Consider the following 111,454-nt stretch of genomic DNA (forward strand, 5'->3'; position numbering starts at 1 on the left):
ACGCCATCTCGTCTAGGTGGCCAAAACGACCAAGCCACCTTGCCCAGGTGGCCCAGGCGAGCCAACCACCTTGCCCAATTTATTTGTCCAAACCAAATAGATCTCATCAGGGCCGGCCCAAACTCACCGGGGACTTTAGGCGATTCAATATTTTGGGGCCCTATAATACTAATAAAAATTTAAATTTTCAGGGTAAAAAAATGTATTTTTTTTTAGAAAATGAGTCAAAAGTAATAAATTTTTAGGATAAAAAATGTAAATTTTTTTTAAAATAAGCTAAAAATGTAAAATAATTTTTTTTTTGCCCAACCCAATTAGGGGCCCAAGACACAAACCTTGCCCGCCTTAGGTCGGGGTCGGTCCTGTACCTCATGACCACTCAAGGATGTCTCAATACTCTCAAAGCATTATAAGTACCTTTCTATTCTATCATTTGAAGTTCTCTCTTTCACTCCTCGCTACCTCTCTTACACTTTAGAGACGAGATAATCCCCCATCTCATTTTTATCTGGTCGTACTAATTTTGAGTGTTGTGTTGGGGACAATATCAAGACATCGAGCCAAGTAAACCGTCTTTCCTTTAACCCTAAAGAGTATATTAGTGGTGTCGCTCAACTTGTTTCAACATTATCCACCTAAACTTTTTTTAATTTTTCAAGGGTAGTAAAGCTCGTATAATTTATCTACAACATAAACAATGATCCTAATTGAATTTAATAAAGAAAAATTTCTTAGCTTTCAGTTCAATCTAGCCCGTCACGCTTTTATGTGGCGGATATCATTTTTTATATTTCTTTTCAACATTAATAATAACACGCATTACAAAGTCGTAGCGTATACAACTTACCTAAACACAATCCATGTATTAAATTTAAATCTCATCAGCCTGTAACAATTAAGTCTTACGCAGAGGATAAGGTTTATTAAATTCAATGCATGTGTCTCTTTAATTTTGATATTGTCTTAAGGTCAAATATAAAGGCCATTTGAAACTTTAAATGAAAAACAAAATAAAAAATAAGAATATGGGTCACAATTTCTAAGCTGATAAATTGGATTGGAATTACAAGAAGTCCGGTACGGGGAATCGTTCAACACCTAACAATGGGAAACACCATTATTGGGAGTAAATACTAGGGTACTAGGACAGAACTTTTTTTTTTTTTTTGTTCCATCATAATAAATAAATGAAAACAAAGTGGTTTGGTTCCAAACTAATATCTAAATTAGAGCGTATTATCTGTTTTCAAAAAAGAAAAAAATTAATTAGTGCGTATCATTTTAAATAATTAAATAAATGAGAACGTAGGGGGACAAATAAGAAAATAAAGAAGTCGGATAAATATTTTTTTGGCCTAGTTTGATTTTATCCAATTTTATCATGTGTTCAATATTTTATTAATTATATATTTTATTTAATATTCAACTACAAGTTTAACATAAATATCTGACAATTAACATCCCAAGCTTATACTTAATAACCTAAAATTTTAAAAGTATAATTGAGTTTCATCTCAAAACGATTATAAATGGGAACAATAGGCTATCAATCTATAATTATAGCCGATGTTTGCTTCTAAAATGATTTACATTTAGAATTTTAGCAGCGAATGTTACAATTTTGATATAAAAAGAATATATTTAGTCTTAATTAATAAATGCTTAAATTTTTACTAGACAGCCGGAGTTTTGAAGTTCAAAAAATTGGATGTTTACTATTTAGATAATAATAGTGTCAAATTTTTAATTACATATTATAATTTTTTTTCATTTTGATTACAAATTTATATAAATAATTCTATTGCCTGATATTTTCATTTTATGAACAAAATGTTCAAAAAACTTATAATGTTTAATGGTTAATTTTGTTTATTTAAACCTCACACCATTTTTTTCCGGTTGAAAACTTTAGTGAATAAATTAGTATTACAAATAATTGGCTACATAGCCATCTTAAACACTAGCAATTTGGTTTTAGCCAACCTTTCGTTAATTTCCCGTAAATAGCCATCTGGCTTACGTGGCATCTTATTAATTGAATTAGTTTGACACATTTGCCCTTATTTATTACGCCCACTAATTGAATTATGCAGTTTTTTTTTTTTTAATTTTGAATCTAACCGATTTGGAAAGATTGTTAACGTGTATTTGGAAATTTTCAGCGTTGACTTTAACTAATTAGTTTCTATTTTCGTGGCAATTCATTATGGATAAAATCTGTAAATATATTCTTCATTTATTGATATTATTTGCTTTCAAAATTTTAGAACGTCCAAAATATTTCCAGAATTTTTTTCAGTTTATTTACACGAATATACTGTAAATCATCCTTGTATTTACAATACATTTACGATGAAACAATTGGTAGGTATTAACTGTAAATCAACGTCGTATTCACAATACTTGATTAGAATTCACCAGAACCAAAATCTCAGCAAATTCACAATCACTGAAATAAATCTCATACACTCGAAACCACCATCAATTACGATGAAAAAGAAGAAGAAGAAGACCATGCCCGACATCACGGCGTGGACAAATGAATATTTTCCTCTTCTAAACGAATCTTTTCTTCTGCTGTCATCTTCTTTCTTCTCGTTGCCTCCCCGGAGAAGAAAGAAGAAGAAAAAATTCGTGGTGCTTGTGGGAGTGAATATCTCTCCCTTCCACCAGGCGAATTGGACCGGCTAGGCCCAAGACAAGTTCGGCCCAAAGGGTACAAGATAATCATTAGTTCGGCCCAAAGCCCAGTTCGGCCTAATAAACCTAGGCGAAGGCGAGGTCGGCCCAAGACAATATTTCAAAGAATCCCAACTCGACCCAGGCCCATAAATGTTCCTAGATGGTCCCGCCAAGTAATTTGAATGACAAATCACCTAAGAAATGATCAAATCGCCTAAAGGTGGGGATGTACGCGAGATTGAAGGATCGAAGACCGGTTCTGCTCGTACACGTATATCGATCTGAAGAAGCAGGAGAATCAGCGAGCTAGCTATAAAAGCTAACCCCATTTTCATTTTACGCCACTGAATTTTCTAGAGAGATTGCGCTATATTTTTCTTTATTCATTTAGAGTTTTCCTGCTTATTCTGAAACAATTTCCTATTCTTGTAAGGTTTGCGTTCAATAATCAATAAAAGGAATTGGGCTATTTTGCTAACTAGCCAAATCAACCTATTAATATTAAGAGAATAGCCAAAGTTTCATTTAATTAAGGGAATAGCTCAACTAATCTAAACTACCTAAATTACCCTTTCACACAACTTTCTCTCTCTCTCTCTCTCTAGCTGTACACACAGAACACACAGACACGCTATCTCTCTCTCTCCTCAACCATTGCCAAAGTCGCGCCTCCAGATCCGGCGAGCTTGTCCTCTTCGGCGCGTCGAGCCCGGGGTCTTCCAGATCCGGCGAGCCTGTTCTCTTCGGTGTGTCGAGTTCGGGGTCTTCCAGATTCGGCGAGCCCGTTCTCTTCGGCGTGCCGAGCTCGGGATCTTCCAGATCCGGCGTCGGTCTCGCGCGGTGGGGTTCCTTGCGACTCTCAAGCTTCGCCACCATTTTCTTCTGGTTTTTCCGGTGAGCACGTGGTCTGCGTTAAAATTTCCAGGAACGAACCCTAGAACCCCCAAATTCGCGGTAAGTTAATTGAATTAACCTACTGGAGTGAGTTAGGTTAATTAATTAACTGATTCGTGAATGATTTGAAATTCACAAAAAATTTACAAAAATCATAACTTAAGTCAATTGATATTCAAAGCATTTAATTAATTAACCTAATTCCGAATTCAATCATTTAGTAAATTAACTTTACTCACAAAAAAATCAGAACCTAAACTAATATTCAACCAATAAGTTAATTAATTAACCTAACTCACTCCGGTAGGTTAATTAAATTAATCTATTCTCGAATTTACCAAGGGCGTTATGGTCTGAGCCGAAAATATGGGCTATTTGCTTAATAAAATGAAACTTGGGCTATTCCCCCAATAAGAATGACAAACTTGGCTAGTTACAACAAATTTCACGTAAGGAATTTCCTTTCGCTCTTTCTATATTCTAATTCGTATTATCTATTAATTTCTTTCGGATTTCGGTTTGATCTTCATAATCGGATTATGAGACCTTCAACTCATATAAATAAATATACGAGACAATTCGAATAAATCTGGTATAAATTGTTGGGACGAGAAATCGGCTCAACAGTGCTCCTGTCGGCGAGGGAGCATCTCGATGAATTTTGTGGTGCGTGTGTTTTGAATTGATTTTGTGGTGCGTGTGTTTTGAATGGATTTGTGGTGCGTGATGTTTAATTACGTTTGTTAATGATGGTTTCTTGATTTGTGCCATAAATTATGACCTAATATTTGATTTCTATTTTAATTAATGGGATGAAAATAATGAGCGGGAATTTGACACTGAGGCCGGTTTGGTCTTTTTACCTTTTGTAAATTGGTGGGTGTGGCTATTTACTAAAAATTAACAAAAGGTTGGCTAAATTTAAATCCCCTATAACAAAATGGCTATACACCTATATAACCCTTAGTATTATGCTCAAGTGCTCCTCTAGCTAGCTGGTGCTCGGACCGGCATCCATCTAGTACCGAAGCACAACTCAAATTGATTAATTTCTCTATAAAACTCACTTAGAGGAAGCTACTCACTCAAAACTTACGTACATTTCTCTATACATAAAAGAGTTAGATCTCTAAAGAAAATTGTCATGGAAGTACTTCTCTCGATTTTATCTAAATTCTAGCTTAAATAATTAATACTACTATAACTATTTTAGTGCTTCAACTAATTACTTTCAAAATAAGACACCCGTGAGCTTCCATTTGTGATTTACATGTGTTCTAGCATTTGCAGTTATGATGACACATCAATAAGAATTAGGTTACATGTTGCAGCACCACTTCTTAGCTGCCTTCCTTTATGGTTTCTTGAAGCAACATCCATGATTTGAATGTATCAAACTAACCTCTAGGGTTAATCTTACATTCATATACGAGGATGGTTCGTATCATGAACCCCTTCAATAATAGTTGTCTTAAAATGTTAGCCGTGAGAATAGATGCAGCGTCTTCCACTTGAATTATTAATTCTTTACATGAATTGTATAATCTCACCCAAGTCGGGGACACACCATCATTTTTCGCTATCTCCTTCGGTTGGAGTATCAACATGCTGTTGGACTTCTCGATCTCTCTTGGAGGGAGAGTTCTCTAATCTTTTGATGATGATCTCTTGTAACTCAGTATCATTCTTAATGCTATCCTTTCATTCCGACGCCTGGATTTTGATGTACAAAAGTGTTTACAATAATTGTATAACAAAAAGACCTTCGAGCCCGAGATACAAATTTGAAGGTGGAGGTCCTATGTTGAATCTTACCAAAATTAGACTAATCCATCCTATAGAGAGAATAAAAGAGTGGTAGTGATGATAGGTGGTAGTTCTAGCGAGATTTTTGCATGAGAGCCTCATGTTCTTCGAATTCCATTTTTTTTTTCCTAATAAATATTTTTCTATAAATCATGAATTGATCAAACCTACGATTTATCAGTTATTCGATGGTAGTCTTTAATGATGCCGAGTTCGTGATTTTGATGATTATGTTGTCATTATACCCACGTTCTATTTATGAATGATTAATTTTATTGGATTTTCAATTTCAGATTATGCTAGATTGTTGTTTGCTCTCATGAGTTTTTTTTTAAAATTTTTTTGTTCATTAAGCTTTAGCCTTTGAAGTATTAGCTCGAACTTCATTGGTAGTCGTACATACCCATTGAGCAATGTTATGCCAATGTAGACCAATTTTTTTTTATTTTTTTTTTGTTGAGAAGTGACATTATTGATCAAGATTATATATATAATATATTATAGCAGTGCAAATGCAGGTGTTATTATTGGTCAAAATTAATACATAAAAATTAGACTGAAAGATCATAAATTCTTCACCTCTAAAAAGACATGCATTTTTGCAGTCTAATGAGCTCTAACACAGGACTTCTCGGTTGAAGTATGTGTAAGATTATCATTATACCAATCTAGCTACCACAAAGTCGACCAAACTTTATATGTGTTGTAACTCAGATATTTTGATAATTAAATAAATATCAAGCTTCGATAACAGAAAATAATTATAATAAAAACCGATGTTAAATCAATCTATATCACATTAATTTGGTAGATGAAATTATTGAATTTATTCCATCCATAGTTAATTCTTACCAATATTAGCTATTTCCCGAGAGACAACTCCATCAATTAGAAAAATACTTCCAAAAATCAGATTATTCATTTTTCCCATTAAATTGGCACCCAAAAATTTCAGGTCCATTAAAATAATTTCTCAGAATAAATTGAAAAAATATTCTGACTCAAGGATACCTCAGTCTGACTCTGATCTGATCTCATCTAGTTTCCGAGGCTGTGAGAGAAAGAGAAGCTCAAATAACCGCCACCAAGCGATCCCATTGGGCTCCACATCCCAACTGCCACGTCATCAATCCAACGGTCCAGATCCATCGATGTGCACGCGCGTAACGCCGTAGACGCACGCACTCGCAATACGACACGATATCCACGCACACACTATCGTGTCCGCATTAAGCCACAGAGCCAGTCCCCTGGTAAAAACGACGCATTTTGATCTGGCCACTGAGGGCCCGCCACGTGGAGTTCTTACGCGGTGACACAATTTGCAAATTGCAATAATCGTTTTTTTTTCTTTTCTAAACTTCGGAATCCAAAATCATAGAACCGACCTCGCTTCTTCTTTTATAATTTTTCTTCCTATCACACCGACCCTATAAATCATTGTAAACGCCTACGAATGGTTTACTTTCTGTAGAATTTTTCGAATTCAGATTCGAAAGAGAGAGATAGAGAGATTGTGACGAAGGGAACGAGACTTCTGGTTCGATTTCCTTTGCATTTGCTGGTTTTGTAAACAGTTGATTTTTAGTTTTGCTACTAATTTTTTTAAGGGTGAGTTTTCGTGTGTTAGTTTGGGCGTGATTGCTAAGTCCGTACGCAAAGAATCCTATTTCTCTCTTCTATACTACTACACGTATATATATATATATATATATATATATATATATATATATATATATATTAATAAAGTGGATAAAGAGTTTCCAATTCCATAAACGTGGATTTTCGATCCAGGCGGTCCTGAATTGTTGCGAGATTTTCGCTGGGTTTGGATAATTGGATTTTGTTGTTTGTCTTAATTGATTTTCGGTTACCAAAATTCCAAAATAGGAAGAAAAAAAACGCCGCATAAGAAGGAGCTTAAATATATAGTAAATCCGAAAATCATAATCCAGAATCTTCCGAGCGAATGATGCAACGGTTCGTTGATAACGTTCTTGCTGTTGCCAAAGAGTTAGTCATCTCTCCTCTCTTTCTCGAATGAATGTGCACATATATTTATATATAGAACTTTTCAATGTTTGATCATATTGATTAGGATTAATGGAAAAGTTAATTTTATTGTAAGGGTTTTGTGAATCGTCAATTGCAGAGACTTTCCGTCCGCTTTTGTGGTTTATCAAAGGTTTAATTAATAGGCAAAAAAAGAAAAAAAAAGTAGCGAACTTTGTTACACTAGATCATCATTCTGTTTCTGGAATAGCAAGATAGAATTTCATGTTTATGAGGTCTGTATGGAATTGTGTATTGTAGTAATAAAATTAGTTAGTTTTGGGGTTAAAAGTATTGTATGATGATAGGATTCTGGTGATCCATAACTCCAAATCTGATATGGCCTTCTTTTCATCATTTATTCGGAAGATGAACATTTTTTTTTTGTTTAGTGCAGGTCTGTGAAGACATTCACGTACGAATTTCTGCACAATATTGTGAGGTTTATAAATGGCGTATCAGCTCTTCTGTTGGCTATTTTGCCGGGAAAGCGTAATATTCTCGAAGGAATTCATGGTTGGGAGCTTAGGCCCACCTTTCGTGGACCTCGACTCCCAAGCTGGATGGAAAAGTAAGAATTTGTTAATTTTATTATTTTATTCAAGGTTCTTACACATTTCTTCCTCGCAAATATGGCTAACTAAATTTTAATAATTATTTTTGTGTGTATTTTATTACATTATGTGTAACCAAGGCTTGAATGTATAAAGTATACATTAGAAGAAAGTCATGTCCTGATAGAAGAATTTCAGAGCTCCATATAAGGCAGATACACATGGGTTATGACAATTTTCTTCTTGTATCTATGAATAATGTGCTTAAGAGGTTTGGCTATTGTGCCTATGTGTTGCAAACTCGTGCCATTCCTGTTAGTTCGACGTCGATGAGATAAATCCTTCACGAGTCTCATCTAAGAACTATGAAGTAGATACTGAATAGATATCCATTGCTTAAGTGCTCTGGTGCCTAAGTTCTGACTGAAAATACAGGGCCACGAGTACTTACTTGGTAGATGACAGACTTTTACTGTAATTAAGCACTCATGTTGTTTAGTGATGTTTTAATTCACCCTAGGAAACAAGAGTTCAAGCTAATGATTTCCATGTACCTCGCTTAAAACTTATAATCTATTGATATATTTTGCTGTGCTGTTTTTTTAAGAAACTTTGTTTTGATCCGTCCACTTTTTTCCTTGATTACAGCGGCGTGTCTTCTTTCAATAATTTAATTCACGAGCTCTCGGTAGATCCCGATTCTTCGGGCTCAGATGACTCATCTGGGGAAGAAGATAATGATGGTGGGATATGCCCTGCATCACCATCTTCGCATTGTTCCAGAATGTCAAGATCGAGCTCCGCGAGGTCTGACAGACACCGGAGTGGATGGATTGGATATGTATTCCTATGGATTTTGTTTCCCTTGAAACTTATGCTTTGGATACCTTCTCTTATCTTCTATGGTGGGTCAAAATCATCCTCTAATTCAGAATCCCATAACCCCACTAGGGTGCCTTCTTTTAAGAAGGTGCAAGTCCTGAAAGATCATTTTGTTAACAGGACGACTGATAAGAGACGCGGAGTTGTTGAGGTATACTCGTAACTAATTCAAAACTATGTAACCAAACTATTCAACTGCTTTTTATGTTAAATCAGTTGTTGTGTACTTTATAACCGCTCGCGAATTTTCTGTGTTACAGGATCTACATTTAGGAATCGAGATAGTTATTGAAACTGTGTTCGACTGTTTTCACAAGCTAGCGCACATTATTCTCTCGCCATCACAAGCGTTTAAGTTACTATTCTGGTGGTGTTTCTCGAACAATAACGACAGTGTCAAGGAAGATTGTGGAAGTGAGTCTCAAGTACCCGTTCCCACCTCTATGCTTGGAGATAACGATCCGATCCCCACAGAAAGATCTACCACGTTCCATGACTCTCTAAATACAGATGCTAGGACATGTCAGGATGTCATAACAGAGTTGGGGTGAGTTTGCTTGTATTGCTAGTGACATGTTATTGTTCGAAAGAATCAAGAATGTTTATGGAGCCGGTTTTTCTAATCATAACTTTTGCATCATAGTTATCCATACGAAGCAATTCATGTGATCACAAACGATGGCTATGTTATTCTTTTGGAAAGAATTCCTAGGTAAGTTTTTCTTTTACTTGATTCGGATGTAGGATCATTATATAATCTATATCTTGTGTAATCCGACAACTATAAAACTTCTCCAATAAAAAATATAAATATTCCTTGATAACCCTCGTGGCATTGTTGCAGGCGTGACTCACGTAAGGCAGTGTATCTACAACATGGGATTCTTGATTCATCCATGGGGTAAGTTTTACTTCTCCAAGGACCTACTACGCATAGCACATACCCTGACAACAAGCACTTGGATTGTTTCTTTGGTATTTTCTAGAGAAATTATGGTTGTAAACCTGCAAACTAGGCAGCATGACCTTCCAATACACGCTCTGTTACTATTGCGTTCAACATTACCAAATGAGACCCACAATATACATGGAAGTGTATATCGTCGTAGGAAAAACATGTTGAGCTATAACCAAATGAGAACATCCATACTTGATAAATAGTGTTGGTATAAAATCTTTCCAACTATTTGTTTCTGAGAACACGCTATAGACTTCTCTGGCTAGTATTAATTGCATTTCACGTGATAGAGATATTGCAATATTTGGAGTACACATGATAATATCCTGGAACTGGTTTGGATGATTTATATAAAGGGTAGATCTCTTGGAGCCCCATGTCCAAATTTTCTTCACGTTGTAATCCTTTGACCAGGACTACCCAAATACGGTTAACCGACCGTGTATTCATGGCTTTGTTTAGACAAAGGATGTATATTCATTGCTTGAACATATACATATCATTTTAAAATCATGTGTAGGGGTTGGTCTTTTGGTAAGGGCGATAATGCTAAGGCCTCGTGGATTTTATTCGGGTTTAACTCAGACACCACAGCTATAGAGAAAATGATATGTAGTATGAGTGTCTCATTGTTTATTACTTGTGCAAAAGACTGGGATAATCGATTTCTTTGGTTTCACAAGATTCTCAAATTTATGTTCATATTCTTGCAGTTGGGTGTCCAATGGGGTGGTTGGTTCTCCAGCTTTTGCAGCTTATGATCAAGGTATGCTATGATTGTTTAGACAGTATCTTTTTAACATTGTGACAAAAATATTAACAGATTTCACATTTTATAGGCTACGATGTTTTCCTTGGGAATTTCCGTGGTTTGGTTTCTAGGGAGCACATTGACAAAAATATTTCTTCACGGAGGTAAGAACATAACTTTAAAGGGGACCTTGAACATCCCTACTTTCAAAGATAAAAAATCTCTCCAAGGATATAAAGAAACTAAATCAATGAGCCAGCAACCCATTTATAGAATTCTAGTGTCTTTTTCTTACTTTCTGTTTGTCTATTTCACGATGTCGGTTTGCTTAATAGAAAAAAAAACATCTTTCCCTCTGTCTGTAAAATAACAAAAATATCAATCACAAATCCTTTTGCATTGTGTTGGGACTTCAGATACAAGGGAATGATAATAGTAAGTATATGGTTCTGTTAAAATTTTTATGAGAGAATAGTTTCCTTAGGGAGAACACGGGGCTTTCGGAAAAGTCCAAAATCTGACAGTAATTCCTTCTTTTTATATTTTCCATGAAATAGGGTATATGACCTTAAGTGCTTGTTATTTATTTGCCTTCAAGTCACTGAACGATAAGTTTACGCACAGGTACTGGAGATATTCCATCAACGAGCACGGGACCGAGGACATCCCCGCGTTGATCGAGAAAGTCCACGAAGTAAAAACAGCCGAACTAAAGCTCTCTCAACCCGAGACCGAGGAGAAGAACGAAAACAGCCAGCCCTACAAGCTATGCGCCGTTTGCCACAGCCTGGGAGGAGCGGCGATGCTAATGTACGTCGTGACGCAGAGGATCCAAGAGAGGCCTCACCGCCTCTCTCGCCTCGTCTTGCTCTCCCCCGCCGGATTCCACGACGACTCGTCGTTCGTCTTCACCGTCGTCGAGCGGCTCTTCCTCCTCTCGGCCCCGCTTCTCGAGCCCTTCGTGCCCGGATTCTACATCCCGACCCGCTTCTGCCGTATGCTTCTGAACAAGCTCGCTCGGGATTTCCACAACTACCCAGCGGTCGGTGGGCTCGTACAGACCTTAATGAGCTACTTTGTCGGCGGAGACAGCTCGAACTGGGTCGGGGTTCTCGGCCTCCCTCACTACAACATGAACGACATGCCCGGAGTCTCGTTCCACGTGGCGGTCCACCTCGCTCAGATGAAGCGGACCGGGAGGTTTATCATGTTCGATTACGGGAGCGCCGGCGCGAACGCTGACGTGTACGGGTCGCCCGAGCCGTTGGACGTGGGCGAGTATTTCGAGTTCATCGACATCCCGGTGGATCTGGTCGCGGGTCAGAGGGATAAAGTGATCAGACCCTCGAATGTTCGGAAGCACTACAAGCTGATGAAGGAGTCGGGCGTGGACGTGTCGTATAAGGAGTTTGAGTACGCTCATTTGGACTTCACGTTTTCTCACCGAGAAGAGCTTTTGGCTTACGTCATGTCGCGTTTTCTTCTTTTGGAACCCCCGACGCAGACGGGGCAATCTAGTCGGAGAAAGGCTCCGAAGATAACCCTTAAGCGCCCGAAGCTGAAGGAAACTCGAGAACATGCTGATTGATTCGTCGATCGATAAGAGTATTTACATGATGCTCGTGAAGCGTCCGTGTTTTTTTTTTTTTTGGCTTCGGGCTTTGGCATGAGCATTGTATTTTGTATAATCTAAAATACGCATCTATATCCGGAAAGTGGTCTTTTGCTTGTATATAATTTGTTTGTGTCCCTTCAGTTTTTGTTTCTTAATAACAGAACTGACATTGGGTATACAACATTTATTGCATCCGGAATTCTATATTTTATATATTAATATGGATATCGAAGTTTTGATATTATTGATATATTTAATATCAAAATTTTGTTAACTCAATTTTCTGAATTATGAAAATGTCCAATAATGGTTCATAATTACAAAAATACCACTCTAATTCAATAAAGACAAATTTGTTATTGTCTAAAATTACCTATTTGCCATTGCGCGGGTCTAACTTCTATTCTAGGTTATTACGGGTCTAACTTCTACTCTAGACTATTCCGGATAATGACAACATATAGAAGATTTTTAGAAAATATGATATCAAGATTTTTTCTGAAAATGAGTGGTTAAAATTCCCTAATAACTATTCAACAACTATAAATATGAGATTGTTCAACAAATCTAGAGTTCATCATAAAATCTTCAATCTTCACTTTTCATCAACTTCCTTCCTTTCAACACACATATTCAAAACTTAGTCAGTCACCCTCTTATCTGAGTAAGTTTATTAAATCCTAGTTTTTTTTTTTTTTTTTTTTTTTTTTTTTTTTTTTTTTTTTTTTTTCGAACGTCCACTCGTGTTCCCATTTTTTGCTTCATACCTGTTTTTTTGTTCAACGAATTGTGTCAGAACGTACAAAAACCAGTGAAATTCAACTTAGTCATCATCTATACATCAAGGTAAGTGTCTTTATTATTAATTACCTTTGTTTATTGGGCGTTGTAGATTTGTAGCCAAAACTAAACTATAAAATTGGGATGTAACTAACGTTTGCAAACGTTTAAAAAAATAGTAAATGACAATTATATTTGAATTATATATCCTTATATTAAACATGTTATAATTAAAAAAAAATGTAAATAATTTAAAAAATTCGACAATTAATGAAAATTAATATACCAATTGTGAACTCCGGCGGAATCCTATAGTAGTAGACATGATTTTTCATCCAACACAAAGGGTCTATTTCTGAAGTTCTCCTCGCCACGAATCCGTAGGATTTGAAATTACCCAATTTCGAGTTCATATGAGGAACATATGGATTTTTGAAGTTTTGATAAGAAAAAAAAATTGTATGAGAGAGAGAGAATGACGAATCATTGTAGTAAAAAAAAAGAAAAGGAAGGACAAAATTGAAAATTTTAAATGGTTTATTTAAGTGACACCTCATCTGTTGGACTATTTTTTAATAAATTTTCAAACGTGGCTATATTTCAAACGTGATGTTTGGAATGTCCTAGTAAGTTGCAAATTTCTTGTTTATTTTTCAGCCACTTTGGATTTGTTCTTTTTTTTCGATAAAAACTCGTACGAAGTCAAAATTATAACCTGAAAAAAATATCGAAAAAAAGACAAGATTAGATTGAAGAAATTCATTCGGAATCACGAAGCTACTTAAAAAAAATGAGTTCCCTTCTAAGAACATTTCATATAAATGAATCACGAAACAAAGTATCCAAAAGTCCCATATATCCTAAATCGGACCAAAACAAATAAATCAATTATTTTATTTTACCTTGATACGATATCGAGAAACCAGGAACTTAAAATACTTCCTTCCGCCTTGAATCACTGTCGATACCCTGAGAAAACATAAACCTCCAATCTATTCAAACCCTCCAAAGAAATTCAAAAGGGAAATAAGAACGAAGAGAAAGATCGAGACGATGAAGAATTCAATCTACCACGCATGCGAGCTTCAACCACCTCATTTTTCTTCTCTGGCTCACCCTGTCTCTCTCCAAAATTGTCTTCGTGATTTTTTTTCTTTTTCTTTTTTCCCCCTTTTTTGTGAGCCAGGAAAAGTCATGATGGGGTCTTAAAACAATTCCGTTGAAAGTCACTTCTAAACCCTTCACTTTGTAATTAACCCTTAGTAGCTTCTTTTGTTATACATCTGTCATTCATTTGAATATATCTACTATACAAAGTTAGTTGTAATTAAGAATATTGTAAAATTTATATTAAATATGTAATCATTGCTCTTAGTATATACTTTATATTAAAAATTGTGAAATTTATAAGTTTATATTAAATATCTATCTACGATATAACACGTTTCTTTTTAATTAGAAAATTAATTTAAGGGAAAAATTGTATTATTATTATTATTTCAAATGAAAAAACTTTGATTTTCTTAAGCATACAAAATTGCATTTTTACAAATTATTATCTTATCCAATTAGGTGTTTTCTTTTATATTGTACATAATTTAAAAAATGACGTATATCTTTATTACCAACTTCTCAGTATAGTCTTAATGTTTGGTCTCATATATAAATAATATTATATGATTTATATATATATTATTGTAATTATTTCGACTAAATATTTATTATTGCAAGTCTTTAATCTACATATTTTAACAAAGCTATTTATTATTTTTAATGATAAGAAATTAATAAATTATATGATTAACTTATTATCATACAAAAAAAGTAACAAGTATCTTCGCTCCGCTGCAACGCGCATATATCCCGCTTGTAATATATATATGTTAACTTCTTGTTCTTTCTTACATATGTACATATAACGCGTATAGAAACTATAACGCGAAGTCATTAATGTGTACTTATATCTATATCTACATCTAAAATTTAGAGTTCCACAAGGATTGTAAAACTAAAAGATCGAAAGATCCCCTCTATATAAACCAAAGTTGTTCTATGTATCCTAGTAACAACTATGGGCTTTTATGAGCCTATGAGTTTTAATTTAATTTTTTTTTAATAATTGTAATATTTTGGGCTCATTTGGGCCCATTACTAGTTAATCTTTTTATACCAGTATGAAGGCTGTTATAGTCTCGAACCTCTAATTTTTCTGGTATATCGTCGGTATTTTAAACCTTGATTCGGATCAGTTTATAAAGGGACTGTTTCTGGGTTTAACTTATGGTCAGATGTTGTATATCTTTTTCCTCACTAGGTAGATAAGTTAAACGTAACGCCAATTCATAATTACCAATAACCTCCTCATGCAGTGACAATGATTTCATATATGTTTTAAGTGTTACTCTCTCTCCTCCAATTTTTGTTGCGGTTTATAAGTTGATAAACATCTTTTATATAGCTGCAAATCATTTTGTTTCTCTCGGGTCGAAGCTAACAACTTAAAGTGACTCATCATTTTTTCGGTCCGGAACAAGATAAGACAAGTTTTTCAACATAACCTCTCTTCACTTGATCCTTAGTCGTGGTTAGTGCAAAATTGTAATTATCGTACTTTAACTTGGTTAATAATACAAGATCGTAATTTCGATTTAAAAAAAAAAAAAAACCAAAATACAAGATCGTAATTAGATAACTGGACCGAAGTTTATGTATGTGCCTAGAATGAATGGAGTTAAAAATGACGTGTCTTTCATAGGGAAACTAAGGGGCTTTTTTTTCCTTATGAAAATGTATACAATATGCAATAAATGTCCGTATAAATAAGGGAGTATTCCTAAACTATGACAATCTCAATACTTTATGACCAAAATCCAATAAGTAAAATTTAATCCAAAAGTATTACTTTCTTATATGTGTTTATACAAAAATACCCTTGATGAATATCCTTTTATTTTTCTTTTGTATTTATTGTTATTTACTTAATAATCACAATAGTAAAGTTAGAATCGTAGATCGAGGGATGTAATTCGGGTTTAGGTCCCAAAGTGCTCTCTCTTTCTCAGCTTCAAAAGGAGTTGATTCTTCCCCCTTTGTCACGATACGAAAACCATCCGGAACTCTCGAATATCTGGATTCTTACCCCAATTTTCCTTGAGCTTCTCAAGGTCTAGAAAATTGACTTTGGGCCTTCCGAGACAAGACACGTTACCAAGTCCGCCCACACCACGTGTGCTTTAGTGTTAATCGAAAAATCGCATTAACAATAATTATAAAAAAATCTCATGGACTAAGCCACTTGAAACCATGGATTTGCAATTTAACTAATGTTTCAAGCATATTTAAAATCTAGCCACATTTAGTTACGCGACCTCATTGATCAGATAGTATTTTACATGATTTTCAATAGTAGGTTTATACGTTAATTTTGGTAAATGACTAATTTACAAACGCCCATTATTATAATTGTAATTAGCTTTGTGATATTCTTTTTCATTTTCTTAATAAAATAGTTTGGATTTTCCATTGAGTTTTTTGTAATGTAATTTAAGCCTCTTTAACTTCTATCAATATTGTCTTAGGAGCTCTTAAAAAATCAGTCATCGATTGCAAAAAAATATTTTTAAATATTTGCACCGATAAAATTTCTAAGAAAAGTTCAGCCAATTCTACTTTTAAATAACAAGTCTGGATTTTTTTTTATATAATTCAAAACGAAGGGTTACGATATTTGAAAATCGTCGGTGTAACATAGAGTACACGTACGTGAAGCAGCAATTAGAATACATCATCGAGCACCGGAATCATAAACAAATTAATTTCTTGAAATGTATCAGGTCAAATGACCATTTTTCTGCTGTCAGACTCGGCCCCAGCCATATTTGTCGTCAATATATTTATATATATACACATTATCATATATGTTCAGTTAAAAAAAACATTTATCATATATGTATTATATATATATATATATGTCTATCGTTGTCTTACACTTCTGGCGTCACATATATACGCTTTTTGATAGATGTATTATATAATTATTCACCGTGAGATGATCAAAACTGATATGGTCAAGGGGCAATAAATCAATCAATGTACCCTGTCCTACTCAAAATTATCAAATTAAAAGAACAGTTCAACGCTGAAATCTTAATCACCGTCGACCTTTTATTAATCGTACTAAAATAAAATCATATGTCACCATCTCCTCTCGATTGTATAAACTTGACAATTTCCATACGCAACTTACGCGACCATATCTCATTCAGATAAGAGCAGGAAAAATAAATATCACTGAGAATCCTCAATTTTGATAAGTAACGCAATAATGCTTTTTGGTTTACATTATATGATAAAAAAAAACTTTCAATTTCTTACGTAATAAGACAAAAGGCCATCAAGTTTTCTTTGTATGATCAATATATTCACTTTATTTACTATATATATATATATATACCTTGAGTAATGTTTAATTATATTTATACAAAAATATTATTTAAATAGCTAAAATTAACATCATATATATAAATATAATTAACAACTTCTAATTTAAAATCTTGTTGAATTTTATGTAAAATATTGTATTGAATATTATAAATTATGAAAATCTTAAAAATATTCATATATTAAATTTAAAAAATTAGCATTATAAGCTTTATCCTTGAATATATTTAGATTAGAAGTTGTTAAACATACATATATATATATATATATATATATATATATAATGTTACTTTTGGTTAATTATAGTAGAAAACAATATGGTTAAATATATATTTTGAAAAACATTGAATATTTAAGGGTTCCTAAATAATTAAAAGAACAATTAAGAGTTTATTTGTGTCGTGAAGTCAAAATAAGAGGAATTTTTCTTTATGATATAGCGTACAACAAAAGAATAATAATATTGTGTTACTCTGTCAAAATTGAAGTGTTTAGTTATATATCCCCTATAAATACGTATGTGAATTCCCTTAGAGCCAACACTTTGTGGGTGAAAAAAAACTTACATTATCTTACAACAAACCAAGCTTGCAACAAACACACAAAATCATCGTTTTATTTTATCCCCAAAAAGGTCAGCTAAGAGACAAGACCTACAGTCCCCAATTACTTTTCCTTTTACATATAACTTCTCTTATGTTTACCCTCTTTTTGGAAAAATATAATCTCATTATCAGGCAGTAGTATTATTAAGTTTCCGATTTTCATTTTTTTTAATATGACTTTCTATATATATGTTATATACTGTATAAGCCTATATATTTTAATCGATCGATGAAAATTATTTAATTTCAAAAGGCTCCTTACCCTTGTAAGACGTCAAATTTCTGTACATGCAATAAACATATACATAATTAATATATACATGAAGCTTATTATTAATTTAAATTGAGGATGAGAAACATCTACGTTCTTAAGGCTATATATACCATGTAGTAGAAATCTAACGTTTAAAAAATTGTTATTACTCTATGTACACTAACGAAATCGGTTTTTTTTTTTTTTTTCTTAATCTTCTTCTCATATTTGTAACAGATTAGACACCAAAAATTTAAGGAGATCGAAGTATATAAAAGTGGAAAATAAAAAAAGGATGGTTAGGGTTACGAAAGAGAGTTCTAGAATGGTGAAACCAGCATCGGAAACCCCGCGGCACACCGTGTGGCTATCGAACCTCGACCTCATGGCCTCGGCTTCTCCGGTCCCCGTCATCTATTTCTACCGAACCGATGACGTGGACAAATTCGCTGACGTGGCAAGGGAAGCCCTAGCGAGAATCCTGGTGCCGTACTACCCGGTGGCCGGGCGGTTCAGGTTCGGCGGAGACGGCCGACTCGAGATCGATTGCTGCGGATACGGCGCGGCGTTCACGGTGGCCGAGGCAGATTTCGGCGCCGGAGATCTCGGCGACTTTTCTCCGACCGCTCAGCTCCGGGAACTCGCTCCGGCGGTCGACAAGTCCGGTGGTATATCTTCGTTTCCTTTGTTGTCTGTTCAGGTAATAATCATTCTCTTTTTGCTAATAATTGCGACCGTAATTTAATAAATGTATGTTATGGATTATATATAGACAAGTTGAATAAATAAATAAATAAATAACTAGAAGCCCATTACTTACAAGCCCTAATTTTTTAAAGCTAAACTACGTTACATTGTTATTCGTCGTTACATATACACCAGTCTGAAAGTTATATATATATATATATATATATATATATATATATATATATATATATTGTTTTATATATTTATGATTGTAGCGTCGGATCATTATAACACACTCCCTGAAATATTGTTTCTCTGATTTTATTAATTATTTTTGGATCACTAGTCGTCCAAATTATTAAGAATAAGATTTCATTTCCACGGCAATATTCTGATGAGGTATGCCAATTATTTCATATGTTATCTTATTACAAAGATTACGCGTGTGCATCACAAAAATCGACCATATATATCCATTGCGGCGCCTTAGATATTATTAATTAGGAAATATGGTATATTAATTTATTTTCAACGCTTGCCCCTGAGAAACATTGGCCCCTAATTATTTAAATCCTCAGAAATCGCCAAGCTTGTTTTGTTATTATTATTTTTTTCAAACCGCTTGTTTGGTTCAGAAAAGTTATTTTAGCTAAAGAGTGGTTCATGAGGTGTCAGCGGATTAGTTATTTTTTTTTTCTAATCAACGATACAATTTCAAACATATAATTATCAATGCATAGAATTCAAGTGCAAAACTCTATAAACTTTATGGGGTAGAAAAGTTACAAACAACAAAAAAATACTCAAATGTTAACACTTATTAGTCGCATTAAAATTTCGATGATCACTATTTAATGAAATAATTAATTAACGTAAGGGTAACTGTTGTCGTATTTATAAATTAAGGAGCGACTTATTGAAACTGAGGTCGTCCAGGTCTCGGGAAAAAAGTATCTTAAATAAATGACCGACTTATTACAAAGACAAGAGTTCATCATATATATATATATATATATATATATATATATATATATATATATATATTTGCTAAGTTGTATACAGTACTTTAATTAGTTTTTTTTTTTAAATACAGTACTTTAATTTATTTAATTTAATTTTTCCAAAAATAAGTCAAACCCAACTAAAGACTGTAAATTTTTTTTTCCAAAATTTGTATTCCGAGTATTAAAAATATTTTTCATATTTTTGCCAAACATCCTCTGACAGCTTGATTAATTTGTTTTTTCTTTTTGTAGTTATATAGGCAAATCAGGACCGTTCACTTCACTAATACATTTTTCTTTTAATATTTTACTACAAGCTCCCAATAAATTTCTGATCTTGAAATCCTAACACGAGTAGATCCTTGTCATATTTATGTTCAATCATATTGAAAGTAAATCACTTATAAGGCTTTTTCTTAACTCATGTTGGCACTGGTTGTACTTGACTTGAACTTGTCAGGCCTCATTTTTATCTTTTTTATTTTATTTTTTTTATGCTCAGTCTTTGAAAATTCCGCTGATATTATTGATAAAAATAAAATTACGTTTGAAGCTTATAATATTTATCACGTGTATCTTGTATAATCACTAATTATCTTAGAAATTACATATTATAAGACAAAGTTGTATAAAGAATTTATTTATTTGTATTTTTCAGTATTAATTAAATATATATACTGACATAATTAGTGACTAAGTGTTTGAAATGTGCAGTTTCCATTGAAGATATTAGGATGAAAAAAAAAATTAAGACAGACTAAAAGTGCCCAAAATAAAAATTAAATAGTAGGCTAGATACCAAACTATAATTTAAAAACCAAAGTAAACTAAATATCGGACAAGTTTCTGAGCTGCGAGCCCATAAAAATTTACTTAGTATGCTTACGTGAGAAAAAAGTCATAAAACTAATTAAATTAAGTCAAATCAGAAATGGGACAGATAAAACTAAAATATATGTCACTAATTGTTTAAAAAAGTAATACGGATGACCATGTCATCAACCCAATAATTTTTTTTTTTTTTTTTTCAAACCAGCTTAATTTCTTATATATGTCATGAAACCAATTTAATTAATTTTTCCTAATCTTTTGTGTACATATATTGTAGATTACAAGGTTCAAATGTGGGGCAGTGTCTCTTGGCCTTAGCATGGAACACCGTTTATGCGATGGCACATCGGCCATCAACTTCATAAATGAATGGTCCGAATTGGCTCGCGATCTCAACAAAACTATATCTCCGCCGTTGATTGACCGGTCATTCCTCCGAGCTCGAGACCCGCCTCGGCCGAGATTCGACCACTCCCTCGAATACCAACCCACCATAATCAACGACAAAACGTCCAAATCAAGCAGCCACAACGATGATATAGTCATCAAGACCTTCGTACTAAAAGAGCACCAAGTCTTTGCCCTAAAATCATCATTTCATTCCAATCACGTGCACAGCACGCATGAGATCCTACTCGCCCACATTTGGAAGTGCACGTGCATGGCACGTGGTAGCTCAACCCCGGCCAACTACGACATCGAGACAAAGCTCTACATCGCGACAAGTGGACGGTCGAGGCTCGTTGACCCGCCTTGCCCTAGAAACTTCTTTGGCAACGTCATATTCGCCACCTCACCGGTCGCGTTCGCCGGAGATATCGCATCGAAATCCTTGGATTACTCCGCGAATAAGATCCGAGAGGCGTTGGCGAAGATGAAGGACGAGGAGTACTTGAGGTCCGCGGTTGACTTTCTCGAGGGGCTAAAGCCTAGCCTCTCGGAGCGGGCTGGGCGTGGGTCGGTTGTCTATCGGAGCCCCAATCTCGGGATCAACAGTTGGGTCCGAATGCCATTGTACGACACGGATTTCGGGATTGGCCGGCCATTTTACGTGGGGCCCGGGGAGATCACGACAGAGGGTAAGGCGTATCTCTTGCCGGATAGTGAGGGCAAGAACATTTTTTTGGCTATGTCTTTGAAGGCTCAAGATATGGCAAGGTTTGAGAAGTTGATTTATGAGAAGATGTGTTAAACAAAAACTCGATCGAGTTCATTTTAAAAGATTGCGTAAGTTATTGGGAAATAAAAATCCAAGAGATGTTTTGGTCAAGATATTGTAATAAAATGCATGTTTCTATGCAAGATTAATAAATTATATATGTATTCGCATATAATGCACACAGGCGAGGTTGACTATATCGTATGCATTATATAAATGGACCAACAAAATGAAAATTTATACTTTTGGACCACCGTTGTTTTAAATTAACTTAAAGAGGTGTTTTGTAAATCCCTACTTGAATAATTTGTTTTGAGCCATTTTTCAATACATGGATATACATACACACTCATAAACGAACGTATACTCAGCATTACAAATAAATGTCTCCGGAGGACATAATATATAATTAAGTCCGTCAAATGTCCTTATTATCCTCGCATATATAAATTCCAAAAACAAATATCACTTTTCAAGATGATATAACATATTCAAGATGATATATTCACAAAAGAAAAAAAAAAGAAGGAAGGATGTCGAGTAGTCTCTAATAGAGCCTTGGAAGGACTTGTGACAAATAACGACATTAGTCACCCAAAACGACAAGTCTACATCTATAGAGGGAATAAGTTTTCTCTCAACACAATTCGAACATAGAACTCATTTGAAAACTTAAAAATTGTAATCTCTGGGGCCATAGGGTGCAAAATATTCGGGAAAAAGCCAAGATTTCCGACGAGAATCGTAACCCATGTCTCTGCAGAGTAGATCGTTTGCGTAAATTTGAAGCAAAGGCGATACGCAATATCTCTTGTACTTGTCACCCGTGTATCTTTTCTTGCACTTTTCCCACATCGTCACATCGTATTCCATTTCCCCGACGCTTGGCAACTCGAACTCCCCCGCTAGAAAATGTGCCAACCACCGGCTTTTCATCTCCGTCGTGTAAATATTCGCCGTACTATCCGTGTATCCCAGTATGGCTAAGTTTGGAACCCTTGGATGAATGCACTCCCTGCATATTAATTTTATTACCATTTGTATTGATTATTGAGTGTGCTATAGTTAAATAACCAATCGAAATTAATAAATTTTGTAAAATAGTAAGAGTTTTATCTAAAACTAGTGAAATAATCAAAATGTACAAATATTATACCGTAGCTATGTAGTCGATTTCAAACTTGATTTTTTTTAAGGAACAAGTCAACGTTTCGTTTATTTTGTTAAATTAGCCACTTATGAAAATTTACCGAAATTCACGTATATAAATACTATGGAAAACCATGTAAATGTTGTCTGATTAATGATGTCACATCATCAAATGTGACTAGATTTTAAACCTGCTTAAAACGTTGAATATATTACAAATTCAACGTTTCGAGTGGCCTATTCCGTGAGATTTTTTTAATTTTTTTTTACATCAAAGTAAAATAATTAAAAATAAAAATTTGATCATGTGATTAAATTTGTTGAAAGGGATCATGAATTGCTTATATATATCGTAAAGAAAAATAAAATAATGATAGTGTCAAAAAAAAACTTTTGACAACATAATTCTAACTATTTTCTTGAAAACTTGAAACTTTAACTATTTTAGTAGTCAATTAGTTTCACATGGTCATATTCTATAACTTTTCCTTAATTAAAAGACATCGATAGTATGATATTGAGACCTGTAAAATGGAGCTGATGAGGCAGTCATGTATTTCTTAAAATCCAAGGAAGAGAACATGTTTTGAAGCTTCTGGTCAGGTTTGTATCCGGTGGCAAATACGACGACGTCTGCCAAAAAAACCTTATCGTCTACGATCAACCCGCTTTCACGAAATCCGAATTCGCGGGAATATTTAATCGGGACGATGCTTCCTTCCCGTATCCGCTCAAAGAAACTCGGAGGCGTGACCGACGTGCTACACGTGAACATGTGCTCGACAAAGCTGTAGCTCGGCAACATATCGAACTTCTTCAACGGGTAAACCGTCCTTAGAAACGCCTCCACCATTTTTGAAAACAGCCACATCTGATCGATGATCATATCATATCAAATTCGTACATTTTGTTTATTATGCATGCATGCATGATACATTACGTGTACGTACCAAAGGGGAAAGAAAGAGAGTGATGAAGAGTGATTGTAACAAGCTTTCACGTGGACTGTGGATCATCATTTCTGAAAACCTATTTAATCCTTTGAACATTAACGCCATCATATTTTCCGGTATCATCCAATGCGCCGTTTTGAATACGAGCATACACGGTTTCTCCGCTCCTATACATATATATATATATATATATATATATATATATATAATTATTACAATACATGTAATTGATTTGATTAATGTAAGGAAACAAGCACAAAAATGGAATAGTACCGTTTCGATTAGCTGCTTCTGTAGCCAAATCCAAGGCAGTTTTTTGAGATCCGATGACGATAACACGCTTTCCGGTGAGAAGTTGAGCTGCAGCCACGTCATCCATGGCTGCGAAGTCCATCGCATGAATGACCGTACCATCGAACACCTCAGGTCCTTTGTTATGTAGAAATGCCGGCATGTTTGCCAAACCACTGAAGTTTCCGATACACAATATCACGAAGTCCACTTCGTATACCTACAAAACATAAAATAAAAGTAATAACCACTCACTAATATATATATATATATATATATATATATATATATATATATATATATATATAAATATATATTTTCCACTATTTCTCAGTCTAAAATCCTTACTTTGGTCGTTTTCATCGCTTTGTGTTTTTTTTCTTCTTTTTACTTCTCCTTATCAATGAATTCTCTTGCTTTCTTTATTTATCCATATCCGAGTGAGGCTAAAAAAGGGAGATTTCAAAGGCGTAAACATGAACCAACATTGTTGCTCTCCTGACATGTTGGTATTAGTTTACATGAATTATATATATATATGTTAATGCGATTTCTCGGATAACACTTATGAGACACGTGTCGGGGTGCGAGCTTGCAACGTGTCTTGATCCCGTGTTGTCGGGGTCGTGTTTCTTGAATTCTTGAGAGGGTGGTGAAAACTCTTTATCCGCTTGAGAGCTTCTGAGATTGATAGATGTCTTCTGGTTGCCTTTTTTGTTGTTATCGTCTTTCCTTTATTCTCTATGTTGGGTAGTCATGTTTCACTCATTGTATTTCTTTTTCTCGAAGAACAATTGGGTCCTTGATCTTCGTTTATGGGTTGGGAGAATTTCGGGGTTGAGAGAAAAATGAGAGTTGAGAGGATTCTGAGTTCAGAGGATTCTCAGTTGAGAGTGAATGTAATTTTGATTTGTGTGAGTGAGCTATTTATAGGGAAAACATGCCGCTTGTCGCTTGTCGCAAATCCGCTCGTCGCTTGTCTCAAATTCGCTTGTCGCTCGTCGCTTGTCTCAAATTCGCTTGTCGCGTGTTACAAATTCGCTTGTCGCTTGTTGAAAATTCGCTTGTCGCTTGTCCCAAATTCGCTTGTCGCGTGTTACAAATTCGCTTGTCGCTTGTCGTTTGTCCCAAATTCGTTTGTCGCTTGTCCCAAATTCGCTTGTCGCTTGTTACGAATTCGCTTGTCGTTAATTTGCTTGTCGCAAATCCGCTTGTCGCTTGTCTCAAATTCGCTTGTCGAGTGTTACAAATTCGCTTGTCGTTAATTTGCTTGTCGCTTGGTCCCCGATTTTAGTCGACAATATTTTTTGGCCCGTTTGACTGAATTATCCTTTTGTACTGCGACGTCGTTTTTTGCAATTGAAATAATGTCGTTTTTACCATAAGAAAAATGACAGTATAATAATATGCATGATATATATTTAATTTATTTTGTTAATCAATACAACTACATAGATTTTTATTTGTTTTGGTTCTTTATTTATTAGCGTCGAATTGTTTTGTTTTGTATTTTAATCCGTTTTTATTTATTGTTTTACCTGAATAACTTACTAAATTAATTAAGCTAATACGTATGGGATCTCGTCCTTAACTTATTCTGTACCACATATTTCTAGATAAGATTTAAGATTATTATTTTTCACTAGAAAACACATTATTATGACATTGCAAATTTCATTTTCTTTTTTATTTCTCTGGGAATATTAGATCATCTCATTTTTAATTTCATTTGGCAGGATTAATGCTCAGCGTCGAGCAATAATCGGTTGGAGGGACATGAGTAGTACCAAAGCAACTACATTAAATGTTTTTTGTCGTTACAGAGCATCATGATAAATTAAATATGTTGGCCAGGTAACTTGTTAGATAAAATCTATGCTGAAAATTATGTAGAATTGATGAGGTACCTTGAAGGATGGTGAATCGGCGTGCTGAACCGTAATATTCCATTTTCCGGTGGAATGATTAGGAGAGTCAGAATCGGAGTAGTCAACGGTGATGACTTTGGAGTGGAAATTGATGCGAGAGAGGAGGTCAAAGTGTGAAGCGTAGGAGCTAAGGTAGTCAACGACCTGGTTGTGATCAGGGAACGTCTCTTTAACTGAATCCGGCCACGGGAAATCGGAGAATCGGTAGTATTCTTTAGGGGTTTGAAGTTTGGTTGACTCTAGGGTTTTGGTCCAAACCCCACCGACGTGGCTCTCGGCTTCGAACACGACCGGGTTTAGGCCTTTTCCCATGCAATGTTTGCATGCCAATAATCCACTCACTCCTGTGCCTACGATCGCCACTTTCTTATTGCTTTCCATATTTCGATCTTTTTTTGGTGAGAAAATGATAACACACAATTGCTTGCTTTCTTCTTTTGTAGTAATTCTTCTAGTATTTATTGACATGAGAGTGGACTTCAAAGATTTTGCTGGGAGTGGGACGCCACATTGTCGTATCTGCCGTAGCTGATGTCAAAGTTAGTTGGGATGTAAATTATGTGACAACAAGTTTCAACGCTTTATATTTGGATTGTAGTATATATATATGAACTTAATCCACTGGAACACAAAATAATTTATAAAATTAAGAATACAAAATATACGATAGAATTATCCAACTCAATAAAAGTATCACAATTTAACACGAGTTCTCAAATTATGAAAAATGTTGCATACTAGCTACATAATAAATGCAATGATTAGAAGTATACTTTATTATTTTTAAAACACTTATGTAAAAAAAATTGAAATTTCATAAAATTATAGATATTTAGGAGTTTTGAGTAGGGCTGAAACTGGTTCGGTTCGGTTCGATTTTTGCCCATTTTACGAACCGAAACCAAATTTTCGATTTTCAAATTTTTGGACCAATAATTGGACCGAATTGGTCCAAAATCGAAATTCGGTTATCCGAATTTTTGGTTAACCAAATTATGAAAACTATAGAGCTATTTTGAAGAATAGCCAAATTGGCTCAACAATATTAAGAGACTAGCCTATGTTTTATTTTATTAAGTAAATAGCCCAACTTTAATAGACTACCTAAACTACCCCTATCATCCACAACCTCCCTTAACCCTAACTCCTTCCCTCTCACCGCCGCCCCAAACCTTTCCAACGGCGAATCCTCCACCGCATCCGCCGCCGCCACGCCCTCCTGCTCCGAGATCTCGAAGCTCCGGCGAGTCCAAAGACTGGATTTCTCGCATAACCGTTTCACCGGCGAGATTTCGGTGACCGAGCTCACTCGTCTCCCGAGACTGCTGCCTCTCTGCCTCGAGTCGAACCGGTTCGACGGAGGCCTCGACGAAAAAAAAGAAGAAGAGAAATAAAAATCTCTGATTTTGTTGATTCAATGTAAATTCATGAATAGGTTAATTTAATTAACGTACTGGAGTGAGTTCGATTAATTAATTAACTGATTCGTGAATGATTTAAAATTCACAAAAAAATTATAAAAATAAGAACTTAAGTCAATTGATATTCAAAGTATTCAATTGATTAACCTAATTCCTAATTCAATCATTTAGTAAATTAATTTTACTCACAAAAAAATCAAAACCTAAGCTAATATTCAATCAATAAGTTAATTAATTGACCTAACGCACTCCAGTACGTTAATTAAATTAACCTATTCGCGAATGAAGTGAGGGCATTATGGTCTGAGCCGAATATATGAGCTATTTACTTAATAAAATGAAACTTGGGCTATTCCCCCAATAAGAATGACAAACTTGGCTAGTTACAACAAATTTCATCCTGTTTGAAATTCGAATTTCAAAAGCAGTTATCCAGTTTTGAAACTGGTTATCCAAAAATCAGTTATTGGTTTCATAACTGGTTATCCGATTCAAACCAATTTGTTTTCCTACAATTTTGTACTAATTTAGAAATAAAAATAAAAACGATTAAATAAGTTTCAAAATTGTTTATCCTATTGAAATCGGTTATCCGATTTCATAACTAGTCTGGTTATCCGGTTTCAAAACTGGTTATCCGTTTTATAAAAAAAAATGGTTAAATAACCGATAACCAAATTTTTGGATATTCAAAACCGATAACCGATCCAGTTTCATAAATCGGATAGGTTAACCGAACCAAATTTTTGGTTTGATGACGTGGCACCGAAGTTCGATTCCGGATCGGTTCGGTTATCGGTCAATTTTTTTTATACCCCTAAGTTTTGAGTGATCAATTAAGAGAGTGGAATTATAAATGCTAATCTCGGTCACTTTTGTTGTATTAAATATATTTACAGATATCAAAGATTTAAATAATTGGATATATTCGCGCAACTAAGAGTGATAAAAATTGGGAGAGAAATAAAATTATAGGTATTAATTTAGGGATTTTTTTTAATAAATAATGAAGATAGTTGAGTTAAAAATGGTAATATGAATGACTTTTGTTGTTCAAAAGATATTTATAAACAAAGTTTTTTTTTTTTTTTTGATAAATTCGAACTGAGAATGATAAAAATTGAAACAAGAATAAAATTGTAATTATTTAGAAATTTTGTGTAAACTATAAAGATAGTGTAATTAAAGATGGTAATAAGGACCACTTTTAATGTGATAAAGATATTTATAAATTTTAAGATTTTAATAAAATTCGATAATCGCAAGTTGAGAGGGATAAAGATTAGATAGAAAAATAAAATTGTAAATATTGCGAAATTTTTTGTAAATTTTGAGAAAAAAATGAAGAGAGTTGAGTTAAAATGGTAATAGGGGCCAAGATTTAAAAATTGAATATAACTGCTAACATTGAGAATTGATCCCATGTCTCTCTCTTTGGCATTATGATCAAGACAACAGCATCCAATCAACTAAGCTAAAACAGCAATATGTTAAGAATTAGTTTAAACTTATTTATAGGGATTATGTGGACGAAGCTAGATGGTATCTAGGAGTAAGCATCTTTAATGGCGTTTGACTTAACAATTTTAAGAAATTGCTTGCAATTAGGAGAAGTGTTAAGCTATTTGTTTAACCATTATTTGACAATTTGACTATGTTATTGGCTAGAGAAATTAGTTCTATAGAGCTACTTGCTTAAGCAAAATACATGGGACCCGATATAACACTTGATGTATATTTTAGTAATTATTTTATTTTTTATACTGCTTTACCAACGGCATTGTATTGACAAATGGGATAAACTTAAGCAAGAAGAGAAATTAGCTTACCATTGTGGATGATTTAGCTTAAGTAAATTGTATTTTGATATGACTTATGTGGCATGGTAAGCTAATTTGACATTAGCTTGCCATTAAAGATGGTCAGCCTCCCTTGACTTTTTTTTTTATAAATAATTCTGCCATATAACTCATTGTAAAAAATAATTATATATTATAACTTTAAGTTCATATTTTAACAAATATTTACCTCTCATAACTTATTTTTATTGAACGTATTTATTCATTTAAATATTTTTTAGATCTATTTATTTTTCATTAATAAATCTAATATTAAATGGAAAAAATACTCATGTTATTTAGTAATCTCTAAGATTTTACTCATACACAGACCTATTAAAAATAAATGAGTATGTGTAAGATATAATTTTAAAAGAATTCATGGCTAGAATCCGAATTTGAAGAACCATATCCATATTCTACCCATTTAGAAAATAAAAAATTAGGTAAATAGTCAATTAAAACGTTTGAAATTGCTATAAAACTAACGTTTCGTAAATTTTATATAAATAATAATAAAGATGATGTGATCAGATAAATGAAAATGTGATTATTTTATTAAGATTTACATGTGTGTATATATATATATATATAAGATTTACAAGACTTCATATGTATTACATAATATCATGATTATTTACCCGCACCTTTAAAAAATGGATGGTTTTAAATGAGGTGTTTGAGCTAATTTCACTATTTCGAAGAATGAGCTTTGAATTTCGATCCCAAAAAAAAAAAAAAGAGCTTTGAAGTTTGAACGAAAGCGCAAAATAATCACAAACCAATTTTCCTTCATTCTGCTCAATCTCAATTAAAGTTCAAAAGACATTTAAACAAAGAAAAAGAAAGAAAAAAAAAAATCGAACGAAAGCGAAAATGGAGGATTCAACAGCAATCCTTAGCCACATCTCTCTGCTCAAGAACATGCTTGATCGAGTCAGCTTTTCGTTCTTCTTCTTCTCATCGTTACAGGAGTTCTCAACCAAACTAGAATGGCAATCGTGGAATCCCAATGATCGTTTCAGGTGAACGACGAAATCGAAGCAAACATTGAGGTCACGCGAGAGATCGACTCGGAGATAGTGAAATGCTCGGAATTCGAAAACGCCGTGGCAGCCAGAGAGTCGGAACTGACCAAGACACTTTACTTCTCTCAGTTTGAGGCCAATGGCTTGCTCGTTCTCGCTCGTACGGACTTCTCCAACTTCGTATCGATCACCAAACTGTTCATTTTTTTTACAATTCTATTGGATGTGTAGATGAATCGAGAAACTCCGTTGAAAATTTGGACAATCAATTGCATGCTTCGAGAACAAAGCGTGACGAGACTAAGCAAAGAATCGAAGAGAAACAGTAACTTTTATTTTATTTTATTTTATTTTGTTCTTAATTATGAACTGCAATCCGTGAAGTCTGAATGAAATCGCTGTGTTTTTTTTTTTTTTTTTTTTTTTTTACAGGGAATGGTTCGTGAAGCAGTGCCTAGAATTCCAGCGAGATGTCGAGAGCGATGCCGAACTGAGGAGTGTGCTATCAGAGAAAGAGTATCTCGAGAACGAGTATTGTCGCTTGGAAAAGAAGAACAGCTTGCTGAAGAACTCAATGCAAGCTTTCGTAGAAGAAATTCTCGAAGATCTCAATTGCTGCAACTTCGGTTACATTGCTCGGCCTTTCTAGATTGTTCTTTCTCAATGCCTTTGATTCCGTTTTCTGGTTTTTAGTCTATTACTGTCAATTCAAATGAACAAAAAAAAATTGGCTTAGTTGTTATTAGGACAGAACTTGATTTAGCTTGCTATTCTGGATTCCTGATCAATTGTTTCTGAATGGTTTCATTAGTTAATTGCGTCGTTGTTATGAAATGCAGCTTTACAGATTGAGATAGAGAATGGTAATCGGGAAAACCAGAAACTACTTGAGGAGATCGATGATCTCAAAACAACGTTGCTCTCGACCATCATAATCGAGGATGATTACTGGTAAACGATGATTTTGTTTTTGATTTCCTCTGTTCAATAGCACTTGTGAATTGTTTGGTTTGATAATGCACAAATGCACAACACAAAGCGGCATCAAGTGGTTAGTGAATATATTACAATAAATGGCTTGAATGTTTGATTATAAGCCATAAAGAAATGGTTTGAATATCTGATCTGAGAACCGTAATTCTGGTTTATTCGTTGCGATCCAATACCCACGTGAATGTACTTGCTTAATTATTGAATCCAGTTTCAACTTGTGGCGTCTCTAGGCCTATAGTTTCTTTGCACCGCTTGTTGCTCAATCCTTAACTGGATGACATATTTTTTTAACCAAATATATCCCATGTTTGATCGGTTTACAGGCTCAAGTAATACACAGACATCATAAAGTCATCACAAGGAAGGAAAAAGGGGAGTTGGGATTGTTCTGGGCAGGTATTGCTCATATATTACAATACGCTGTCGATTTTGATGACAATTTTCATATACATGTCTCCTCTTTAATGCTGCTGAGTGAGAATTCAATGAAAATGAAAAAAAAAAAAAAAAGTGTTGAAATCAAATTTGTTTGTGAAATTTAGCGCGGCAAATCTAAGGTGTTCTCTTCCGGGAATTATGCGGTAAAAATTTTGATATTCATCTCTCTAACATCAAATTCTCTAGGGCAACACAACAAAAGAAGTCGTTGTTGCTCTTAATTCAAATTAATTTTGATAAATTCCGATTAATTACAATGACTTTCGATTATTAACAAAACCTTTAAATATCATCGAAAATTATTCAGATTTCAAAGGAATTAATTAGAACTAATTTGGATTAAGAGCAACGACGACTCCTTTGTAGTCGTTATTTACAAAAAGAGTCATTGTTTCCTTAATCCGAATGAATTCTGATTAATTGCAATAATTTTTTTATAAATTCGTTTAAAATGCAAAAAAAAAATAATAATAATTCTGCGCGTGTTTGTCGGAGATCTTTGGATATCATCGGAGTTCGTCGGAATCTGTCAAGGTCGAGAGAGAGTCGGTTGGCATTGAATGGGTCATTGTTAGTCACGTCTCCTTGATATTCGAGGCGTGATAAGGCCGCCGGAGGTCTGACGCTGCCGAATCGGCTGAATGGTTTGGCTGTCATGTTAACATCTTCTAAGGTGTCTAGTGGGTTTACTCAAGAGTCGGCGATTGTGAGCAACAAAGCTTTCGATGATTGCCTATGTGGACTTGTGGGCAGATATATAGTTGAGGCTTGTGTTGTGTGGCAAGCGAGAATTTAGATATTTTGGTTTCAGGGAGGGAATTCCTGATTTTTTTTAGCATTTACTTGTGGGAAAGCTTTATTTTAAGTTGTTTGCTAGAAGTGCGAAGTGCGCGCACTCTTGGCTTGATTGTCCGGCAGGGTGCGTTTCGGTTTTTACTCGAACTGAGATTTTTCTAGGGTGAGGCATTCGTCTCGATCAAACAACGAGCGTGCTAGTCAATTTCAGTTCGGTTTTCCATCGGCATGTCGATTTTCCATCGGCATGTCGATTATCCATCGAAAACGGCATTTGAAAACGGTATAACAGTTGCTATTTTTCACATTTTTTCCGTTCGATTTTCCATTAGCGTGTCAATTTTCCGTAAATCAAGAAACTCGAAATAGCGTCGAAAACGACATTTCGAACCCTGATTTCAGCTAGTTTAAATATAAGGGCTAATATAAATGAATTTTTCTTTTCTTTTTATAGAAATATACGAGTTAGAGACCCGTCGTTTCCGAGAAATATTAAATTCTTATATATATATATATATTTTATATACATATAAAAATGCGTGTAATTTATCAAAATTAATATAAACTACATATTTTTGTTGAACTATAACTATGGTATATATACACAAACGTCTGTATGCTTGCGCGTGTGTGCTAATTTCGATCTCTATATGAACATGTAAAGTATATAAATTATTTTTGTAAATATATGTTTATGTATGCAGGTGACGAAGTTATTGTTAAAGTTTTATAATACTACTTTTGCTAAGTTTTTATGGTAACTAATAATATCACGATGATGATCGTCGATCATAATTCTTATCATAAATTAAAATTATATGACATAATTAGTCTAAAAATACTGCAGTTCGTTAATAATTTGTTTTAATATGTAATTAATATCTTTTAGTTATAAATTATATCTAGCTAAATATATGTGTGAAATAAAGAGATTTAATATACTACTTGTTATTTATCTATACGTTGAGATTTGAGAGGGTAATTTTTTGTATATTCGCAAAATAAAAAAATCAACTCGACTTGCATATTTAGTGGGTCAAGAAGAGCCAAGGTAGCCAATGATAAAAATTTGCAGCAGAACAGACCCACCCACTAACATTGGTACTCTACTTTGATATATTAACACGCTGTCACTCTACGTTAAAGAGAAAAGTTACACGGTGTCACTAATTGGAGAATAAAACACTTTGTCATTTATTAATAAAAAAAATTGATAAAAAAATTGACTACGTAAGCCACTTCAACTATAGGAATTGTAAATTAACCAACCTTTGGTAAATAATTTGTAAATAGCCAACTTACATACGTGGCAGCCAATTAACTACCTAAAATATATGTTTAAATATATGTTTGATTGTGTTAAATAAGATTTTTATTAATTTGTTAATAAGTTTACTTGATTATTTACAAGAAATTAATCGAAGATGGGCTATATCTCAATCCAATTTGTGGCTATATAACTTAATAACCCTTTATTAATCGGCAAATATTTTTTGTACTTCATTTTAGTGTATATATATATAGAATGGTCCAAGCAAAACCTTGATGAGTACTTCTTAGCAAGAGAATGGAAATCCCAAACGATGGTCATCGTCTTCTTCTATCTCTAGCTCTAGCAGCCCTTGTGTTTGCCTTGCTGTCACTGATAAAACTGACCCAAAACCGCAAGAATAGTATCGCGTATCAAAACCTTCCACCGGGCTCTTGTGGAATCCCGGTGATCGGCGAGTCAATAAGCTTCGTGAGAGCGTTGACTCGGAACAAAGCGGTGGAATGGTTCCGCGACCGGGTCGACCGCCACGGGCCGGTTTTCAAGACGTCGCTGATGGGGACGAAGACGGTGGTGGTCACCGGCCGGGAAGGTAACCGGTTCGTGTTCGGCGGCGGCGGAGACGGCGCTCTGACGCTGAACCAGCCGGAGTCGGTGGCCAAGATATTCGGGAAGCACGGAATGTTCGAGATGACGGGGCAAAAACACAGGCTCGTCAGGGCTGACGTGGCGGGGTTTCTGAAGCCGGAGAGTATCCAGAGATATCTGGGACAGATCGAATCTGTGGTCCGAGACAAGCTCAACAAGGTCTGCCTTATCCTAATAATATCATAGATAATCCATTCTTTAACGAAATAATCATCATTTTGAATAAATTTAAAAATAGCCTCCAAGTTTGACCTGCTTTCCGTGTTGTCTCTCTTCATGTACAAAATGTCCCAATCGAGTTCTTAATATTTTAATTTTTTTTAGAATTTAAAACTGTATATATATGGCTCTTAAATGTAACTGAAAAAAATAAATATGAATATAATATAATTTTATTCTACTGTAGAATTAGATTGTTAATTGAATTTGTTAGATATATATATATATATATATATATATATATATATATATATAGTTTCTTGTATACATTATGAATAATTCCATTTCAAGAAGTATAAGTCATATTAAAGGGGAAAATAACATATTTATACCCTGTGTTTTAGTGAAATGTCGAGTTTAACCTTCGGTTTTCAAAAATATCGAGTTCATACCTTCTGTTTAACTAAAATGACGAAATTATACCCTCTGTTTAACTAAAATGACGAAATTATACCCTGAAATGAATAACAGCGTCACAAATCTTCCTTTCATTGATATTAACTCTTATATAAGAAAAACCAAATCAAATCTAAATCAGTGCCCTAACTTCCAAATTCTCAATTTTGAAATAAAAATAGTCTTAAATTGAAATTAAATAATAAAACTCATACCTCCTAAGAAATGACTTCATTCCGTGTTCGAATTGTAACTCTAAATCCTGGATTCTCTGTTCGAATATGCGATTTTGATGACTATCAACTATCGATGTTTACCCCTTTGCCTCTTTCTGTGTTTTTCACGATTAAGATACTGTTGTTTATTTTTTAGTTTTTAAATAAATTACATATATGGCGCGAATGAATAAAGATAATTGGTGTTTATATATAAATATTATAGTCAACGTCAATAAAAAGTCAATAAAAAGAATATTCGTGACACTGTTGTCTATTTCAGGGTATAATTTCGTTATTTTAGTTAAACAGATGGTATAATTTCGTCATTTTAGTTAAACAGAGGGTATGAAGTCGACATTTTTGAAAACCGAAGGTTAAACTCGACATTTCACTAAAACACAGGGTATAAATGTGTTATTTTCCCCATATTAAAGTAGTTACTTTTTTTCAGTTAAATCTTAAATGTAATAAACGTGGACTGATTTTGTTTTTGTTTTTCTTTTTCAAACATTAAAAACTGTATTTGAGGCGTTTTATCTGGTAGGGACCAACCTATAAAAGAGACCAAAATTTTGATGGTTATTTATAAGATTTGTCCTAAAAAAATTAACAATGCAAAGAAACAGCGTTAAAGGTAATCATTTGTGTGATGGAGCTTAATCAAGTAATAATGGCAAACAAGTTTATAGTAAGTACGGCGTAAAAAGGAAAAATTAAGTATGACATACAAAAAGTGGAATAAAATTACGTTGGTTTTTGTTTGATCGATTAAATTTGGATTTTAATTTATAGGAACTTGATGGTAAAGATTCGATATGTGTCGTGCCACTGATGAAAAACGTCACATTTAACGTCATCAGCAACATTTTCTTTGGACTACCCGATGGCAAAGCAAGAGATGAACTATTAAGCGAATTCACAACAATGGTCAAAGGGTTGTGGTCATTACCACTAGATTTTCCTGGAACAGTGTTCCACAAAGCACTTAAGGCGCGGCGCAAGTTATGCGAAAAGTTATTGAAAATCATGGAAATCAGAAAGAGACAAATCAAAGAAGGGGCGTCTAACGATGATGTAGTCACTACCCTTCTTCTTCTTAAGGGCGAAAATGGAGAGTCTTTGTCGGAGGTTGAGGTTCTTGACACTTTGATCGGTTTAATCATCGCTAGCCATGACACCGTGACTATTGTCCTATGCCATTTCATAAGATTACTAGCTACACATAGTGAAGTCTACCAAAAAGTCTTTCAAGGTACCAAATTTATTACTTAGATTTGTGTTTCCAATTTGTAGGTGTGTTTTAAGAAGAAAATTAGAGCAAGTACCCACTTTAACTTCACACTTTAAAAAAAATACCTATTTAGTTATCAGAAAAAAAAAATTAAAAATAAAAATAAAACACTACATACTTGTTACAGTTTATATGTGAATTTATTATCTTTACAATTAAAAAATAAATGTTTATAATAGGTAATTTTCCTATTGATTTTAAATTAAACTATATACATTTTCAAAATTCTATCTTTTAAAAGTATCAAAAGGGTTAAGTTAAGATTAGTCCCAAACAATTTGAAAGGACTAAAATGTGTACCTTGCAATGCAAGCAACATATCAAATAATACAGATTATGCAAGAATTGAAGAAAACGGTAAATATCGTATAATGTGAGACTTATAGGTGAACAACGTCAATTTTTATGTTTTGTATACGATGTACCTGTAAAAATCGTATAACACGTGTATAGTATTTGAAATCAATAAAGACCCTGCATTCTCGCCGAGGTACTATGTTTATACATAACATTGCAATTAAGTTTATACTATCTTAAAACAGAGCACAGCGAAGTTGCTGATGCAAAGAGAAAAAGATCAAAAGGCGATGATGAGGAAAAGCTAAGTTGGAATGATATTCAAACGATGAAGTACAGTTGGAGAGTGGCTCAAGAGCTCATGAGGCTTGATCCACCACTTCTTGGCAACTTCAGACGTGTAATCAAGGACACCAAGTTTGACTCATATGATATTCCCAAAGGCTGGCAGGTACGAATATGCAACTTCTTTTTAGCTATTTTTTAAAAGGAATATTACGTGGACTAAGTCACTTGAATATTCGCAAAATATTTAAGATTCAAGATGTTAATTAATAAGTATACATTAAACAGAGTGATTTTTTTCCTTTCAATTAACTGACATTAACCGTAAACAAAAAGAAGTGGCTAAAGTTAACCGGGCTCAATTAATAAAAAAAATTAGTCAAATAAGTCACGAAAAGTCTGAGAATTGCTAGATAGTCAACATTTTGTAAATAATCACCTCAACTTATTTACGGCACTCAAAAAGACAAAAATACTCAAAAACATTCCCGCCTATTTTGGGTTTTTTTTTTTTTTTTTTTTTTTATCTATTTGAGTACCATAAATAAATTGAGATGACTATTTACAGAAAATTAACAAGAGGTTGACTATTATACAAAACGCTATAAGTCAAATGGCTATATAACTAAAAGGTCCATCAATCAATGTTTGCCTTTTTTGTTATGTCAATTTATAAATATAAAGGTCTTTTGGGTATCTTCTGGGACACACTTAGACAACAAGATCTTCGAGGATCCCCACAGATTTGACCCGTCGAGGTTCGAGAGCTCGTCGAAAACTTACCCTCCTTACACTTACATCCCATTTGGCGCGGGCCCGAGGATCTGCCCGGGCGCTGAGTTTGCCCGGGTGGAGATTCTTTTGGTGATTCATTACTTGGTGACTAAGTATCGATGGACGCTAATGATTCCCGACGAGCCTATAACCCGTCAACCAGCTCCGTTGCCCGCCATGGGCCTTCCCGTTTTCCTCCATCGCGTCAATGGCATTTAATAATTACCTGATTGTGTCTACGTGTATTATGATATTTTTTTCAAAGAAATTCAGTGTATTATAATGCTTCTACTTTCCATAAGTTGATAAACAATGTTAGACTGAATGTTCTGATTATTTAGTTGAAGATTGGGCAGAGAACATGCTAATAACTTCTCGGGCTTGAATAAGAATATATATATGACTCTCTAGATATATAACCATATGATAATTCAAGTTTTGTCGTATAACAATGTCATATCAGCATAATGACAATTTATTGAAAATTTATAAAAAGCTGACTAATTAGCAAATTTTCAAATTTTGATGGCTTAGTTACTCGGAAAGTAGAAATTCATTAAAACTTAAAATTCAGTTGAACTTTGCATATACAATATTCAACCTTCTCTCATATAAATGTGTCAATGTTGTAGTTGGATATTTTAGGCTTGTTTTGAACGTTGCTTGATTTTTTTAAAACAATTATATGCCTACACTGACACTAAATTGTAGATATGTATATTTACAATATCTGACATTGTAGACAAAGGCGGAGCCAGGTGGGGGCCAGGGTGGGCCAGTGCCCCCCCTCAATTTTTGAAAATTATTTTTTAGACCCAAATTTTTATATTTTTTTTATAATTTTACCCCTAAAGTTTACTAATAATTATGTTTTTGACCCAAATTTGTAAGTTTTTTTTCAATAATGCCCCTCCTCAAAAATATTTCTCAAATTTGCCCCCCCTTAATTGAAATCCTAGCTCCGCCACTGATTGTAGACTTATATGTCTATAATTAGAATATGTTGTATAATTGTAAGTCTACAATTAGAAGAAACTATAGACATACATATCTACAAATAAAAAACTGAAAATATATTGTAGTTATGAAAATACTCAAACAGATGTTGAAGTCCCAAAACATGTAACACTAATTTTTACCTAGAATGAGCAAGACATAAACACCAAATACCCACATTGAACAGAGAGAGAAAGACGAGAGTCCCAACGCATATGACAAAGAAGAGTGAAAGCTTAATGTTCGTTGTTGACTCTACCGACGAAGGATTGACCGACGGCTGGGACGCAACTGAACTGAGAGAGAAAATAGAAAGGAACCACGCACACAACAGAGAGAGAAAAAAGAGGAGAGAAGAGCGCTTAATGGCACAATGAAGGGGAGAGAGAGAGAGAGAGAGAGAGAGAGAGAGAGAGAGAGAGAGAGAGAGAGAGAGAGCTTAATGGCTTTGAGCTGAAGGAGAAAGTCTTGGATCGAAATGGACAAAAATAAAATTTAAAGGGTAAAGAGGGCTAGAAGATTTTCTCTCTCCTTAGATTACTAGTAAAAGTGTCCAAAAACATACACTGACTTATTTTGGTCCAAAGTAGTCGCTACTAATAGTGGTCATTTCCCCTATATGTATTAACTCAAATGATTTTTTTTTTTCTAAATCAGACACTTGCTTAGTATTATATAAAGGTAAAATACTTTTAATATACGAACGTTAATAATTCTTACCGAACAACAAATGGATGAATAATATTCTCTATTTTCATTATACCAATCAATTTTTGAGAAAATTATAATTCATCATTTTTCTTTCATTTCTCTTCCATTTTATCTAATCCATCCACCCATTTTTTCGTCATTCCTACCAAACAAAACCTTAGATTTCAAATCGATTGGTATTTAGTCATCACAAACCATCTCTAACCATCGCAACCATCTATAACCATCGTAAACCATCCCTAACCATCTCTAGTCATCGCAAACCATCCATAACCATCTCTAACCATCACTGTCTATCACAAAAATGTTTAAATTTAATCGCAAATTTCGTTGAATTTCATCGTTTGTCATAGTAAACCATCACAAATTTTCATAAACTGAACGTAAATTTGACCCTAAGTTAAAATAGCAATCTAACCTAATCTAAATTGATTAGAAATGAATAAAAAGGTGAACTTACCCTGAACTTCAATCCACAAAATCCACTTTTTTTTAGAGAAACCAAGATTTAGAGTGAGAGGGAGAAGTGATAAAATGAAAAAGAAGAGAATATGATGTTTAAAGACTTTCATGGGTATTACTATTTTTATCCAAAAAATAGACAAAATTTCCTTTTCAGATAAATTGCTCTAAATAGGAGTAAATCAAAGGCTTTTTACTTTTTTGGACTTTTTTTCAAAAAGGTCACAAATAGGACTTGGTAATTAATTTTGATTTATGTAATTACCCTTTTACCCCCGTGAATATTAAAATTTAAATAAAAAATGTTACTATTTTATTAATGACCGGATTTATTACCTTGCCTCCACGTCACCTTCCTCTTCATTTTTTCATTCACCGAGTTTAACCAGAAGAGAGAGAGAGAGAGTGAGAGCGAGCGACAAAAAAAAAAAAAAAACCGTCCAACTTCCTTAACCAAACCGTCTCGATTTGTTTTTCAAACTCCATAATCTCACTCACTTCGTCACTCTCGTCCATTCTTCGCCCAAGAAATGAAGATAAAGAACAAGTCGCCGACCAAACGCCCCCCAAAAGTTCCAAAACCTAACCCTAAAAAGAGGAGTCTTCCTCAATCATCGGCTGAAACTCCACCTCCAGTGACGCATGCATCCCCGCGTCGGAGTCCACGCGTGACTTTTGGCTCGGAGTCACCAATGCAAAACTCCCCGGCGAAGAAATGGAAGAAGGTTCTTGCGCCGCCGAAGAAGAAGAGGAAGGTGGTTCTTGAGTCGCCTTCAAATTCTGACTCCTCTGTTCCTTGTACATCCGAGAGACATCAGAAGGTGAGTTTTTTTACTTGCATGTTAATTTTGTGTTGATTATGTGTGGATTTTGTGTTGATTCATGGGTTTGCATGTTTATTGTGTGTTTCATGTAACTGTTAGTTTGACAAAAGTGTTCATTTTTTACGTTATTGGGGATTATGTGTGTATTTTGTAAGAAAATTAGATTTTTCTAGGCTTGCTCATATTAGATGTAGGTTCTATGAATTGTTTTGTGTCACACATTTCTGGGTATCGTGATAATTGTGTCATGAAATTTATGGATTTCTGTGACAATTGTGTCACGAAATATATGGGTTTCGTGACACCTATGTGACGAAATTTCTGGGTATCGTGACAACTATATCACGAATTTCTGGGTATCGTGACAACTATGTCACGATACCCTGAAATTCGTGACACAATTGTAGCGAACCCCATAAATTTCGTGACATAGGTGTCACGAAACCCTAAAAATGTCGTGACACAATTATCACGAAACCCAGAAATGTCGTGACACAATTGTCACGAAAACCACAATGTTTATGTGTTTAATGTTCCAACTCATATGTGTTTAATGTTTTAACTTTTATGTGTTTAATGTTGTAATTTTTAGGGTTTCATACGAAGGATAAAAGAAGATGAAATAGAGTCCGGCTACTCGTTCAACTTCCATGGGAACTTGGACGATTTCGAAAAGGAGACTGGCATGACCGCCAACCAAAAAGACTTATTCAAAAAGACGTGTTTTGGGCAGTTTCTAGACATGCCCTTGATAACAAAATCGTCCAGAATAATAAGCCATTTGGTGTTGAGATCTGGTTATTATGATGAGGCCGGTGCATCTAACGATTCTCTGGTCATGGAGATTGGTGGAAGACCCCGCGAGTTCACCAAAGAGCACTTTTCCCTGATCACAGGGTTAAGATTCAGCGAAAACTACGCAGAACAACCACGGTACGCTAATGTGGTTGAGGGAGGGCTATACAATGTCACCTTCTGTAATGGTGCTCTCTGCCGGAAAAGGGCCAACATTGGTGCAGTCCTTGAGAGTAGCCACGAATGGCCAGATGAGAGGAGGGTGAGACTACTCCTCCTCCACTTTCTGTACAATGTTCTCTTGGCGGCCGAGAAGACCGTCAACCTCCCCTGCGATAGCTACATCAAAATGGTGGATGACCCGGTTGTTTTCAACAACTACCCATGGGGAGACGTCGCCTGGAACTTCTTTCTAGGTTCTATCGTGGGCTTTGTGAGCAAGGCCAAGACCATCAAGGAGGGTAAGAACCCAAAACTCCACCTGCCGGGTTTCGTGCTCCCACTCCAGATATGGGGTTACGAGTGCATCCCACGATTCGTGGAGCTGGAGTTCGCCTCAATACTCGTTGCCGACGCAACGCCGCTGATGAGGCGTTGGGCTACTAAATCAGGGACGGTCTTGGAGTCCCAACTACAAAAGATTCGATTCCAAGAGGTATGAATATGATTGATAAGAATATGTACATTTAATTAAATTTTGATTAACTTCGGACCTCTTCCAGATCGAATTCAAGCCGATCGGTGGTGAGGTAGAGTCTGCGAAAACTGCGAGGACTGTTGTGAGCCCTTCTGAGAAGAGGGGGAAGAAGAAAAAAGAAGACATTGTTGCATCATCATCAATTGAGGTAATGGTTTCTTAAGTAAAGTAAATTCGTGATTTTATGGCACGAGTATACGTGATGTCGTGACATCTATGTCACGAAAGTATGTCACGAATATAATTGATTTCGTGACTTGTATGTCACGAAAATACTTAATTTCGTGATTCTATTCTCATACAAAATTATTTGTACATTGCAGATACGCATGTCCGCAATGGAAAAGGATCTGAAACATTTCAGAATTGAGTTTCTTGAGTGGAAGAAGCAGTTTTCCACTGAAATGCGATCCATTTCAGAAACCTTGAAAGAGGTTCTGGACAAGCAACAATCTCAGGATGATGATTTTGTCAACCTCCAGAAATATGAGGAGGAGGTGACGGAGAAGCAAGGAGAAGAAGAAGAGAACAAGGAAGAGGAAAAGGACAAAGAAGAAGTGAAGGACAAAGAAGATGAGAAGGACAAAGAAGAGAACAAGGGAGAGGAGAAGGACAAAGAAGAGGAGAATGACAAAGAAGAGGAGAAGGAAGAAGTAGTTGTGGACAAATCAAATGAGTTGGAGAACAAAGAAGCCGAGAAAAATGATGAAGATCAGCCATCTATTGGAGGCCAATGTAAAGAAGATGATCTGCAGAAGAAAAAAGATGATAGTGAAGATGACGAAGACGGTGGGAGAGGTCCTGAAGATGAAGGGCCAAAAGAAGTAGACAGGAACCAAACGCACGCTGATGGCGGCGAGGACCAGACCCAAGCCGGCGAGGACCAGGCCCGAGCTGAAGAGACCCAGGAGTCTAAAACGCCTGTGCGACGTCCAGAGGCGGCTGATGAGGTCTGTTCCTCGTTGTTGAAGATGCCTGGAAAGCTCATAATGATTTCATCATCTGATGAAAAGCCTACTCGCCATAGGAGGGCGCCAGCGGTCTTCACACCGACACCCGCGCCGGCTGTGTTTACGAGGTTCACACGACCACTTCGGCCACCGTCAGTCTATCCATTCTCCTACCCTAAAGACGAGATTTCTGTGGGAGATATTGCAGCAATGGCTAAATGGATTAAAGTTGGTCTTAAATCGAATCACAAAAATGCGTAAGTATCTTTCTCCTTCTTACATATATTGTCTGGTAATTTTAAATAAAAATGAGATCTAATACTTGTGATTTTTCAGCAGTCCGAAGTACAAGTCACCAGAAGAAGATTTATCTCCCTCGTTCCATTTTACGGTGGTTGAGATTACATCGAAGACGTGGTTTTACTCTTTGTGGACCCCAGTTGAGTGGCTTACGGGAGAGGTACGTCCGCTCAACCAGGTTTTTTAGAGCCAGGGATGACAAACACCACTGCACTTCGTGACGTTTTTTGTTTTTTGTTTGTGTCAATGTAAATAGATAAAACCATGATTTTTCTAGCTTTGTTGTGACCTGTTTTTTATTTGGTTTTTTGAACTTCATGTAATAAATTCTATATGTCGTGACAATGAATTTCTGAACCTGGATTTATTTGTTGTGACCTGTTTTTTATTTGGTTTTTTGAACTTCATGTAATAGTCAACTGCATTTATTTGTTGTTAATATTTAGTACGTGACAACATTGTCACCAGAAACTGTGTTGTTGTCACCACATGAAGATAAGAATCTGGTGACAATATTATCACGAAGTGAACACTTATATGTCACTGATTTCTGTGAATTTTTTATTTTGCAGCATATGGACGTCATTTTCTACTACTTGAGAAAGAAGGGGAAGTATGGAAATGTCCGAAAGCCGTTTACGACAACCAACTCGTACTTTCTACCAATGCTCACCCGATGCCATGATGCTTGGTCCAAAGCGAAGAACAAGGACGTGTTTGATTGGACGGACCATTTAGTTGTGCTTGACTACATAACTGCCGAAAAACAAACAGGTTTTGCAAACACTCCATGGGCAGATGTTAACACTATCTACGTCCCTGTCCATGTGCCGGACCACTGGCTCCTTGTCGTAATTTCCCTAAGCCGTAGAGCGCTAACAATATACGACTCTATGGACTCGAAGTATGCACGCAATGTTCGTGATAGCATACAGATGATGGCGGATTTTATCCCCATTGTGTTGGCCGTCGTCGGTTTGGGAGATGGCAACTCGGAGCCATTTAAAATAGTAATAGCGCCTATGCCACAACAATCCAATGGGTAAGATCTCTTCTCATATCATGTTCTATTTTGATGTGTATTTAATACTAGTAAGCAACCATGAACAGGGGAGACTGTGGCATGTTTTGCGTAAAGGCCGCCGAATTTATGATCCATGGGATTCCGGTGAGTAGTTTGCATCAAGACAATATTTCCATGTACAGAAAGAAGATGGCAACCGAGTTGTACAAGCACGGGGCATTAAAGATGGCAAACAATGTTGAGTCAGACGAAGAGAATTGAAAGTAGGAGAAGCGATTAGTGATCCAAATTTTTTAAATAGGGTGAAATGTATTGTTTTGGAATGTCTTTGTGATGGCGGTGTGACTCTTAATTCTCCTTTGTAGAATTTGTGTGACAAGGTCGTCACTAAGACATGGTCTATGTTTTATAAGTACGTATAGGGGCCAGTAAATTATTAAATATGTAACTCTATACTCTTTTGGATGTGATTATATGAAATACAATTCATATGATTTATATGAAAAATGGGGATTTCGTTACTTCTCTGTCACGAACAGTGGGCACTTCGTTACTTCTCTGTCACGAAAAAGGGGCACTTCGTGACGTTCCTGTCACGAAGTTCCTGTCACGAATATTGTGCACTTCGTGACGTTACTGTCACGAAAAATGGGGATTTCGTGACGTTCATGTCACGAAAAATGTGGATTTCGTGACGTTCCTGTCACGAATATTGTGCACTTCGTGACGTTCTTATCACGAAAAATGGGGATTTCGTGACGTTCCTGTCACGAAAAATGGGGGTTTCGTGACGTTCCTGTCACAAAAAATGGGGATTTCGTGACGTTCCTGTCACGAAAATGGAGTCTTCAAGTCACGAAACGGTACGTTTTCGTGATATACCAGTCACGAAATTGTTCCCTTTGATGGAATTTAATGAGAAATCTCTTCTTCTTTTCATTAAATCCGTCGTAGGGGATAAATGGTTGTTATGAATATTAAAATGATAAAATTTGAAAAATAAATGGACAGCCGTTCTACTTACCTAGAATATCAAGAAAATATGAGAATGATAAATGGTAAGTGAGTTCTACTTACCTAGAACATCTTGACGAGCTAATGTGTTTTGTATCGTGAAGTGTTGTTGACATACATTCATTTGTCCCATTTCATTTCATCATCTCAAAGGGACAGAATTTAAAGTACTCTAATAAACATATAAACATAGGTGAATGAGGTTGAACGTCATGTCGTCCGAAAAATGGGGACTTCGTGACGTTCCCGTCACGAAACATGGGGATTTCGTGACGTTCCTGTCACGAAAACTGGGGATTTCGTGACGTTCCTGTCACGAAACATGGGGAATTCGTGACGTTCCTGTCACGAAAAATGGGGATTTCGTGACGTTCCCGTCACGAAACATGGGGATTTCGTGACGTTCCTGTCACGAAAACTGGGGACTTCGTGACGTTCCTGTCACGAAACATGGGGAATTCGTGACGTTCCTGTCACGAAAAATGGGGATTTCGTGACGTTCCCGTCACGAAACATGGGGATTTCGTGACGTTCTTGTCACGAAAATGAAGTCTTCAAGTCACGAAACGGTACGTTTTCGTGACATACCAGTCACGGAATTAAAATCAAAACATTAAAACATTAAAACATTGTAAATATTGAGTACCTCATCTCGAACTACATTTTATTTCTTTCCGTCAACCCCCCTTTGGCAAGCCGGCAAATCTTTATGGTCTTCGACAATAGCTCCCTTTGATTTCAAAAATTCCTCCCAATTCTCGCCGAATATTTCTTCAAGAACGGAGTTAGCCATCAAAACCGGAGATTTGTAATCCTCACCTGCATGCATCTCTACATACTCGTTGTATTCAGCGTCGCTCATGTCATGACGCTTCTTTAATTTCCTGGGAGGGCGCGGATATGGAATCATGTAATATCTCGCGGTCGAGTTTCTACTTCCTGAAGGCATCTCCGACGTCTCATTCACCGTCGACACCTTTTTACGCGAATCGCTTCCCTTCGTCGTTGGATCTTTAGCGTCCATTTCACCGTTAGACTCTTTCGAACAATATTATCAGTTTGATCTGAGGTAAATATTTAAGGTCGGATAAATATGAGGATTCCTTACCTAACTTTTGTACGTAAATGCTAAAATAAATTTTCTTACCTAACTTCCAAAGTTAGATGTTCAGTAATTTAATTGCTATGAATGCCATTTATTGATATTAAATATCCATATCCCAATTACCAAGTCGGTCAAAACAGCGAAAGATATCATGGTTCATGAAAATGGCTCGAACTTCGTGACTTCTATGTCACGAAAATGGAATTTGTATCTGTTACAAAACACAATACATAATCCAATACATACACACATAAATCTGTTACCTTGAAATCTGTTTACATCATACACACATATATTACAGCAAACATCATAATAACCAACAACACAATAATCAATCTCAGCCTCCGATTTGCTCGACAGTGATGCTCAATATCCAACTGCAACTGGTCAATTCTTCTCAGCAATCCTGGAATGATTTTCTTTGCTCTTTCAGAAACTTCAGGATCAACCCATTGAAAAAAACCACACCCACCCTCTGCCTGAAAATCACCAATTATAGCCTCAAAAATCAGGTATTTGTTTCTTGTATTAGAGCATATATGAGTTCTGGTTGTATTCAAACAGGATACAATATCCGGGCTAGCTGCAAAGTGGACAACTGCAAGTCCAATATTAACCAAATACCTTTGGGACGAAAAACCCAAATACCCAAAAATCCAAACCACTCTCAGAATACGATTTTAATCAATTTCAACCAAACATTCAAAATCAAAATCCTTACCGTCGTCACGTGGCAATTTCTGAACCTCCTACCGGGATTATCCTTGGTCCATGACGTCCTCTCGACCCATTGCACGCCGCATTTACACAGAAATTCACCTGGAGAGTCTCTCATCGTCGTCGAGTCTCTCGTCGTCGTCGAGTCTCTGCGTTCGTGCTTCGTGTGCGACGAATAAGAGTGTTGCGATGAAGAAGCGCGGTTCACTGCCATTCTCAAGTTGAAACCTCACCGACGATGAAGATAGATCAGACGAGAGACAGCAAAAGAGATCTGGGTCGAATTTGGGGATTTAGGGTTTCAAATAATTCTCAATTGTTTTATACGTACAAATGGTTTAAAGAGGTTTTAAAATAAAATAAAATGAAATGCTTTAAGCCCCTTGATGTCGTGACTTCTCTGTCACTAAAATGATGATATCGTGACTTCCCTGTCACGAAACAATTGGATGTCGTGACTTCTATGTCATGAAAAATGATGATGTCGTGACTTCGATGTCACGAAATAATTGGATGTCGTGACTTATATGTCATGAAAAATGATGATTTCGTGACGTCTCTGTCACGAAAAAATTTGATGTCGTGACTTCTATGTCACGAAGAATTGTTATTTCGTGACTTCTCTGTCAGTGAGAAATTGTTTAATGGGACTAAAACGTCACGAATGAGAAATATAAAAATCCATAACAAACATAACAAACTAAGTGAGAAATAAAGTAAAGTACAAATCCAAATTGGTACATCAAATAAAAAGTTTTAAAAAAAGGAACAATCGAGCTCATGTTCGGGGTCGGCTATGGTGGGTCGGGATCGCGTTGCGACATGTGGCTCGATTATGTCCTACTCCACCACAGCGACTGCATTTATTCCTTCTATCCTCATCCCCTTCCCATTGAGAGGGTATTCTTTTCTTTTTCGGTCTTCCGGCGGCACGAGCCGCAACATGAGGTGGATTTACTATTTTTTGCGTGACTTCCTCTGGAAAATTCCACGACTCCTCGCTGCCAATTGGATGAATTACACCTGCATAACAACTTCTCCAATATTCGGTGGTGTAGTAATTTGATATGTACTTCTCAACTGCGAAGTTTCGAACACCGCAAGCCGCAATGCCGTGGGGACAGATAAAGTTGTCAGTTTGAAAGACAGGGCAACTACATGTCTTCTCTCTCAAATTTACAGCCCACTTTTGCCCCTCTCTATCAACGACTTCAAACTCGTACACCGATGATGGACGCACCTGTTCCGCACCCAATACCATTTTGTTTACGGGTTATAATAAAAAACATCTTATAAAAAAAATTAAAAATTGAATGCCTATCACGTACCCCCAGTCCAGTAGATTTAGCGTGGTATTCTTCAAGTTTTTTATTCGCGTCAACGCAAAGGATCGTCAATGTTCCCAACGCTTTTTCTCTACGTTCGTAAAACCATTTACTCATTCTCTCCCGGAGAAAATCAAATAGCTTGGCAATAGGGAACTCTCTCGGTTTGACATTCATTGCATTCAGCGACTCGGCATTGTTTGATGTCATTATTGAGTACCTCTTCTCCGTGTAGAAACTACGAGCCCATTTTTCGTAGCCTACGTCGTTCTGAAGATACGCTCGGACTCTTGGATCTTCCTCATCTATCATAAGCATATACTTTTCAAACTCTGCATACGTGTATGCCTTTGCTGCAGCATAGAACGTCCAATTCACCTCTTTTGATAGACCTTTGATTTGGTTCTTCACGTTCTTCAAAAGATGAAACATGCAATAACCATGGTCTGAGTTAGTGAAAACCTTTTTCACACTGTTAATGATTCCCGCGTTCCTGTCAGACACTATGACCTGATGTGACCTCTCCCCGATTGCTTCCTTTAACCTTGTCAAGAAGTAAACCCACGATTCAGTAGATTCTGAATCACCAGCGCCGAATGCGAGGGGGTAAACTTGTTCATTCGCATCCATACCACATGCTGAAAATAGTGTGCCTTTATAGTAACTCTTCAAAAAAGTGTCGTCGATGATAACTACGGGCCGTAGATACTTCCACCCCCTTTTCCAAGCACTAAACGACATGAAGAAGTATTTGAAACGGTGGGATCGAGGAGTTGTGACAAGGTCGAATGACGAACCTGGATTGTTAGTCGACCACATGTACATGAATTTAGGCAGAGATCTATACGATGCATCATCGGTGCCAAACAATGATGATAGTGCCGCCTGTCTTGACCTCCATGCTTTTTTGTAGGACATGTCCACTCCAAAATCTTGTTGCATGTAGGACATGATGTCTTTGGGTTTGCATGGTGAACATGAGGGATCGATGTACCTGTGTTTCATAGTCTCGCCTACAAATGTGGACGTAGCCTGAGGATGTTCTCCTTGTCTGAATTGTGTAGCACACGTGTGCTCAGAATCATACCTGCAAGAATGTAAGAGCAATGTTAATTTCGGGTCACCACGATAATATCAATGTAGAAATAAGTAATAAGTCACCTCCTCACTTCAAAGATCTCGGATGTAGTCTTTTTTACTCCACGAACAGACCACGCGCATGAGTCATCTCGACAAACAACATGGATATACCGTTTGTTAGAAGTCTTCGTCTTGAACGTAAAATGTTTCGTGATTGCTAACATGCATAAATGTTTCTTCAGAGTTGCTTTGTTGGCGTACAATCCTCCTTTGACTAGTCTCAGCGGAGAGTGCATATCTGACACATCAAGGTCAGGATGCATATTTTGGTTATCCGTGGAAGGCGTAGCGCATTGACTCGTCCTCCTCGTTCTAGAGCAAGGCGTACTAAACCGTTTTGGAGTGCCTGAGCGCGGAGGGGTCTGCCATGGTGTGCCTGAATGACTCTGATTCGGGTCGGGGATCTCGGGAGAACTAGCCTCCGACTTAGGAGAACTAGCCTCCGACTTAGGAGAACTAGCCTGAATGTCCGCTTGTGCTGGTTGACCGGTGGTCGGAGTTGAACCAACGCCTGAGTCCGAAACCAACGGCTCTTGCTTCAATGGCTCCATATCTACTACCAAACTAAATTTGGATCTGTCCGGTTTCTCCTTCCGAAGATGCAAGTAACATTTCAAACTTAGGTCGGAGTCAATACTTACTGGGGGTACCGACCCTTCTGTCTCATAAGAAACACGGAGGACTTGATTTTTAGGTGAGCGATTGAGCGTGGCATACAATAGCTGCATAAACACCTCGTACGTTGCTTTTGCCGGTATTAAGATTCCCACTGCACACCCAGGGCCAGCCTCGTATCGTTCATGTTTCACCCATCTACCGCTATGCTTGACGAAGGTATGAATGTCTTTCATAACTGCAAATAGTGGAGATAAAGTCACATTAAATTATTTTCTCATAAAACTTTATTATATGCGCAGATATATAGTAAGCACTTGAATCCATATTATATAATATCGTTCATGTTTGTCATTGCAGACTTTAGTTTCGTGACAATAGTGTCACGAAATAATTTAATTTCGTGACAATAGTGTCACGAAATAATTTAATATCGTGACAATAGTGTCACGAAATAATTTAATTTCGTGACAATAGTGTCACGAAATTAAATATAGTGTCACGAAATAATTTCGTTTTGTGACTATATTGTCACGAAATATGGAGTCATGCTGAAGCTTTCGTGACTATGGGTGTCACGAAATAATTTAATTTCGTGACAATAGTGTCACGAAATAATTTCGTTTTGTGACTATATTGTCACGAAATATGGAGTCATGCTGAAGCTTTCGTGACTATGGGTGTCACGAAATAATTTAGTTTCGTGACAGTCACGAAATAATTTCGTTTTGTGACTATATTGTCACGAAAATATTGAGTCATGCTGAATCTTTCGTGACAACGTTGGTCACAAACACTGTAACGAAATGGCTATGTATGAGGGAGCTTACCGGAATAAAGAGCGAAAAGAGTGTCAATGTGGGAGCTTGCTGCGCCGGAAAGGGCAGAGAGAGACGGCGGCGAAGGTGGGTGGCCTTGGAAGACGACGGACGGCGCGAACTAAGAGAGAGAGGAGGGATGGCCGTCAAGTTTGAGAGAGAGGACGGACGCCGGCTGAGATCCAGACACCCCGACGACAATGGGACACGACGCCAATGGAGGTGATGCGACGGAGACAATGGAGGAGATGAAACAAGTGCAGTGGAGAAGAAGATGAAGCCGAAATGAAAAGAAAGGAGAGATTGAGAGTAGGGTTTAGTTTTTAGGATTCTTAAAAAAAAAAAAAATAGAAAATAAATAAGGGTATAATGGTAATTACATAAATAGAAATAAATGAAGAGGTCCTATTGCTGACCTTTTAAAAAAAACGTCCAAAAAAGTCATTTGCCCTCTATTTACTCCTAGTTTTGGAAAACTCCCAAAATACAAGTCCAAGCACGATATTTTACAAATTTGAAGGCCTAGTTTCTCTTCTCAAGCCTCTGGAATTATTGGGCCAACTCTTTCTGATTTATTCATTGGGCAGGCTCTTTCCCGAAACAAAATCACGACAATAAGATTTGTTTTTTTTATTTGGGAAGCTTAAGAAACCAATTTGAATGGTTACCTCACGTTTGAAAATCAAGCTTCATGTTGAACACTTTAAGAAAACCAAGATTTTGGATAGGTAAAACATCCAAAATATCTTTGTTAAAACACTTCGAAACGATTAGAAAGATGAAAGTAAAACTTCGAAATCACTAGAATAATAAAGACAACACCTTCGAAACGATTAAAAAGATAAATGCAAAAAAAAAAAAAATACAAAATCACTATCTATTGTCAGAATAATATATTTTCAACGTTTTTGCCTTCATATTTATATTATCTTCAAATGTTTTGCCTTCATTTTTATAGTGAATTCGAAGTGTTTGCTTTTATCATTTTAATCGTTTCAAAGTTTTTTAACTAGTATTTTGGACGTTTTACCTATCCAAAAGCTTGGTTCCTAAGTGTTCAACATGGAACTAGATTTCAAACGTGCAGTAACATTAAGCTTTTTTCAAATTCACTTATTGGTGCTGAATTAAATGTGAGAAATAAAGAGTTAAATCCATGGATTAGTTTAAGGGCATTGCCCAAAACTATGACAATAATTTGCCTAGATAAGAATTATTTTCATATGTAATTTTTCTTCTGATTTTATCCTCTATTTGTGGTTGCTTTTCAAGAAAATTTTACATTATGTTAAATGCCTTATTTTGATCTTACTTGTCATACAAACCAAGATTAGGTTGGCTTTATTTCTTTTTTTTTTTTCTTTTTTCTTTTTTCTTTGAAGGGCTGGATGGCTTTTATTCGGAAGCCAAATAATTACAGTTAAGAGTAAGTACTAGTGATTTCTGATTACTTGACACTGAAGAATTATTTCTATGCATAGAAGACAAATTCAGATCTTCAGAATTATTTCTATGCATAGAAGACAAATTCAGATCTTCGCCTTTAAAAATAAATAAAGTCAAAACGCATAGCGCAAGAATTGAAAATGCAACACGATCATGGCAGTTATATTGTGTAGCAAAACTAAACCCAAGTAAACAAGTATCGCTTGAAGTTACAGAGTTCACTGCAACTAATAGAACTCTTTAAAAAGACAGCATTCAATAGTTACTGATATCTTTCTAATAAGCCTCTAAAGAAAACAAAAGCAACAAAAATCCACTACAAGACCAAAAACTCAAAAAACACAGCAAACGTAAAACCTCGAGGAAATCAGCGACACCTTCTAGTCAAAGAGACTGAAACCCATGTCCTGCGAAACAAAAACAAAAACAAACAACGATCAAAATCAACGTCTTTAACACGTTAACATACAACAAATGTGATCAAACAGCTCGCAATTTTTTTTTTTTTAAGTGGTGACAGTCTGGGTTGAAGCCGCGACTAAATTCACCAAGAGACTACACTTTGGCTCTAATTGTCAAAGACTGATAAGGTCGCAAGAATCGCCTTTACCACTCTATACCAACCCCCTTGGGATTGAAGAATTGCAAATTTATTAAAATTTTAATTATCAGAGAGATAGAGAGAGAGAGACTCACATCATCAGACTCCTCTTTCTCCTCAACCTTCTCTTCCTTCTTGGACTCGGCAGCCGCCGGAGCAGCAGCGCCGCCGCCGGAAGCGGGGGCGGCAGAGTAGGCAACAGCACCACCGCCAGACGGGACCGAGGCCAGCTTCGATCTCCCGGACGCAATCAGCTCCGTGATGTCTTTTCCCTTGACCTCGCTCAAGAGGTGCTCGATCATCTTGTCATCGGCTTCGGCTCCGACTGCAAATAAATCAAACAGGAATACACGATTCATTCACCATATCGATTCAACACAGCAAACTGTCCTGTAATATCATTCATACACTGGCTTTTCGCGAATCTTTCATAGACAAATCAAACCCACAAACATCACACGTGTTATCATGGTAAAACCTCTTCAATAAAATATTGAAAACAACTAACAGCAATGATATTCATTCACCAGATTCAACTACCAGCTCCGAGTACACTGCCGATTCTTTCAAAGAAAAAAAAGGGAACCACTGAAAACAGTGAAAAATACTAAATTGAGACAATCAATATCAAACAGAGCCTAATGCGAGCTTATTAGTTCAAATGCCTCTACCAGAGAATCATGATATAACGAATTAAACCTAAGGCACGTTGGACGAGTAAACAAATTATCGAATCCCTAAAATCAACAATCTCTGGCCGAAAGATAATGAAACATCAGTAAAAACCAAAACCCTGACTTAATTTGAGCCGGGAGAAAAAAATACTAAAACCCCTAAAATCCACAACTGAGAACAGCATCGATTTAAATTCCATTGATGATACAAAAAAAACAAAAAAAAACAAAAAAAAAACAAGAAAAAAACCATTACCTGATCCGAGAATATTCTTGATATCAGCGGCTGTAGGGCTAGCGTTGCCTCCGAGAACGGCCAACAAGTAAGCTGCAATAACCTTCATCTCTGTCGATTCCACGAAAAAAAAAAGTAAATTAAAAACCATTTGAGCGATGAAAATCTCCATGAGAATTACGAATAGACGACAAAGAAGATACGAGAATCAAAAGCCATACTTGAGTACCCTTTGAGATCCCGCCGACGAGACTGGAGGGGAAGAGTGAGAGAGCTCTGAGAATTAGGGTTTCTTCTTTTTTATTTTTTTTGTTTTTTACTAGTGAAACGCATGTCCTTTAAATCATAACATTATAAATAAATAACTAGCATATCCTTAAACTTTTTCAATATTTACTTTTAGTGCTTGCTTTTTCAAGTATTAATTTTGTATCTCTATATTTGTTAAATTGACATATATATTTATGAAATATAGAATTTCAAATCATGACAGTCAAATCCAAAAGACAAACCTTTGTTAAGCGCACTCTCATTTTCTCTCTCTCTCTCTCTCTCTCTCTCTCTCTCTCTCTCTCTCTCTCTCTCTCTCTCCCTTGTGCGATATATTTTAAGTTTTATTTGCCGACCATCTATCAATCATAGCGACCCTTTTCGCTTAATGCCTCGTCGGCCTCGAAGTACTCTTTGTTCAAACGCTTCGTCGGCCTCACAATCCTTGTCGCTCAACGCTTCATTGGTCTCGCAACAATATTTGGTAGCAATTCCACTGACAAATCACTACTTGTCATGAAAAATATCTTGGGACTCCCGAATTTCGCTTGCAAATCTAAAAAAAACACGAGCATATGAAATAAAATCCATATTGGGACTGCTCCTCCTTATCCCAAGCCGGAAAATAAACCCTCATTAAATCCATTTGCAAGCTATTCATAGCCATGTCATGAGTTTCTATAGGCTTCCTAAGTCTCTCGTCACTAACATCCATAAACACGTTTTCCGATTTTTGTAGGGCTCCTCCGATCTCAAAAAGAGAATGCATTCGTGTAAATGGGAAGCTCTTTACAAACATAAAAATAGTGACTGCCTAGGTCTTTGTGACCTCGAAAATTTCAAGCAACCTATCGTTAAATTTTTTTTGGAGAATTATCCACGAACCCAATTCCCTTTGTCGAAACCATCCCCAAACTTTTACAACTATTCTAAGTCCCACATCGTTCAAGCCAAAAAAGAAAAAACTCGAGGTCCTACCTTTGTAAAAGCTTCATTTGCGGTTGTGACTCTAGGCTCAAACACTTTTCTCGCATTACCTGTTGGGCGGTTCTAGGATCAAAAACTCGTGTCCTTATTGTTGGGGGGTGTGAACACTATTATGGGTGTCGAACCTGAGAAGACTGCTAGCGAGTCAAAGTGTCAGCTCGTTGTCGCTGTTCAAGACCTGAAAGTCCCAGCTGAGTTAGTCTTTAGCTAATTTGGATTCTTAATCAAAGAGGTCCTATAATGACTAGCCTTTATATCGTTCCTCAAAAAGGCACAAAAATTATGCTTCCAAGGCGAAGGTACATGTTGAAGAGTTTTCATTATAGGTCCAGTTCGGAGTAGCCGGGGTTTGGGATCCGGCTACCTACACTTAGCTCCACGCCAAGTGAAGTTTGATTATGCCAAGAGCCAGCCATTGTATGAAGAACCTTCGGCCTCATGTTGTTAGGCATCTTAATATTAGGGCTAAGACTGGATCGGTTTGGTTCGGTTTTGGCCATTTTTATATCCGAATCCGAATTTTCGGTTTTAAAAAATTTGGTCCAATAACCGGTCTAGTTTAGTAAAATATCGAAATTCGGTTTTTCGAATATTCAGTTATCCAATTTTTTAAATCTAATATCCTGTTTTAATATCTGATTTTCAAAATTCGGTTATCTGGTTCTTTAAGATTCGGATCCAGTTTTAAAACCGGTTTAAAAAACCGATTATTCGGTTCTTAAAATCCATAATCATTATGAAACTAGTTTTTAAATCCATACCCGATTATAAATGATTCTCATTATCAAAAGCCAAGTAAAAATGAGTCATATAATCCTAACAGATTATTTATTTTTTATTTTATCTTTTCATAAAAAATAATCGATTAAATATTCGATATCCGATTTTTTCAAAATCTTAAACCAATATCTTGTCCTGTTTTTAAACTGGATCGGTTATCCAAATCCGAGCTTCGATTATATGGCGTGGCACCGATTTTCGATTTTGGATCGATTCAATTATCGGTTTTATCCAATTTTTCGGTTCGGTTTTGTACAATTACAATCGTCAAATAACATGCGCTCCAAGACAAGCTGATAAAGCATAACAACTCAAAATTAAAATGAATTTTTTTCTTTTGTTATTTTTTTTTATTTAAATTTTGTATGATCCCGATAAATATGAACTCACGATATCACGTATATTGAAGTTTGAAGGCGTTGTGAGATCATACATACTCATGAACCACTTATTGATTCTTATATTATATTTAAGGGTGATATAGCTAAATCGCCAATTTAAAGTTATGAATTTGTAAAATAGTCAAAATTTGTCCTAATTGAGTGAAATAGCCAAAATGTGCAATAAGTTGGTTTCAAAAAAAAAATTGAACCCAAGATTAATTTTTTTTAAAGTGATAAATTGCTTATAATAATCGTCAAAAAATTTAATTTTGGCTGTCAAATTTTTTTTGAAAACGTAAATTTGGTTACTTTGTTGAAAAGTTGAAACCTTTGATATTTTGCTAATCAATAAGTTTCGAATGACTATTTTGTACAATTTTTCTTATATTTAATGAGCTTGTTATACACAATTTTTATTTAAATAAATTATTATCAGTTTTTTTTCCTTTCCAAAATGGGTTTATTTATGTTTTTATTCCCATTAAAGATGATCTCAGTTTAAAACAAATAATAATTCCCGTTTTTGTGCTTCTTCAATCGACAAAAAACTGTCGAAGCATTGGCGAGTTTGCTGGTTATCATCTACATCTCCCTGTTTGCTCAAAAAGTCGCCCGAGCCTTTTCTAAGGAAAGCGAACTTTCGGTTTGTTCATCGACATTCCTTCTTTACTTATTTATTTATTTATTTCTTGGCGACCCTTTTGCCTCCGCACAATTTTGGGCAACGAAGGCGGTGCTGATCTAAGATTAGCCCGGTAACTGAAATTTAAATTGTGGATCTTTGCCAAATGTTGTTGCTTATGTTTAAACTTCGATGATTTTGCTTTAACTCTGCGTAAAATCACTCTGTTCCTATTAATGCTTCGTTGATCGATTTGAAGTTACCTACCTCTACCTAAGTAGCTGATAATAGAGATAATTTCTAAATTCAACAAAAAGAAAACCCATTTATGGATCTTTGTCAAATGACGTAGCTGTTTATTTATGTTCAAAATTCCCTGATTTCTGTTGGAAATTTTGACTGGGCGTTGTTCGCTTTCTTTCTCATTTAGGGTTTGAATAGCGTTTCAATTTGGAGATGAGAGATAGTGTCAAGCCATTGGGGAGAAAAACAGAAAGTTTGCTTCTTTAGGCTATATATAAAGTGATATGACATGGGGTTGAGAGATCAGCGGAGATGAGCCGGTCCGCGTCGTTCTCGTCGGCAAAGTCTGAGGCGAGCCCGAGGCTCGATCCGGAGTCTCTGAATCGATGGGTCGTCGCGTTCTGCGTAATCAGATTCGATCTGGAGCGAGGTCAGGTCATGGAAGAGTGTTACCCGCCGAACTGCCTGAGCCACGACGAGGAGCTCGAAGTCTCCTTCAGCTCGTTCCCGGACTCGGTTTCCCAGCACCAGAACCGCACGAGCATCCACGACTCCATGTTCTTCTTCCGCCTCCGAAGAAGGCAAACGGAGGAGAAAGATTCGAGCTTTATCTACGGCTACGTGTTCAACCGCGAGAGGCACGACGAGCGGCTCCGGCGAGGCGGGGACCAGAAATCGGTGGTCATCCTCTCGCGGGACCCGTTCTCGACCGTTTTCCGGCCGCTCCTTCAGATCATGGCACCGCTGTATTTCGACGTCGGAAAGAAGGCTCTCGAGCACGTCGCGGGCTTCGTCTCCGCCTGGCCCGCCCCCGACCCGGGCCGCCCGATGGAGCTTCCGATCGGGAACGCCACGCTCCGAGTCAGCTTGCCTCAGATCCGGCTATTCGATGACTCGGACGTGTTCGGAACGTTCCGGGGCCTTCTCTTGCAGCTCTGGGTCCTCTGGGAGCTCGTCCTCGTAGGGGAGCCCGTCCTCGTCATCGCTCCGACCCCGGCCCAGTGCTCGGAAGCCGTGGCGGGATTGGTGAGCCTCGTCGCGCCGCTCCTCTGCAGCGTCGATTTCAGGCCGTATTTCACGATCCACAGCCCGGAGTTCGCCCGCCTGAACTCTCTCCGGGACGGAGACCCGTTCCCTCCGGTGGTCCTCGGCGTCACGAATCTCTTCTTCCTCAAGTCCCTCCGGAACATTCCGCACATCGTCTCCGTCGGAAACCCTAACCCTAGCCCGAGCTCGGCGAGGATTCCGAAGCGGTTCGGGCTCCAGAGCTTGCTGAGCGCGGTGAAGCTGAGGCGGGACGGTCCGCTTTGCCTGATGACGGAGCACAGGGAGGCGATATGGACCGGATACTCGGCCTCGACCAAGCCCGACACTTCGGTGCTGAACCGGCTCGTGGACGCGGGGCTTTCGCCGAGGATCGAGGAGTCTATGTCTGTGGTCAATAACGAGATCTTGCGACGACACTTCTTGGAGCTCACCACCAATTTCTTGGCGCCGTTCGGGCCGTGTTTCGGGGCCGTCGTTCCTTCGGAAGTGTCGTCGCCGTTCGTGGACCCTCCTCCGCTCGCCCCTTTTAATGCCGACGAGTTTTTGGCCGCCTTGTCGGCCAGAGGACCCGGGAAGTTTATGGCCAAGCGGATGAGATCTAATTGGCTCGACCTGTATAGGTAAGTATAATCATTTTGATCTATACAGTTTGTCCATTGGAGAAGTTTAAGACTGCATGTTGTTCTAAAAATACTGTGTCTCAAACTTGATTCCAAACTAGAAAGTGTAATAGAATTTTCTATTTTTTTAGAGTACACTAAAACATTGGGTTTTGTTAAGTGATGATTTTGTTGATGCATAATACTTTTGAAAGAAAAAAGTATATCTGATCTATATGCGCATTGTCGATTTCAATCATGAATAACATGTGTTTCTAGAGTCAGATACAGTACTCCATTGGAGTAGTTCATGACTGAATGTTCTAAAAATATTATATCTCAAACTTGACTCCAAACTGAAAAGCATAACAGAGTTTTCTATTTTTTTAGAGTACACTAAGACATTGGGTTTAATAAGTGATGATTCTGTTGATGTAGAAAAAAAATACATTGCTGAAGTATCCATAAACCTGTGGATTAATGTAAATAAATCGTAGCCTAATTTTTTTTTTTTTGTAGGCGGTTTCTGAAAGGACCGAATTTTATTCCTTGGTTTCAACGAAGACGTTCTGTGGCTGAACAGGAACAGCAAAGGCTTTGGCGTCAGGCAAGAATGAAAGCTGACATACATCAGATCATCGCAAAGATGCCCGAATTGGAAATAGTCGATTCCTTCAATGCCATTGAAAGGCACATTCTCGCAGAGTTACAGGTAAATTCAATCTTGTCCGATAGGCTTTATGCTATTTTCTGCTTTCGTTAGGGGCTAAGGGTTATTCTTGGGTTGACATTATTTATTATAGATCACTGGTCTACTTTGGAATCAGTAAAGAGGTTAAGGTATTACTACTTAGGTGGAATCAGTAAAGAGGTTAACATGAGAAAGAAGTATTCAGTTTAACTGTCATGTCTAAGCCTTTCTCACTTGATGATTTTATTAATAGTGTATATTAAATAGTTTATTTTTCAACAAAAAAAGGACTTAGTTTAGTACAAGAGCAAGGACTTAGGTTTTAGCTCGCACATGGTTTGTGAATTTTTTTTTTTTTTTTTCGTAGAGGACATACACAGTCATTTATATACAGTCTAAACCAGATTGCTCTGTGCCTTAAGTTCTTCTTCTATTTATTTAGGATTTTTAGCGTAAATAGTCAATTAACTACTATGCAGTTAGTACCTAACATAAATTTATAAGCAAAATAATCATCAAACTTTTAATTTGTAGCATTTTAAATACTTTCATAAAAAAAAAAAAATATATATATATATATATATATATATATATTACACTTTTTTTTTCTTCATGAATTTCCGTCAGCTAAACAACATATTAACAGAATTTAACAGGTTTATAAATTTTCAAAAGATATCATTAAAACAAAATCTTACTCTAATAAGACAAATATTTAAAAACTTTTATTTACTGTTTTTAGTTATGGATTATAATTTACTTTTATGTTATGTTTCTTAAGTCAGTTGAAATATACTAAAATGCCACAAGATATTTTTTTTAGGACCACTTTGCTTTATTTGAATTTTTCTGTACTGGGTAATGGAATCAATCTGTCCAACTTAACAACAAAGATGGTAATGGTTTTTTTATCGTCCTCTTTTTTTTCGGCGTTTCACTATCAATTGTTTTTAGATGAAACTGCTTTACAACGCTACACGCAAACAATTACTGCGGCGATGAATTTTTACTGTTACTGTGATTATTCCTCAGCTTCAGCAATCAGGAAAGGCAATCGCAGACACGACCGTGGCGTTCCAAAAACTGAAGAGCGATCTAAAAGCAGTGTTCAACGTACTTCCAAAGGACGTCCAACAGCTTTTGCTTTTAAACCCCGAAAAAGCAGCTCTTCTTCAACCAAGCCCCGAGCAGAGTAAGAAATTACCGGGCCGCCCCTTCGTGCAACAACTCGGGGTTGTATCATCACCTAGATAATAATTATAATCATAAATTAAATTATGCTCTGTTCAATTCTTATAGAGTCGTCCCAATTTGTAACGTTTTCCTTTTTCTTTTTTCTTTTTGTTATCTTTTTCTCCAAAAATGGTGGTGGAAAATGAGAATAACACATGTGGCGATTGTATTTGTAGGTCGATAGAACGTTACAAGTTATTCAGTTTCTCAGTTCTTTTGATATCCTTTTATGATTTTTTTTAATTTTTTTTTCTTTCTTGAAATTATTTTTATTTATTGGGTATTGGTAGTTTTGACTAAAAAATAAGTCATTGATTAGTTTTGGATTTAAGGAAATATTCGGGTAAGAAAACGAAGCTTGGAAGGTTATGTACAATATATGACGATTCTGTTTTCACTATTTGGAAATTTATCTTTCAGAACCTTTCTTTCTAAAGGTGGAAGAATTACGAATTGAGGGAGACTTTTGAGTTCATGCTTTGTGTACTTCTCGCAGTGTGATGTCAGTGTAAAGCGTTTTTAGTTACAAGTCCGTGAAAAAAGGCATCTAATTCTGTAGTGGAGGAGAGAGAGAGAGAGAGAGAGAGAGAGAGAGAGAGAGAGAGTTGTCACAATGACAACATAGGTTATATATGCCATAAAATTATCATGTGAAATACGTCAACCAACAAATTCGTACCAAACTACCAATAGTAAAAATAAATAAAAAATGTCGGTGGTGGTTGATCAATTTTACAATGTTGATTTTAGTATATCCGCCAGATTTTCTTTGAAATTACCAAATTTTGTTATTTATTTTTTATTTTTCAATGCTTCAGCTCGATCGAAATAATTTTTTTGACGACTTAAAGCAATAATGAGATAGTGATTTTTTTAAGCTATAGTATTTAATAATCTTACGATGGGAATTTATAAGGCCATTCTTAACATTGAACAACCATAAAACACCGAACAATCTCGTTCGAGATGTAAACGTGTGAGAAACGATTAAGATCATAAATTAAGAACTGAATACCGATCAGCAGAATCGAGAATATCGGAGAAGTGATCGGTATAAGTAAATACTAATCAAATTACGCTTACAATGGTTACTACTCACATACGATGTGAACAGTTACCAAAAAATAGTCTGAGATGTGAGAATTGATTAATCCACGTCCAGACATACTATTTTCTGACATCAATAGTTTGGTGCTAGAAAGAGGGGGTTTATGTCTGGACATGAGTTGATCAGTTCTCGCGTCCTAGATGGTTTCTTGGTAACCGTTCACATCGTGTGTGAGTGGTAATCGTTCTAATCTTCTCGCAGATCTAACAAACTCCTATAAGTATTTACGTGACCATTGTAAGCCTAATTTGACTAGTCTTTACTTATACCGATCACTTCTCCGATATTCTCGGTTTTGTTGGTCGGTATTCGGATCTCGACTTATGATCCTAATCGTTTCCCACATGTTCACACTTCGAACGATAATGTTCGGTGTTTTATGGTTGTTCAGTGTTAAGAATGGTCTGATACATTTTCATCCTAACAAATAATATATTTGAGGAGAAAATATTATTAAAAAAGATTTACATATATTTAAATGAGTTTAGCATATAAAATAGGGTTAAAGAACGCCAAATAAGCTATGAATGTCTTGTTTTTTATAAATTTTTTTTTAGCAAAATAGCCAATTCAAATGTTTGAATTTAGAAAAAATAGCCAACATTTCGTAAATCTTAGGTAAATAGCCACTGCATTTTATTTACAAGTGTATTTTTACAAAAAAAAAAAAAAAAAAAAAACCCATAAATAAGTTCATATTTTTTTTTGGGTATTTATGGGTATTTTTGTAAATATACGTTCGTAAATAGGCGTAAATAAAATGCAGGTGCTATTTACCTAAGATTTACGAAATGTTGGCTATTTTACAAAAGCAAATGTTTAAATTGGCTATATACCTAATATACCCTATTTTTATTCAAATATAAATCTAATAAAATGTTATGTGTATAATTAATATATATATATATATATATATATATATATATATATATATAAATTGAAAACCGGCGAAATTTAGTTATGGAAACCGGAATTCAAAATTTTAGCTGAAATTTTACTCTTTACTTTTTAAGGGCAATTTGCGGCATAAATACCTCAACTTTTTTTTTTTGTTTATACACTTTAATACCACATCTTTTTTTCTTTTTTTTTTGCGGTTAAAATACCTAACGTTGGTTGTTAGCACCATCGTTAAGTTTAAGGCGTGAACTGCAGATGTGGACTCTCAAAACTTAATAAATCGACAGAAAAACTGAATTAAAATTTGAAAAGATGTAAAATAAAAGCCCCAAAATAAAACACAAATAAAACCCTCAAATTTGAAATAAAAACCCCAAAACAAATGTTATAGTAAAACCCCCAAATTATTTCTTCTTCGGTGTGGTTTGTTCGTCCTCGGCGTCATCTTCACATCGCCCACGATCTGTTGTAATGGTTGAACATCAACAAGGGAATGACGATGATGATTTCGACCTGGAAGAGGAGGAGTATAACGACGAATGAGAGCATGAAGACGACTTGCAGAATCACGAGGATGAATCCTGAACATTGGTGGTTTGTGGTGAATGAGGTTTGCAATAGTGATGTACAGGGAGGCGACAATGAGTCTGATGGAGTTATGTCTGGCAGTGATCTCGTGAGCTTGTATAACGATGTGGACGAACCATCAAACAAGACGTGTTATAGCGAGTACAACCCGCGGTCAAACTCGACAAACTTTGAGTTCAAGCTAGGTATGGGTTTTCCTTATGTGGACCATCTGAGGACAGTTTTGATAGAACAATTCATAAAAGGTGACCGAGAGTTTGAATATATCTTCAACGCCAAACAAGACTCAGAGCAAAATGTCAAGGGCTGGGGTGTAAGTGGGTGCTTTATGCAAGAGTTCAAAATTCAGACAATAGGACAATAAGGATTAATACTCTTGTCGATAAGCATGATTGTGGTATTTTTTTCGACAACAAACACGTGACAAGTCCATGGCTGTCGAAGCACTTTATGGAGCAGTTCAGACTGGATCCAAGTATGGATTGCCAGAGTTTCAGAGAAATGACTTCTTCGACGAAATTCAGCAATGTGTCAAAAAGTACATTCTACATGGCCAAGAAGAAAGCCAGAGAGCTATTGGAGGGGTCAATCAAATAACAATATGCGATCTTGGACGATTATTGCAAGCAATTGACGGCCACAAATCCAGGTACCATTCATGTGCTGAAAACTAGATTCATAGGTGGCAAAAGAATATTTGAGCGAGTGTACATCAGTTTGAAAGCATGTAAAGATGGTTTTAACAAAGGTTGTCGGCCGATATTAGGATTTGATGGATGTTTTTTTGAAGGGAATGATATTGGCTTTTGTTGGGGTTGATGCAAACAATTCTCAATATCCGGTGGCATGGGCAGTGGTTGAGAAGGAAAATACTGCAACTTGGAAGTGGTTTATGAAGTTGTTGTTTGAAGATCTTGAGATAGAGAATCCTAAGAGGTTTACCCTGATATCCGACAGATAAAAAGGGCTAGAAATTGCAGTAACAGCAGTGTTCCCTGTTGCCGAAGTTAGATTCTGCATGAGACATCTTCACGCAAACTTCAAGCAACAACACAGTGGTCTTCTTCTCAAGCAGATGCTTTGGTCTTGTCCAAGAGCGACTACACCAGTAGAGTTTACACAACGAATGATGGAGCTGAAGAATAAGGATGAGAAGGCATATGATTAGCTTGTTAAGAAAAACCTGAGAGAATGGAGCAAATCACATTTCAGAGCAAATTACATCATTTTCAAATTTTAATTCAGTTTTCTGAGGATTTATTAAGTTTTGAGAGTTCACATCGGCAGTTCACGACTTAAACTTAACGATGGTGCTAATAACCAACGTTATGTATTTTAGCAGAAAAAAAAAGAAAAAAAAAGATGTGGTATCAAAGTGTATAAATCTGAAAAGTTGAGATATTTATGCCGCCAATTACCCTTTTTTAATAGTATTGGAACATCCCTTTGTGGCCGTAATTCCAGCCATTTTCATAAGAGAACAAAATCTGTTCCGCTTACCACCAGAATTTCGATTTGGATAAACAGGAAATTAGAATTCTCTGTCCAATTGCCCATGTTTAGCTTATCCCATCTTTGAGTGGGATTTAAAGTTTAGACTAATATGTCATATCACTATTTTACCCTTTAACTCGCAATGGGGTGCAACAAACCAAGCATAACACGAAACGAGCGGTAAATCTTAATGGCGCCAAAGCTTTTATTTGTTTTTATTCTAAATACCTCTTATCAAATGCTTAATCAAAGAGTGGTTCGCTTTTGTGAATCCCATATCCCTAATGCCATCAAGTATCTATGAAGAGCAACATAAATTGACTGGTAATAATAATAATAGTGTTTTTACTTTTATTGAAGATGAGATTCCAAAAGGAAAAGATTCTGTAAACTTTGCTGGGCCACAATGGAAATCTTATCCCATTCCATGATCTGTCAAATTTGCAAATTAAGAATTGATTGTTGAAGGTGACACCCTTCACTTCTTTCCACTGCTAAATCTCTGAATATCTTCAGATTTTTGTTGGACTGTGAGTTTGCTGGGTCATGCCATGGTTAGTTGTCAAGTAGAGCAACAAAAAGGATATTAGTGGTGGTAGCTAGTTTGGTCTAGCGGTAATCTCACGCACACCTCGACGGAGAGGTCATGAGTTCAAGCCCCCATGAGATGCAAAAATACATGCCCCCTAAGATTTATTCTAATAAGTATGTAATCTTGACCAGTAGTGCCACCTACTATGTAATCTTGGTCGATAGTGCCACCTGCGCTTTACACTGCTAATATATCATGTAATCCTGGCCGATAGTGCCTCTACTCAAAAAAAAAAAAAAAAAAAAAAGGATATTAGTGGCTAATTAATTACTACGTCACTTTGTGAGGACCCAATATGCAGTTACGAAGATAGTATGTTAAATCCAACTATGTCTTAAATACGACTAGGATGAAATTTGACGTGCTAGTTGGGACAAACTTCATTTCTCATCATCATTAAATGCAATTCTTGACCGTTTTCCATAGCCGGATATTGTAGACAATTGGGACATCCCATAAGTTTAGAGGGATTTTGATATAAATATTACTAAATCCGTATCACTTTATCAAAATTAACTAAAATATAGAATCTGATAGTTCTATTATTAAATGAGTTGTGAAAAAATTCTAATAATTAATACCCTTTATAATTTTGTATTTCTTGAATAATTTTGAAATTTTACGAATATCGATCACAAAATAAGAAAGCAGTTATGAAAATGTATTTTTGTAAGAAAAAAAATTATGTCTCTAATTTTAATGATAAAAATGTTAAATTTTAAGTTTTGATTGATTTTGATAGATTGACATGAATTTTATAATATTTGGAACTTCAAGTTTAGAACCCATGAAAGACCTGTGAAAAGAAGAAGAACACAAAAATTAAAGACGGAGAGGAGAGTCTGATGTATACGAATCATGTGAGTTTGGTTTATTTTTAAAGATGTACACATAATTAAATTTGGCTCTAAGTTTTGGACTAAAACTTGTGGTGATTGTTGTTAGTATATACTGTTAAGCTCCTAGTCACTTACGTGAGAAAGAGGCAAGGGCAGCGTAGTGTTTTTGCTTGGAAAATGATAGATAGAATCATAGAAATGTATTTTTATTTATTTAAGGGCAGTTTAGTCATTTTTCTTTATTAGGGTTTGAGCCCATGAATTGGACATTAGAATCCTGCTCTTGAGAGACCCCTCGGCCGAATCCCCGCCCAGTGGCCGAGCGACTATGTCCCCTGAAATTTTAGAACAATTTTTGTGGACAAATTTAATATTTAAACTAAATTAAGTTTTGTTTTTTTTTCATCTTGGATGCCATTAAAAATTTGTTAGTATGTTATTTATTTTTATCTCGTTCATTTTAATTTCACGATGTTGGAACAAAAGATTCAGGGTTTAAAAAAAGGTAATCTAGTAACGTATTCAATTTCAAACATGGTTTTAAAGACGTAGCCAACGTTTGATACATTTTTTAATCCATCAATTTACAGAAATAAACGGTTAAAAAATATCGAAAATACTCTTATGTAACATAAATTAGAGAAACCACATCGTGCTCACCGTAGTATTCTCCGATGAACATATATAGGTCAAGTCTTGATACATTTATTAATGAGTTGAAATCATTAGTTTACGGAATATTACTTGGGATTTATTAAAATTTGTCTTTTTTGCATCAATAATAATAATAATAATAATAATAATAATAATAATAATAATAATAATAAGGGTTATTGGCGGCATAAATACCATAACTTTTCGATTTATACACTTTTATACCACAACTTTTTTTTCGGCGGCAAAAATACCTAACGTTAGGTTTTAGGACCACCGTTATTCTCATTCCGTTAGAATAACACGTGGACCCCGGCATAAATACCACAACTTTTCAATTTTATGGGTTATTGACGGCATAAATACCACAACTTTTCTAATTTATACACTTTTATACCCATTGGATCTCACATGAGCTAGGGTCAACCGCAAAATTTCCTCCTCCTATTCGCCGACATGTGCTCACTCGCTCTCTCACGACGAAGATCCCACTTTCTGTTCCATCCTCAAATCACTCACGTGCTTAACCTTCTCACCTGGTGCGTCACTCTATGCTCAGGCACTCCGCCTCAGTGTCATCGCCGACTCTTTTATCGCCACGTCATTCCTTGTTCTCTACATCAACGCCGGCAATCTCCGAAACGTGCACAAGGTGTTCGACAAAATGCCCCAAAAGAGACTGTTGATGTATTTTCGAGCCTCAACAATTACGAAGAAAATCATCGTAAGGAAACGAGAGTACAATTATAAACAACTATCTTAAGAACAAGTAAACGAATTTATTTTTTTATTCGGTCTTGAGTACACTAGTCGAGCTCGGAATATTATAAACACAATCGACGTGCTCAGAAGTACAATTTGGGAGAGAGAGAGAGAGAGTATGCGGTAAAAAAGTAAAATAACGTGCAAATTCTCTCTGAAGAATAGAATTCATACTACAACGTTATGTGAAATCCTTGGAGACACATGCTGGCGACTTCGTCCTTCATCGCCTCTTCTTCTGCCACGTCGAACTGCGTTTGAATAGGCTCGGTAGAAATCGTCAATTCTCCGTATTTCAAGGCGATATCACTTCTCATGTGTTGACTTCAACTTCGTCACGACCTTGGTAGTGACATTGCGAGCTCGTAAAATAGACATGGGCCGGGCCCAAGTGAGTTATTAAATTCGTACGACAATGATTAATAACAATCAATTCATAATTGTCGTTTATTAATTATTTAAATTATTTTTATCGAAATGGGCTTTAATGAATGTTGGACTTTGGCGGTCCAATATCAAATTATTTTATGAGGTCGAACTCTACCTTCACAATTAGCTCATAGTCTATTAATTATTTTTTCTATAAAATTTTTGGTATAAAAGTGTATAAAATAGAAAAGTTGTGGTATTTATGCCGTCAATAACCCATAAAATTGAAAAGTTGTGGTATTTATGCCGGGGTCAACATGTTATTTTAAAGGAATGAGAATAACGGTGGTCCTAAAACCTAACGTTAGGTATTTTTGCCGCCGAAAAAAAGTTGTGGTATAAAAGTGTATAAATTGAAAAGTTATGGTATTTATGCCGCCAATAACCCTTATTATTATTATTGATGCAAAAAAAGACAAATTTTAATAAATCCCAAGTAATATTTCGTAAACTAATGATTTCAACTCATATAATGTAATAAATGTACCAAGACTTGAGCACGATGTGGTTTCTCTAATTTATATATGTTCATCAGAGAATACTACGGTGAGCACGATGTGGTTTCTCTAATTTATGTTACATAAGAGTATTTTCGATATTTTTTAACCGTTTATTTCTGTAAATTGATGGATTACAAAATGTACCAAACGTTGACTACGTCCTTAAAACCATGTTTGAAATTGAATACGTTACTAGATTTACCTTTTTTAAACCCCAAATCTTTTGTTCCAACATCGTAAAATTAAAATGAACGAGATAAAAATAAATAACATACTGACAAATTTTTAAGGGCATCCAATATCAAAAAGTTGTGGTATTTATGCCGCCAATAACTCTAATAATAATAATAATAATAATAATAATAATAATAATAATAATAATAATAATAATAATAATAATAATAAGAAGAAGAAGAAGAAGAAGAAGAAGAAGAAGAAGAAGGAGCCAAAATGGTTTGAAACATTACATATACTCATATAGAGTGATGATCAGTACACGTTATCCGAATTTACACTTTTACTTACTGGTAATATATTATGTAACTCCGTTAATGTAACTCCATAATTTAGAATATATTTTGTTTGATTATTACGGTGATGTCACTATCTAGGCTTAAATTCGTCATTATATTGTAAGATGGATTATCTAGGGGGTGTAATTAAAGGAGAAATTTGATGAATTACGTGCAAATATACTCCTTGAATTTAAACTGTAATATACTCGCATTAAAATCCAATATCGAATATCGACATTGAATTATTGCGAGCGATCATCAAAATATAAATGAACATTATATATACGATTTAGATTTTACTTATAAAAGTAGTTCAAAAACAAAAAAACAAAAAACCACCAATATAATAATATTACAAGTCACCAACTAATTTCTTCACCTTTCCTTTGCAATCAATCGGGTAATTATAATAAAGAATAAGTAATCATTTTCGCACTCATTGTTTTGTTGATATTTTTACAAGTGATTAGATTGGTTTTAGTAATTGTGTTTTCAATTTAGACTAACGTGTAAAGCTTATATTAAGAGTGAATTTGAAAGATTCTATGGGCCTCATATTTTGAAATATGATATTTTAGTGTTATTACAACCCCTCCATGATTGCAAATGTCTCACACTGTAAATCAAAAGTAACTACAACGCATATAGACAAACACATACACATTATGGGGAGAGAGAGAGAGAGAGAGAGAGAGAGAGAGAGAGAGAGAGAGAGAGAGAGAGAGAGAGGGGAAAAGAAAAATAAAGAAAAAGAAAAAAAAACTTTTTGTTAGCATGATATGAACATGACAAAGAACCCATCCCTTCAATTCCGAAGTGGTCCTCATGAAAGTTGATAGTTTTTTTGAGTCTTGACAACCTCACTCCTTATCCTACACCCTCTGCTCCTCCGCTTATCCTGCGCACCCCCTCAAGCAATTACTTTTAAAATAAAATAGAATAAAAACTGATTTTTAATTCTCTTTTTTTAAAAAAAAAATCCCATTTTTGTTCTACAAACTATTTTCCACACCATTCCCATAGAAGAAAAGGAAAAAAGAAAATAAAATAAACTTCTGAAACCAAAGCTTGCAAAGAAGACCAAAAGATAAATTAACATCTTTCTTCTCTCTGCTCTTCTTGTTCTGGTTCTTTTTTATTCTTTATTTTAATATAAAGTCTATAACCATGTCAAGTAGTAACACTACCACTACAACTAGTTGGAGCAGAGAAGAAGAGAAAGCTTTCGAAAACGCCATAGCTCTGCACTGGACGGTTTCAGGCAAGGACACGGAAGAAGACGAAGACTGTGAAGACGAAGAAGAAGAAGACGAAGAAGAAGAAAGCGAGGCTCGGAAGGAACAATGGGAGAAGATAGCTTCCATGGTTCCGACCAAATCCATGGAGGAGCTGAGACTGCACTTCCAGATGCTGGTCGATGACGTGGCGGCGATCGAGGCCGGTCAAATCCCGGTGCCGAACTACTCAAGCAAGGACAGCAACGCTTCGTCTTCGTCTCACGGAAACCACCACGGGTCGGAGAAGAGAGCGAGCTCGTCGGCGAACGGAAATGGGTTCTCCTCTTCCGGGCTCGGTCACGAATCGGCCGGAAAAGGAGGATCTAGGGCCGAGCAAGAGCGACGGAAAGGAATTCCTTGGACCGAGGAAGAGCACAGGTATGGAATAATACGGATATTAAGTTAATTAATTTAACCGAATCCCCCTTTCTGTTATTTCCCAAAATAGATGAGCAACAAAAAAATAAAAATAAAAAATTATTATTTTACACCTTGAAGTTTGTGCCTGATTTTTTACAGAATTTTTTAGCTCAATAGCAAGCAAGTACTACTACTATACTTCTACTTCTATGGGTATGTGTGAAATGAGAGACCAATGAACTGTATTGATTGTTTTTTTTTTTTTTTTTTTTTGTCAGATTGTTTCTATTGGGTCTTGACAAGTTTGGGAAAGGGGATTGGAGGAGCATCTCGAGGAACTTCGTGATATCGAGGACGCCGACCCAAGTGGCGAGCCACGCCCAAAAGTATTTCATCCGCCTGAACTCGGTGAACCGAGACAGGCGGAGATCGAGCATCCACGACATCACCAGCGTGGCCAATGGCGGGGGTGGGCCCGAGGCGGGCCCACCACCCATCACCGGCCACCAACAACAAAATCATCAGCAGCAGCAGCAGCAACAACAAACAATTGGCGCCCCCCCGCCCCCGGGATTGGGCCTCAAGCACCCTCACCACCGCGGGGCGGGCCCCATGCCCGGGATGGGGATGTATGGAGGGGCGCCCATGGGGCACCCGGTGGTGGGCCCACCGGGGGGCCACATGGGCTCGGCGGTGGGGACGCCTGTCATGCTGCCGCCGGGTCACCACCACCACCACCACCCTCACCCGCACCATGCTCCGCCGTACGTCGTCCCGGTGGCTTACCCTATGGCTCCTCCGACAATGCACCAATGAAAGAGAGAGGGAAGGGGGAAAAAAATCATTTTTCAAGAGAACTCTTTGTGGTTTTTCGTGTTTTAATATTTTGGGATTATTTCTAAATTTTTTTTTTTCGAAATTTAATCTTAAGTGGAGGGTTAAAAAAATAAAGGAGGGGGGAATAAATAACCATTTTTATGGGATTCCAAGAGTCCTATTTTGGTTCTTTGCTTTTTATGTTTTTTTATTCTTCAGTAGAGATTTTTTTTTATGTCTATAGTCAATATTGTTTTTAGAGTATTAGGTAAGAGAAACATTTTTTTTTTTTTTATGTTTGGAACTAAAAATGTGAGAAAAAAAAATATGAGGAAAAATCAAAATTTTATGTTGTGTTAGACAATATAGAAATTAAGAGAGAGATATAACAGTAAAGTGAAAATATAAATAAAACAAAAATAAAATAGAAGAGAGTTTACTTTATTTTTACTTCTATTTTCTCTCCATCTAAATAACACCCAAAAAAAAAATAGAATAAATTTTATTTTTTTATGAGTTTGAAATAGAGCTTAAGAAAGAAACAATTCATGGAACCGGTTTAAGATTTCAAATTATGACGAAACTACATTGCATATACAAGCCACCGTGTTCCATTTCCGTTCATGAAATTATGAAGCAAGTTGTCTTTTTTAACCTTTTTGTTTGGAACAACTAAAGCAAGTTGTCTTTGGTCGTTGCTCTTTTGTAAGCTTCGCTCAGAGTATATGCAAAACAAAAGAAAGACTCGAGTCCTTGAGTGTTGTACCAAGTTTATCAAAGTGGGAAGAAAGTTATAGTAGAATCATATAAAGCCAAAAAATTTCACACAGTATGTCAATCAAATCGGAAAATGATTGTCTTGGATTACATAAGGGGGTCAATTTTGAATGATGCCCAACTGGAATGAATGCAAATCATAGCATATATCATGTTGTAGTACTACGTAATATGGGCAAAACAGTAAAAGAACACTAAATAGGCACAACAGAAACAATAGAGGAGTCAAATGTTAACTATGAAATTTAAACTGGTAAAAGTTAACAATACAAATTAGAAGGCCAATAATTAAAATGTAGGAATTTGAGTATAACACAATTCCTAATTATGAGAGAAAAAAAAAATTAAGGAAGCAAAATACTAATTTATAATCAAAACCAAGACTTGAAATATCGATAGCAATGGTAATGCCAAGGTCACGGAATATGGAAATGCCTACAGAAGAAACATGTGTCCCGGTTAGCAAGAGTCACACAAAAAATTTAGTTAAGTAGAGAAAACATTCGAATTAGAAAAAATTCATCGATTTTCACTAATTACCTAACCAATCGATCAAAGTCTCGAACTTGAGTTCTAAGTTTGGAGCTAAACCCAAAATTTTGAAGAACTTAACCGTAGTAGTAAACCCTTGGGGTGAGTCTACATGGAATACATTCTCGAAATTCTATCCTTACGAAATTTAACCTTGTTTTGAGATAGTTGAAAACCGTCACCCGTGAAAATATGCTATGAAGCATGTTAAAGCAAATTCTCGCCATTTGAGCCTTGGTCTCTTCCTGCCATTTTTATTCCAAGCATTCTAAAAGCTCTTGAGTGACAATACGCTCTGAAGCCTACAAAAGCCAATTCTTACCATTTGAGCCTTGGTGTCCACCTTCATTTTTTTATTCCGAGCATTCTCAGAGCTCTTGAGTGACATATTGTGCTATATTTTGGATGGAGCACTTTAATCTTATTAGATTTTGTTGATTAAAGGCAACATTTGTATCCAGGATTACCGCCAATTCAATGTTGTCAAATTTCAAATAAACACATGCTCAAACACATACACACATTATGAATTTGAAGAAACAACAAAGAAAACGATGAAAATCTAAATAAATAAAAACGGCAACGTTTCGAAAAAAAATCTTATGCTGGCCAACGAGTGCACAATTTAAGGGCATTCCATTGAAAATCAAGTGACATGTCAATTCATTATCAAAATAACAATCTAAAATTAGGAGTAATTTCATAGAAGTACTTCGAAAAAAAAAAATTAAAAAAAATGAAAACCTAGCCACTGGTCTGACCGAGTGAGCATGTTATCCCTTCAACCTTGAAATACACAAATGATGAATCTCAAAGAGTGAACTGAAGGTGTAAAAAGAAATTTCCCCCCAAAGGGAATCCAAGAAATACTCTGACACCGAACATTGGTTTGGGTATCAAAGCACTTAACCAAAAGCTAGGGGACAACGGTTAGGGTTAAGTGCATGTTAATTACAGTCAAGCTTTTGATCGCACTTCCGACTCCGACTCCTACTTTATCTTACCACATTTAAAGCTGAGGAGCAACACGGCAAGACTAACCGTCATTTTTCAAAACACCACCAATTATAGTCTAAAATTACGTCAATATATAAAAATGAAACGAAAAAAGGTTTTGAAGAATAAAATGTGCATGTTAACCAAAGTCGAGCTTTTGATCACACCTCCGACTTCGAGTCTGTCTGACTTACCAAATTTAAACTGATGAGTAACATGACAAGACTAGCCCTCATTTTACAAAACACCGCAAATGAAAGTCTAAGATTACGTCGATACAAAAATGTAACCAAAAAAAAAAGTTTTGAAAAATAAAATGTGCGGAAGCCTCCTAAGGTTAATGGCGAGGGTAGTGCGATTTTAACCAACAAAATCAAAAATAGTTTTAGACCCAATTCCGTGGAATCAACCAATTCTCCTCCTTTTCACACACAGACCTAGAGTAATAAAGTGGAGATATAACGTAATCTTTCTTCCTAATCTCCACCACTGTGGAACCATAATCCGCCGCTGCTGCTTTTTCATTTTCCTTCCTGCATGATTCGTACAGCAAATGGATTGATATTAGTGTGCTTGAAAACGCAAAAGACTATTAAACCAGAATGGAATTTGACCAGAGGATGAGAAAATGATCCTCACTCTTGTTCTGAAGCGTGTACTTTTCTAATCGAGACTGAAATTTAGCAAACACCGGCCCAAGATTGGACCAATAGTTTTTCTGAATTCTAAGGACATCCAAGACAGTTTCGAGTCCCGAATTAGACGGCAGAACATTCTCCAATTTGTTATCTCGGCTCTCACCAAGCAATACCTTCAAAGATGAGACAAGCAAGTGAAGCATGTGCATGATAACTAAGGCTATTCCGAGTACTAAAACAGACGTAACTAACCTTAATCACAGATGTAGCGGAAGACGATATAGAACGTAGATTATAGCTGTAAGAAAAAGACACATCAGCTTTGTAAAGTGGAGCGAAAAAAAAACCAAAAAAAAAACACTAAATGGTGTAAACAAAGATAACAGAGATTATAGAACGGAGACACATACCCTCCCTCGAGGATAACGAGCAACTTTCCACCAGAAACGCCATTCAACATTTCTGTCATCTTTGCATAACCGACAGGAGTCACCTGTTAACCAGATCACGAGGATTTGAGTCAGAAAGTAGAAAATCAATAACATGCTTTGTTGATTGTACATCTAAATTAATTTAAAAAATGAGTTCTATTGTTATATAGCCATATAGAAACTTTAAGTTTGCATCATGGCCAACGTTTAGTTAAGGGAAAATAACACATTTATACCCTGTGTTTTAGTGAAATGTCGAGTTTAACCTTCGGTTTTCAAAAATGTCGAGTTCATACCCTCTGTTTAACTAAAATGACGAAATTATACCATCTGTTTAACTAAAATGACGAAATTATACCTGAAATAGACAACAGTGTCACGAATATTCTTTTTATTGACTTTTCATTGACGTTGACTATAATATTTATATATAAACACCAATTATCTTTATTCATTCGCGCCGTATATGTAATTTATTTAAAAACTAAAAAATAAACAATAGTCTCTTAATCGTGAAGAACACATAAAGAGACAAAGGGGTAAACATCGATAGTTGATAGTCATCAAAATCGCATATTCGAACAGAGAATCCAGGATTTAGAGTTACAATTCGAACACAAAATGAAGTAATTTCTTAGGAGGTATGAGTTTTATTATTTAATTTCAATTTAAGGCTATTTTTATTTCAAAATTGAGAATTTGGAAGTTATGGCACTGATTTAGATTTGATTTGGTTTTTCTTATATAAGAGTTAATATCAATGAAAGGGAGATTTGTGACGCTGTTATTCATTTCAGGGTATAATTTCGTCATTTTAGTTAAACAGAGGGTATGAACTCGACATTTTTGAAAACCGAGGGTTAAACTCGACATTTCACTAAAACACAGGGTATAAATGTGTTATTTTCCCTTTAGTTAATTATAGTTAATTAGCTATTGATTCTATTAATTACAATTATATTGGAAATTTTGTCCAAATAATTCATGCTTATTATCAGAGTTATTTGGACATAATTGTTAATTTAATTACAATTAATAAAATCAGTGGCTAATTAACTCTAATTTACAGAACGTTGGCTATTTAGCAAATAATAAGTTTGATTTGGCTTAATTGCTTATAAATTTCTTAAAAAATCAACAGAAATTTATTCATCGATGGAGGATCATGGGCGTAAAAAAATTTAAAAAGATTAAAGAAAACATAGTTTTATAATAAAAAAAAAGGGGGAATTGGCAAGGCTGGAGAGCCCCGAACAAGTATAAAGCGAACTCAATGACATGCTTTGTAGGTTGTACATCTAAGATTATTTTAAAAAATCAACAGTAATCTATTGAAATAAATGACATGCTTTGTAGGTTGTACGTCTATATTACTTTCCATTGATCGACGTAGAGTCGTCAGCATATTTTTATTGATCGGAAAAACTCATTTGTGGTGCGAATATTATTAAAACCAGACGACACACGGGCTGGTTAGGTGTATACTTACATCACAGCACCCTAGAGGGTCACCCCTTGCAGCATCAAATCCAGCTGATATTATTGTTAAATCAGGAGCAAATTCAGAAGCTGTGTAAAACAAACAGAAAGGACCGAAAGTCAGTAGTTGGACGTAGACCAGTCCTATTTGACGTTATAAAGATAATCTCATATACTTCTAATTCAAGAAGACATACTGTTAAAGGGAAAAGAGCTTGGACTCCCATTTATAATTTTAAACTTAAGGACAAATTCATGAGTTCATGCAAGTGGACAAAGCAATACTTGAAAGACGACAAGATCAAGTTTCATTAAAAACTTAGTCTCCACGTCATGTATAAAATACCACGCTAAGCTGAATGGTCATTTTATCGAGTTTTCTCCATGGAACAATAATATTCAGCAATTTCATTTATACTATGTTTTGTGCTTATGCTCAAACACCCAAGCATTTAGCCTAAGTAGCTACTCCTCAGTTGTACCAGTTCCGGGTGGTAGCATTTTCAAATAAGATACAGTAAAAGCGTTATTTGTTGCAATGTCCAGAGGGGCACCAAATTTAATGATTAAGCGTTGGTCACCAGAATAGACAGATAATTCTGTTCTCTCATCTCTTATTGTGTAATTTTATATGCTTTCTGTATTCGGACAGGCGTTTTGGAATTTTCTTTTACTCGTTCTTGTTTTTGTCTTACTTCTTTTACCAAGGCTACGCTGTCCTTTCCTCTTGTATTGTCTTCTCAAATCAATAACAGTGTTTTTCTATTTATAAAAAAACAATAGAATGTTAATACCTATCGGAAGCACAATTTGGTGAAATGCAAATATATAGTCGTTGTCGCCAACTCCCTGGCAACTCCAAGGAACATTCACACAATATCCTTCAGCTCCCATAGTACCAACCTAAAAAATTGAAAGAGCAAACACCCTTATTACAATTGAAAAGACTAGCTACCAAACAGTTGAAAGTTGGTTTAAAAGCCGAAAGATTGAGTAATGTAGAAAAAGGATCAAACATACAGAGAATTGAAGTCAACAAAGACAAAATTGCTAAAAGCTTAAACGAGGCCCACAGCAAGCTGGAAAAGGAATAGGATGACTTGCACTCAAACCAATTATGTATAATGCTATAACCCACCATGGCAAGTACATGCATAAAAGTACAGCTAGCAAGCAATCTAAATAGTTCCATTTGGCTGTTTTTTTTTTTAAACTCCAGTGCTTTCAGAAAAAAATCCCATGGAATTTAAATCTCATATAGTACAGGTTAAATGCAAATATTATTAGCAGATTTTAATAACAAATATTCTATTCTTTTTATATGAATAGCAACAAATTTTCAATTCATCTAAGGTAGCATCTATCTTGAACAGCATATGTTTAAGATTTTAATAAAAAGAAATATGGGGTCAAGAGCACTTCTCAAGCTAGATGACAATAAAACATCAGTATAAGATCGCCAAGTCACAACTCAATTTTAACCTCGCCAGTTGCTAAAAAAAGAGCCACCAGGTCAATATACCGAAAAATGACCCAGATAAAGGAAATCAAATGATAAAGAGCTACTTTTGTACTTTATTGGTTTAAACATATGGTATATCGCATCCAGGTATATCCGTGATTACTACCACCCCCATCAAAATAACCTTCAGCTTTGTAATACTATTATGTAAATAAAGTCAAACATTGTTTTTGGGAGGTTGGGGTGTATATATATAAAAATATATGTTTCCTAGAAAGATACCACTGCTTTTATTAATAATATAAATATAAAAACGAAAACAAACTACAGATAACATTAATTACAACTTGTAGAAAAATACAAAATCAGTTTCTGTTGCCAAACTTTCATCAAACATCAATCACACTAGATCATGAGCTTTTTAATAAACGCAAACAGCTGCGACAATCTCTAACCTATTCATAAACACAGAGGAAGAGTTGTCAAGTGTGCTTTCTCAATTAAAAGATAAAAACTAAAATGAAACCTTTATATCTTTCAACACTTTCTTATTCTCTTAAAAACTATCGATCTTAGTTTTGGAAATTTAATAAATGCCCACGGGCATGTGCTAAACTTGTAATATAATATATAAAATAAGATTTATACAAAATAATACGTCTCTTTGGAACCTAACGCATACGACACCAGGTTCGCAGGAAATAATAAGGAATTTTTCATTAAGCTCTCAGGATTTTAACATGTGACATTTCCCTTGGTCAGACTCACAAGCTCTTTTCCTCACATAAAACCGATGCCACTGGGTAAAAAATACTAACTGGGACAAATGTGTTTTTGTTTACATTAACTATTCGGGTATGTTACCTCATCGGCAGCCCCAGTACCAGGATAGAACATTCCTCCTTCGTGTCTATGCAAGGATATATACAGTACCTATACATAGAATGAGGTATAAGCATCACCAAAGTATTGTATTTATTTTTAATGTCTACCCGCCAAATCAATATATTGCATAAATTCATAATAAGCATCTGTAGAATAAAAGGACGGTCAATGCTTTGTTAATCAAGAAATGAGAAAGGGAACAATTTTAGCTCATTCATGTGTAAGACTAATAATTGTATAATAAAGAAACCGAAGCAATTATTGTATGAGTTTGACAAACTTTAAACATTGAAATGGGAACCTATAACCCATATGAAAGAGCTTCTTTAATCATAATCTCCACCATTAGAAGAGTGTACTTTTTCATCTCAAACGTGCAAGTATCCCGCATGTTATTTCAATGGAAATGAGAAGTCAATCACAAAGAATGTACGGGTTTTTTTTTTTACATTAATATCCAGTTATAATCACGCTTACCGATTTGTTCTGCTCAAATATTTCCTGAGTACCATTTCCATGATGAACATCCTGCAAATAACATGGCAATTTAAATGAAACAACGAACAAAATTTTCCAAATATAACTTCAAATATTTCTGAAGCAAGTGAAGATTGAGATTGAGCATGACGAAAAGTGAGCACACTAGCTCTCAGCCTTACCCAATCAACAATTAGCACTTTCTTGGCTCCTGCAGCTTGAGCTGCTAATGCTGCAACAGCTGCATTATTGTGGAGGCAAAAACCCATTGCCTGTCTCACACCAGCATGATGACCAGGAGGTCGAACCTGGTCCATCCATTCAAGTTGAGAAATTTACTACCAAGATATATAACCACCAAAAACTCCGAAAGCCCTAACAAAAACAACAAGCTGTCCTACCAAAGCGAAACCGTTTTTGACACGTCCAGACACAATCGCAGAAGCGAGATCGGCACATAAACCTGCTGCGAGTCTTGCAGCACATGCTGAATGCTGATTGGCATAAGTGTCGGGAGTGAAATAGCTGCAGAGTCAATCAATCAATCAATTACTCAATCAACACCACAAAAATGGTTTTTAGGAGAGGGGAGAGTAAGGGAAAATATATTACCTAGCAAAGATTCGGCTTGTAAGGTCAACGTCTTCAACATGCTCCAACGAGTGAACCTTTAGTCGCAATGAAATGCCGCTTAATAAGGAGATTTTCTAACTACTTTATAAATGGCAGACTATGTAAAAAGATTCTTTTTTTTTTATCATATCACCATTGGCGGCACATTTAAAGGATTTTGTGGCCTAATAAAAGACAACAAAAAGAAATGAAAGAAAGTGTTAAGGAGCGAGCTTAATTACTAAAACGAACACGTCAAATGATATAATAACGGTTTGACATTCCCCTGAAACAGAATGCTATCAGAATAGTAACATTCCCAAACATGCCAAATACAATATTCCTCCTTGTAATTAGTTACCACTAACCATCTGAAGCTCTTCTCTAGTGATTTCCCTAGCAGTAATCGGTGCGCATCTTCCAGGAAATATGCCTACAAAGCATGGCATGATCATTGATGATTTTGGTTACTAATCTGATATAAGCAAAGCCCAAAAACCAGTGAAGCAAAATACTGTTGGGACCTTCAAATGTACTCACCAGCTGTAGCAAGGCTAGCAGCAATAGCTAGAATACGGTCTGGTCGTTCTGGGTGGGGATGCGATTTCATTTCACCCTATTGTAATAAATAGGTAAAAAAGAGATTCAAAATATAGCATCACCAGGTTTTAAAAACTAAGCACGAAGCAATATCTGGAACAAAAGAACCATACTTCAGAATGTAGTAACATTCTCTCATCATACCCTATAGCCGTTGATGGAGCTGAATCGACTACATGAAATGAAAGAAAATAAATAAGTATCATTCAATCAGCACAATCCATTTTCTTGTAATTATATTCACAGTTTTTTTTTTTCTTCTTTCATTTTTTACAAACACAATTACTTGCTGCGTGGTTATAAATTCGTCCTTTTAAGAACGTTGAGTGATTCCTTCATACTTGAGCGATACAAACAACACAACTGAAAGTAAACTCACATAAAACCATATGTAACAACCTCTATGTGTCTCTCCCATTTCCATCTCAAACTCTGTAGAAAATGCATCTCCTGACAAGGGAGAGGCAAAAAAACCGTGCTTCAAGATTCCAGAATCTTTATGTTCACCACATATCTACAATAAGATATGAGAAAACTACATCAACGGAACTAGATTAACACTGCATAATCACATGACCTCAAACAGTTTAACTGCTAAACAAACAAAATAAAATTCAAGGGGAATAACAATAACATACATCGCAATGGACAACATGGCTAAAATTGACCATCGTGCAATTGGTGCAAAACCAGCTTGTGCCTTCAATATGCCTCTCCACGGGCTCCCAATCGCTGTCTTCGCCGTCCTCATCGTCATCAGATATGTTTTGGCCTTCATACATTTCTTGCAAACTCATTTCTTTACGCTGCTTTTCCTTCTACAAAATTAAAAAAAAAAAAAAAAAAAAAAATTCAACATTCTACAAATGAAACCACACATCCATATGTAATTGACAACATACTGTTCTAGGCTCATCGCAATTTTCGTTGCAACAATTTCCCTCATTTGGTTCATCGACCCTCGCATTTCCACATCTTCCATTGTCACCTCGCCGTTGAGCTTGGTCATTCTTTTCGCGAATCTTTTTCTCGGCTTTTCCATTCTTATCGCGGTTCCTCTTTCGCGACTTTGATACCGCGTTCTTTCCTTCAGATTCCATATCAAGATAATCCGGCGATACCATTCCTAATACGAAAGACAAACTAACATATTAACCAATTACTTACGAATTGTAGTAACTTTGTCCGTAGCTGTGAGGACACCAAAAATCTTCTGAGAAAATCCTAGTCCTTAGAAAAGATTTTCGCAAGAAAGAAAATAAGAAATATATTTTGCAGCTAAAATAGAAATAATACCTGGCCGGAAAGCCGCGTGAATCGGAACTCGTCGGTGAGTAGGGTTATGACTCTACGGCGGCGAGAAGAATCGGTTGTTGTCGATGGTGAATTCTCCGCTAACAGAGACAGATCGAGAGTGAAACAGTAAATTGATTTTTTAGGTATTTCCGAGGTCCAGTCAATCCCAACTCAGCCACTGTGAAAATCGAGATTTTTAAAATATATCCGGTAATTAGATAGAGATAGAGAGATATATCATACATGTAATATAAGTTCTAAAAATTTGAAATTTTTTCGTTTGATGAAAATAATTCATAAATAATTTTATGAAAAAATATCATAATATTGTAAAAGAATGGGTAACTCAAAGCATTTAGTTTGGGTGATAGTACCCCTCATGTATGTGAAATCTCTTCCTATAAGGACATGAGCTCAAGCCCCCGAAAACGCAGTTTACAAATTCTTTATAATCTAAACTTAAAAATCTTTCATGTAATCAAATATACAATGTATCAATGAAAAAATAGTATAAAAAAATTGTTAATGCAAGCTGAAGGGTAATTACCCAAGGAGGCGGCTCGACTAAATTAGGAGCCTTGAGTGGAACATTTTTCTATCATATTGAAATTAATAAAAATAAAAATAACGCATATATGAAAATAAAATATGTTTTTTATTTTTTATTTCGTATTTTTCTTTACTCTAATCCCTTTTTTATTTTATATATGGTAAAATCACTTGAAACAAGTATAAATAAGAAGAAGAAAAAAAGAACTCTAAAAATAAGTATTTTGGGAAGAAAATAATGTATTATCAAAATAATAATGAAAATTGAGGTATTATTATAATTTTTTTATAAAGGTAGCTACAATTAATTTTAGACTTGAAACATTAAATAGGAGATAAATTGTAACATAATATATTCTTGGAATACAAATGAGGTATTATCATAATAGAAATAACAATTGAGGTATTATCTAAAATAACTTTTAAATAGATATCTAGAGTAATGTTTTTTTAAAAAAATTATGGGGCCTTTATTTAGAGGGGGCATTGGGTCATTGCTCTCTGGTCGAAATTTATTGAAAGATTCGGCATGAACAAGATCAAAGTAGTCTATTCTCCACTCACATGCCACTTCAAACTTAGTTTGAAGCAACCTTCTATATGTGACCGATGAGAAATACGAGTAGAGTTTCATATGCATCTCGAGTTGACAACTCGATACATGTGATGATATGTACAAGGCTAGTTATTGCTCATGCAGTTGAAGTTGTTAGTCAATTTCTCTCTGATTCCGACAAAGATCACTAGAAAGTAGTGACAATATATTGCACCGTGTATGACTCGTGATGTTGATTTCAAGAGCTTTTCAAGATTAATGATAACTTTTGTAGTATGAGCAATCTCTTGGCAATCCAGTTACGAAAAATGTATCGCACTATCCACCATAGCAGCTGAGTTATTGTGATTATGGAGGGTTGCAAGGAGTTTTGTACATGTGAAATTAAGTTTCAAGAAGAACTTGACTTGAAGTAAGAGAAGCATGTTGTCTACAGTGATAGTCAAAGCGTATCCCTTTCTCAAAGAACTCAACATTCTTTTCGAGATTCTAGCATATTGTGAGATATCACTATATTCGTGATGTGCTTGAAATAAAACAATTGCACTAATAAAATGTGCACAATATTGAGAATGGACTCGACGTGATAGAGATATAGAATTTTCCAAGTGGAAGCTTATTGTCACAACATAAGCTAAAAAGTAATGGGCTTTATATTTCCACTAACATAAGTGGAACTTAGAGAGAATATATTGGGATAAAAGTAGAAATTCGAGAATTTGAAAAGAAGATTAGGTAGTCAAAAGTTTTAAAGATTTGCCTCATATTTGGAATTATTCGGACAAATTAACAACGTAGTCAATTTGAAACATGATTTTTAGGATCTAACCAACGTTTGGTAAATTTTTCAATCTAGCCATTTATTGAAATTTACGAATATAAAATAACGAATATACCCTTGTGTAGTTTGAATTAGAAAAACTAAACTCTAGCCAATGTTTAAGCCAACCTATTTAGAAAGTCAACTTCGTCAGTTAAGAAATCTGTAATAGGTGCTTGAGATTGAATAAATAAACGTAATCTACAAATATAATACAAGAAATACTATAAATACTGATTATATCAATAAACCTAATATCATACATGTAAAAGTGGAAAACAATTATTAGACCAATTTTTTTAAAAATAAACCAAAATAAATATTTTATTTTTATTTTTTTAATCACATATTGCATTTTTTTCCTGGGTTTTGTAGATAGGCATGTTTTTTATTTGTTGATGTATTTTTTTAAATTTTCTTAGATTTTTTTTGAATTTTTAGTTCGGTAGAGTGGAAACAGTTTGTAGTTAATCCGTGTTAATTTTTGTTAATTTATAAACTATTAACTTTATTTTTGTAAATTTAAGTTTATTTTCTTTACCAAACTTATCTATTTCAACTTTATCAAATGCAGAATATTTCAGAACGAGAACACAGAATTATTGAATATGAAAAACAAATATATAAACATCATATATTTTTTACTATAAAAAAAATTATCAAGAAGATGATAATAATACATAGACAACAAAGATAAATACAAAATAACATCAACAATGTACAACAAATACACGAAAATAAGCTAAAATAAATTGGAAGCACTCAACCCACAACGAATCTACGCCACACATAACGCTGCGACGAACTCCAGCATCCTCCGTCTTGTGCGACGATTGAGAAGCGTCAAGATTAAATCCTAAAAAACAAGCTAAAAAAAAAAGACAGAAATAAACCAAAATAAATCTGAAGCACCCAACCCCCAACGAATCTATGTCACACACAACATATGACAATATTGAAATAAACCAAAATATACGAAAATTAAGCAGTGTAATTACTTACATTAGGGTCCATCAATAAGTTTGCTATTACACTCCGAATCAGTTTACACACGATAAATTTTCTGAATCTCTGCCACACACAACAAAGGAAACTCTAAATTTTCATCTTCAAATCCGGACCAATCATAGAGGGTTTAATTATGTTGATCAAGAAGACAAGCTATCGATCCCCATCACCTCCTCACCTCACAATCTGTAAAGCCATTCTCAACCTGAGCACGCCCATTCTCTCTGGGATCCTCACTATAAATCACTAAAACCGCTCTAGTACGCTTCCGAGCTTAGATGACGTTCGCTCCATACACGCTTACATTACACCAATAGTAATGTTGAGCGTCGGAGTGCCCACCAAAGGAAAACGTTCCGGGTTCCTCTAGTTCACGTTTGTTTCCTCTAGCAGGTGACAAACAGAATAGACCACTGACCGTCTCTCAGAGGTCGGCGATCTCGGGTGTTTGATCACACCCAGCCTACGTGCAGTCTTAAGGATCCATTCCTGGGATGAACTACCGACAACTCTTCAGTGTTGACCCAATTCTGAGCGTTAACATTTGGGCGCTAGAAAGAGCGGGCACGAAACAGTTACTTGCTCTCACCAAAACCACAAACCAGAGGTTCCCGTTGAGACCTCTAACCTATTCACAACCAAGTCTCTCTACGAGATCCCATCATTCCTCAAGGGTCCAGCCCTGCCAATGGTACCACCTCGCAACTCCTCCCGAAGGCGAAGCCTCCGAGCTCCCTTGAGGCGCCTCTGGGGGTTCGCCCACCCACTATGAAGCCTCCAAGCTCCCGTGCGGCGCCTCGAGGAGGGGGGGGGGGGGGGGGGTTGCCCGGCCATGGCTAAGCCTCCGGGCTCCCGAGCAATTTTTGTGATAATTTGCAATAGTTTAGTTTAGGATTATATGCGCTGAAAATTATTGTCGGTCGTTTACGTAAATATTAAATTCAACGTGACTTACAAGGAATCTCATGACAAAGCTCAAATAAGGCCCAAATGAGGTCCACAAGAAAGCCCGATCCGAGCCCATAAAGGCAAAAAAAGCCTCATCCAGCTCGAGCACACAGAGACGTGCAAAAAAAAGAGCCTTCGCGCTCACTGGCGCGACACGCCTAGCACTACGCGCATCGCGTTGCGGCCAGGCACGCCGTGCCCTCTACCCCGCGAGCCGTGCCCCCGTGAAATCATTCGCCAAGAGCGCGCAACAACCATCACCCATCGCGCGTGAAGGGGCACTCTCGTCGCCCGCCTTGCCTTGCGCGACGCGCCCAATGAAAGAAAAGGATGCGCGCGCGATGAGCCTTCGGCGTGCACCTTGCACCACAAAATTCAGGGCTTCTCCAGCTCTCAATCCACTATAAATAGGCCCCTCACCCGGAGGCAAAAGTTACACAATTCTCTCTCAACACAATCACTCGATTTCAGAGTCGTGAAACGTTACCAAAGACCCTCCGCACTTGTTTTCACTCTTATCGAGCTTGATTCTCTCAAATATTCTAAAAAATAACGGCGTCTCCACCTCATTCATAGCAGTCAGACTAATGTTGAGCGTCGGAGCGCGCGCCATAGGCACCGTACTGCACCACCTCTGCACCCTTCTAGCTTACTTTTTTTTTCTTATTACTCTCAAGTCTCTGTGACGAACGAAGAATATTCTTGAGCTAGGAGAGAAAACTCGTGACTTTCGAGTTTCTACAAATCCGGCTCGAGCGTGGCCACTTGGTCCAGCCTTTGGTCGAACTGCTCGAAGTATTCGATCGTTGTCCAATTTTTAGCGATTAAAAAAATTAATTTTTTCTTAAAGGATATAGTCAAGATGAAAAAAATTGATTTTTTTAATATTAGTTTTGTGCGCGTTTGTCGGAGATCGTCGAAATTTTGTCGAAAAAGTGAGAACCGAGAGAGTTAGAGAGACAGATAAGTGAGAAAAATTGTTTGGAGAGGTAGTTTTGTAAAAAAACATGACGAGTCTAGTTTTAGATAGAATGAATGTCGATATTTTGTTACTACTATTAGGTGTACAAATTAGTGAAAACTTTCTTTTAGAAGTTAGCTAGGCTGGGATAAATATGAATTATGTTACTAATCTTCGCTTGACACGAACTGCTATGATAGCAAATTACCACCCTTCAACACTTAAAAAACTAGTTAAGCATTTAAAAAGTGAGTAAAAAAACATTGTGACTTATTATTTTTAAGGTTTATTAAGTATATACCATATTTACGCTTTGAGATTACTATTTAGCCTACATTTGGTAAATATTTGGTAAATAGTCACATTCACGTATTTACACGCTAAAATATACGTAAATAACTCCGCTTTTTTTATTTCAATGAAAGTCCAAACTAAGAATACCAAATCGTGTTTCTGGATATTTATCAAATATTTACTAAACGTTGGTTATATAGAAATCTCAAACGTCTCGCTAGTTACCTAATTTTTTGTTATTTTTAAATAACTTTTGTTGGATGTTGCGGCATTTTTTTAGACATGCGAGGACTAAGCTTTCATTGTTCAGAAGTATTGAGTGGTAACATGCTTAAGATAAGCAATCCCATAGAGAAATCAAATCTTGATGTCCATGTTAAATATTTACGTCAGACAAGCTCTAAGAAAATATACTTACTCATATATTTTTCCATATAATTGAGATGTAACCCCATCCAAGCATGAAGCCAACAATAAATTTTCCTCTTTATCATCAAAATAGATTACATACTTTAGAGCATAATTAAGAAGCCAAAACAACATAAAAAAGCCCAAATCAGAAGCCAAAGGGAATACATAAAATAATGTCACATGTGAAAACCCCATATCTTATACCTTGTCTATGACGTCACTTCTCTCCTCACCTAAAACGACACTACTCTGATGACGCCAAAACTTCCTCTTCGCCCAGCCAAAAAAACTTTCGCCGGCCGATTGGATCTTCTGTGGCGGACTGGCCTCTGATCGCCGCCGCTCATACATTCTTCCGAAACAGCACGAAAGAATCGTGAGAACAGCCAATGCTGATATCACCGTAAAAAAAGGTCCAATGGATCCCCAAGAAGAAGAAACATGACTTGCTTGAGCTGGTTGGTTAATATTGTTCTGTTGCTGGTTAGGCCATATTGTTGTTGCCATGGAGATTAAAGAAACTTGATGACAATCAAATCTGGCCAGTTCTCAAAGTGTAAATTATATAGAGTGCGGGATTCGGATAATATGCAAATATATATATATATATATATATATATATATATTAATATTCTCTGTAGCTTTATAATTCATATATATATTTTATATTTTATACGTGCATGAGTGGGAGTATAACATGGAAAGGGATTAAGTATACGTATGAATGATATGATCACTTGGTGAAAAGATGTATAGATATATATGTATGAAAAGATTAAAGTGTAAACATATATTTTTTTTTTTGAGGGAATTAAAGTGTAAATTAATATAGTTTGTTTGTTGAGAAACTTAAAGAATAAACTTTGCGCTTTTCTCTTTTCTCTTTTCTCTTTTTACGTACCCAAAATATAGATATTTTTAATCATTTATGCATGACTTGAGATTCTCTGGTATAAAGCAAATCTGGTCCATGTGTGATTGGTGTTTGTTGAAACTTTATCTTGTTATCGACGCCCTTTCTTTAGATCTGCGCCGACGTAACAGAGAAATTAACTCTAAACGTAATTTTCGAAGAAAAAGTTTTTAAGCAGCCAGGCTAAGAAACATATCACTATCAATATCAATATGTTCCTTAATTGTGTCAACTAGGGGTGAAAATCATGATCATTTGAGTATTTTTTTTATTATATTATATTATACAGTTTAAGTTTACATGATAGATATTAATTATAATTTTTAAAAACATTTGTGTTTAGATATATTACTCGTTAGAATATATACGACATTTGGGTTTCAAGGATTTAAGACGTTTTAACCAGGCTATGGTTGCAAAGCAAGGGCGGTGAATTATCTCGAATCCTAATTCCTTAGCAGCGTGTGTCCTTAAAGAGAAATATTTTCTGGAGTTTTACTATTCTTCGGCAAAGGTTAGTTCATCCTCCTCCTTCCTTTGGCGCTCTTTTATCGGCGGGTTATGGGCAGGGCTGGCCCTTGCTCTTGGCAAGTTAGGCCCACGCCTAAGGTCTCAAAATTTTAAACAATAATAAAAGCTAAAAAAAACTCATTTTCATAATGGAAACATGTAAATATTAGCCTATTTCTTTATAAATGTATTTTTTAAGATGCTTAATTCTTAAATTTTGTCTAAGGCCTCAAATTATGTTGGGCCGGTCCTGGTTATGGTTGATGACAGAGCCGGCCTAATAGATACTGAGGCCTTAGGCAAAAATAAAAAATTCGGCCTTACTAAATCTTTATTTGTGATAAATTTATCAAGACCCCTTCAAGAGATTTAACCAATTTCTCTACCATTTTTTACATTTTTTTCTTTCATATTTCAAAACATATTTTTGACAAGACACAATTATTCTATAATCTCCTTAAGCAAATTAACACACAAGATAACAAAGAAATAAAATAGAACCTAATTTTTTGTTATTTGTTTTTGCTTTCCCGAATTTATAACGGTCCAAATAACGACAACTTTTCTTTCCTTCACCACACCACCAAGTTTGTTCCAATTCCGATATACAATGCTATTTTTTTCTTCAGAAGACGCACAGACACTGGCACAATTAAAAAAATATGTCTATGTTACGTTCCCATTTCAAATGAAAATAATGGGCTTTGAAATTTTTCGTGGCCTATTGGGCTTCTGTATTTTACTAGGACAAATATGACTTCTAGTTGCCGATGAATTTTTGATGCTCGCATCTAAAAATCGCACCAAATTAACTTTCGGATGCGACTAGCTGCATCTGATTGAGTCACCAAAAGACCAAAAAAATCTCACTCATTTAAGTGGGCACATTGAGCAGTAGATGCGACTAGTGAGATGGACTTCCGGAAGCGACGCTGTTGCATCCAAAAGTCAAAATTTGAAGCGAGATTAAATTTTTCCCCATTTTTTGTTCATTTAATGACATCGCATTGTTTTTTTTACACTTTGGATGCGACTTGTCGCTTCCATTTGACTTTTGGAAGCGACTAGTCGCATCCAACTGAATTTAAGATGCGATTAGTCGCATAATCGCATCCGATTATTAGGGTTTTTTTAATATAAAAACTCATCTTCTCTTCTTCGTCTTCTTCATTTTGTCTCCGCCATTTCTCTCTCGCCGAATCTATTTCATTCTCCGAAACCCACCACACCGAAATCCGACCCACCACACCACAACCTCTATCACCTCTCCGACCTAGCACACCACACCGTCTATCACTCTTCGCCTTTCACCTCTCCGACGACCGGTTCTTTTTTCTCTCCACCATTGCCGGTCAAAACCCACCACAACCCTCTCAGCCCACCGCCAACAACCTCAGCCTCTTCTCTTCTTCGCCGCTCTTCATAGATCCACATTCTCACTCTATCTATTTTCTTCTTCACACGCGCTTCTCAGACGCTCTAAACACCAACGCTGCCTCGCCGGCCGGTCTCTCTATCATGTACTCTCTCTCTCTCTCTCTCTCTCTCTCTCTCTCTCTCGACCTTTCACTGTGGTGGTTGCGTCACAGCGTCGGCGACCGCCAGAGCAGTGGCGTGGTGATCTTTTTCCGCAGAAGCGCCGAGCCAAAGACCGTCAAAGTCCGGTTCATCTTCCTCAGCGGTGTGGCCCTTCTTCCTCAGCGCCATGGCGCTCTACCCTTTCGAGGCCGTCAAAGTCCGGGTCCAAACCCAGGCCCCTTTCAGACCGTCCACAGCCTCGTCATCCTGAACCCGTCTTCGCTGAGTCCCGAGCCACAGCCTCCGTTGCTCACAGCCTCGTCCTTGTCGTCGCTGCCCACCTCTTCGAACTAGTCAAACAGGTTAGTTAAATAACTAGTTATGTGTTAATTAGTTGACAAATTAGTTTAATTAGTAATTTAGTTAATTTATGTATTAGTTTAATATATGTGTAATTTGATTAGTAAATTAATTAATGGATGCGATAAATCACATCCAAAAAGTCGCATCCAACGCTCTCGACTTTCGGATGCGACTAGTCGCATCAAGGGTTAACATATGCGGACTATTTGATGAGACTCATCCATTTTGACCATTGGATGCGACTTTTGAACTTTTGGGTGCGACAAATATCGCATCAAAAAATACTTTTTGTTCTAGTGGTTCTTTTCATTCTTGTGAAAATGGCCCAATACAGCCTATTCGATTAAACAATCATTAAGTCCCACAAATTATTAACATGAGTTTCAAAATATTAATGTTTTTATAATGGGTCTTTTTCCCCCCTAAAATTATGGGGCCTTAATAATTTGCCTAAGTTGCCTAGTGCTTGGGCCGGGCTTGGGTGATGGTCGTTCGATTAGGGTCTTCACGGATCGTTAATTGCGGCACGGTCAGTGGCGGACCCACGTTGAAGGCCCAAGAGGCCTGGGCCCCCCAAAAAAAAAAAAAAATTCAGGCTAAAATTTTTATTTATTTATTTATTTTTTTCCGGCCAAAATTCAGTTTTGGCCCCCCCGCCGCCCGCCTTCCGAGTCTGGATCCGCCACTGGGCACGGTCCATCAATTACTCCGATAACTTGGCCTATTGAAGCGCAACAACATATCGATAGGTCTCGAGCCTCATTGACCCTGTGACAAGACAGTGTGATACTTCAAGAATTGGCCACTGTGTTAAGCATACCTCTCAGCGTGATTATGGAAAACACTCTAGACTGTATAGATCGTGACATTTCAGATTTATCCTTTATAATCATGATTTTATTAAATCGCCGAAAAAGCAACGTTGTAGTCCATCTTAGACGTCTGTCTCTTGCATAGTCATCGTGGTAGACTTTTGACTCACTCCGAAAATTGGCATTAAGCTTGAACATTAAAGCTTTAGATTATCTTTAACTTTAACTACTTTTATTATCTTCTTCTTTTCTTCCAAAAACAAAAACAAAAATTTATTATTATTGCCTTGACTTTCTATTCCTGAAGAATCTTGTTCCCTTGACTTGTCATGGATTTGTAACGAACAAGCCCCCACAGCCAGTATTCACACACACACCACGTGACGTCAGCATTATGACGCGTGTCCTCTCTAACCAGCCCGGCCCAACAAAATAATTCAGCCTTGACTCTTCCTTCTCCAAGGCTAAATCCGTCATTTCCATAATATAAATAAACTCGTCTCTCTCTCTTTACCTGGTGTACTATCTGTGTGTCTCATTCACTAGTCTTTCTGAGAGAGAGAGAGAGAGAAATGTACGGAAAAATGGACGATCATGATTATCTCCACTTCCTTTTTCCCTTCCTATTCGCCCCTGGTTTCCTTCTCCTTTTTCTCTCCTTAAATACACATCGAAATCTATGTGTACTTATTTCCCCTATGCCATACATATACATCTATAGCTATATACACAGCATATGGATCGGCCCGTACGAAATCCATATGGTTGTTTGAATGAGATCTTTCTGTTTCGTCGTTGTTTGTTAGATCTGTGATGCCTGGATCTCGAAACCGATATTCTGATCTACTTCATTGTTCTTCGTCTTCGATATTCTTTATTTTATATATATATATATATATATATATATATATAGTGTATATGAGGGTGAAGTCACTGGAGGCAGCGGTTCATCGATCTCTTCCTGAGATTTGTTGTGAATAAATTAAGAAAAATGTATAAAGCTACAAAACATGAATCGATCGATAAACCTCTGCATCCAGCGCTCTCTCTCTTCTCTCTCTCTCTCAAATTTTTATTTATTTATTTTTATTAATTTTTTAATGCAGTTAGGATGAGAAATAATGGCTGTTAGATATCTAGTTTTGATTTATCTGTTTATTTTATTTTACTTTTCTACTCTTTTTTTTTTCCTAAGATTTCGATTTGCTTATTTGAGAACTGAAATCTTTGGGTGAAAAGTTTTGTATAAGGACAAGGTAATTAAGTTTTGTGTTTATGCGAAGACTGGTCAAAAAGTGGATCTGATCTCTTTGGTTGATGTGATTGTGTTCTGCTTCGATTTCACCTTGCTTTCCTGCGTAATATCGTTCTCTTTATTTTCATTGTACAAGATTTGTTATTAAATTATTTTGACAATAGTTTTTTTTTTTTTTGACCTTTTTTCCATCTAAATCTCTGACAGACATGGGTGATTTTTATATTAAATTTTATTTGCGATAATATCACCCGTGACTAGTGTATTTTTGTTTCAGTATTAGTTTCATTTTTTTTTTTATAGGAATTATATCTGTTTTTCGTCTAAATTGTCGGTCATGCCAGTTGTAGGATGTTACATAATATTATATTCTGATTGTTGACTTGATGATTATGGAGAGTAATAACAGTTTGGTTTAGAGTTTGGACTTTAGAGAAAAATAAGTTATTTATTTTTCTTTTACCCTTTTTGTTCTTCTGAATCTGAAGTGAGTTTACTTTTTCTCTCAGTGAACCCAATTGCTGGGTTGGTGAGTGATATAATTAGCAAACCGGTGGTCAAAAAAGTTATACGTGTTCTTTCTAAGAAAAGAAAGTTTCCGTTTGGGAGACAGAACTCTCTTCATTATGGCATGTGAGTGAGGAAAATCGCAGTTCTTTTAGTAGTGCCAACTTGGCATAGAATCAGAAATTTGGTACCCAATTTGGTATATTTGAAAGTAATATATAATGCATAGATGGGCTTCTAACACATTAGATATTCTTGGAAGCCCCGATGCAAAATTGTCGTTCGAGTCCTGTAGTTTTACTTCTTTATATTTTTCTAATGAGCTTTGATTGATCCTTGAATAGCACTATCGTTCGTTTATTTATTGATCCTCGATTTTGCTCGAACTAGACCTTTGAAACGGACTTGAAAACAAGCACAAGCTGTTCGGCAATCCCTGAGGACCACAAGGGAAGAAAGAAAATAAGTAAAAAGGTCATGTATTTAAAAAAAAAAAAAAAGCCATGTAACAAAATAGTTAATAGCCAGGGTTTTTTTTATTAGAATGTCGGATGCCAAATTTACTCTTCATAAATTATTATAGATGGATCGTAGTTAATGAGGTCATAAAATAAGAAAAGAATTGTAAAATTGTAACAAACAAACAAGACATAAAATAAGGACATTGATAAAAAAAAAAAAAAATAAGATTTTTTTTTTTTTTTTAGTTCTTTTTCTACAAATAACAAAAAAAAAATTCATGAATTTTATAAACAATATTTTTTTTAAACATTTAGAACACCCACTATTTAAGAAATATTAAAACAAAAATTTAAAGAAAAACTTTATTCATTAGTATCGGCCCTTATATGAAAATAATATCAACGGTTCATAATTTTTTAAGGGTTGATAATAAGATATATTCGTATCAATATAAATTCACGTATAATAATATATAGTCAATAATATATTGTTGTCGGTCGTTTTCGGAAAAACCGAGACGCCAAGAAGACACGCCATTCAAAGGGCCGATGGTCAGGCCGGAGGTCCTAAAGAGCGGCGAGCCTTCTCTCACGAGTCGACTGACAAGTCCTCGTGCCAAATCCTCATGCCCCTCGAGTCGAGCCCCGAGTCGTTCCTCGAGTCGAGCCTTGGGTTGTTCCTCGAGTCGGTCTCCTCGAGTCGAGCTTCACTCCTCGAGTCGAGCCTCGAGTCGCTCCTCGAATCGAGTCACTCTCGCCAAGTAGAAACCTTCATATTTCATGTGGCAAGAATGGTATTCGAAGGCCCGCAAGAGCCCGACGAGGCGGGCCATGCGCCGCGCGCGCAGCCGCGCCGGCCAACCAAGCACAGCAGCCCGCGCGCCGCGCCAGGCAGACCGCGCGCCGCGCGATGACACGCCCGCGCCGCGCATCCCGCGCCGCACATCCAGCGCCGCGCATCGCGCGCCGCGCCTGGTGACCCGCGCGCCGCGCCCCCTGCGTCGCGCGCCGCGCGCCGCGCGTTGTGCGCCGCGCGCGCCGTGCGCCTCCACTTGATGGCGCGCGCGTTCCTAGTCCCACATGGACGAAAAAGGAGCCTCTTAAGGCCCCCAAACACCTATAAATACCCTCTCTCATTGAGGGGAAAGATCATCCCATTCTTTCTCAAGGAACTTGAGACTTCTCTCCGCTTCTCTAGATGCCATCCTTGGCCTGAAGCGGATTCTCCACGATTTCTCGCTCTCGGAGATTCTGAAGCGCTTTCCGGGGACTCCCGAGTGCCGCCTCTCTTGATCGAGCGATTAATCTTGAGCCCACGAGTGCTCTAACGGTTTTCGACTGAAAATCGCCTACGCGTCTAGCACCCTAGACGCGTCCGCCATTTCTGACAAGAAATCGCCTACGCGTCCTGCATTTCCGACTAGGAATCGCCTACGCGTCCGGAATCTCCGCCACAACAAGGAACTCTTGACTTAGAGTCTTCCACGTCTCCAAAAGAGAGAAAACACACATTCTCTCTCGCATACGCGATCTCCGAAGTTCTGAGACGTCGCCGAGGACTCCTCCGTGCCTCGTCTCCTTCGTTGAGCACGCCTCTCCACCAAGGCTCCGCGCCTCATACTGCGTCCTACACGCTTGAACTACGTTCTGACCTGATCCCACACACGGGTACGTAGGCAGCCGACAACCAAGGCACGGTCACTCCTCCTCCTCACCCCCTACCTCTCCCGAGAGGCGGGTTGATCGGAGAAAACCCTAGCTCGAGACTATCGGGTTCCCACTCTTGGCCCGGGTGCGATCACTTGGTCCGGCCTTGGATCGAACCGCCCGAGGTTTTAAATAGTTGTTCATTTTCGTGCGACAACATTTTGGCGCTAGAAGGAGGGGACTTCCCGACCTGTTCAGCCCGAAATCCCTTCTGTTCATCTTCTTCTTTTCTTCTACAAACTCAACTTTCTCGAACTTGAGAAAAGATGAGTACTCAACCACCCGTACGTTCTGAGGGCGTGAACAACCCCGAAAACGTCACTGGGACCAAGAAATACTTCTTGCGCTCCCGAGCGCATGGTGACGAAGAGTCGCTCCATGAAGAGAGCTCGACCCGCTCACCATCTCCATCTCCAGATAGCAGGGACCACCGCATCATGGAGTTGGAGGAGAACGTCCGCCAACTACATGCAAAGAACGCGAGGTACCACAGCCGACTGGCTGCGAAGCAACCCGCGCATAACGCAATGACCCCCAACGGGGATCCTGAGAACCTCAACGAGGAAAGCCACGACCGTGACCCTGACTATGAGGGTACTTGCGATCCGGAGAATATCGAGACTTCTCTCACGAAGTACGGAGGACTCCCCGCCATGTTTGAAGCCGGTCCTTCGAATCCCCTACCCCGGAAAGGCGACGCGCCGGCTGCTTCTCAAGAGGGAAACTCCCGACGCTCGGCCCTCGACCGACTAGGTCGGAGGGAGAACGTTGAGGAGAGTCAGGGCACGCGGAGAGCGCGCCGTCGCAGACGAAGCCTGCGCCTCCGAACGACCAGCCCAGATCTTAGGGATCACCTCACCGCCCAACGCATCGAGCGTGGCGATGACCTAAGGGAGCGACTAAGCTCTCGGCCAAACATCCCCGCAGCAGCCCCAACTAACGGGAACCGCCGAACGGGTCAAGGGTCAAATGAAAGACGACAGGTGACTCCTCCCGAACAGGGAGTTACTCCGACTACCGGTCTCGATGTGATCACAATGATCCACAATCTTCGAAATGAAGTACGAGATCTCCGAGAACACGGAATAGGCGGAAGTGCCTATGGGGTCGTTGAGGAGAAGTCCTCGCCTTTCACGGCTCAGATATTGGCCGAGGTATGTATGGGAAATTTCAAACTCCCGAACCTCGCTCCTATAATGGAAAAGCAGATCCTGCTTACCACATCCAGCACTATGAAACCTGGATGACGATGCAGGATGTCACTCCCGGCGCTATGTGCCAAGCTTTTAGTCTTACCCTCGCCGGACCCGGCTTCGAGTGGTTCAAGAACTTAAGGCCGGGAAGCATCCGCTCGTTCAAAGACCTGAAGGACATGTTCCTAGCACGGTTCGCTACGTCTATGGTCCAAAAGAAGATCAAGATGTACCTGTGGTCAATCAGGCAAGAGGATGGCGAGTCTCTTAGACGATACCTCGCCCGATTCACTGAAGAATCGAATAAGGTCGATCGCTTTGACGACAAAGACGCAATCACCGCCATCACTGAAGGCTTGCGCACAAGTGACTTCCTTAAGTCCATCGTCGGCCGTGTCCCTTCTACCATGGCCGAGTTAATGACTCGAGCCAAGACCTTCATGGGAGTCGAAGATTACCTCGATGGTCGCAAGGGCAATGATCAAAGCCCTCACCACCGAGACGAGCCTAGCGACGAGCAAGGAAACTCCCGTAAAAGGCGAAACAGAGGAGGTCAGACTTTTAATAGACGACGTCCGATGCCCCAGAAGCCGCGACTTGCGGAAGACTTTAAGGGCTACTCGTCGTTCACACCGTTGAACAAAACGCCGGAGCAAATCCTAGCTTTAGCGCGTGACAAGTTCACTCCCCCGGCTCCAATGAACAAAGATCCCGCGACTCGCGATAGATCTAAATATTGCGAGTTCCATCAGGAATACGGTCACTTGACCTCTGAATGCTATAGTCTTAAAAGGCAGATCGAGGCATTGATCCAACGGGGTGAGCTAAAAGAGTTCGTGTTACGCATGATTAGCGCTGCGGGCCCCACCTCGAACAGACCACAGTCTGGCAGGGGAGGAGGAACAGCCGCTTCTGCCGACCGAACCACGGCTACTGCCAATGCCAATCCACAACTCCACGTTGTGACCACCATATTGGGAGGTCCACAAGATGGAGATTCGGCCCGACAACGGAAAAAATTCCTAAAGGCCGTGGCTCAAGAAGACGCTGCTATGCACGTCAACCTCACGTATGAAGAACCTCCGTCCGTGCCTCACGAGACGATGCATTTCACCAACAAAGAGGCCAAGCGAGTTGTGCATCCGCACAATGACACAATTGTGCTCAAAGCCCAAGTAGCTAATAACTTGGTGAAAAGAGTTCTCATCGACAACGGCAGTGCTGCCGACATAATTTTCAAGTCCACCCTAGAGCGCATGAAGCTCGGGGGGCTACGCCCAACTCCGACCCAAACGCCTCTATTCAGGTTCACTGGGAAGAGAGTCATGACTAAAGGCGTCATCGATCTGCCGGTCACCTTCGGAACTCCCGGAGGCATTGAAGTCGTTCACATGGTCCCATTCCTAGTGGTCGACCAAGAGTCCCCCTACAACGTAATCGTTGGGCGACCCACGTTGAACCGGCTAAGGGCGATCACTTCAACATACCACCTACTGGTGAAGTTCCCTACCAAGGATGGAATCGGCATCATGGCTGGAGATCAATCCTAAGCCAGAATATGCTACATCCAGGGAATCGATGGAAAGACCGCTAAAAAGACGGTTAACACGATCTCTCAGTTCAGAGATAGCGTTGAGTCGACCAAGGTCCTCCGCGAAGTCCATAAAGACACCTGCATGACACCCAAGTGCAAGGTAACGGCGTCCTCATCAGGGACCCCACACGGTCTACCAGGTCATACATGGACGAGACACCGATCTATCGCCTGTGGAATGCGGAACACTGGAAGAGAGTACTACCACTAGCCAGCGATCCCCCCATTTTATTTCTTTGCTTTCTAAACATTCAATAAGGCCTACGAGCCAACGTTTTAGGATTTCAAATTTTTTGCAATATTAATAAAGTTCGATGTTTTTCTTTCAAAATCCACTTTATCAAAGATTTTTAATCATCAAAGGTTACACTTGTAAACCCAAAACTCGGGGGGCTAGTGCCATAGACAATGGAAAGTACGCTCAAAATCCTCAAGAAAGTACGATCCACAAAAAGAAAGCACGCTCCATCAAAACAAAACACCCGAACACAAAACGGGAACAGGCGTGCACGTAAGACGCCTCCGTGGCGCGCCGTAAGACATCCCCGAGATGCAGGCTAAAGACGCCCCCGTGGCGCGCCCAAGAGACATCCCCGAGATGCAGGCTAAAGACGCCCCCGTGGCGCGCCCAAGAGACATCCCAGAGATGCAGGCTAAAGACGCCCCCGTGGCGCGCCCAAGAGACATCCCCGAGATGCAGGCTAAAGACGCCCCCGCGGCGCGCCCAAGAGACATCCCAGAGATGCAGGCTAAAGACGCCTCCGCGGCGCGCCCAAGAGACATCCCAGAGATGCAGGCTAAAGACGCCCCCGCGGCGCGCCCAAGAGACATCCCCGAGATGCAGGCTAAAGACGCCCCCGTGGCGCGCCCAAGAGACATCCCCGAGATGCAGGCTAAAGACGCCCCCGCGGCGCGCCCAAGAGACATCCCCGAGATGCAGGCTAAAGACGCCCCCGCGGCGCGCCCAAGAGACATCCCCGAGATGCAGGCTAAAGACGCCCCCGCGGCGCGCCCAAGAGACATCCCAGAGATGCAGGCTAAAGACGCCCCCGCGGCGCGCCCAAGAGACATCCCAGAGATGCAGGCTAAAGACGCCTCCGCGGCGCGCCCAAGAGACATCCCCGAGATACAGGCTAAAGTCGTCCCTCGCGACGCACTTAAGACGCCTACATGGCGCACGTAAGACGCGTAAAGGCGCAACCCGTAAGACGCCTACATGGTGCAACCTAAGACGCCTACATGGCGCACGTAAGACGCGTAAAGGCGCAGCCCGTAAGACGCCTACATGGCGCAATATAAGACGCCTACATGGCGCACATAAGACGCCTACATGGCGCACTTAAGACGCCTACATGAGGCACGTAAGACGCCTACATGGCGCACTTAAGACGCCCACATGGCGCAACCAAGTCGTCCCTCGTGACACACCTAAGTAACCTACATGCCGCATCTAGGCCATCCCTCATGACGTGCCTACGATGCCTAAAACAACGCACGCAGCCGTCTCTAATGACGCGCTCTGAGTCACCGCAAGGCGCTGTGTATGATGACTAATCGGAACGCACCTGAACAGCCATACAAGGCGCAACTCATGTCATCTTCACCACCGCCGACTAAGCACAATCACACCCGCCTCTGAGCAAGAACCTCGCTCGGCCTGAACCAGCTGAGACCTCGCTCCTCGAGTTGAGTCATTCTCCTCGAGTCGAGCCTTGCTCCTCAAATCGAGTTAGTCTCCTCGAGTTGAGCTTCGCTCCTCGAGTCAAGTCATTCTCCTCGAGTCGAGCTTCGCTCCTCGAGTCGAGTCATCCCCCTCGAGTCGAGCTCCGCTTCTCGAGTCGAGTCATTTTCCTCGAGTTGAGCTTCGCTCCTCAAATCGAGTCATCCTCCTCGAGTCAAGCTTCGCTTCTCGAGTCGAGTCATTTTCCTCGAGTTGAGCTTCGCTCCTCAAATCGAGTTATTCTCCTCGAAGTCGAGCTTCGCTCCTTGAGTCGAGTCATTCTCCTCGAGTCAAGCCTCGCTCCTCGAGTTGAGTCACGCTCCTTGAGTCGAGTCTCGCTCCTTGAGTCGAGTCATTCTCCTCGAGTCAAGCCTCGCTCCTCGAGTTGAGTCACGCTCCTTGAGTCGAGTCTTGCTCCTTGAGTCAAATCATTCTCCTTGAGTCGAGCACTGCTCCTCGAGTCAAGACATCCTCCTCAAGTCGAGTCACACCCTCCTCGAATCGAGCCATGCTCCTCGAGTCGAGTCGCTCTCCTCGAGTCATCCCTCTCGAGTCGAGCATCACTCATCAAGTCATTCTCCCCGAGTTGAGTCTTGCTCCTCGAATCGAGTTATACTCCTCGAGTCGAGCATCGCTCCTCGAGTGGAGTCATATTCCTTAATGACTAACCAGTCTCCTTGAGTCGAGTCTAGCCCCTCGAGTTGAGACTTGAGTCGGCTCCCCGAGTCGAGCCTAGCCCCTCGAGTTGAGACTTGAGTCGGCTCCCCGAGTTGAGCTTCGCTCCTTGAGTTGAGATTTGATTCAGTCTCCTCAAGTCGAGCTTCGCTCCTCGAGTCGAGCCTTGAGTCAGTATCCTCGAGTCGAGCTCCGCTCCTCGAATCGAGCCTTGAGTCAGTCTCCTCGAGTCGAGTCCCACTCCTCGAACAAACACCTGGAGCGACCTGAAGAACAGGTCAGCCAAAATAGAGACCCGCGCTCGCGCCTGGGGAATAAGGGCCGATCTTCCGAACGCAGACGAAGAAGCGTCACCGAGGCGAGAATGGCGGATGCCCCGTGAGGCCGACTTATGCTTGATGCGTGGTCAAACTTTTAGCGTTTATCCCCGAGCAGTCGAAGCCCTCCGGTGCGGCAGAGCCTTCCGCCAGGTGCCACTCCGTCTTCTCGAAGCATCAGCCCGCATCATCAACCTCCGTCTTCGAGACCTCGGAATGAGCACGCCTTTGCAAAATGCAAAAGTGCAGTCGCCTTCCAAGCTGGCCGAGACGGAAGCCATGATCTTCCCCTAATAGGTCACGATTGCACAATCGTCACCCTGCTAGTCACCATCGAGTCCCATGGACTCCGGATTGATGATATTATCAAACAAAACGCCATCGAAGGTTAACTCGGGCGTAACATTGCCAAAAGATCAATAAGCCGCGACGCGCCGGCACACCTCTACACAAATGCACGCCCCACTTGCGCATGCATATCTCATTTGCTCCGGGGCTAGAGCGACGAACGCAAGCGCGTTCGCCTCGCCCACGTTGAGCTACGCCTCCTATCCGCTTGGATCCTCCTCCACGTGTACATCACACACTCGTGTCGAGAGAGACGGAAAAGCGAGAGAGAGCACTAGCAATTGTGAGAGTATTCTTTATAATCACAAAGGCTTCGCAACAGTGAAGCTCTGGAAAGTCTATTTTCCTCAAACACCCGGCGGAAACAACTAAAAGTTCACCGCCCGGGGCCTCCCGAGCAATGAACTTGGGGGGCTAATGTTGTCGGTCGTTTTCGGAAAACCCGAGACGCCAAGAAGACACGCCATTCAAAGGGCCGATGGTCAGGCCGGAGGTCCTAAAGAGCGGCGAGCCTTCTCTCACGAGTCGACTGACAAGTCCTCGTGCCAAATCCTCATGCCCCTCGAGTCGAGCCCCGAGTCGTTCCTCGAGTCGAGCCTTGGGTTGTTCCTCGAGTCGGTCTCCTCGAGTCGAGCTTCACTCCTCGAGTCGAGCCTCGAGTCGCTCCTCGAATCGAGTCACTCTCGCCAAGTAGAAACCTTCATATTTCATGTGGCAAGAATGGTATTCGAAGGCCCGCAAGAGCCCGACGAGGCGGGCCATGCGCCGCGCGCGCAGCCGCGCCGGCCAACCAAGCACAGCAGCCCGCGCGCCGCGCCAGGCAGACCGCGCGCCGCGCGATGACACGCCCGCGCCGCGCATCCCGCGCCGCACATCCAGCGCCGCGCATCGCGCGCCGCGCCTGGTGACCCGCGCGCCGCGCCCCCTGCGTCGCGCGCCGCGCGCCGCGCGTTGTGCGCCGCGCGCGCCGTGCGCCTCCACTTGATGGCGCGCGCGTTCCTAGTCCCACATGGACGAAAAAGGAGCCTCTTAAGGCCCCCAAACACCTATAAATACCCTCTCTCATTGAGGGGAAAGATCATCCCATTCTTTCTCAAGGAACTTGAGACTTCTCTCCGCTTCTCTAGATGCCATCCTTGGCCTGAAGCGGATTCTCCACGATTTCTCGCTCTCGGAGATTCTGAAGCGCTTTCCGGGGACTCCCGAGTGCCGCCTCTCTTGATCGAGCGATTAATCTTGAGCCCACGAGTGCTCTAACGGTTTTCGACTGAAAATCGCCTACGCGTCTAGCACCCTAGACGCGTCCGCCATTTCTGACAAGAAATCGCCTACGCGTCCTGCATTTCCGACTAGGAATCGCCTACGCGTCCGGAATCTCCGCCACAACAAGGAACTCTTGACTTAGAGTCTTCCACGTCTCCAAAAGAGAGAAAACACACATTCTCTCTCGCATACGCGATCTCCGAAGTTCTGAGACGTCGCCGAGGACTCCTCCGTGCCTCGTCTCCTTCGTTGAGCACGCCTCTCCACCAAGGCTCCGCGCCTCATACTGCGTCCTACACGCTTGAACTACGTTCTGACCTGATCCCACACACGGGTACGTAGGCAGCCGACAACCAAGGCACGGTCACTCCTCCTCCTCACCCCCTACCTCTCCCGAGAGGCGGGTTGATCGGAGAAAACCCTAGCTCGAGACTATCGGGTTCCCACTCTTGGCCCGGGTGCGATCACTTGGTCCGGCCTTGGATCGAACCGCCCGAGGTTTTAAATAGTTGTTCATTTTCGTGCGACAACATATATCAATTGACTTCATGAGAGCAAAAATAATATACCGAGCAATCAAAATTCACAAATTTCATCACGTTAAAAATAATCTCGTAATATGTATTATGCATTGTGTTCAATTTTATTTGATTTCAATTAATATCGAACAATTCACAATTTCATTATTATCGGCCCTTATATGAAAATAATATCAACGGTTCATAATTTTTTAAGGGTTGATAATAAGATATATTCGTATCAATATAAATTCACGTATAATAATATATAGTCAATAATATATCAATTGACTTCATGAGAGCAAAAATAATATACCGAGCAATCGAAATTCACAAATTTCATCACGTTAAAAATAATCTCGTAATATGTATTATGCATTGTGTTCAATTTTATTTGATTTCAATTAATACCGAACAATTCACAATTTACAATCATATTAACAATAGTCTCATAATAACTATCATATTCAATTTTATTTGATTTCAATTCAATTCAATTCATATCGAACAATCACAATTCACAATTTACAATCACATTAACAATAGTCTCATAATCACGTATCGTATTCAATTTTATTTGATTTTGATTCAATTCATGTTGAACTATCACAAAAACAATAGTCTCATAAGTATTGTATCCAATTTTATTTAATTTCAAATCACAATTTACAATCACATTGACTATAGTCTCATAATAATGTATCATATTCAATTTTATTTGATTTCAATTCAATTCATATCGAATAATCACGATTCACAATTTACAATCACATTAACAATAGTTTAATAATAATGTATCATATTCAATTTTATTTTATTTTAATTCAATTCAATTCATATCGAACAATCACAATTCACATTTCACAATTTACAATCACATTAACAACACCCGTACCCGTTAGAAAAAATACCCGTTAACCAATTTTTTCAAACGGGTCAAATAACGGGTAATACCCACCAGGTAGTAAGTGTGAAATTTCAATACTCGTTACTCGTTAACCTGACTTGGAAATAAAAAAGTAAGAAAAAAAAATATAATTAACCACTCAAATATTCTAAATATAAATGAAAAACTACAATGTAGAATCATAATATAATTTAAGTGAGAACATTAAAGCAAATTAAAATTCATATTTACAACACAAATTATTTAAAAGAATTTAAAAAGTTGGAAGGTATCTAATTTTTTTTTTAAAAAATGGGTCGAGCTAATGAGTTAACGTGTCGGGTAAAGATTTCTTGTACCCGTACTCGCAACCGTTTAAATGTTAACAGGTATTACCTGTCAACCCGTTTTGAACGGGTAACAGGCAGGTAAACGGGTATCGAGTATGAAATGACTTTTACAAAAAAAACTCTTATATGCTCATATTCCTAAACAGAGCAATTCCAAGTTAATCTAAACATGATAAGTTGCACAATCCTAAACATATTAAGCTTCAGAGTTAACCTTTATGAGGTCTGCTCCGACTAAGAGGGGTATATATTCTTTGGTTTCTCTGCTCGGTTCAGATCAGAGTTTTCCTTGAGGATCAATTTCAGATAGTGCTCTCCGTTCTCATTCTTTGTAACATCTCATGGTTTTTCAAATGTTGCAGCAAACCAGATAGCCTTGCCTCATCAATTCCAGTGGCAAATTTTGCCCACCACAGATTTGCCGTAAAATAAGCTATGGCTTCCATACCAACAAATTTGAGTAGCTCATTAAGATTAGAATTTCAAATAAATTTCAATGACCTTCTTTTGAATTGAAGATAGTCATCTTGCTCTACCAATATGGCTTACCACAGACAATACATAAAATATAGGTTTGAAAGAGCTCAGTATGTCCCCAATATCTCTTACGCATCACCTCTTCCATTGAGCATTGGAGTTATTGGAAGCTATACCACACCAACGTTTAAACAATGAGCGATTTGTTGATATCTTCAAACTTCCATAAATCCAATGCTCCGTGACACTTTGGTTGAAAAATAGTATCCCACTTGAAGGCAATATAATCATAATGAAGATATCCAAAGCTCTACCAAATGATTTTGAAAATCATAATGAAGCCATGGTATATGATGTCATAGTTTTTACCACCGATTTCACAAGAATGATCTGGCCGTCCACTCTTCAAGACGGTTAAAGTTAAACACTCGCTTCTTGAGGTCTCGAAAAGCTCTCAATTCCTATCACTTAGAAAGAGGATTGCCAAGATACTTCATATCTAAAGGGACACATAGACATACATAGAAGCTAAGATAGGTTGTCTTTATCTTGACTGGAGATTTTGGAGAAAATTAGCCCCGACTATTGAACATTGAGCTTTCGGTGTTGATAAATACTCAAACATTCCATGACTTTGTTAACTTCCTCTTTCTTAGCCCAACAAAATATCGTTGTGTCATATGCAAATATAAGATATATAGCACATTCCTCTCAATCTCTACTTCGTGAATACTCCGTTAGATTCATGTCGCTTCGTGAACCTCCGACGCGATGATGAAAATCCAAGGAGATAGGGGATCTCCTTGCCTTAATTAATTACACTACAAGTAAATTCAACTAAGTCTCTAACTGTATTAAACTATTTTAGCTCCAAAACATCGCCTAGACCATTTCTTGCCTCCAAAAGTTCATTTATGTAAATTGTCCAAAAAGTTGTGCAATATTTTCTCGACTAAAGCTCATCCCGTCGGGCAAAATAAGACAAGTATAATGCACAAGTGAGAAATGTGGAGAAAGAGACCGTAAGAAAAAAAATGAAAAGTTACAAAAGTAACTGCTATAAGTGTAACATTTAGCGGTTATTTTAAATCTTTTCGAAAATAACAATTTTTCTAAGGCGGACTAGGTATCTAGTCCAAACAGTCCATCATTTTAAAATTATAGCCCAATTATTAACATATTTAAAAAAGTAACCAATTTGTTATAATAACATTCCAATATTCCAATAATACCCTTAAGGGTTGTTATTATTAACTGTCAGAGTAAATAATATTAATGGTAACAAGAAAAATAATAAATCTCATTACCCGTAACAAAAACAACAGTAAATCTTATTAACTGTAACAAGAACACAATAAATCTTATTAACTTTCATCTCCGCCGTCTCCGGCGTCGGAATTCGAGTTTTCATCAAAGTTTCAAATGGCAAAATCTCAACCCTACTTTCAAACGGTCGGATCTGTGCAGCCGCATGACTCGCTGATGTTCGAGATCGTTTTCGGAGGAGGATCGTCACAATTAATTGAATTAACATTCAAAGTTAATATTCAGAACTGAACTTGCGACCTTCAAACGGTCGGATCGGCACAACCGCGAGACTCGCCGATGTTCAAAATCATTTTTGAAAGAAGTTCATCACAGTTAATCAGATTAACTGTGAAAATTAATCCAATTAACTGTCGAACGAAAAACCCTAGAATATGAAATCGCACCTCCACCGCCGCGTGCGCCGGCCATGCCTCCGTCGCCTTCGAGTTCGACAAGCGATTTAACCCAGAATTTGGCGATCCGAGCGACAACCACGTCGAAATCAACCTCGGAACTATTAGCGTATATATATAATATATTAGTCATTATTATTATTATTGTATTTATGATTATTTCCCTTTTTCTTTATTTCCTTTTTTGGTTGTATTAGGGTTATATATACCCAGACAATTCTATTCTGTAATTCATCAATTCAGACTTCATCTTTTTCTCTGAATCCCTAAATCTTCATGGTATCAGAGCCATCTTCTCCATTCATGGCTTTTGTTAATTGATTGAAGAAAGTTAATATACCAAGCACGGTGTTCGCGGATCGAACTCCGCGGTGAGTTCGCTGGGGGGTTACGGGGGGCAGCGCACCCCCGTCGTACCGTTGGTATTTTCGCCTCATTTTCTTGATTTGTGGATGTCGTAATTGGTTGAGTGATTGTCCTGTTCACCGGTTCGGTGCTGTTTGGATGCGTTGTTGATTTCGTTTTTCGGGTTTCGATTTGGGGGTTTCTATCTGTTTGTTTGGATTTCGTTGTTTTTGGAGTGTTTGGATTTGTGCTTTTTCGATATGGCGGGTCGTAGAGATGATTCCCTTCAGGCAATTGGTGTTCAACTGGATGGCAACAATTACTCATATTGGAGTTATGTTATGAGGAATTTTTTGCGTCGAAAATCGATGTGGAGTTATGTGACGGGTGTGCGTCGTAAGCCTACCGATGAGAAGGCTGAAGATTTTGCAACTTTGATTGATGTTTGGGAGTCTGACAACGCGAAAATTATCACGTGGATTAACAATTCTGTTACCCACTCGATCGGTGCTCAGTTGGCGAAGTACGAGACTGCGAAGGAGGTCTGGGGACATCTAGAGAGACTCTATACTCAGTCTAATTTTGCCAAACAGTATCAGTTGGAGATGGATATTCGTGCGCTTCGGCAAAACGGTTTGAGTATTCAAGAGTTCTATTCTGCCATGTCCTCATTGTGGGATCAGTTGGCATTGACTGAGTCGGCTGAATTGAGGGCAGTGGCGGCTTACATCTCTCGGCGTGAAGAGCAGCGATTGGTTCAGTTCCTGATGGCCCTTCGTGACGACTTTGAGGGATTGCGTGGTGCGATTCTTCACCGCAGTCCTCTTCCTTCTGTTGATTCTGTGGTCAACGAGCTGCTGGCCGAAGAGGTTCGTCTCAAGTCCAAGATCGACAAGGAGAGTCCATCACCCGCGGTGCCTGCTGTCCTTGCTGCCCCGTACCGTTCTCCTGCTGGTAGTACGTCCAGGTCATCACTCCCTCTGGATAAATGTGCCTTCTGTAAAGAGAAGGGACATTGGAAGGCTCAGTGTCCGAAGTTAGGCAGGGACAGAGCACAGCCGCAGCAGCAGCAGCAACAACGCCCAACCCAGCCTCAGTCTCGCCCGACGGCTCCGTGGGCACCCCGTCCAACGGCTCCGTGGGCACCTCGTGCACCAGCTCCGTGGGCACCTCGTCCGACACCTCCGTGGACACCTCCGCCCACCAACGACGTTGCTGCCCCATCTGTGGACCCATACATGTTTGAGCAGTTCCAGCAGTTCCTTGCCTCTCAGCCTCATGCCATGTCAGCCTCTTCCTCTAAAGGTTTGTCTTCATCGTCAGTCCCAGGTATACCATCCTCCATTTGGATACTTGATTCGGGTGCTTCTAACCATATGTCCCCTCATTTTTCATCTTTTGTGTCTTTGTCCCCTCACTCGTCCATACCCATTATGACCGCCGATGGCACCCCTATGCCATCAGAGGGTTTTGGTTCTGTTGTTACATCTCATATTTCCATTCCCGATGTCTACTATATTCCTAGTCTTGCTTTAAATCTTGTGTCTGTTAGTCAATTGACCGATTCTGGTTTCGTAGTCACTTTTTCTTCTTCATCTTGTTGTGTTCAGGATCCGCGATCTCAGATGGTGATTGGGACAGGCCGTAAGCAGGGGGGGCTCTATGTCTTGGATGAACTTAAAGTAACGGATGTGGCTGCCTCTAGTGTGGATTTATCTTCTTTTCGTTTGAGTCATCTGTCGTCTGACTTTTATTTGTGGCATTCTCGTTTGGGTCATGTTTCAGCGTCTCGTTTGCGTTTTTTGGTTTCTACGGGAGTTTTAGGAAATTTGAACTCCCAGGATATTTCTGATTGCAGTGGTTGTAAACTTGCAAAATTTTCAGCTTTACCTTTTCATAAAAGTGTTTCGTCTTCTCTTGCTCCGTTTGATCTTGTGCATTCTGATGTGTGGGGACCTGCTCCCGTGTCTACTAAGGGTGGTTCTAGATACTACGTTTCTTTTGTTGATGATTTCACTCGTTACACTTGGGTTTATTTAATGAAGCGTAGATCTGATTTTTTGAGCATTTACCGTGATTTTAGAGCCCTCATAAAAACACAACACTTTGATGTCATTAAATGTTTTCGTTGTGATTTAGGGGGTGAATATACTTCTAACGATTTTTGCCAGTTACTTGCTTCCGATGGGACTATCCGTCAAACCTCATGTACCGACACACCTCAACAAAACGGTGTAGCTGAAAGGAAACATCGTCACCTTGTTGAGACTGCTCGCTCATTTCTCCTGTCTGCCGAGGTTCCTAGTATTTTTTGGGGGGAATCTATCCATACCGCTGCCTATGTCATAAACAGAATCCCAACCTCTCATAATTCAGGTTTGTCCCCTTTCGAAAAGTTGTTTGGAAAAGTCCCTGATTATGCCTGTTTGCGTGTTTTTGGTTCCACTTGTTTCGTTCTCCGACCTCACGTCGAGCGCGATAAATTGTCTCATAAGTCTGCCTTGTGTGTCTTTTTGGGATATGGTGTTGGTCAAAAGGGATATCGTTGTTTTGATCCGGTCAGTCAGAAATTGTATGTCTCTCGTCATGTTGTGTTTTTAGAGCATATTCCTTTCTTCTCTGTTCCCGCTAGTTCTCATAACATGACTCAGAATGATCTTATTCGCATTGATCCTTTTGATATTGACACCGATGAGGTTGTACACACTGATACTTTGGTTCCTGAGACACACACGCCTCTGACTCCTCCTGCTACGACTGCTCAGCCATCACTTGAGATTGCGGATCATCCTCCTCTGCGTCAGTCCACCCGTCCTCGTAAGTCCACTAAACTTCCCGATTTTGCCTATTCGTCATACTCTACATCTTTTGTTTCCTTTCTCGTGTCTCTTCACTCTTTGTCTGAGCCTTTGTCCTATAGAGAGGCTGTTGTTGACCCCCTTTGGCAGACTGCTATGGCTGAGGAACTCACTGCTCTGCATCAAACCCACACTTGGGACTTCGTACTGTTGCCGTCAGGGAAGCGGGCCATCGGTTCTCGTTGGGTCTATAAGATCAAGACCAAATCAGATGGGTCCGTGGAGCGGTACAAGGCCCGTCTTGTTGCTAAAGGCTATTCTCAGGAGTATGGTATGGATTACGAAGAGACTTTTGCACCAGTCGCAAAGATGACGATGATCTGCGCTCTGATCGCTGTGGCTTCCGTACATCGTTGGCAGATATCTCAGATGGATGTGAAGAATGCCTTCTTGTATGGTGATCTTCACGAGGAGGTCTACATGACACCCCCTCCTGGTGTCGCGCATCAGCCCGGTCATGTGTGCAAGCTGCGCAAAGCCCTTTATGGTCTCAAACAAGCTCCTCGAGCTTGGTTTGAGAAGTTCTCCACTGTGATCACCTCCCTTGGTTTCATTCCTAGTCAGCACGACTCCGCTTTGTTCGTCAAGCATACAAGTACAGGTCGTATCCTCTTGTCCTTGTATGTTGATGACATGATTATTACCGGCGATGATTATGATGGGATTGAATCGTTGAAGTCTGACTTGGCTCGGTGTTTTGCTATGAAAGATCTGGGTTCGTTGCGTTACTTTCTGGGTATAGAGGTGGCTTTTTCTCCGAAGGGCTACCTTTTATCTCAGTCAAAGTATATATCAGATCTCTTTGAGCGCGCTCGTCTCACTGACAACAGAATCGTTGATACTCCTCTTGAAACCAATGCACGCTACTCTCCATCTGATGGGTCTCCTCTGCCCGATCCCGGTCTATACCGCACGATGGTTGGAAGCTTGGTTTATCTCACAGTTACTCGTCCTGATATTGCGCATGCTGTTCATATTGTCAGTCAGTTTGTCACAGCTCCTACCACAGTTCATTGGGCTGCTGTTCTGCGCATTCTCAGGTATCTTCGTGGTACTAAGTTTCAGAGTCTATTATTTCCCTCCTCGTCC

The 111,454-nt window shown here is 37.8% G+C and overlaps 11 protein-coding genes and 1 long non-coding RNA gene across 16 annotated transcripts; 7 read left to right on the forward strand and 5 right to left on the reverse strand.

Annotated features, from left to right (window-relative positions):
• The first annotated feature begins 6,734 nt into the window (after positions 1-6,734).
• LOC149384117 (alpha/beta-Hydrolases superfamily protein) lies at positions 6,735-12,438 on the forward strand. Its single transcript, XM_089628306.1, has 9 exons — positions 6,735-7,395; positions 7,832-8,005; positions 8,637-9,021; positions 9,131-9,417; positions 9,514-9,582; positions 9,715-9,771; positions 10,542-10,594; positions 10,668-10,743; positions 11,204-12,438. The coding sequence occupies exons 1-9, from the start codon at positions 7,352-7,354 to the stop codon at positions 12,165-12,167; spliced, it is 2,109 nt and encodes a 702-aa protein (XP_089484432.1). The 5' UTR covers positions 6,735-7,351; the 3' UTR covers positions 12,168-12,438.
• Positions 12,439-12,753: 315 nt separating this feature from the next.
• On the forward strand, positions 12,754-22,064 carry LOC149384118 (shikimate O-hydroxycinnamoyltransferase-like). 2 transcript variants are annotated; one of them, XM_089628307.1, is made up of 4 exons: positions 12,754-12,858; positions 12,991-13,040; positions 18,510-18,972; positions 21,072-22,064. In XM_089628307.1, the coding sequence occupies exons 3-4, from the start codon at positions 18,568-18,570 to the stop codon at positions 21,984-21,986; spliced, it is 1,320 nt and encodes a 439-aa protein (XP_089484433.1). In that variant the 5' UTR covers positions 12,754-12,858; positions 12,991-13,040; positions 18,510-18,567; the 3' UTR covers positions 21,987-22,064. The 2 variants fall into 2 exon arrangements, with proteins under 2 accessions (XP_089484433.1, XP_089484434.1); XM_089628308.1 differs by lacking the exon at positions 12,991-13,040 and having other exon boundaries at positions 12,776-12,858.
• Positions 13,317-14,302, reverse strand: LOC149384119 (uncharacterized). The gene is made up of 3 exons (XR_016301652.1): positions 14,046-14,302; positions 13,877-13,943; positions 13,317-13,689 (listed from the first exon to the last, which is right to left on the reverse strand). It is a non-coding gene; the product is annotated as an uncharacterized LOC149384119 (long non-coding RNA).
• A 554-nt stretch (positions 22,065-22,618) lies between the features above and the next one.
• On the reverse strand, positions 22,619-26,655 carry LOC149384120 (putative flavin-containing monooxygenase 1). The gene is made up of 5 exons (XM_089627609.1): positions 26,254-26,655; positions 24,329-24,566; positions 24,053-24,222; positions 23,627-23,973; positions 22,619-22,968 (listed from the first exon to the last, which is right to left on the reverse strand). Exons 1-5 carry the CDS (start codon positions 26,653-26,655, stop codon positions 22,626-22,628), a joined length of 1,500 nt encoding a protein of 499 aa, XP_089483735.1. The 3' UTR covers positions 22,619-22,625.
• Positions 26,656-30,315: 3,660 nt separating this feature from the next.
• Positions 30,316-32,179, forward strand: LOC149384121 (uncharacterized). The gene is made up of 6 exons (XM_089629302.1): positions 30,316-30,469; positions 30,559-30,721; positions 30,793-30,886; positions 30,994-31,187; positions 31,401-31,512; positions 31,878-32,179. Exons 1-6 carry the CDS (start codon positions 30,410-30,412, stop codon positions 31,885-31,887), a joined length of 633 nt encoding a protein of 210 aa, XP_089485428.1. The 5' UTR covers positions 30,316-30,409; the 3' UTR covers positions 31,888-32,179.
• Positions 32,180-34,261: 2,082 nt separating this feature from the next.
• LOC149384122 (taxane 13-alpha-hydroxylase-like) lies at positions 34,262-38,597 on the forward strand. The gene is made up of 4 exons (XM_089629684.1): positions 34,262-34,864; positions 36,331-36,790; positions 37,372-37,577; positions 38,096-38,597. Exons 1-4 carry the CDS (start codon positions 34,355-34,357, stop codon positions 38,402-38,404), a joined length of 1,485 nt encoding a protein of 494 aa, XP_089485810.1. The 5' UTR covers positions 34,262-34,354; the 3' UTR covers positions 38,405-38,597.
• Positions 38,598-40,884: 2,287 nt separating this feature from the next.
• LOC149384123 (uncharacterized) lies at positions 40,885-45,242 on the forward strand. Its single transcript, XM_089627985.1, has 7 exons — positions 40,885-41,175; positions 41,771-42,628; positions 42,696-42,818; positions 42,994-43,877; positions 43,957-44,080; positions 44,529-44,962; positions 45,031-45,242. Exons 1-7 carry the CDS (start codon positions 40,885-40,887, stop codon positions 45,203-45,205), a joined length of 2,889 nt encoding a protein of 962 aa, XP_089484111.1. The 3' UTR covers positions 45,206-45,242.
• A 3,194-nt stretch (positions 45,243-48,436) lies between these two features.
• On the reverse strand, positions 48,437-49,734 carry LOC149384124 (uncharacterized). Its single transcript, XM_089629423.1, has 2 exons — positions 49,109-49,734; positions 48,437-49,020 (listed from the first exon to the last, which is right to left on the reverse strand). Exons 1-2 carry the CDS (start codon positions 49,535-49,537, stop codon positions 48,559-48,561), a joined length of 891 nt encoding a protein of 296 aa, XP_089485549.1. The 5' UTR covers positions 49,538-49,734; the 3' UTR covers positions 48,437-48,558.
• Positions 49,735-53,258: 3,524 nt separating this feature from the next.
• Positions 53,259-55,000, reverse strand: LOC149384125 (uncharacterized). Of its 2 annotated transcripts, none has more exons than XM_089629177.1 (4): positions 54,856-55,000; positions 54,656-54,745; positions 53,821-54,050; positions 53,259-53,531 (listed from the first exon to the last, which is right to left on the reverse strand). In XM_089629177.1, exons 2-4 carry the CDS (start codon positions 54,741-54,743, stop codon positions 53,505-53,507), a joined length of 345 nt encoding a protein of 114 aa, XP_089485303.1. In that variant the 5' UTR covers positions 54,744-54,745; positions 54,856-55,000; the 3' UTR covers positions 53,259-53,504. The 2 variants fall into 2 exon arrangements, with proteins under 2 accessions (XP_089485303.1, XP_089485304.1); XM_089629178.1 differs by having other exon boundaries at positions 54,864-54,962.
• Positions 55,001-57,555: 2,555 nt separating this feature from the next.
• Positions 57,556-61,737, forward strand: LOC149384126 (polarity axis stabilization protein). Its single transcript, XM_089629389.1, has 4 exons — positions 57,556-57,809; positions 58,107-59,586; positions 60,085-60,277; positions 61,289-61,737. Exons 2-4 carry the CDS (start codon positions 58,232-58,234, stop codon positions 61,508-61,510), a joined length of 1,770 nt encoding a protein of 589 aa, XP_089485515.1. The 5' UTR covers positions 57,556-57,809; positions 58,107-58,231; the 3' UTR covers positions 61,511-61,737.
• Positions 61,738-70,815: 9,078 nt separating this feature from the next.
• LOC149384127 (Duplicated homeodomain-like superfamily protein) lies at positions 70,816-72,485 on the forward strand. Its single transcript, XM_089629085.1, has 2 exons — positions 70,816-71,525; positions 71,786-72,485. Exons 1-2 carry the CDS (start codon positions 71,038-71,040, stop codon positions 72,321-72,323), a joined length of 1,026 nt encoding a protein of 341 aa, XP_089485211.1. The 5' UTR covers positions 70,816-71,037; the 3' UTR covers positions 72,324-72,485.
• Positions 72,486-74,764: 2,279 nt separating this feature from the next.
• On the reverse strand, positions 74,765-82,720 carry HDA15 (histone deacetylase 15). Of its 3 annotated transcripts, none has more exons than XM_089629033.1 (18): positions 82,508-82,720; positions 82,114-82,337; positions 81,850-82,029; positions 81,611-81,725; positions 81,325-81,383; positions 81,152-81,227; positions 80,980-81,044; positions 80,612-80,667; positions 80,401-80,524; positions 80,182-80,307; positions 80,000-80,050; positions 79,502-79,570; positions 77,970-78,078; positions 77,186-77,265; positions 75,676-75,758; positions 75,518-75,563; positions 75,267-75,438; positions 74,765-75,160 (listed from the first exon to the last, which is right to left on the reverse strand). In XM_089629033.1, exons 2-18 carry the CDS (start codon positions 82,333-82,335, stop codon positions 75,033-75,035), a joined length of 1,761 nt encoding a protein of 586 aa, XP_089485159.1. In that variant the 5' UTR covers positions 82,336-82,337; positions 82,508-82,720; the 3' UTR covers positions 74,765-75,032. The 3 variants fall into 3 exon arrangements, with proteins under 3 accessions (XP_089485159.1, XP_089485160.1, XP_089485161.1); XM_089629034.1 differs by having other exon boundaries at positions 82,114-82,354; positions 82,508-82,703; XM_089629035.1 differs by lacking the exons at positions 81,850-82,029; positions 82,114-82,337; positions 82,508-82,720 and having other exon boundaries at positions 81,591-81,725.
• Between the last annotated feature and the right edge of the window lie 28,734 nt (positions 82,721-111,454).

Source organism: Urtica dioica, chromosome 10 (genome assembly GCF_054948205.1).
Source record: "Urtica dioica subsp. dioica isolate 48M chromosome 10, U.dioica_male_clone48M_v1_H2, whole genome shotgun sequence".
NCBI lineage: Eukaryota > Viridiplantae > Streptophyta > Magnoliopsida > Rosales > Urticaceae > Urtica > Urtica dioica.

What these genes read in the sequence shown, in the direction of transcription:
- LOC149384117 (XM_089628306.1), top strand. Translation starts at nt 7,352, where the DNA reads ATGATGCAACGGTTCGTTGATAACGTTCTTGCTGTTGCCAAAGA. An exon ending in CTCCCAAGCTGGATGGAAAA is followed by an intron (nt 8,006 to 8,636) that starts GTAAGAATTTGT and finishes CCTTGATTACAG; the next exon opens with CGGCGTGTCTTCTTTCAATA. An exon ending in ATTCTTGATTCATCCATGGG is followed by an intron (nt 9,772 to 10,541) that starts GTAAGTTTTACT and finishes ATATTCTTGCAG; the next exon opens with TTGGGTGTCCAATGGGGTGG.
- LOC149384118 (XM_089628307.1), top strand. Translation starts at nt 18,568, where the DNA reads ATGGTTAGGGTTACGAAAGAGAGTTCTAGAATGGTGAAACCAGCATCG. An exon ending in TTCCTTTGTTGTCTGTTCAG is followed by an intron (nt 18,973 to 21,071) that starts GTAATAATCATT and finishes CATATATTGTAG; the next exon opens with ATTACAAGGTTCAAATGTGG.
- LOC149384120 (XM_089627609.1), bottom strand. Translation starts at nt 26,655, where the DNA reads ATGGAAAGCAATAAGAAAGTGGCGATCGTAGGCACAGGAGTGAGTGGA. An exon ending in CTCTCTTTCTTTCCCCTTTG is followed by an intron (nt 23,974 to 24,052) that starts GTACGTACACGT and finishes ATCATCGATCAG; the next exon opens with ATGTGGCTGTTTTCAAAAAT. An exon ending in TCATCAGCTCCATTTTACAG is followed by an intron (nt 22,969 to 23,626) that starts GTCTCAATATCA and finishes ATTAATATGCAG; the next exon opens with GGAGTGCATTCATCCAAGGG.
- LOC149384121 (XM_089629302.1), top strand. Translation starts at nt 30,410, where the DNA reads ATGGAGGATTCAACAGCAATCCTTAGCCACATCTCTCTGCTCAAGAAC. An exon ending in TCAAGAACATGCTTGATCGA is followed by an intron (nt 30,470 to 30,558) that starts GTCAGCTTTTCG and finishes TGATCGTTTCAG; the next exon opens with GTGAACGACGAAATCGAAGC. An exon ending in TGGCTTGCTCGTTCTCGCTC is followed by an intron (nt 30,722 to 30,792) that starts GTACGGACTTCT and finishes TTGGATGTGTAG; the next exon opens with ATGAATCGAGAAACTCCGTT.
- LOC149384122 (XM_089629684.1), top strand. Translation starts at nt 34,355, where the DNA reads ATGGAAATCCCAAACGATGGTCATCGTCTTCTTCTATCTCTAGCTCTA. An exon ending in TCCGAGACAAGCTCAACAAG is followed by an intron (nt 34,865 to 36,330) that starts GTCTGCCTTATC and finishes TTTAATTTATAG; the next exon opens with GAACTTGATGGTAAAGATTC. An exon ending in CTACCAAAAAGTCTTTCAAG is followed by an intron (nt 36,791 to 37,371) that starts GTACCAAATTTA and finishes ATCTTAAAACAG; the next exon opens with AGCACAGCGAAGTTGCTGAT.
- LOC149384123 (XM_089627985.1), top strand. Translation starts at nt 40,885, where the DNA reads ATGAAGATAAAGAACAAGTCGCCGACCAAACGCCCCCCAAAAGTTCCA. An exon ending in TTGCATCATCATCAATTGAG is followed by an intron (nt 42,819 to 42,993) that starts GTAATGGTTTCT and finishes TGTACATTGCAG; the next exon opens with ATACGCATGTCCGCAATGGA. An exon ending in AAATCGAATCACAAAAATGC is followed by an intron (nt 43,878 to 43,956) that starts GTAAGTATCTTT and finishes GTGATTTTTCAG; the next exon opens with CAGTCCGAAGTACAAGTCAC.
- LOC149384124 (XM_089629423.1), bottom strand. Translation starts at nt 49,537, where the DNA reads ATGTTTCATCTTTTGAAGAACGTGAAGAACCAAATCAAAGGTCTATCA. An exon ending in CTAAATCTACTGGACTGGGG is followed by an intron (nt 49,021 to 49,108) that starts GTACGTGATAGG and finishes GGTGCGGAACAG; the next exon opens with GTGCGTCCATCATCGGTGTA.
- LOC149384125 (XM_089629177.1), bottom strand. Translation starts at nt 54,743, where the DNA reads ATGAAGGTTATTGCAGCTTACTTGTTGGCCGTTCTCGGAGGCAACGCT. An exon ending in CAAGAATATTCTCGGATCAG is followed by an intron (nt 54,051 to 54,655) that starts GTAATGGTTTTT and finishes ATTTATTTGCAG; the next exon opens with TCGGAGCCGAAGCCGATGAC. An exon ending in AGAAAGAGGAGTCTGATGAT is followed by an intron (nt 53,532 to 53,820) that starts GTGAGTCTCTCT and finishes TTTGTTTCGCAG; the next exon opens with GACATGGGTTTCAGTCTCTT.
- LOC149384126 (XM_089629389.1), top strand. Translation starts at nt 58,232, where the DNA reads ATGAGCCGGTCCGCGTCGTTCTCGTCGGCAAAGTCTGAGGCGAGCCCG. An exon ending in AATTGGCTCGACCTGTATAG is followed by an intron (nt 59,587 to 60,084) that starts GTAAGTATAATC and finishes TTTTTTTTGTAG; the next exon opens with GCGGTTTCTGAAAGGACCGA. An exon ending in ACATTCTCGCAGAGTTACAG is followed by an intron (nt 60,278 to 61,288) that starts GTAAATTCAATC and finishes ATTATTCCTCAG; the next exon opens with CTTCAGCAATCAGGAAAGGC.
- LOC149384127 (XM_089629085.1), top strand. Translation starts at nt 71,038, where the DNA reads ATGTCAAGTAGTAACACTACCACTACAACTAGTTGGAGCAGAGAAGAA. An exon ending in TGGACCGAGGAAGAGCACAG is followed by an intron (nt 71,526 to 71,785) that starts GTATGGAATAAT and finishes TTTTTTTGTCAG; the next exon opens with ATTGTTTCTATTGGGTCTTG.
- HDA15 (XM_089629033.1), bottom strand. Translation starts at nt 82,335, where the DNA reads ATGGTATCGCCGGATTATCTTGATATGGAATCTGAAGGAAAGAACGCG. An exon ending in TGCTAGCCTTGCTACAGCTG is followed by an intron (nt 81,045 to 81,151) that starts GTGAGTACATTT and finishes CATGCTTTGTAG; the next exon opens with GCATATTTCCTGGAAGATGC. An exon ending in ACAAGCCGAATCTTTGCTAG is followed by an intron (nt 80,525 to 80,611) that starts GTAATATATTTT and finishes TTGACTCTGCAG; the next exon opens with CTATTTCACTCCCGACACTT.